The sequence below is a fragment of the Notechis scutatus genome, chromosome 2, assembly GCF_049901735.1.
Source record: "Notechis scutatus isolate UNSWTSFEM ecotype Mainland chromosome 2, rNotScu1.2, whole genome shotgun sequence".
NCBI classification, from domain to species: Eukaryota; Metazoa; Chordata; class Lepidosauria; order Squamata; family Elapidae; genus Notechis; species Notechis scutatus.
This window is the reverse complement of record NC_142010.1, coordinates 214498795-214642973: the sequence shown is the minus strand read 5'-3', so window position 1 is coordinate 214642973 and position 144179 is coordinate 214498795. Positions and strand designations below refer to the sequence as shown.

The following is a 144179-nucleotide window of genomic DNA, read 5'->3' as shown; positions in this document are numbered from 1 at the left end:
TTGCCGGTTCTCCGAACGACTCAAAATTTCCACTTCCGTTTCTCCAGAACTGGCCAGAACCTGCTGAATACCACCTCTGATCCAGTTACCTTTTTGGGGAAAAAAAGAAAAAGCATCTTTAAGACAATCAGATTAATTTACAGCTTTCCTATTATGAGTGACATATAACAGGCATTTATGGTATATATTAACAATTTAAAGATAATATTTATAGACATCAATAGATTTCAAATATATATATTTTTAATTGAACTAAATTGTATTTTCTAAAGGATAATATATAAAAACCTGAAAAATGCCAGACTTTTGGAGCTGGTTTAACACTAGGAAAATATTTCTTCATCCAAAAATGCTCCTAGGTTTAGATGCTTATTGGATATAGAATATTGTATTTCACTTATATAATTATCCATATCTCTGCTTGCCCAGTTTAGCCTCAAAGGAATAACTATTATCAACAACTGTACTGCAAATTTATCTGCTTTCAAGGATGAAAGTCTTTTATCAAAGGTAACCTATGTCAAGAAAATAAAAAAGATGCTCCTTTGAAGTGATTCATATCTTGGATGTAAAACTGATTTCCTGTCATCTGAAAGATATTCTACTAGTTGAAATATGATAAACAGTGATTTGACAATAAAGCACTGAAATATGGGTTTGTGACAGACATATTAATCATGTAATGCTTTGCTAATCTGGTACAATGTTTGCAGTGATCACCTGTCATGGAGATAAACATTTAGTTACTATGATATTGAGGTTGGTGCCAGTGCAGCATTCAAGCAATATGCAAAGAAAAGTGTACCCTGAAGAATAATATAAAGTGACTATTTACTTTATAAAGTAAGTAAGCCAAAGCTTACTATTTGGACAATAACATATTATGTGCATTTTGCAGTGGCATCATTAAATGGATCATAGCCAAAATAAAACTGATTTTAAAGCTGTTTTTTTTTAAAGTGACATGTTTCCAGGACACGGAAGCAATATTAATCTTACATCTGTCCAAGTAAATTGGGGGAAGTATATTTTAAGTTTCATTTAATAAACAGAATAGATGAACAAGCCTCTTAACAAAGCTTATGAATAAACCTCAGTGGAATTGAAAAATAAATGACCAATTTTCTCAATAAGAACCAACACCAAGCGCTCACAAGGAATTGAACTACAATTCAAATTGATTTAGTCCTTGTACAGATTTAAATGTCAGTGATTACTATGATTGATTTGATTGATTCTATATCATCAGTCCGGTGTCACCTTTTAGCAACCATGTAGATAGATTTTACTCATGATAATCTTTCCCTAATCTGTCCTTCAAGTCTTCCAACAGTGCACCCATTGTGACTGCAACTGAGTCCATCCACCTGCTGCAGGTTGTCCTCTTCTCTTTTCTTCCACCTTTCCTACCATTAGAGCAAGGGTCTTCAAACTTGGCATTTTAAGACTTGTGGACCTTCACTGCCAGAATTCCTGAGCTAACATGACTGGAGGAGGAATTCTGGGAGCTGAAGTCCACAAGTCTTAAAGCTGTCAAGTTTGAAGAGCCCTGCATTAGAGCCTTCTCCAAAGAGCTAGGTCTTTGTTATGTTCCCAAAGTAGAATAATTTAAGCCCACCTCTAATCTTCATTAGATGGCTCTAAGAATTATTTTGATAGCATATGAAATTCAGGAAACTGCACAATAATTTTACACTTTATTATTTCTGTTTTTTAATATTAAAATCTGTATAGATTGACCTCTTCCATTGTGTTAGCCATTGTGTTATTCTCCAAATTTTCTGGCATAGCTTGGTTAGAACATTTCCTAATTTTTCATCTGTTGCTTTGCATATTCTGTGGACATTCTAACAGTTCCTGTAACTTTCCAACTGTAACAATCAGGAATCCTCCATTCTTTTGGAACTGATTTACTGATATGGTCTATTACTCTATTTGATAGAGCTTGATACTGCATACTATCACTTGAAACTAACTATCATTACAACCACTCTTTTTAACAGTTATGAGCCTGTGTCATGTTTCCCATTCTTATCGAAGGTGTTTGAAATAATGGTAAAATAAATCCAAGAACTTTGGGATTTAGTTCTGTTTTAATCTAATTTCAGACTAGGTGATTTAATCTGATTGCAGACCTTTGTCTCTCCTGGATAATGAAACAGTTCAGGATTCAGACAATCCTTTATTTAAGGGGAGTTGCTCAATACAATACATTCTTGAGAGACAGATATATTCCTCTCTCCCTTGTTTCATTAAATTTGTACAATTACAAGCAAGAGTCAAATATTAAATGTTGAATCAGTTGTTTGACAGATCATTGGCTATGGATGATCCAAATGATACTGATTATTTCAGTCTATTTCAGTTGGATTTTAATTTGTGAACAATAATGAAGCTGTTTTAGTTGCCTGGTGGATATAAATAGCAGCAACTGAATGGACATGTTAATCTTCCTGAAACTCTGCCACTCAGTATCAAACATCGCATACTTCAGTAAAATTAGGTAAGATTCACCCTTGGATGTAATGTCTTGAATTGGTTCCAGTCCTTTAAGTTTAGCAAGGTCCAGAAGATGGTGTGGGAAGACTATTACCTAAAGACATGTGGAAATGACCTTGGGAGCAGAAGTGATATTTAGCCAGTTTGGACCACTTGTGGTGTACTGGTAGCGAAAATTTTGCTGGTTCAGAGAACCAGCAAACACCACCTCTGGCTAGCCCCACCCATCCACCCTCGCCCTTATCTCTCATATATTCCCTTGTTTTTTAGCCCAGCTGATTCACATGGCAAGTAGATTGCTGTGCCTCAGCTGAGCTAAAAAAAAGCACAACTCACCAGCATTGATACAGATACATTGATACTCTCTCTAAACTGGTAGGAAAAAAATTGGAAACCCATCACTGCTTGGGAGGCAGGAAGCAGAGCCACAGACTAGAAAATCAGCATGTAAAAGATGTCTCAGCCCACAGAAAGGAGGCTGGCATAGGAAATGCTTCAGAAGGTCCCTACCTATTTTTTCCCGAGAATAAAAAGAAAGGGGTGGCCAAATAGGAAAGGAGAAAAGAAATATTTACAGCCTTGAAAGATTCTGTTAGTTACCCTTACAATGAAGATAAAGCTAATACTTCTGGTTGTGCTTCTTGTCTGAAATACTTTGCAGGGCAAATGCTAAATTAAAGATCCATTATGTTTCATCCTTGTTGCTAAGTTCGTCCTTGTTGCTATTCAACACCTGCCTAATGTCATGGTTCTAAGTAATCAATTCAAGACTCTGAGGCCTTGGCTACCTCAAAAATCCTGTTTATTGGGTACATCATATCGGCACAATCAAAGGAGAAACCAACACTGAATAATTCCCTCATTTTTTGTACAATTAAAAAATAGATACTGGCCATCACCCTTATGTCACAGGTCACATTAGCAAACCAAACAGATGAACTTCTCAGCACTCCCTCCTGCCGTTTTAGGGCACGTTGATCTGGCCTTGGTTTTCAGGAGGCTTATCATTGTTATATTTGGCACATTGGAGGAAAACATTCTACATTCCACAAGTCTCCCTCCCCCCCTTAATATAAGTGAAGATAAAATCTGTATGGTGGAAATCAAACATGCTTACACAGATTTTTTTGGCAGAAAAATGTAATTATTCCAAATTGTAAAACATAATCATTTGTGATGTTTTCCCTTCAGTCATTATTATTGTTAAATGACTCGGATTTACCAGACTCTAAAGAGACTGTCTCATACAATAAAGCTCTGTTCTGTTATTTTATTATTTATGACCAGCCAATTTATGAGAGCCAATTTTAAAATTCTTGCAGTACGTCTGATATTTTGGCCACAGTAAATATTATTGTTAAGGTATTATGCAATGCATTTTTCTGTTTAAATAAAAGTTTTACTGGCATCTGATCAAGTGTTGTGGCTCAGTCCCCAGTCATAGACAAATTCAAAGGAGAATACTATTTGATTTGTTGATTACAATATACTATTATTTTTGTAATTGAATAAAAAGAATTGAAACTGAAAGAAGTCAGTGTGTTTCACTGACTTTGATCATGTTTATTACTATGGGAAGTGTAGGAAATGATTTAATTTTTTACATAATTCACACTCACTCACACACACACACATACACACTCTTCTGAGTTTTGTTCTCGATGTGATATTCGACCTTTCAGATGACATAATGAAGATATTGAAATGGATAGAAATATTTGCAAGTAGATACAAAAAAATACAAAGAATTAGTGAATGTGTATCATCACATGACCAGTAGAAATTAATATAGGATGTTACATAGCAGGTTCTATTTTTCCCAAAAATATGACTATATAACAGCAGGTAATCCTCAACTTACAACCATTTTGTTTAGCAACCATGCAAACATACAATGGGAGAGAAAAAAGTGACTATACACCTTAGGACTATTATAGCACCCTCACAGTAATGTGATCAAAAATCAGGCCCTATGCAGCCAACATGTATTTATGACAGTTGCAGCATCCTGGGATCACATGATTACTATCTGTAACTGGCTTCCCAGTTGACTTCTAATAAGCCAAGTGAAGCAGGGACACTGGATTTGATTAATGGCCGCATGATTCAGGTTACTGCAGAGATGAGCTTAACAACCATTGCAAAAAATATCATAACATCAGGTGTGATTCACTTAACAACTGCCTTGCTTGGCAATGGAAATTCTGGTCCCAATTGTGGTTGTAAGTTGATAAGTTAGATTTATAAACAGATGCTATCTCTATTGACTCTTTAGAGTTCATGCTAAAGTTGGTGATCTTCCTGGATTCACAGCCCATGCTTGAGAAGCAGATGACAACTGTGGCCAGGAAAGACCAGGGATGTCAAACTTGGGTCGTCATGGCTTCATCACATGATGTATCATGACTTTTTCCCCCTTTGCTAAACCAGGTGTGGGTGTGGTCAGTGTGTGAAGCATCCAGCTGCGGACCACGAGTTTGATGGCCATGCTTTACACAAATTCATTCAGTTTGCCAACTGTGCCTGTTGTGTCCCTGACTAGCTAAGTCTTCAACCTGGTCCGCATTTTGAGCGGGACCACCGACTGTTCCCATTGGTTGGTGCCGTTTGACAGCAGACTATATAAGGAGGTGTCAAACGGCATCAACCGGGCTTTTGGGGCTCCGGCTCCAGCCAGCTGGCTGCCAGCCCAGCTGGGCAACCACGATAATCTGTTACTGCTTCAAATAAAGAAACGTTGTTCTTCAGCTCCTGTGTCTGCCTGGTGTGTCCGTCCAACCAAACTCAACAGTGCCCATCCTTAAACCAAGAGGCCCTTAGTACAATCATCCATGGTTTAGTTATCTCATGTGTGGACTGTTGCAATATACTCAATGTAGGGCAACCCATGAAGATCATTTGGATGTTACAGATGGTCCAGAATGCTGTACCATAGACAATAATGGGTATGCAATGGTATGCCCACATTAAACCCTGTTTTGTGAGCTGAATTAGTTACCACTAGGTTTCTGGGTTCAATTCAAGGGGCTTGTTATTAACTTTCATACTGCATATAGCCTGGTTATCTGAGGGACTGATGGTCTTCCACAGTTGTGGCATGACCTACACAACACAATCAGACAGAGTCAACATGAGCTAAATTCTACCAATTAAACCATGTGATCTTATGGGACCAAGGAAGTGGACTTTCTCTGTTATAGCACCTGCCTTCTAGAATGATATCCTGACCTTATTTAAATAAGACCTTAAAATCTAGTTCTCATGACCATGGGCTAGAGTGAGTGATAGACCTCTGTGTATGATTGATCAGATAGTTTCTTTTTCTAGACATTTTTTGCATAATTTGATATCACATTGTTTTAGATTGTCTTCATTGTACACTGCCCAGAATTGTCATGTAATTGGGTGATCTGTAGGTTAATTAAATTAATAAATAAAGAGAATGGTTCTACAGTAATTCAGGAAGTACTGAACAGGAGAATGAACATTTGTAGAAAGAATTATGTTGTTTTAATGTGGGACATTTCTCATATGTAAAGAAAAAAATCTTTTACATTTTTACAAATCTTTTACATTTTCAAAAATGAGGATTATTTTTTTCTGGGAAAGTATGAAAACTAAATAGAGATTGGTCCTACTAGTCTTCAACTTCCATGGATTTGTAAGGAGTGAAATAACTAAACTCACTCCTGAAAAATAATTTTATGTTTGAAGAAGCAAATCTTTAAAACTTATATGAAATTATATGAAGTACACAAAATCTGCAGACTAGAAGTGGTATGTGACAAAAATGTTTAAATCTAATAAGCCTTCTTAAATATTCCACTAGGGATGCCTGATATTACCAACATTTAAATTATTCTAATTGTTTTCAATTTGCGCTCTGAATTCTTAAATATGATCATTAATTTGTTCCAGCTTTTTTCCTGCCAGCATCAAAACAAAGAACACTGCTTTAAGAGCAGACCAAAGTTGTGTTTTTCAGATAATTAAATTAATCAAAGACTTTATAGAAAAATGAGGGCCTACAACCAAGTGCTTAATTGCTCATAAAGGGACATTTTTGTTTATTAGACATATGCAATTACAATGTGCATTTGCTGCATGCAGATATATTTTTGTTGACAGAAGTTGGAAGCTGGGAACAAAATTGATGCCAATCACAGGCTGCTTCTTTCTAATATTTTTTTCAAGCCATTTTAAGAGATTCAAACATTTACCAGGCATGCTAAAGAACAGTTAGATTCCTCAACTTTTACTATTAGTGGTATGATAAAATATGTCAATGAAACAAAGATACAGGTATGAAATGTCATTCATTATATCTCACTAGCAATAGTCAAATCCCCACATTTACAAACTATGTTATAGAAAAATCCTGGATGAATTTGTTAAAGCCACTTAAATCCATGTTCAGTAGGCCTACACAAAGCTTAAAAGAAAAACTCAATCTTGAGTTTTCTAGAAAGCTCACATTAGAATGTTACTTGGTGATATTCCCCGTATGCAGACCAGAAGAGCTGCAATCAAGGAAGTTACAAAGATATCAAATAGGTTCTTTAAAAATCTCGTTTGAAGTAAAAAAAATTCTTTTTAACTTCATGCTCAAATATATATTAACTCAATCATGTTCATGGTTTTTAATTGGTTTTAGGGAATGTCCTAAGTTTTAAAGACTTTCTCTAAGTTCAGTTGTATTTTAGCAAATTATTCCATTGTTCCCTTCAATATCTACCGTATTTGCCGGCGTATAAGACGACTGGGCGTATAAGACGACCCCCAACATTTCCACTCAAAATATAGAGTTTGTTATATACTCGCCGTATAAGACTACCCCTCTTCCACACACCTTCCACTTTTGCACTTCTTTTTTTGACGCACTTTTCTGCTTTGGACAATTTTGAAATGAGCTAATCCAATTTTGAACCAAGAATATGCAAATAGCTATGGAGTTTAGAAATGAGTTTTAAAAATATTTTTCATTGCTTACCATTAAGCGTAAAATATGTTGTAAATAAAATGAGAACACAGGAAATGTTCTCTTCTCAATACAGCTGATCTCTCTCTCTCTCTCTCTCTCTCTCTCTCTCTCTCTCACACACACACACACACACACACACACACACCCCAAAACCCGGACACTGAAAATGCCTTCTCTTTAATCAAGAAACAAGGAATTCCTTAGAATCTTTTTTTCCCCCCAAGTGGCCCTCTTAAAAAAAAAAATGGAGGTAACACTTTCATTCAAAAAGTCTTCCAGTATCTGGAGTCGCTCAGACATATTGAAGTGAGGCAGGAGAGTAAGTGAAATTTGAAATGATCCAGCTACAGTTTTCTTCCCTCCCGCCCGAAGGCCATTATCTCCATATCAAAACGAACGAGGGAGGCAAAGAAGCCAAACACGCTAAAAGGATCTCTTTATTTTCCTACACAAGGTCACACCTACTTTTCCGCATTCAAAGGACAACCTCTCCAAACCACCACCACCACACACACACACACACACCCCAATACCCGCAAACAATGTTCTGGGCATTAATCACCATTGCTACATTAACCTGGTAAATTTATACCCTGCCTCCCCCACTGTTGCTTTGACGGCAGGATTTCACACAGCGGGCGCTCGCTCGCTCTCTTCTCCGCTCTCCCACCGTTCGCACATGTTGGAAGCACCTGAAACCTGATAACCCACCCGGGGCTCCCCATCCTTAACCTACAGCCGCCCGCATGCAAAACCTGCGTGCAAAAAGAAAAAAAGAAAAAGAAAAGTACGCCGCACGTGAGGATCTTCGAATCCTCTCCTCCCCACACCGCTAAGGAAGGAAGAGGGGGAAAGGTTGCGCAGCGCGTGGCGCAGTGACACCCGCCACACACACACACACACACACACACACACACACACACACCGCTCCCCCAGCCTCCTCCCGGCTGCAACTCAAGCTCGAAGTGGGAGTCGGAGTCCTCCCGGCGTATAAGACGACACCCCCACTTGGAGGCATGTTTTTCAGGGCAAAAAAGTCGTCTTATACGCCGGCAAATACGGTAAGATTAGAAATAACATTTTAGAAGGATGATGGCTACCCCTTTATTCTGACTTATGATGATAAAACTCATCAAATATCTCAAGCAACCCTAAAATAAATTTAATTTTGTATTACAATGTTCCCAGTAATATAAAACTTCAGGAAATAGTGCTAGTTTAAAAACAAGCAAATAAAACTGCAGCAAATAGTGGTAGTTTAAAAACAAGCAATCCCTAAACTTATACAAGGTGGCATTCTTTGAACATTCATTTATACCAAATATACTTCCAGCTTAAATCACTGGAACTAACAGAAAATGATGTTGATTACAGTGTGATTGATCACTCTGAATACAGTACAACAGCCTACAGGACTTTTATTGCTGACTACATGAACTTTGCTGACAGAACCATTTATATGCAGCTCTGGCCCTGCATGAATGTCTCCAAGCATTGAGTCAAGCTGTTGGGTGAACCCTGCCTTGGTGTTCCTGGTTGTCATGTTATTAAATTGCTCCAAACACATTGTGGTATTTTAAATCATTTTTCCCATTATTGTTGATTTTATTCAATGGACTGTTAGCTGCCCAGTATCATACGTTGAATAGGAAGCCGAGTAAATTAAATTAATAAATAAAGTCTGTATTTTATTATTATAAAGATGAAATACCCTCCTCCCTCCCCCCAAAAGAAAAAAAAAAACCTTAAGACAAGCAAAAGTGAAACAAAGGGGTGCTAAATTGTTTTCATACTTATTCTTTGGTTCAGAGATGAAAATTACTCAAGGTGGCAAGTCATGGGAAAATTTAATGTGGAACTAGACAACCCTTGCCCAATGGGACCATCATTTCGGGAATATTTTCTTATCTAAACAGAGAAACAGAATGGCCATGCATGGGCAGAAAAGCAATAGGAGCAGAAATGACTTCTGACTTTCTGCCAGCTTTCCCATTGAGTTATCTTTGGGGAAGTTGGCAGGATCAGAAATCCTTCCTCCTTCCCTGCCTCCCTCCTTCCCTCAGTTTCCTGCAGTTTCCCATTTATTTTTCTTGTGGAAAGCTTGCATGGAGAAGTCAATGGAAAAGCCAGCATGAGCTTGCAAGTCTAAGGCTAGCGGGCAGGAAAGAGTTTGCTGTCAGGCGGGGAAGGTTACACAAGGTTTCAGGTCAGGAATGGTATGTGGTAGGTTGCTTTGTAGATTGGGAACTCCTAGGGATTGTGCTGACCAAGTCAGGTAGGGTACATGGGGAATGGTATGAGTCAAAAGAGTGCCTGGGGGTAAGAGGTACCATACAGATCAGAAATGATGCATAAGGAAGTGGTGCAGATTAGGAAGGATATGCGAGGGTGCTGAGAAAATGCTGCATAGATTGAGGATAGCAGGCAGGAGGTGCACAGGTTGGGGAGGATATGTGGCAATGCAGAACAGGTGTCAAGGAGAGTGCTTGAGAGCACACTAGAGGTACTATGTGGGTCTGTGATGACCCGGAGAATAACACAAATCTAACAAAATCCAAAACATAAATAAACATCCTTTAATGCCTCCAACTTGGCCCCACTGCTCAATAATTCTCAGTTGGAGATAAAACTTATTCAAAATTAGTCTTCAAAAGAAAGCAATACAGTCTGAACTTAATGAGTAGATAGAGGTGAAATTAAAAACCAAAACAAACTACAATGAAAGAAATTCCACAATGGACCAAGATAAGTAACTACCAACTTCAAGGAGATAAAAAGGCACAGTCTGTTGGAAGGACGCCAACCAAGATAACTTCAGCCCAAAATAAAATACACTTTGCTTCTGGCAACACTGTGTTTTAACCGTCTCTCTTATATACTCTTCTTCTCAGCTGCAACCAATGAGGGGGATCATGGCCACTTTCTCTCTTGTAAGCCAAGTTGTTTCCTTTTGCATTCCTCCCTGCGTGTCCTAGGATGAAGAGGGGATGGGCCTCTTCCTCTGACTGCCCAGCCAGCCTCTGCCCTTCCCCAGCCTCCTCCACAACCTTGGGCGCCACAGCTCCACTCCCTGTCGGCTGTTCCTCCTCTCCCTCAGAATCCGACTCTAACAAGGGCATAACAGGTTCAGAGAAGGTATTGAGGGGGACATATCAGGGTCAGTCTGTGGGGATGTGCAAGAGGTGCTCTGTGAGTTGATACAAGCATGCAGGCTGGCACAGTTCAGGGAAGGCACAGAAGAAGGCAACACCCAGACAATTGCCCATCAGCCACATTCCAAAATGAGTTACAGAGAGCTATGCAAGCATGACAGGGATAGTAATTAATTAACTATGATTTTTGTAAGACATTCCTGTAGTCCAAAGGAAGGTAATGCTGAAATTGCAACTAATAAAGATGACACTAAAGTGAGGATTTGTTTTAAAATAGGCTCGCCCTGTGGCTAAAAGGCATGGAAAAGTATTTTCTTATGGGCAGTGATCCATATGTGATAAAGCTAAATAACATGTCATATCTAAATCTGAATTTAATTTGAAAAATAAAGTTCAGATTATCTAGCTTTTAATTTATATTGGAGATTAAGAAGATTAAAATCATTTGCCTTTTGTTGTAAGACAATGAGAATTAGACTTTCCTGTGCTTGCTCTTTCATTTAACACTGGAATGAGCTTTCATTAATTCAAATAAGAGACATGGAGAAATTCAGATGGGATCTCTAGTAAGGAGCAAAATTTAAATACCAGCTAACTCCATTCCAGATGCTAAACTATATCAACCAAAGCCTATAGTCATATTTTTTTCCCTTTCCTACAGCATGAAGTCTGTGAAGCAAGCTGGATATGATCTATACCTGGAAGGAAACATATCTGAAAATATAAGTATAAGTTCACTGGAAATTATTGTAAATAACAAATGGATGTACAGCATGGGATGGATGCACAATGATGGATGTACAGCATGGGAATTTTCAAGCTTCTTAAATTGGTAAAATAGTCAAGGTCTTTTTGCTTTTCAAGACTATTATTTAGTGGCCCATGTTATGAAAATAAGATGTTAAACTGAACTGTAGTTGTAAAAGAGTTTATGTAGGATAAAGTTATGAATGTGTGTGCCTTCATGTGCACATGGAAACACACTCACATTGAACTAAAACTATAACTTTGAGGTGCAGGAAGAAAAGCACACTTTCTCTGGGATGAGAATATTCTACACAGCTCCTTAGGGTAACAATCAGAACAGAATGTCCCAAAGATGCTTTTTCAAGAAACAACTGGATTTTCTTGTTTTTCTTTGAAGATGTTTTGTTTCTTGGATGAGAAGCAAAATATCTTCAAAGAAAAACAAGAAAGTACAGTTGCCTCTTGAAAAAGCAGCCTTGGGGAAACCATGATCTAGATGACTGAGAATCTCCATAGACTAGTGGTCCCCAACCTTTTGGGTACCAGGGACTGCTTCCATGGAGAAAGGCTTTTCTGTGAGCCGGAGGGCGCGTGATTTTGCATGCTGCCTGCATCTCATGAATGGGGCTTCACTTGTTTGCATGGACCGGTTGCTGACATGCTGCGGACTGGGGTCAGTCCATGGACGGAGGTCAGGAACCCCTGTCATAGACAATTAGAACAGAATGTATTGTTCAAAAAGAGGATCTATACAATTATAGATGAAGGGGTGTTTATCATGCTACAAGATTTAAAATAATGTCGCTGTTTAATATATGAGTAGAACTTGAATATACACAATACTTTTCATTATAAAACTTCATAAAAATGGAGGGAAGATTAATTATATGATTTTGTTTTCCTATTTTAGAGTCGAGAATTTTCATGGTATTATTGTAATGACAGTTAAGAAATTACAAATAAATTACAACTACACACACAAACACACAATTTATCTTATTTTATTTATATGTCTTATTTAGAGACCATTCATCTCACTCACAATATATATTAGAAGCTTCCAGATATATGAAACTGCATACTCCATCACTTTCGTTAAGCATATTGTCTGGGAAACTGAGAGTTTCAGTAGGTTCCATATATTTAAATACTTTATAGTTGCGATACACATTTTCTGCAAATTTTACTGTATTCTTTTTGTAAGAGCAAAGTAAAGGTCAACATTTTCTTTTAAACTAAATGTATTCCAAGAATTTGTTTATAGTTTTCTTTGCAGTCTTTAGGAGCCAGACAATCATTGCAGCTTTGATTTATTTCTGTTTCAAAGGAGACATGCTAACATACCATTGATTGGAGAATTCTGGGATTTCCCTTTGTCTTAATAAAAATAGTATTTTAACAGGGAGAAAAGTTAAACATGTAAAATTAATTTCCTCAATTCTCTGTGATTGAAAATAGATTTCTTATTGTACAAAACTGTAGTATAATGGTAGAGAGATAAAAAGCAATTTTGATTCTTCCAAGCTGTATCATACTGCTCAAGAGATAGATTCTTCAGCCAAAAGCAGCTAAATCTCAGGGAGAATGGGTCAGAATGTATTTATTTATCCATTTCACCCATCTCCCTCAAAGAAGAAGGATAAATTCAAGAGGAAAGAAGAAGAAGAGAGAAAGAATCAGAAATAAACTACCAGATGGGAATTAAAATTGGAAATATGGGTTTGGGAAACATCCTTCAAAGAATTTTTAATTTGTTCATTTACTTATTTAATCAGCTTCTATGGCCATCCCTTTCAAACATATAAGTCTTGGAGGCCATATAAAGCAAGGTAAACAGGAAGGAGTGTTAACTACGGTATATTTGCTAAGTTGAATTATTTATTTTAAAAAATAGTAAAGGCGGGGGGAACACTTTAAAATCTCCAAAGGCTTTAGCCATTTTTTTTTTGGGGGAGTTCTAGATATCATATCTAGAGTTTCCAGATGGCCACTTGTTAGAAATAAAGAGTTACGGCTTTCTGCAACTCTTTACTGCCATTTAATGGTGCCACAATTCTTACAAACCAAATCTGGTAGCCCGAACCCCATCCAGAACTACATGTGGATGAAGACATGTAATAGATATATACATATTGCATTAGTTCTGGAACTACATGTGATCCTGCAAATTTAAAATGAATATTTGAGGGAAGCTTCCCAAGCGCATTCAACAGCCACTTCGATCGGCCGGTAGAAGCTTCCTCGTGGAAAAGAGTCTGCTCCTAAAGGCGAGGGGACAGGGGCAGCCGCCCGCCCAAGCAGCTGGGGACTGTGTCCTTTAGGGAGCTTTTGATGGGCAGATAGAAGCGGCCTGGCGGCGAGGGGAGTGTGTGTGCGCGCTCGCCCCAAGCCTCTTCTACCGGCCGATCGAAGTGGCTGTTGAATGCGCTTGGGAAGCTTCCCTCACGGAAAAGTCTGCCTTAAAGGCGAGGGGACAGGGGCAGCCGCGCCGCCTGAAGCAGCTGGGGACTGTGTCCTTTAGGGAGCTTTCGATGGGCAGATAGAAGCGGCCTGGCGGCGAGGGGAGTGTGTGTGCGCGCTCGCCCCAAGCCTCTTCTACCGGCCGATCTAAGTGGCTGTTGAGCGCGCTTGGGAAGCTTCCCTCGCGGAAAAGAGTCTGCTTTAAAGGCGAGGGGACAGGGGCAGCCGCGCCGCCCGAAGCAGCTGGGGACTGTGTCCTTTAGGGAGCTTTCGATGGGCAGATAGAAGCGGCCTCGTGTCGAGGGGAGTGTGTGCGCGCTCACCCCAGGCCGCTTCTACCGGCCGATCGAAGTGGCTGGTGATTCTGCCTTCAAGGGAGCTTATATCAGCTATCAGGGTATTCTAGCCTAGGCTACCTGCAGGGCACTCCTAAAGGCAAGTTTTCTGCCCCCCCACCCCTGCCCTTTCCCCCCATTTCTCTTCATCTCGTGTAGTTCTAACGAACGATGTGAGAAATGGCGGGGAAACACATGCTTTTAATAGGCCTTAATTTAGGGGGCGGGGCTTAATTTCACCTGCTGCCAATAAAACATGGTGGGGCTTCCTATTGGTGGAGGCCGTATTGTTGGAGAAACACGGTATTATAAGTACAAAATGTTTAAGAACATAATTCCAAATTGTAAAAACTATTAACTGATAAAACGAAGTATAATCCTCAAGCAGAATAATAATTCTAATAATATATCAACTTGCTGAATAATATTGACCTTTTTTCACAGACCCCAGGGCCTTTTAATTATAGTAGAAATACGTATGCCAAAATGTATTAAGTAGCTTGAAAGGAAACAAGTATCTTTAACTAACTTGGTTTCCAAAAGGTGCTGAAGTGCAATAAAAAATTAATATCATTTATTGAAGCAATAAGTATGTTAGCCTGACTGAACACTGAATAATGTATAAAGTTCACACAGGAATTTAAGATGAAGACATGTAATAGATATATACATATTGCATTAGTTTTAGCAGGGATTTTTAGTTTTTCAAAAACACACAACACAACCCCTTTTACAGGCAAGCCTTGCAAGGAAAACGCTAAACGGGAAAAGATGCTACTGAAGAGAACAAGACAAATCTCATTTAAGGCATGAAGACACAAGGGGAAAACAGTTAAACGGCGGCTTAAACACGGGACCGGCGCAAAGTGTTCATCAAAAAATCCCACAACACACAAAAAAACAAAAAAAAAAAAAGGGGGGGGAAAGGAGAGAGGAGAGACACCAACAGGGGGAGGGCCAGAGACGGGTCGCAAACGTACTGGACTCGCACTCCGGCGGGGGCGGGCGAGCCAGAAAGAGTTCCCTAAACGAGGCCCGCGGGAAAGGCGAGAGCAGGGAGCAGATCCTGCCAACACGACACAAGGGCCAAGGGCAGAGGGGAGCCCAGCCTCACAGGCCCCCCCGCGGAGGGCGGCTGGTGGGCCACCGGCCTGAGCACGAATCTGTGTTGGTACCAAGAGGCGGGGTGCAGGTGGGGAGACAAACGGATCCAGGAAGCCTTTCGGCCACAGCCCCATGCTGGAGGGCCCAAGCACCCGGGCCGCGCAGCCGGGCACCAGACCAGGGGGCCCACCAACAGCGGGCAGCAGCAGAGGCCCAGCGCAAACTCGGGGAGAGCGGCGGACGCCCTGCGCCAACCAGCTACCACGCGGCCGCTAGTTCTAAGTCTAGATAGCAGATCCCACAAAATGTTGTTGAACATAAGAAAACTAAAATTCTGTGGAACTTCCAGATCAAGACAGGCAGGCAGGTACTGGCCAGTCAACCAGACATTTTGGTAGCAGACAATGGCCAGAAAACAGCAATGGGGATGTAACAGTACCAAATAACATCAACATCAGGAAGAAGGGCAAGAGAAACTGGAGAAGTACCAGGTCCTGAAGGAGGGACTAACATTTCTAAAAATGTTTCTCTCTAGTGAATGATTTGCCAGCATTTTCTTTTTACTCTGAGGAGAGAACAAGTCAATAATGTAGATAAGGAGACTATGATAACAGAAAAGGTTTAAGAGGAAGATGAAAAGGATTTTTCCCTCAGTTATCATTCTATTACTATCAAAAATGCTGCATAGCCATAAAATAAATTTCTTGTCACTACATGGAGCAGATTGTTCTATTTCTCTTTTATTAGGTATTAATACTTTAATAGGCTTTAAAGCTATAAAATTATTTTTTAATTTATTCAACAAGTGTGACAGCTATAAGTTATCCATAGTTGTCTACAATGACATTGAACTGAAGGCCAAAGAAACTATTTCAGTGTGATAATTATAGATTCCCATCAAGTTGTTACTAAAACTTCTCTTACTCAGGTTCTTTCAATTTAAGCAGTTTTTCCTGAGAATATTTGCAGTACAGAATTGTTCTATGTGGTATGAGATATGATACTTGAGTTGAACAGTCCACAATATTGCTGACAATTTTGGTCAAGGGGAAGAAACATGCAATTGTCCCTGTTTCCAGAAGGATGTTTCTGTGACTGTGTGTGTGAAACCAAAAGAAAATGCTGTACCAGAGGTGGGATTCAAATTTTTTTACTATCGGTTCTGAGGGCATGGCTTGGTGGGCGTGGCAGGGGAAGGATACTATAAAATCTCCAGTCAGAGGTGGTATTTGCTGGTTCTCCGAACTACTCAAAATTTACACTACTGGTTCTCCAGAACTGGTCAGAACCTGCTGAATACCACCTCTGTGCTGTACCATAATGCTTTCAAAAGCAACAGAAAAGTAAGCTGTTCTAAAGAATGTTTGGGTGTTGACACCAGGTATAGTTCTAATGTTAAGTATTGCATTGTTCTTCTTATTTATTAAGTTATTCCTCCAGTTGTTAGCTGCAAGTGTGTATTTATGATTGCAATAGGCTATAAATCTTATTAATAAGTAAATTATAGATTAATTTTTACAATAACCTTTATAGTCAGACTATTACTGCTGATACACAGAGTGGATGCCCTGAGGTTCTTCTAAATTTTCATGTTTAAAGATGCCTTTTTAAAATGTAGCATTTGGGAAGAAAACCATGCAAGCTGAATACTGCCGTATAAGAAAAAAAATCAGTATTTCAAAAGAATAATATGTCTATTTCATTTTCAATTGGCAAGACTGCTGAGAGGTCACAAAGGATAAGGGAAGCAGAAAAAGATTGCAGGACTTCTGAAATTAAAAAAAGAGAAACAGAGAGAGATGTGAGAAAGCTGAAATAATACCTCATATCCCAAAAGCCAGGTATTTGAGTAATTGTCACCATCAAAGCTATATTACATACTATGCCTGGAGTATCTATTAACAACAAACTCTATTTGTATTCAGAAAAAAAAATCAATGTCACTGAATACCTTTAAAGTCAAAAACTTTAGAAGCAAAGGTGCCATGATTACCAATTGCCTCTTAACATCTTAACATCTCAGTCTTTTTCCATTCTTCTATAACAGTGTTTTTCATCCTTCACAACTTTAAGATGTGTGAATTTCAACTTCCATAGTTTCCAAGGCAGCATAAATTTTCCAGCTAAATTTGGCTGAAGATAGATAGACAGAAAGACGGAGAGACAGACAATAGGAGACAAAGAGATTTCATTCTCTATTCCTGAATTCCTCAGTTCCTGAAATGGTCATAAAATTTTATGTTTACATTGTATAGCTGGAGGAAAAAATACTAATAAGATTTTCTCAATATATTTTGTCTGTCACAGTATAATAAATAAAACCTTCAAGCACACATAGATACATCAAATCAGAGGGACTTTTCTTTAGTTTCCTTTATGGTAGCCTTCTATAAAGGCTCTTATCCATTTTCATCTTTTTTTTTTCAGCTTTTCAAACTAGCTTTAAAACATGGCTACATTAATTTAATGAACCCAAAATAGTCTCAGAAGTTTCCTATATTGGTGGTTCAAGATCTGGGACTTTTTGTCAATCAGAAACTTTCTTAAAATACTTTCACTGGTAAAGCCACAAGAACCTGACCTAATCTAGGATGAATCTGCATAGTTTCTTTTGTCTACATTCACACAGCTTCCTCAAGAAATGATCTTTTTGTTCTCTATTGGAGATCATCCACTGTCTGCTCTCTAGGAAATTTTTGGTCATATCTTCTGTCAATTGACTGGAAACTATCAGTTGCACATCCTGTACATTTTTTCTTTTAAATTTAGGGTGCTATTCTATATCATATCATCTCTTGATTAATTTTCTCATTAGTTCCTTACTCCATTTCTCCATATATGAAATCATCTTGACTTTTTACCATGTGTGTAAATATTTTGGATATGGGATAGGCCATGAAAAAAAAAAGATGAAGTCAAAAAGATGGAGGTTCTTAATATTTTTTTAACAATTATATTAATTTGTTGGCAGGCAATACAGGTAGTCTTATACTGATGACTACAATTGAGCCCAATATTTATGTTGCTAAATGAGACATTTGTTGAATGAGTTTTGCCTCATTTTACAAACTTTCTTGCCACATTATTAAGTGAATCATTGCAGTTGTTTATAACACGCTTGTTAAGTGTATCTGGTTTATCCATTGACTTGGCTTGTCAGAAGCTCACTAAAGGTGATCACATGATCCTGGGACACTGCAACCGTCATAAATGTGAAACAGTTGCCAACAGTCTGAATTTTGATCCCATGACCATGGAGATGCTGCAATAGTGTGAAAAATGGTCATTAGTCACTTTTTTCAGTAATGATGTAACTTTGAACGTTCACTAAATGAACTTTTGCAAGTCAAGGATTACCTGTACTCCAGTTAGAGTCCAGAATTTTTTTTTCTTTCCACTTTCCACTTACTTGAACTTAAGGAGTATTGCAATCTTAAACTGATAGGCTCATTTTCTATGTTATATGAACAGGCACTCAGTAATTTAAAAGATCAATTAAATTCATATTCCTGTATGCCCATCTTGATCCTGCAATCCAAATCAGTTTTCTCTTGTATCAGAATAGACATCTCACATTTTAGAGTCTTTTCTCATCTTGCAGTTATGTTTTGGAATTGACTGACTCTGAACAGATTTGGGATCCATATCCTTAAAAAATCGTGCTTCTTTTTTTCAGGAACTTTATGAAACTGGGCGGAAAAACTATTAACTCAATAATTGTTAAATTAGGATAGGTTTGATAAATTTGATAATGTCATCACAAATAAAAATGCTAAAATATTACTATGTTAACTTTACATGTAGGCTAAGCTTGTAGGAATTGTTTGCAAGACTAGTAGCCTAGAAATTATAATCAAAAACTGGGACCAAAAGTAAGAATAGCACAGCAACTTTGAATTATAAAAATGAAAGCAGGAGTCAGATCCAAAGGATACAAATATGTAGTATGAAAGCTTAGGAAACAATTGTCCCTGGATAAAGTTTACCTGGAACAGGAACTCTTTCTATATTTATTCTTGTCGAAGAATATTTAATGGTCTGCCTGGGTTAATGGCACTAGAGTGAGGTCAAAATCTTAATCATTGTCTAAATAAATACTGCAATCTCAAAATATTTAGGGCAGCTGCACAAAGATCTAACTATGGAATTGCTGCAGTTCTGACACTACTTAAGAGATATCATGATTAAGAATCCCATGTAATGCTGAGACCCCAAAAGTTGCTATATGGATGAGTACCCAATATAAGTGTAATGAATAGTCTAATAGTTAGATTAATAGTTTGAGAATAGAAATTATTTTCACATCAAGCAATGCAAGTTCTGCCTCTTTTGTACATGCATTATATGAAAGGCTTGGTGCTTGTATCATGGTGGTACAAATACTACTAATATACTCTATATTAAATTCTCGAACCAATTATTAATACATGCCAGATATTTAAAACTACACAGTTTACGAAAAGATTAATTCTTTAATTACCTAGCATTCCATGGGTAGATTGGAATGGTCATTAAAGTATCTCCTAGACAGCACACAAATAAGGCAGAAATAGCATGCTCCTCAGATATTTTGAAGTTCATCTCCTGTAAGTCCATGTATTTTGAGATCAACTGGTGTTTTCTTCCATGGTATATAACATAATATAATAATAATTGTTGTTGTTGTTCTTACTTCTTTATTTAATACATACAGTACAATAGAATGGCTTTGACTATCAATTCATCCTTTAAAGGATATGCATAGCCTTTAAAATTAGTGTACCTTTAAAATTAGTGTACTTTCTATTGGATCAAATACTTAGTTCATTTAATTCTGCTTTTGTTTTTATCTCTGAAAAAATTGAAAACAAATCTTGGCATTCATGTGTTAAATGTTATTACACTGACATATGAATCAAGATCCTATTTTAGATCAGTAGAAAACCGACTAAGTGACAGGAAAAGACAGAGCAAGCAAATACAGCAATAAAAACAGCTGTTCTAAATTCACAGATTTTCAGACACTATTTTTGAAATTCATTGCTTTATATTTAGCATAGTGACTCCACTGGAATCTCACAGGCATATTTTCTCACTAAATCATGTCAGTCAGGAGGCAATGAAAATAATGACACATGGTTGTCTCCTCTCCTCCCCTCCCCTTCCCCTTAGCCAAAGTAATTCCTGGACTATGATTAATTTCACACAATTATCTATTGTAATTTGAAAGGCAACATTCACAAAATTGTGTGCCTTCTGAATGTGCTATACTTCACCTTTCATAGTCTCAGAAGGCAACATAGCCAGACTGAGGCTTCTTTGAGAAACTTTCCCTTGTGCCTAAATTCACATAAATAATTCTTTAAGACATACTTCCCTCAAAGCGTGAGGAATGTCTTATCAATATCATTGCATTAAATTATTTGGAACTTTTGCTTTAATGATGAGATATGAACCATACATGATGTGATCCTCTTAGATTACATCCTGCTTAAAGCATAATTTCTACAAAGTCACTTGTAAAGCACATGTTCCACTGCTCCTTGGCCAAAACACCATATTTAATTGATACATTATCTATAATCCTGATTATTTTGTTTTATTATTTTTTCAGAATTATAAAGTTTAACAGCCTCATGCTTAAAAGAGAGACTTATAAAAACAATAGTAAATAGATGTTGATGCCATGTTCCAGAACAATATTTTAGAGGTGGAAATGTAGGGACGAATACTCAACCCCAAACTTTCATTACTGCATACAAAATAATATGAGTGGAAGTGGAGGGAGATTGCAACAATTATTAAAAAATACAAATGTATAAAATCAGTAAAATTGCTGGGCTATTAAATAAGAATTTTGATATATTCATGGGAGGACTGAAAAGAAATATGCCTTAAATATTTAATTATGCATTTGGCGTCCCAGCTGACTGCTCCAATGCTGGACTTTTATTATAGAAATGAAATTTCTATTAACTTGGCACCAACACCAGAAGGATATCTATCACTTAGAGTTTTCAATGATAAAGAAATGAAGGAAGTAAATTTAGGGAACCATTTGCAATAAAGATGGCTTTTTACTCATTTAACTTGTTAACATTCTTAGAGGCCCTTGAGAATATAAATGGAAAGGCAGCTAATTTAAAGAAGAAATGCTATCCCTGCATACTTATCACTCTCTCCCAAAGTATCTCTTTAGCTCCTTCAGAATTTCATGATAAGCAAACTCTTTTCCCAAGAAACAGTACAATTCTTGGAAAGCATGAGACAGTTGGAATACCAATTTTTCATTATTGGTACACAATAATTTTTACAGATGTTCCTGTGAATCATTTTGGCAACCATATTATGTCATTGCTTATAATAAATTTTTGTGATCTTTTATTTTATTTATTTTATTTATTGATTTGATTTGTCAATCACTTACAAGATAATAGGTATATGTATAAACATGAGTAAGAATACAGGAAATAGGTATGGATAAATGGGGACAATAGGACAGAGACGGGAGGCATGATGGTGCACTTATGTACAGATTTCTTAGGAATGGGGTGAGGTCAATAGTGGATAGTTTGAGGTTAAAGGAATGGGGGTTTGAGCATGTAACAACAGAGTCAGGTAGTGCATTCCAGGCATTGATCACTCTGTTGCTGAAGTCGTACTTTCTGCAATCAAGTTTGGAGCAGTTAACATTGAATTTGTATCTATTGTGTGTTCTTGTATTGTTGCGGTTGAAGCTGAAGTAGTCATTGACTGGTAGGACATCGTAGCAGATAACTTTGTGTATTACTGTTAAGTCCAATCTTCTTGCACAAGCTGAGTATATGAGCTGTTTCTTTTGCTTCTTTGCACAATCTGCCCTTTAAATCATTTGATATTCTCTCAATTCTGACCTTGATTGCACTAGTTTGAATAACTTGTTCTTGAACAGCCAAAATCAAGCCTTCAGTTTCTTTTTCTAATGTTCCAGTTGTGCTTTTCATTTTCTCTTCAATAATTCACAGCAATTGTAATGCTCTTTCTTGACTGCATTCTCTTTGCATTTTTATTATACTATTGCAATATTGCAATATTCATGTTTTTGTTTCCCGTATATTCAATAAGTTTCAATCTTATTGAATACACAATTAACATTATTCTTAACAATCATTTTCATGATTAGCCAATGCATGCTTTTATTATTTGACAATATGTTTAATTTGAATTACAATTATTATTGTTACTGTCATAGTCATCTCAAAAAAGTCCCCAGAATACAAGAAGATGGAACAATTCCTGGGAGGGGAATGTCACCTGACCTAGTAACCCATCACAAAAGAAAAGGGACAAGATTGGACAAAGCAATAGTTATAATCCGAGGGGAAATAAATAGTTGGATTCTGCTTATACTCTTTCCATATATCTTAGAGAACACTGAAGAATGGAGATACAGGGTGGCATGAAGAAGTAAAAGTCATTCTGTTTATTAACTGAGTATTTAGTGTCCATCTTTTCTTTGTTTTTCTCCTATCTCTCCAAATTAATTGTATTGGGTTGTGGTCAGCCCATTCATTTGGAAGGATTTTAATTTCTTTTATTTCATTGGCCAATTCCCCATCCATCCAGGCCATATCTATTCTGGTCCAAATTTTGTGTGGATTTGAATAATATGTAAACTGTTTCTCTTCTGGGTTTAGTTTTCTCCATAAGTCTATTAAGTTTAATTCTTTCATCATGTCCTTACAGGGCATAGAAAATTCTCTTTTCCCTTTCTTGTTCTTATTCACATTACTATGGTCTTTTTGATGATCAGCAATGGAGTTGAAGTCGCCTATCATGCAAATATTCCTTTTTTCGAAACCTATTATTTTCTGATGAAGATCTTTAAAAAATTTCCCTTGTTCTTCATTTGGCGCGTAGATTGCTACCAATAAAAGTGTAATATGATTAATCCAAATTTGTATAACCAGAGTTCTTCCTTCCGGATCCGACCAGATTAGTTCTGCTTTTACATCATCTTTCACAAATATTGCAATTCCTTTCTTTTTATGTTTGTCTGCTGGTGCTGTAAAGAGTTTTCCAAGTTTCGGGCAAATTAAATATCTTTCATCTTTTTCCTAATATGTGTTTCTTGTAGGCATATTATGTCAGCGTTTTGTCTAATTAATTTAGTTAATATCCTTTCCCTTTTAGATGTTGAATTTAAACCATTTATATTAATGGAGAGGAGTTTCTTTCCTATCTCCATTTATCTAAGTCTGTTTAGCTTTTTGTCTAGTGATAATTCGGTTTTCTTCTTGCTGTTGTTGTGAGATTGGTTCTTCTCTCCCTGGTTGTGGTTTATCGTTCCCTAAATTTTGAGGAAGTCCTTCTTTTTGGTTTCTATGGCGATTACGATCATCCTGTGGTTTCCTTTTAGTTTCCTCCTTGGTGTATTGGTCATCCGTGCCTATTAGCTGATCATGAAAGTCTTGGGCCTGTTCTATAGAGTCTATTTTGATTTTTCTCTCTTTCCAAGTTATTAACATCCCTTCCGGGATTAACCATTTAAAAGGGATTTCTTTTTTATTTAAATAATTGGCCAAAAAATTATAATCCTGTCTTATGGCCCTCACTTTCCTTGGGATTTGTTTTAGGATCATAATCTCTTTACCTCTATATGTTATTGTTTCTTCTCTGGACATTTTAAGAATTAGGTCTCTCACACACCTCCTAGTGAAACGAATATGAATTTCTCTCGGGCAGCTATGTCATCTAGCATAACTTTTGCTGACCCTATACACCTCGTCAAATTCTTTGATTAGATCGTCTTTTTCTTTCCCTAACCATTCAGCCAATAGTTCTGCCATTAATTGTTCTAGTTCTTCATCTTTCGCTTCTGCTACATTTTGAAACCTTAAATATGCCACTGCTTTGTCCATTTCGAGGTGGACCAGAGAGTCTTCGGTTTCTCTAGTTGCATTTCTAAATTCCTCCTCTATCCTTTCAAAATTTGTCTCCATCCGTTCTGTCCTATTCTCTATTTCTCTTATCTTAACTTCGTTTTTCTCCATAGCCTGTTGCAAGGACCCTATCTTATCCTCCACCTTAAGTAAATCTGCTTTCATTTCCACTTTAAGCTTTCCCATCTCATCTTTTAATTTGCTAATGTCCGCTCTGGTTTCGTTGTGATTCTTAATCATTATTTCTTGCATCTTAGACATTGCTTCTTGCAAGGATAGTAGGGTAGCTTGTATATTAACGTTAGAGACATTGGACTGTTTTTCCCCTATTAGAGATTCTTCAGTGTTTTTTTGGATTGTTGGTGAAGCTCTCCCTATTGGGCAGGATTGCCACGATTAAAATGAAGATATTACCAAAATTTCTTTATTTATTCCAGACAATTTGAATTAAGTTGCCAAAAAAAATTTCGAAGAATTAAATAAGATTACACTTAAATTTATTTGGCAGGGGAAAAAAGCCAGGATCAATGTAAAGGCCTTACAAGATGCGAAAAGCAGAGGGGGTCTAGCTCTTCCAAATTGGGAATTATATTATTCGGCAGCTATCCTATTATGGTTAAAAGACTGGGTGAACTTACTTAATAAAAGAATTTTAGCATTAGAAGGGCATGACCTCCAGAGAGGGTGGCATGCCTTCTTATGGGAAGTGGGGAAACCCAAGCAGTCTTACTTTCACAGACATCTCATTAGGGACTCATTATTAATTAATTGGAAAAAAATATGCAAAAAACACTATCTAAAAATTCCGATCTGGCTATCAACAATGGAGGCAATGGTACATCCCAATAATTTGGACATAACAAAAATGATTAAATATAAAGATTTATTAGATCCGCAAGGAAAATTAAAAACTCGACAAGAATTACAGGAACAGGGATTTAAAATTGATCAGTGGTTATATATTCAAATCCATAGCAGATACAAACAAGATACTAAAGACTTTGGAATTTATAACAAACTGCAGTATTTAGATAAAATTTTACTAGGATCAAACAAAAAGAACATTTCTAAATTCTATAAATATTTACTGGAAGTAGAATTAGAACAAGAGATAGTCAAAGGGAACATGATAGCCTGGAGCAGGAATGTCGGAAGAAGTATTACACTATCAGAATGGGAAAAGATTTGGAACAGAAATATTAAGATTACAAAATCGGCAGCATATAAAGAAAATACATACAAAATGTTTTATAGATGGCACTTGCCCCCTTTGAGGTTGGTGAAAATGAACCCAAACACGAGTCCAAAATGCTAGAAATGTAAAAGCATAGAAGGAACCTACTTTCATATGTGGTGGTCTTGCAAGGAAACCCAGAAATATTGGCAAAAATCAGAAAATGGTTGGAGGAGATAACCAAAGAACAAATCGAATACAAACCAGAGTTCTTCCTACTAGGGATCTCTGATAAACATTTACCCAAAAAGATGAAATATGTAACAATTCATATCCTAACTGCGGCCAGATTAGCGTTCGCTCAGTGTTGGAAATCACCTTATACACCTACAGAACAAATGGTTATCCAGAAAATATGTGATTGTGCAGAAATGGACAAATTAACTATAGCACTTAAAAATAAAGAGCCTTCAACATTTTACGATAATTGGAACTCTTGGTATAATTGGTTAGTCCAGAGATAAACTGCTTAAAAGACAATGGGCAATTTAAGCATAGATATCGATAAGATGTGTGTATTCAAATTAAGGTAGGAGAATTGGATCTTGCAGACTGTCAAAAAGGATATTGTCTGTTTTTAAATGTAGCCTTTTCATTTCTTTTTCTCTTTCTTTGTTTCTTTCCTTTTTCTATATCTCTTCTTCTCTTCTCTTTCCGGTTCGTAAGACCGAATGTTTCCCCCCCCCCTTTGTTGTGTATGTAATGTCGATATGTTTTTTAATTGTAAATTTAATAAAATTTATTTATAAAAAAAAAAGTCATTCTGAAATAAGTCTTGAAATTCCCCACAGTTTCAGGTAAGTAATACTACCTAAGTTCCTAGGGTTTTATCTTGCTTGCACTATTTAAGTTTGTGTCTCAGCTATTTTACTGTTGTCAACTACTGGAATGAGTTTTTCTAAACCTTCCAATGTCTTTTTGTTCTTTCCTATTCTTTTCTGGCTCTCTTTTGCACACTCACCATCTATATCAATTCTGCAATGTATAAAATTGTACCTGTTAATCAATTCTATCATTTCATTGTTTTACATTCTTCTGCTTTTCCATTTCACATTTTTTTTTTTTGGATGTTCAAGGACACATAAAAACTGAAATCCCGTCTTACTTCTAGAATGATCATTCTTAGGTTTTCCTCAGTTTCTGCAACCACAAGGTAGCATTGCCTGTATATCTCAAGTTCCTTCCACCGATTTTGACACCAGCCTTTATTTGTTTCAGACCTATGAACCATATGATGTATTCAGTGCTTAAACTGAAAAGATACTGATAGAATGCAGTCCTGACTTTTTTTTTCCTGATAGTGACCATTCGCTGTTACCAAATTATTTTCTCATTGTCCTTTGCTCAGTTGCTTTGTAGAGATTTATTATCAGAAGACTCAGGTGATGGGTATGCTCATTCCTTAAGAAAAACTTCCCAAATTTTGAATGGTCAACATACGCACATAATATTACTGTATATTGTTTGGTATTTTCCTGTTCTGGAGCCTGTTTTTTCGTTTCATTGGCACATTTTTAGGCTGTGCAGAATGTTCAGCAATATCCTGTTGATGTGTGGAATAGGGCTATTGTCCCGGAATTATTATTTTTTAATTTCCCTGATTAGGGATTGGGATAGAGGCCAATCTTTTAGCTAGGCTATTGGGTCCCGTCCCCCCCCGCAATGTTTGTTGGCTGATGATCTTTTTGATTTCCATGCCAGTTGCCTTTAAGAGTAATATATGGATTTCCAGTTTGCCAGTTGTTTTAAAACTCCTCTAACTTCCTCCTCAAACATCACTGGTTCTCTTAAATGCCATCTGACCAAGTCTTCTTGTACAAATTTCTGTGCTTTTTTCCCTTTTTTTTCACATTATGTTCCATCATTAATTCATTTCCATGTTTGTCCCTTATGATATTCACATGAGATTGAAAAGTTTCTGTGATTTCTCTGATGCTTTTAAACAGTTTCCTTGTTTTCTCATTTTGTTATTTTGTCCTGTTTGTTTGTACTCTGAGTTGAGATAGATCCATTTAATCTATTCTTTCTTCTTTTGAACAATATGTGTCATGGTTTCTAATTTTTTCTAAATCTCTTCTAGCTTTTGTCAGCTTTTTTTCCTTAGTTATTTCTATGAACTTCTTTGACAGCCAGTGTGTTCTTCATTTCCTTCTGATTCTATATGTGCTTTCTATCTTTGCCTTTTACAATCATTTATCTTCTTTCTTCTGTAGTCCAGGTCTATGAATGTGTTTCCAACCTCAAAGTTATATTCTTTTGGAAAGGATTCCAGGTTGCTTGGTTTATATCTTTTCTTGTCTTTTTAGACTGATGTGTATTTCTGTAATTAGTAGGTGAAGGTCTGATCTGCAATCAGCACCTGGCAGCATTTTGCAATTCAACATAGAGCTTTTCCATCTGTTCCTACATCAGATGTAATCTATTTGAATGCAATGTTTCTCATTTGTGTCCCGCTATGGAGCTGAGTTTTGTTCTGAAACATTAGCAGTGCACAGTCCATTTCCTACGCTGTAGTCTATCAATCATTGCCCTGCTTCTCTGTGAGTTCCTAATCCAAATTTTCCATTTCCAATACAGACTCATGTCCAATGTTTCCATTAACATCACCAACAATTATTATAACATACTTCTTTGGTTTTTTATTTATTGCTTGTTGTAATCCTTCATAGAATCTCCCAACTATTTCTTTAGCTTTTATTCACTTTCTGTTAGAATTTTATTCTTGTCTGTATCATTTAACAATATCCTGCTTTCCTTGATTCCTACTGCAGATATGTTTCCACTTTGTTTTTAGTGAACTCCAAATGTTTATTTTGGTTCTGGATATTTCAGCAATTGAATTGGCTGAAGGTTTCAATCCAGTTATATCATAATACCTATGCCTATTTGATAAAGTTCTTGTCGTTTTTCCAGTACCTAAATAGTAACTTCCAGATATAGTGGTATTGTTCTTCAATAACACATTTTTTCTTGATTTTTTTTTCCAATGAATTTTCTTGGTGGATGTAAAGAGGTTGATTGCCCTTACTTTTTTTCTTGATTTTTTTTTCCAATGAATTTTCTTGGTGGATGTAAAGAAGTTGATTGCCATTACTTTTTTTCTTGATTTTTTTTTTCAATGAATTTTCTTGGTGGATTGAAGTTGATTGCCATTACTTTGTTCTTTCTGGTGACTCAATAAACAGAATTTCAGAAACTTTACTTGGGACAGTCTGGCCATACAGATTATTCCCTGTTGGCGTTATGACTGTACCATTGCCAACAGTCAGTGAAGTGGGCTGGATTTTAAGATAGTCTCTGTTCATCCTGTCACCATGCCATCTTTGGATTACTGTAGAATTGATTTCTGACCCAACAGTTCACCACATCCTGCTGACAATGCTTCTCAAAGTTTGTGACTGCTTTTTCATCCTTACTTATCTCATTTTTATCACAGCCAACCTTCATAGCTGTAGTCCATCTCACTATCAACCACCTGAGGATACAATCCATTTCTTCAAATTGAAGTATGTACTTGGTATTAGTTTGCTTCAGTTGGACTAATTCTTTATATTCTTTGACTTGTAAAAGGTGGAATGATAAGAACAGATCAGGATCAGTTATAAAAATTATCTTTGCAAGATAGAATTAAATCAAAAATTACATAAAAAAGGAAATTTTGTGTTTCTGGTGAGTAGCCATGTAAGCTTATTGTGATTTTAAAAAGCCGGCATTTCTGTGGCATGTCTAAGACCAATGAATTAATTACATATTCTGAAAAAGTAGATTGATGTTGGGAGAGAGAGGAGATAGAAAGGAAGTGAAAAAAGATTAATGAAAAGCTGAGAGACAGTACTGCGTAAAGTATCAATGTGTAACACACAAATATTCTTGTACTGAATAGGGAATAGCCATATGCAATTTGATAAGCAGCTTTAGGTCTATATTTAATCTGTGTGAAATGATATTGACTTTTCTAATGGATCTTATCTCATGTTTTTCACAGTCTAATCAGTCTTCATAATTCCTTTTCTCAAATATCTTCACTTTCAGATCAAAGACAGAATTTTGATGTTTCCCCAAAAGCTGTTGGGTTTTGACATTTCTGATCTCAGATTTTTATCCATTTCTTCTGTACATACAAATTGACTGATTGGCTAATATAAAGGTGTCAGGCTGCTGACAAATTATGGCATATAACTGAGGGGAGGGCAAGCCACCTTTATGTTCCCTTGATTCTGAGAGGTCATATTATTAGATTTTTAAGTAATGTTGCCAGAGAAACTTGTACAGAATTTTGCTCTTGTACCTCTCACATTGCAACATAGTCTGTTGCTGATTAGTACATTTTTGAGATTAGAAGGTTGCTGGTAAGCAATAAAGATCTACCACTTAAGTCAAATTTATCTTTTTTTTCTAATTCACAAAACAACACCATCCATCACCTTTATTTTTTTCTGTAAACTGTAAATGTACTTGGTCAGCATTGCCTTTTATTTACTATTTAATGTTATCCTAGAGATTCTTCACTTTCTATTTTCCCTTTCATAACGAGCACTTCTAAATCTCTTTTATTTTCAGCTAACAAAGCAGTTCTGTCTTCTTATCTCAAACCAATAGTGTTCTGGCTTTTATTTTAATTCAGTTGTCATCTTTACTGGTCCATAAATTCTTTTATTTACCATACAATTAGACTTGATTCATACCTTTTGATATTCTGAACCAACTGTTTCTTCAAACTCAGTTTTACAGTTGATTGAAAAGATTCTTCAGAGGAATAATCATGGGTTCTGATATACACAATAAATTTTATAGATTCTGTCTATTGGCATGATAGGCTCAAGCAGTTTTGCTATAGTCAATAGAAGAAAAATACACCTTATTGCTTATATACTCCTTTCTCCATAGCCTATTTCATGTTAGCTAAATTAGTATCATGTCTCTTTGTCTCTTATGAAACCTGATTCAATTAGCATTTTCCTTCTGCTTATGACTGTATTCTTTGTAAGGGCCCTTGATCTACTATTCACTGGCACTCCCTTTTATTGGCAAAGCTTCCTGATCATATCTTTTATAGGAAAACATTTTTGTCCCTCTATAATCTTATTTGTAAGAGGTTTTAATGTATACTTTTCACTTTTCCTACACCTCATTTGCTCTGTTTAATCTCTTCTCTGGATATGCTTAAGTATTCCTGCTTTACTTATACATTTTCCTGTAATTACTTTCATTTTCTTTGGAACTCCCAGGTTTTCTTTTCATTATTTTCCTCTGTTTGTTCATATTGATTGATACTTTTCCTGGTCCTTTACTGCTTGAAGTTGAAAGTTTATGTACTTTCGCTAAAAGTTCTCCAATCTGAATTAATTTTGGTAATTCAAGAGGTATTAAATTCTCATTTGTGCTCTTAATTCTCTTTTAATTTCTTCAAAAATTATGAAATTCCTCACACTGCAATCTGTCTTTTGCATATAATTTTTCTCAGGACTCACCCAGAATAACTTACAATTACCCCACAACAAAGATGACATATAGGCATCTTGTAGTGCTTAACGAGAGCAAAAGAAAATAGTAAATACCTTGAATATCCATTAAATCTGATTAATGCTTCCAATGCTTTTGATACTTAGAATTAATTAATTAATTAAAATAAAACTGCAAAATTGGGTGGCATGAGGTCAAAGTGGCATAGATGCTGGGAGAGCTAAAGCAACCTTGGGAGTGGACTGACACATTGATCACATGGGTAATGAAACAATTATAATTTCAGGCACAGGTTGTAATTCCATTTTATCAGCACCATTGTAACTTGGAACCTCTAGGAACTGAGTGGGCTGAGCTGGAAGGTGGGGTTAAATGTGTCATCGGTTGGAGTAATTGTGCAGTCACAAGAGATCCAAGTCTAACCTCCCATGAATTCTTATCTATTTCACATGCAAATAATAACAAAGGTTATTCTTTACCAGATAAGTGGGATGCCTAAATATGATCTAGCATGGAAAAACAATCACTGGAACTTCTATTAACATTTGGTGGTACAATAGTATATCAATCACCCTGGATTTCAGACTGTCAGTGTATTTCCTTTATGAAACTTTCCACAGAGTCTTGTGACAGCAGATCTGCTAATCTAATTATGTTGTGATAAAGATCCAGTATAATTATGTATTTTGTTGGTTTTTAAAAAATGCATGAAAAAGTAGGTTTAAAAGGATTGACAAAAGAATGCATAAGAAAGATTTGAATTATTTGAGGAATTGAGGAATTTACACTAAGAACATATGCAAGGAAATAGTATACAAAGGCATAGAGTACATTGCCAAAGAAAATTGGTGCATATTGTCATCTTCATCTCGAGCTTATCTTAATTACCATTATGTTCTATAATACTAATTGCACTACTATAGAAACAGTAAAATCATTTCACAGATAGCATTTTTCCTATTCTAGCCATACCCTTAACTCAGGGTATGGCTGCAAAGAAAATAATAAAACATTATCATCAACATTGCTTTCACAATATCTGCCCTTTTTGTACAGTAGGAACTTCAGCTCTAAAGTTCTTTTAAAAAAAACAAATTGAAAGATTAAACACTATCAATTCTTATGGCAAGCCCGGTGGAAGAAGGCATATATAATTTGTTAGCTGAACTTAGTACAGAAGATGAATTTAAGGTAGAGACTTTTATTTTGAAAAAAAATCACTGGGTAGTCTCAACACATGACACACCAATTGCAATCACAATGTAAGATATTTAAGGTCTATATACCCTGTTTCTCCAACAATATGGCCTCCCCCAATAGGAAGTCCCAGCATGTTTTATAGGCATGAAATGAAATTAAGCCCCTCCCCCCAAATTAAGGCCTATATTAAAACATGTGAAATGGGGGGAATGGTGGGGGGGCTTGCCGTTAGGAAGTACTTTTGTTGCACACCCGGATATGCAGCTGCCTGCGTTGACCCCGATACGAAGTGCCCCACCAACGCCGAGATCAACATCCAAGCCATTCCCGCCCGCCCGCCCGAAGATGCAATTGGGGGGGAAATTAAGTCATCCCTGAAAAGACGGCCTAGCCATTTTTTCGGGGCTCAAAAAAAAAATAAGACCTGGCCTTATTATATGAGAAACACGGTATTTGCGAAGAAACTATGATCACTGCTAAAAAAGCAAAATTATAATGGGATGCTGCAATTGTGGCTTATACACATGGATATTCTCCATTATAGATGAAACATGGAAGGTAAATATACCAGTACACTACTATAAAGCTAACAGTAACATTTTGTTTGTTAGACATGTTTCTTAATGCCATAGACTAGAAATTATCAATAAGAGATGGCAATTATCATAATTTTCTGCAATGAATCTGTCTGAGATATCCATCAATACACAGGATTTTATGTTAAATAGACAATTGTTATGACGTGGCAAGTCACTCAAGCCTTATTTCCAAAAAGATACGCATTCAACTGTTAAACATCAGTTTAACTAAAGAGAAAAGCAAGATGTATAATTCAAAATAATGCAATTCCTAAACCACAGTGCCACCCAAAGGTTTGTAAAACATTAATCTACAACCCAACACAGAAATATTTGACTAATTATCCCAAACCATGCCACCTAGGGACCACTACTGATTAGTACACAGATGGTCATGGGGTAACCTGATTATTTTAAAAAGTAAATTGTAGGGATTATAAATCCATTAATGTACCATGCTTACACATTCTCCATTGTACCATAGTTCTGTTGATACCAAAGTCTTTATAATGGAAACATTCATGCATACATTTTCAGAACTGATGTATAAAATATTGATTAAAATTAAAGTATAGCATACCATGCCACCAAATGCTGTAAAAGCAAATAATTTAAAGTGGTATAAATTATTACAGATCAGATCCAAAGCCAGTTTCTGATACTTGAATGGGATTTTAAAAAGAGATAAACTAGAATAATGTGTGCATGGGTCCTGGTGACTCCTAGGATTTTTTTTTTTTTAAGTTTCAGTTATAGCAGCAATGCAAGACTGGGAAACTAAGACCTCTTAATTTTATCAATCATCCTGTCTTAGTAAGGTAGTCTGAACAGAATAGTTCCTCAATATCTCGAGGAACAGAGGATTCTTATTTTTAATTTAGCTGTCACTCTATGACCTCCTTTCTCTTACGCAACTTAATTCCATCGTTAATTTCTACAGGACAAATTAAAATATTGTATATTGGGTCATTTCACTATATTCATTGACACAGTAATTACACAGAGATACATTGAACATGAACATATATGGTTTCTGCAATATACCTTCTTTTCCCTTCCACATGTTTTATTTGACATAAAATACCTTTAGTTAAGATAAATATGACAAATTAACTTTACATAAAATTAAGCCTTTCTTTATCCCTTTTATTTTGAAGGATTTTATACTATTATTTTACATTTTCTGGAAAATTCCATGCCTATCACACACTTCTAAAATTCCTTTTAGTAAATTTCTTTTATCTCCTGTGTTACTATTAGTTTTCTCTCCCTGATTTTAATGACAAAGCAAGATGAATATTCTATTTACTTTTTTATTACAAAAATTATAGGTTGATGCTTATCCTTCTCATCTTTCCTATATCTTCTCTTATTGGTATCTTATGATTATATCATGTTGTTGTTTTAATGTACATTTGAGACCTTCTGCACTGGAGGCAAATTCCTTGAGTGTCCAAAGACTATTGTATTTCTATTATATTCTTGCATCAGTAACATGTGGTTGGTTCAGTTTAAAAATAATGAAGTAAGAAAAGGAGTATTAGTGAAATGAACAATGATAAAGTGAACATATAGAATAAATAATGAATGTTCAGCTTTCGTTTGCAGGTCAAACCAGTGCATACAACTGATTTCATTTTAAAAATTGGGCAAAACCTCTTAGTCAATCCCAATCCCAGTTGGAATAGCTCCCAGAGAATGATTAACTCTTTTGAGAGGCAAAGCAAAAATAGTGAGGTTTTTGTGACTCCACAAGATCATAAATTCCGTATTCTAAATAATTTTTTTAAATAGGGAGAAAAGCAGTCCAAATTTTTGCATAATAGGATCAAAAACAAAACCACAGTAACTCTGGTTTTTCATTGTTTGTTTTTAAAAAAGTATTTTTATTTCTCAAAGTGTCTTGCTCAGTGTAATCCAATGACTTCATCTTGCCTAGAATAAGCCCAAAAGAACTCAAGGTCGAACCGCTTCCAGAGTTCGACTGTACCATAAGTGGGCAACGTTCACTTAACTTCATAAAATCCATGTAAGGAATAACTCAAACTGCATTTCCAAAAAGACACTAAAACGGGATAGGATGCTGCTATCTCCGCTACCTAAATAAATCGTAGTTCAACTGATCATAGTTTGGTTCCAATACCTCTCTTAAATTATGATTTTTAATATAAAAAATATTTCAAATGCGCCTTCTATTCAACGTTCCGGGCAAATCCTCGTAGTAGAGACACGTTACCTCAAAGGTGCTTTTTCAAAAATCCAGTTGCCTCTTGAAAAAGCACTTTTGGGACAACCATGACTGGGATGACTGAGAATCTCCACAGACCAGCATAGGTGACTGGAGAATTCTGGGAGTTGAAGTCCACAAGTCTTAAAGTTGCCAAGTTTGGAGACCTCTACCATAGATATTTAGAGGCGTGTTACTTTCTTCGTAACCGTAAAGATAAAGCTAGAGCGTCGCCCGGAAGCCGAGCGGGTGAAAACGGCGCAGGCGCGTTGTTTCGTTTGCGGTGCTGGGCGGAAGCGTGCAGAGGGAAGAAGTTGTTCTTGTGAGAGGCCGGTGCGTTCTTAGTGAAGACTTCGGAGCGGCAACCATGGCGCAGGTTTTGAACCTCAATAATGAGGTGAGCTTCTGCATGGCCGTTGCCACATTGCTAAGAGATAGCCTCCGTTGTTAGGGTGGCCCTTCGAGTTGGTAGGGAAGGAAATTTTGGATTTAAAATGTGGATAGAAGTTGGGGAGAGAGGGTAAATGCGTGTGCTTCTTGGTGGGTCGCTGGGCGTCTTCCGTCTAAGAATAATGGACACGCTGGCTTGGGATGGTGGAGGAGAAGTCCCAGAAGGCTGGAAAGGGTCGGAGAGGAGAGCTGGTTCTTAAGAGGGTAGGAGTGGAGGAAAGGTGATGCGGAAGATCCTCAGGGTACCCCTTCCAAGAGTTTTTAGATCGGGTCATTGAAGATGTCTATGGAAATTCTCAAGTCATTTAGCTCATGGTTGTCCCAAAGGTGCTTTTTTTCTTTAAGAGGCAACTAGACTTGCTGGATTTTTTTATTTTTTTTAAAGAGGTTTCACTTTTCATCCAAGAAGCGTCTTCAGCTCTTCAAAGCTGAAGAAGCTTGGGTGAAAAGTGAAATGTCTTTGAAGAAAAAGACAGCAAGTCCAGTTGCGTCTTGAAAAACAAACAAACCACATTTGGGTTAGTGAGGAGGCTGGCTCCTGCTGGTCACTGTGCAATAATTAGCCTTCGATGGGTGGAACTGGCCTCGATGAATGCACTAGCTAGCAACACCAGGCCCAGAATGCTCATTTGAAAAAGAATGAAGGGGGGGAGAATCTGAAGATTACTGGAATAGCTGGTACTAAAGTACAGTAAATAATCACTGAACTGTGCATGTGGGCAACTATACACATTTTACATTTCTATGATACTTTTCAAAGAAGTAATTTGCATATGAGTTTCTTGAAGTCCACTTTATTAGGCTGCAGATAACAAAACAGGTGCTTTTTCCTGCATTTTGTTCAACATTTTGCATTGATGTCCTGTCTTTATTTCTGAAAAAGATTTTTTTTAAATATATTTTTTATTTTTTAATTATACACCCGTATTGCGTGTGAACAGAGTTGGTTCTGGGTATCATTCATATTAATCAAAATCACATTAACAGTATTAGTAATCTCTATCACATTTATCCAATTTAAATCATTAGGTTTTTCAAGTATAAGTAAAAAATGCCTAACTCCACATATTTATTTTTATTTTTATCTTCATCTATATCTTTCTTATTCAATCTAAACATTTCTCTATTATATATAAACACATTTAACTACATTTCATTCCATATTGATCCAATTCACTCTAACATTGTTAATAGTCTCAGGTTTATCAAATTTATGTAAACCTTATATTATTTTAGCATATATTTCCCTTTTTTGTATTTCAATTTTTATCCATTTTTTCATATTGACAATAACAGAATGAAGAAGTTTAACTTCGTATCATTTATATTAATCCAATTCATGCTAATATTATTAATCTCTAACACAATCAAATTTATATAATCTAATATATACATAAGCTAAAAAAAAAACCTAGCTCCTCCATCTTTATTTTCATCTGTATCTTCCTTGTTCTATATAAACTTCCTTGTTCAATAAACATTTCTCTATTCTATCTAAACAAATGTAACTAATTTCCATTCATATTGATCCAGTTCACGCTAACATTGTTAATCTGAAGCACATAAACTGTCTAACATCTATATACTTATAATCTTTCTATTTTTATTCATTCTATAAACAATTTATGTTCTAATATTTCCCCTATCTAATTTTATTTCTGCCTCTCTAACTTGTAATCAGGCTACTTTAATATTTAAAGGGCAATTTCCTATCCATCACCTCTTCTTACCCATTTTTTAATTAGCCTCCTACACTCCTCATCTTTATCTTCATCTATCTCTTTTTTGTTAAGTCTTTTATTCTAGACTCCCCATGTTAAATTTTCAGGAGTTTAGGAGTCACTTTTCCTTTGGTCAGTAGATGGTGCTCTCAACTTACTTTTCAGCTTAAGTCTCTTTAAAATTATTTTCCGCTGACAGAGTTATTTTTAGAATCTCTTTTAGGATTCCCTCACCCCCCTGGGGGTAACTTTTCAAATAAGAAGAATTATCTCACCAGCAAGACAGTCTCTGTTCACCAACTTTGCTCCAGCACTATTCTTGGATGTTCCACGACGATCCCAATTTCATGGTGGTCATCTTGGCTGTCTCTTCTCTTTGTTGTGGTGTAGAGGGAAAATCTCCTGAACTCAACAGGAGATTGCGATCTCTCCTGTGGCCTTACACAGCACGCCTCCTTAGCTTTGCCTCCCCTCCAGGGAGACTTAGGCTTCTATCGGAGCCCACAAACAGGGAGAAGCCAGAGCAGGAATGGAGAGGTCTGTTTCACTGCATCTGGTATTATAGCAATGTCAGCTATTTCTGAGAAAGATGATTTGCTGGGAGGGAGGAAGAGGTTTTCCTTATTTTATCCTCCTTGTGACAACACTGAGAAATAAGATGAGCTTACAGAGACTGCTGCCAAATTATCCAAGGAATTTTGTGGTAAAGTGTGGCCTTGAACCTAGTACATTCTAGAAGAGAGCTGTGGTGGTGCAGTGGTTAGAATGCAGTACTGCAGGATACTTTTGCTGCCTGCCAGTTGCCTGCAATTTGACAGTTTGATTCTCACCTGCTAAAGGTTGACTCAGGCTTCCATCCTTCCAAGATGGGTAAAGTCAGAACTCAGATTGTTGGGAGGCAATATACTGACTCTGTCAGCCACTTACAGACTGCTGTAAAGCACCATGAAGCAGTATATAAGTGTAAGTGCTATTGCTAGAAGCATTTCAAACTTAAAACAGAGCAGCTCTAAACTCGAGACAGTCTTTGAATTTCATTGCATCTCTGTAATTATTAGAACAGCAGTCTCATGCTTTGGTTTAAAAAAAAATCACTCAAAGCATTTTGCATACCTGTAATAAAATTACTACATAGAAATCTCACTATTTCATATTTTTTTCCTGTTTAATGAGGAGATGTGCTTGCTTCCTGTCTAATCAGTAGGATACAACATTCAGTGTTTCTCTGCTTTTACATACCATCTCTGACTGACTTTAGAGACCAGGGAAATAACATCTCCAACATCCTGATATTTTAGGTGCTCAGTGATGTGTTAGAAAAGCATGGAGACTTTTTGCATTGAGTGATAGTATTCTTTCCTAACCAGCACTTTTCTGGGTTTACTTAGAAACATATCCATAATCAGTTTGGAGAGAAGCAATCTTTGTAAAAATCAGGGTTTTTTGCCTATTATTTCTCAGTAGGAAATAGCAGTCAAAAAACTTCCGCAATAAATAAATCTAGGTTACACAAATAATAGTAACTATACCACCCCATGTCTTTTTGCCCTGCCATGCAGTGCTAGGACTCAACTATTGGAGCAAAGACTATCTCCATTATCAGTAAGCCACTGAGCTACCATGTCTCTTATGCAGTGCATTATACATTGTCTATTATTTCTTAAATTCATTTTTTATCTGTCTGAGGATAACTTATTAAGCCATAACTTATTTGGATTTTATTGTTTTGCTCCATCCACTCTGTTTTCATTTAATTCTTTCATTTTATGCTAGGGTTTGATTAGCCAAATTCACATTTAGCAAGACATTGAACTACTGGGGAAAAGAAAGTTATGTAATATGACATTAAATGTTTAACCCATTAACTTTGAAAATTTTGCTAATTTAGAGTGTTGTTAAGCACTATATTGCTTAACAGATTTTTTGCTCATGTTCTGTGCGAAAGCATTTTTTCATCTTTTATATAGTTGAATTTCTAATGTATTTGGTTATCAGAGCAGACAAAGAAGTACACTGCATCACGACACTACCAATTTTATTAGCATTCTTGTGTTGTACACAGTCGATTTGCTCAAGTTTCTCAAGCTAAACATTATCACCTTCAGTGCAACTGAATATGTCAACTTTATTTCTACTAATAGAAAGTTCTTTTGCATAAGGAGATTGGGCAAGATAACATTTTAACACTCTAGTAACAGTAATGCTGTTGCGTGTGTGAAAGTAAGTTGGAGAGAGGCTGAACAACATGATGGTAAATGTGAGCAAAGGCAGAAAAGAGTTCTCAGGAAATAGTCTTGACAAGTTTCTAGACCAGGTGTCAGCAATATGTGGCTCTTTGGGACCTCTGCTGTGGCTCCCTGTCAGCTGAACCCATCACTGACTCACCATGCCCCTCACCCTCCCCTCCCAGTCACTCCTTGCCTGGCCTGAGAAGGTAAGGGCAACGCCCGGGCTGATTCTTTGGTGCCTCATCTCTTGCTGGTGTGTCTTCTGGCCCTTGTTGGTGCTGGGTGTGTCTTAGTCACTTGGGGAGACATGCAATCAGCTCTCCAACCCAAGACACTGGGCCAGTCCAGCCACAACTGATGCCAGCCTCGCTAACATGAGGTCTGGCTTGGTGGGAATGGGATCAGGGAGGTGGGGACGATGGGAAAGTGGATGGGCCCACAGTGCCTAGCTGCAGCTTTAAAACTTGCACAGGGGACTTTTTGCTGCCCGGAGGACACTTTTCAATCAAATCCTCTGGTGGCACCATTCCGCTGGAGACTAAAGAAACTTGGGGCAGTGGGAAAAGGGGGCTGGCCCCGCCAAACCTCACACACCCACCCCAGGGGCCAGGCTTAGAAAAAGCTGGAGCACCCTTGCCAAAGATGCTCGCCTGGCAGCTGATCAACCCACCTGCCCTGCCCACTTTTGCTGCACTTTGGCTGAACCGGACGATTGCTTGAGGGTCTTCTGACTCGTGCGCACCCTGCCACAACTGGCCAGGGAGTCACGAGAGAAGGAGGGCGAGGGTTGTCTTCGGGGAAGCTGATGTTCCTCAACCAACCTGGATTTTCAAAAAGTTGCCAAGAAGAAAGGAATAGTGAAGAACCCCAAGGAGAGCTTGGGGGGGGGGGTTGACCCAGCCTCAGCTTTCCAAGAGAGAAGAGGCAGATAGACACAGAGAGAGAGAGAGAGAGAGAGAAAGAGAGAGACAGACACACACAGAGGAGAGGAGAGATACACAGAGGGGGGAGATACATAGATACACAGAGGGGAAAAGAGACATAGATACAGAGAAGGGGGGAGAGAGACATAGAGATACAGAGAGAGGGGAGAAGGGGAGGTAAGGAGAGGATGAGAGACAGACAGAGAGAGAGTGGGAAGGAGAGAGACTGGGAGAGAGGGGGAGAGAGATGTCAAAAGGGTTTTGTGGTTCCCAGTTCTCTGGGAAGGGTTTTGTGTTAACACCCAGTTCTCTGTCCTAATGACCATCTGGGTAGGCGTAGCGAGGGGTCATGTGACTGGGTGAGAGTGAGTGACATTGAGTTGGCCACGCCCACCCAGATTTTGCGGCTCCCAGATTTTTCTGTGGGAAATGAGTCCAAGTACCTGAGTGTTTAAGGTTGCAGATCCCTGTTCTAGACCTTTGGTCTTTCTAGGCTACCACATATAGCATAAGATAGAGTATTTTTCAGATAGTGGATTTGTATCCAAAATGAAAAAGAAAATTATTATTCTCATAAAGTCAGTACACATAAGGCAAGGGAAGCCTTTATTTGTTTTCCAATTGGTTTTTCATTCATTCACATTAAATGCACAGACCACCTGGATATACTAATTTTGTGTTGGTCAATCACTTTTGTATTGATACATTTTCATTCAGCAGACATTGATTCCTATAGGAAGAAGGAGAATCTGGCGCCTAAGTGAAAAGGGGAGTCAACCTAGAATTCCTATGTATCTGGAAGATAACTAAGTCTAACACTTCATGAGCATGTTTGACCTTTATCAAAGTCTAAGCAGGTGCCAACCATGAGTTGATTCCTGCACATGGGCTTTTAGCAATAAATCAATAATTGAATCTCCATGTGTTGATCTGGTTTTTCACACCTCAGCAATTCCTCATTCTATCTCTTTATTTTACCATGAGTAAATTTGGAAGTGTCGGAAAATTATTTGGCTGTAAAATAAAAGCAATAACAATGAGCTTTGAATTATTTGCAATTAAGAATAGGGTAACTCAAATCTGACTGCCATTTCCTGTATGGGTATGTTTTCAGCATTGAATTTAATGATTTTTTAAATTATACTATGAACTTTTAAATAAAGGGTTATCCTGGAAGTGTTCTTGCTTCAGTTTTAAAGTTAAAATTAATACAACTCTGAAGGTTTTTTTTTACTTAAATAAGGTATCCATTTGAATTTACATATGTAAGATTGAAGCAAGTGGATATAAATGAACACATTTTAAGAAGTGTTGCATATATGAACTTGTGCAAATATTTCTTGAAAACATTGCTAGGTGGCAGCACCAAATAAGATTTCTCCTCTTCTGTCAGTACTTATATAAGATTTTTTACAAATAAGTAAATTTTTCCAAGTGATTAATATAAATGGATCAATTTGAACAGTTTTCATAGAAAAATTATGGAGGCTGTTTTAATATGTGGCTTTTTACACATATAGAAGTATATACTGTATTTGACTCCATTGGATTTATAGGTTTGTTTGAAATAAAATAATTTCATTCTTTCTGGTAAATGACAGAGATATAGTTAAATATCTTAAATATAGTTTTGAGAAATTAGGAATGGAATAAATACTTCTGCTTTGTTTCTTTTATGGATGCTTTTCTATAATTTTATTTATCAGAATTGTAAATTGGTATATTGTTCAGTTGGTCTAAACCCTGTGTCAAAGTATATAATATTCGGTGGACCAAAGGATGGGTTTTGATTTAAAATTACATATGAAACCCTTTTCCAAAAAGGTAGTGAGTATGACTACAATGACAACCTCTATTTGATTTCATTTATAACAAATATTCCATCTAATTCATAATGATTACTCTTAAATTCTTTATTTCAGTTTCTTTCTATCGTGTTCAAAATTACTTTGTTGTAATTTTTAGAGATCTTTGAAAATTATACCAAAGTCTTCAGGAGCCCTGGGCTACATGAAAATTTTTTTTAGAATGACAGAAGGCAACTTTTGAAAATTGATTTAGTAAATCAGTTTCTAGCCTGAGTTGCATATTTGAACAAGTTACGCACTTCTAGGAAAAAATCCATAAAATCTCTGAGTTGAACTCACCTTATGATGATTTCATAAATATGTCCATTTGGCAACAGTATAAAAGAAGTTTGTCATTTTTTTCTAGAGCCAAACAATAAAATTAAAAAGGCATGTTTAAGAAGTTGATTGAAACACAAAGTACTTATTTTTTAAAATTAGTATAAATTTAATGTTGAATATAAAGCATTTTCTGTGTTGAGTATTGCATCTGAATAGTTACAAAATTAGGTACATTTTGTGTTTATACAAATGTAGACTTTTGTGTCAGAGTTCAGCATTGTTTGATTATCTGACATCTCATTTTCCTCCAAGGGTTTAAGCCATATTCTATGGAGATTTCTCTTCAATTTATTATAATATTTAACAACTATTTATGGACTTTAAATTCCTTGAAGATACAAAAGAAGTCATATATAAACTGGCAGCTATAGCATTCTATCTATCATCTATCTATATCTATCTATCTATCTATCTATCTATCTATCTATCTATCTATCTATCTATCTATCTATCTATCTGGAATTTCCATTACTAAGTGATGTAATCACTTAGGTCTTGTCACTGCATTGCTAAGCAACAACAATTCCAGCACTCCCTGTTAACCAGTGTTAACTGAATTACATTAGTTGTTGAACTCACCCCAATCCAAACCGTTTCCTGGCTTGGTTCTCTTAACCCTCAGTCTCAGTAGGGTAAAGGATTACCTCCACCCCTCCTCCCCCAGACCTATGCCCTCCTTTTCTGCTCTTTTGTCTGCACCGTATCTTGCCTTCTGGGATAGAAATCAGCCCCCAAACTGTACATTTGGGGGTGCTTGCCATTCTATGGCTCGGGCTTCTTGATGTTTTGTGATTCTGGTGTTGCAAGAAGCCTCTGAGCAGTAGTGTGAAGTCACAGCCACCTTAGCAGTGAGGTGAAAAACCTGGGAAGCCTGAGCTGCACTAGCCCAGTCCCAGTCACCATCATCACCCAGGCCCCTGCTGTCCAGCGTTTCTCTCAGTGGACCTTCATCCCACTAATGATGAGGCATGTCTGAGCTGGTATTAAATATAAGTATAAAATATAAGCCAGTTCTTGGCCATGTAAGGTCATCTTCCTCAGGTCTCGTGAGGAAATCGCCACATGCAACCTTGGGAAGAAAGTTTTGTGCAGCCAGCAGCTGCCTTGCAAAGGCCTTGGTCAGCAGTGGGAGCAACAAAATGGAAAAGGTAACTAGGACAGCAGCGACCAAGACTGTAGCAGCCAAAAGGGCATAGATTGAAGAGGGGGAGAGATAGGTGGATGGGTTAGATTTAAAGTTCCCCTGCAGTCAAAAGTGTGGGTAGGCTGCCAAGCCCCAGAATTTTTATTATGCGAGGGTGGGGGCACTGCAAATGGCTGTGATTTTGGGGACCAGTGATAAGTCCCTTTGCTCAATGCCACTGTAATTTCAAATGGTCTCAGTGAATGGTTATAACTCGAGAAATGTCTGCAGGCCATTTCTGGAGTTTAAAGCTCAAGGCTTTTCCTCACAGTTCATTGAGGTTAACAGACTCTTTGTTTTTCATTCTGCAGCCATATAAGATTGGAGTGTACTTAGTGGTTATAGAACAGCATGTTGCATTTTGAGGAGTCCTGATTCCTAACTCGCTAGCTTCAGTATGAACTGAATTCTGAAACTTCATAGCTCATGTTATTTGTTTTTACTTCTTGTTATTTCCAAGTCCTGATAAGATTTAATGTCCTTGTTCCTCTCTTTGGTACACCATCACTTCCTTACCCATCTAATCACAGGATCCTTATTCAGAAACACACTCTTATTCCTATAATTTGTTAAGTAAATATTTTTTTAAAAAAAAACAAGTCTAAATTATATCCATCTGATGTCACTGTATTTTCATAGTCTATTTTCCTATTGCCAAGAGTAAATCAAAGTACAGAAGAAAAAGATAGAACAATTACAACAAAGTCCAATATTTTGAGGTGTTTATTTTTAGAGTTCTACTATAGCTCCTAAGGTCATTTGCAACTACAAAGAGACATTTTGGAAGATCTTACATGACTTGAAGTTTAAAAAAACTCAATCCTGAGTACACAGGTTCTCTAGTCAATATTCATAATTCTTCCTTTTATCCAACAGGATAAAAGGCATTCAGCTCATTGGTTTGAGGCTAGGCATCTGTGTACCCCTGTGGTTAAATTTATTTCTAAGGATGTCTTATTCTTTATTATTGCTCCTGTTTTTTATGCCTACAGCATATGTACAAGAGAAATTAACTTTGCTAATTAATAAGGGAGTGAAATTAAGTGTGTTTTGTGTCCTTACAATTTTAGTGGTTTTATAATATGGAAATTGATCATTTTTGGTCTACATGATTTGTATAACTATATTTTTTATAATTGAAATAAATAGAAACTAAAAACAAAAATCTCACAACTGTAGATATTATCCATAATGTATGGCTATCATAGCATTTTATTTTCAGTTCTTGCTGATTGCTACTGATTTGTTGTCTCTCTACATAGGCTTTTAATCTGGCAAAAGAAACTTTTTAAAAATTGGAATGTTATTTACTTAATAACTCTGTTCCTTGTATTTATGTCAGGGTAGGTGAGGTCAAGAAACAGGCCTGGCAGGGATTATAGATTTATAAATAAACAGTCTTCTTTCTCTTCCTCCCTGCTTTTTAATGGGATTAGCAAACTTTTGACACTTCAATAGATTGTAAGGTAATCCTGTGGAAATCAATAGATATTGTTATTAATAAAGTTAATGTAAACTATACTTATAGTATGGTGGAATATTTGGAGTAATCCTAAATATTGGTTTGTATGCTCCATTTTATCTGAATAAACTGTGAATGGAGACTTGCTAAATGGAATCAATACAGATCCATTGTATACTCCAGAATCAATTCACACAGCCATCTAAGTCACTCAGTCTTTGGGAAGCAATGAAAGGTCAAAGAGACCTGGAATTCAGTGTATCTTCTGCCTAATCATTATTATGCTTCCTTGAGTATTATCAGAGGTTGGGAGTTGGCTGAAATGGCAAAATTGACTATTTTGATTAAAGAAAAGAATATGTGCTTTTGTTTCCACATGGAGACCACTTCTGAACTTTGTACTTGAAGTAGAAAATAATGAAACTTTGATTTTGGTTTTTGCCAATTAGATTGATAGATTTTTATACAAATGGCTTGTTTATATTATGAACAAACAAAAAGTTGTGATTTGATGTTAATGCCTTATTTTACTACAACAAAGAGAGTCAGAAATCAATGTTTCTTTTTTCCTACCATTCCTCACTTCTCCCCCGCTTTTCCTCCCACCGTTCTCTTATTTACTTTTATATTTTGTATCTTATGTTGTAACTCAATAAAATGTTAAACCAGAAAAAAAAATTATCAAAGATTGGGAAAAGGGAAGGGAAGGCCTTCAGGCACTATAACAGTGATGGCTAACCTTTTTGGCACCAAGCGCCCAAAGCCGTGTGCACACATCCCCTAAGTTCAACACATGCATGCCATGCGCGTGCACCCCATGCGTGCGTGGCACAGACCTGAAGACCAGCTGGCCAGTGGGAGACACGCGCATGCGCAGCAGAGCTGAGCTGTGCCCAGAGAAAGGGCTCTGCATGCCACCTCTGTCGTGTGTGCCATAGGTTCGCCATCACGGCACTATAAGATTGCACCCTTAAAAGAAAAAAATCAGAAATCTTTTCATGAACAGTGTCTTGAACACGATGGCTTACAGTTTTCTGATTACTGAGAATATAGCACAAAAGCTAATAGGACTAATTTTTTTGAAGATGAAGAGAAAGAAACATTTACATTTTTTGTTGTGTTCTCGTCATCCCAAATCAATTCATTGCAGGATGAAGTTATTCTCATGAAGGTATATGAGTGTAATGTAGGCGGGTAGACAGATGTTTTTTAATTTTCCAATCTCGGGCAGAGAGTGAATGATTGCCCCTTCAGATAGCTTCTCCGTGGAGCTTTTGCGAGCATCCAGACAGTGGGAGGTGCTCCAGTCTTCACTCTAACAGGCTGAGCTATAATTGAGGAACGCTCCTCCTCCTCCACGTGACTCCTCCATGCGTTCCCCCAGTTTTAGCTCAGCCTCGCTAGAGACAGGCAGCTTGTTCGTTTATTCCTTGGCCGATCCAGGTTCCTTTCGCTTTTTTCTGCAATTCAGGTTTGATCTCTCCTTTCTCCTTGTTCCCTGCGCTTTTAGTTTTCGTCCCAAATTTAGTTTAGGAGCTTTTTCGCTCCTTAAGGGGGGAAATAGGGGGTTTGGAGCCCTTTGCCCCCCCCACCCCCCCTCCTCTTCCTCTGCCATTTTTCTAGCCGCGCTACAGCTGAGAAGCGGCTTGAGATCGCGCTATAGATAGCGCTGCGTTGCGCCTTCCCCCCACGAACGCTTAGAAGAAGGGAGCTTCTTCTTTCAACCCTCATGTTTCTTTCTGCCTTTTTTTCCAGCCGTTGGTGGATTTCAGAGGGTTTGGGTGTCTCTGGGGTAGTCACGCCGGAGCCGGTGGCCATTTTGAGGGCGCCTCGTGGCTGGCCGCCATTTTGAATTTTGTATCTTTCCGATCGGGCTGCAAGGCTTCTACAGGCCCATAGCAGGACCTACAGGCCGTGTGGAGCCCGGATTTTGAGGGTAGAGTGGTTCAGTGCCCGGTTACCCTTTGTATTGTTATTATTGTTGGCTTTCTGTTCTTGCCCGCAGCTCGCCCAGAGACTCAGGCACTCACTTCCCATTTTTGTTGGGAGGCTGCCTCAGGAGGCCCACCTTTTTTTGCCCTTTGTTGGTTATTCTTATTCTTATTTTTTTCCTTTTTCCTGGCCTCTGCGTTCATTTGGTGGATTGGTTATTTAGGTTTTTTAACTCCAAATTTATTTCCCTTCTTCTTACTAAGATAAGTTGAAGGTACATTATTGTTTAATTTCTGTTCCTTGGCTGGACTTGATTGGCATTTTTTTGGGCCCCGCTCACAAAAAAAAAATTATCCAAAAGGGGGACGCGGCCCAACTATAGGAAAGCCGGCCTATGTTGTAGGTCGAACTCCCAGGCGTGCCAACCGCCTTTTTTCCTTATTGTCAAAAATCTTTTTTGTGTCATGGCAGAAGGCAATCCTAGTGGCTCTTCTTTGAAGGCAAAGTCTAAGACGCACTATCTGCACAAAAGGGACAAGGACTCCTCCAAGGCCTCTCAAATGGATGCCTTAAGGCGTCATAAGGCCTTGGAGAAGGAGTTTGACAAACGATCTAAAGACTCGCATTCTGCACATCCTGCCCTGCCCTCTGCTTCTACTCAACCCCCTCCCCTTTCAGGTCAACCTTCTCTTTCCAGATGTTCACCTGCACGTAGCCACCAGACTTCTCACACGCCAGAGGCGACTTTCACACCAACTGCAGCGGGCCTATGTCCAGAAGACCTGCCCTCAACCATTATCCCGGACAGCATTAGAGAGTGGATGCAACTGGCCATCAGACAAGGGATAGCAGAGGGTATCCAGCAGTTGGCCAGACCAGGTTCCCAAACGATGGCACCCGAGGCCGAATCGATGTCCGGACGATCTATCTCCAGACCGGCTTCCCATCATGGTCAGGTACCTTCCCAAGTGGAAGCCTCCTTCCCGGAAGGGGAGGTGAGCCAGGAAGAGGAAGAAATGGGGTTTGAACCCTTCAGGGAAGAGGAAGGTTCAGACAGGGGGTCGATCCAATATTCAGAACCATTTTTCGAGGTAGACCCCATGGAAGGGGAGATGTCCGAGGACGAGGGCATTTCCCCTGACCAGCCAGTATTCGTAGGCCTATTTAAGCCTCACTTGTTTAAGTCCTTGCTATTCAAGGCAAGGAATGTCTCGGGCCTGGCTTCCCAGTCTCCTTCTGAACCATCACCAGCGATCCCGGGGGGACCAGAAGACTCAGTTTTCAGACAGCCGGTCATCGAAACCGAGGTCATTCCAACTCCCCCAATTTTTTCCGATTTGGTTGCAAGGCAATGGGCCTCTGCGGGTCCCCCTCCTGCTCCTTCCAGTCAAGACAAGAGATTGTTTAATCTCGACTCGGAGTTTTCTAACATGCTAAACACTCCGGAGGTAGACGATCCCATAGTGAGACTAGCATCCTCATCCAACCCCACTGACGCTTTAGAAGCGCTGAAGCCGGAGGATAAGCAAGCTTAAATGGCTCTGCGACGAGCGCACCAGTCGGATGCTTGGGCCATCCGGTCGGCCACAGCCGCGTCATTTTTCACCCGATCTTCTATCAGGTGGCTCAGTCCCCCCGTCAAACACTAGAGCGCATCAGGACATTGCAAAACTCACGGCCGCAGCAGAGTTCGCGGCCGATGCCACTTTTCATTCCGTGAAATTTTCCGCTAGGGCCATCTCCTCGCACGTTTCTGCCCGTAGGCTACTCTGGCTTCGGCACTGGCAGGCCGATGTCAAGAATAAAGCCAAATTGGCCTCAGCTCCTATAGCAGGGGGAAAATTGTTTGGCCCAGCACTTGAGCCGTTGCTGATGGAGAGCCGGAATAAGAAGAAGTTTCTCCCATCGCTTTTTCGAAGGCAAGAGTCTAGAGGGTCTCAGTCCTTTTGGAGGGGCTCCTTTCGATCCTCCTTTCCACCGGCTTTCACCCCTAGGTATCAGGGCTCCCCGATGTTCCGGTCGACCTATCAGGACCGGAGCGACTCGGGGGATAGAAATAGAAGGGGAGGCTCCTACAGGAGACCCTTCCGGGGTGCAGGGAATAAAGTTCCCCGCCGTCCCAGGTAGCCCTTCAATTTCTTATCCCATTGGCGGTCGCCTTAAGTACTTTGCCGACCAGTGGGACTTATCCACGTCAGATTCCTGGGTTAGGGACACTGTAAGGTTTGGTCTCCCTCTCCAGTTCCAATCGGCTCCCCCGGAGCACTTTATGGTTTCTCCCCTTTCCAGAGACCCGATTAAGCGGGCTCTCATGGCGGCCGCTATCACTCATCTTTCCGATATCAAGGCCATCCAGCCCGTGCCTTTGTCACAGCGGGGAGGGGGGTTCTATTCCCTCCTCTTTTTGGTCCCAAAGCATTCCAGGGGTTGGAGACCCATTTTAGATCTAAAGAGGCTCAATCGCTATGTTGTTCATCACAAATTCAAAATGCATACACTTCAGTCAATCTTACAGGGTACTAGGAAGGGAGACTGGCTCACTTTCATCGACCTCTCTGAGGCTTATCTCCATATACCCATTCACCCCTCGTATTCCAAGTATCTGAGATTTTGTTATAACAATCAGCATTTCCAGTACGTGGCCCTTCCTTTCGGTCTCGTCTCGGCCCCAAGGACCTTCACCAAGGTGTTGGCGGCCCTGGCGGCGTACCTTAGACACTTCCCTATTCGCATTCACTGCTACCTTGACGATATTATTCTGTCTCCTACCCGACATCAGGCTGAGAGTGACACTAAGACTACCCTCTCAGTGCTTCAGGCTCACGGATTCCTCGTTAACTGGGAGAAGAGCCAGCTTAACCCTTCCACCCGTATAGCGCACCTAGGAGCTGTGATTGATTCGGTTCAAGGGAGGGTATTCCTCTCTCAAGAGAGGTTCACCAGTATACAAAAAGCTATCAAGACAATCAGGCAGACTAGAAGGGCCTCATTACTGAACCTGTCCAAGTTGCTTGGAAAGTTGGTCTCATGTATATCAATTATTCCCTGGGCATGCTTACATTCCAGATCCCTGCAGTGGTTCCTCCTGCCTTACCAACGTTCTGGAAGGAGCAACTCAGGTCTCGTGGTGAAGGTCCCCCCAAGGGTTCTCGCCTCGCTTCTCTGGTGGACAAGACCATCTACCAACCGAGGTCATCTCTTCAAGGAGCCACAGAGGGTCACTCTCACAACAGACGCCAGCCTTTACGGATGGGGAGCCCACATGCAGTCGCTTTCAGCCCAGGGAACTTGGTCAGCAACCGAACGGCGCTGCAGCATCAACTGGCTGGAGCTGCACGCAGTATATCTGGCTCTGCGTGCCTTCCCCCCCCCCCCAGGTACAGGGCCGTCACATTCTGGTTTTAACAGACAACACTACCACCAAAGCCCACATCAACCGTCAAGGGGGCACTCATTCTATTCGTCTCATGAGGGAGGCCGAGCGAATCTGTCGATGGGCAGAGAGACATCTCTTATCCATCAGGGGGGAGCACATTTCGGGGGTCTCGAATGTCCAAGCAGACTGGCTGAGCAGGGCCACGCTGGACCAATCGGAATGGCGCCTTCACCCCTCCTTGTTCAGGGAGGCAGCAGCGAGGTTCGGTCAACCCTTGGTGGACCTGTTTGCATCTCCTCTCAACGCCCAGACACCGAGGTTCTTCTCTCGTTATCCTGCCGACGGCGCAGAGAACTACGATGCCCTGCGTTGCCCCTGGCCCACCGGGCTTCTATACGCCTTCCCTCCCCTCCCGCTGATACCAAGGTGATTCAGAAATTGATCCTCGAACAGGCGGAGGTCCTCCTGATAGCCCCGTTTTGGCCCAGGAGACCGTGGTTTGCGGATCTTCGCAATCTATCAGTGGCCCCGCCGTGGAGGATCCCCCTCGACAGGATCTCTCTGTCCCAGGGACCTCTTCAACATCCAGACCCGCAGTGGCTTCAGCTAGCCGTCTGGAGGTTGAGCGGGAAAGGCTAAAAGATGAGGGCTTGTTAGCCCAGGTCATCAATACCATCTTGGCAGCAAGGCGGCCTTCGACTACCCGCATTTATGACGGAACCTGGAACATCTTTTGTAAGTGGTGCCGTAAGTCGTCCGTTGATCCGCTCTCGCCTTCAATCGCCCAACTCCTAGCCTTCCTACAGCCCGGGCTAGATAGGGGTCTCTCCCCCAACACTCTGAGAAGGCAGGTTGCAGCCCTGTCCACGGTGATCGCTAGCAGCTCTTCTGGCTCACTCTCCCACCACCCTCGCATAAGGTCTTTCCTTAGAGGGGCTTCCAATCTGCACCCTCCGGTGATCCACAGATATCCTACCTGGGATCTTAATAAAGTTCTTATGGCATTAACTAAACCTCCCTTCGAGCCTCTCAGTGAGGCGCCACTTCAGTTCCTCACACTCAAAGTGGTGTTCCTTGTGGCGATAACATCGGCAAGAAGGATATCTGAAATAGCAGCTCTATCCGTGAGAAAGGACTTATGTGTCTTCCACACTGATCGGGTGGTCCTGAGACCAGATCCCGCCTTTATGCCTAAAATCAACTCGGCCTTTCATAGATCCCAGGAATTGATTCTGCCTAATTTTTGCCCCAAGCCTTCTCGAGAAAGGGAAAGGCAGTGGCACACTCTTGATGTGCGAAGGGCTTTTCGTATTTACATCTATCGTACACAATCAATCAGAAAATCAGAGTCCTTATTCCTGTCTTTTCAGCCAAAGACGCTGGGCTGCAAGGTTTCCCCGTCTATTGTTGGCCGCTGGATTAGGGCTACTATATCCAAGGCCTATCTGGCATAGGCCCTTCCTGTCCCTAGTGGCATCACCGCTCACTCTACAAGGAGTGCGGCCACCTCGGCTGCCTGGGCTACTCAGGCGTCAATTCAGGATATATGTCGAGCAGCTACCTGGGCTGCTCCATCTCCATTCATACATCACTATAAAATCGATGCTTACGCCTCAGCTGAGGCTTCCTTTGGCAGGCGAGTCCTTCAACAGGTGGCAAAAGATCCAGAGGTGATTCCAAACCAGACGGAGTCCCTCCCGTAGGACAAGCCAGGCTTTGGTATGTCCCACTGTCTGGATGCTCGCAGCAGCTCCACGGAGAATGGGCGTTGGTACCTACCTGATATGTCCGTTCTCGTCGAGCTGCGTAGAGCATCCAGCCCCACCCTAATTGGTCCGTCTGGGGGGGGAGTCCTGTTTTGGCCAATGATGTATATAGTTCATAGTTGAGACTTGTATTATAGTTGACATGAGAGGATAGCTGTTGTCTTCTTGTCTTCGTAAAACTGGGGGAACGCATGGAGGAGTCACGTGGAGGAGGAGGAGCATTCCTCAATTATAGCTCAGCCTGTTAGAGTGAAGACTGGAGCACCTCCCACTGTCTGGATGCTCTACGCAGCTCGACGAGAACGGGCGTATCAAGTAGGTACCAACGCCCATTCTCTGCTGGAGTGGGAATTAGAATTTGGGTCTCCAGTCCTAACCATTATATTACAGTGGCTCTTATGCACAGCTTAATAGTGTGAAATATTGGAAAGAAACTATTCTGTTGTCTCAGTCCTTTTTTTGATTCTTTGGCAATACAAGTAATAAGTTCATAATTATGAATGTAAGTTCATTAGTAAGAATTTTCTGCAATGAACTGAACTATGCTTTTTTTTTCATTGTCTGTGAAATAATGTCAATGTTGTAAACAATCTTTCTTTAAAAAATTATGAAATTTCCAAGCTCAGAATCTCAGATGGAATTCAGGCAAACAGTATTTTGTCCTAGGAACCTTTCCAGCAGCTCTCCTTCAAGTTCAGATTGCCACATCATCACCATCAGAACATTAAAGTCAAATTGTGATCAACATTTCAGGCATATTTGCTTTCAACAAAAGCAAATTAATTTAGAGTTAAAATGTAAGCATAGTATGCATATTTGCTATATGTTAAAATTGTTAAATGAGTGTGTGTCTCAAGAGTATTATACCTCTCTAACTCTTTTACTCTGAGCAGTTTGTATAAAGTGTGTGTGGCTGGGCCACGTAGGCTAGCTAGAAGTTGACAAAAATAAAACATGTGGCTTCCTACTTGGCTGATGCAGAATCAAAATATGCAAGCTAGGTCATGGGAACTTGCTGTAGACTATATTTAAAATGTTTTTAGCATAGCTGTGATGAAAATGGTGCTTATTCAAACTGATTTATCTACAGGTGTCTGAAGTATGAATTTAAAAGGCATCTGGCACAGTTGACCTGTAATTATTATTCAGATCTGTCACCACAGATATCCCTCTAATTCAGTGTAACCAATCCTAAACTCCTGTGTGTAAATTATTCATTCTACTACAACCTCCCTCTCCTTTTACATTTGGCTCTTTGCCACCAAAAGATTGTTCTGATTTGCTTTAATTTTGGCTTCTGGACTATTAATTAGTGTAGTATTCAAAATACATTTAATTCATGGCTTTCTAATTGGAATAAATAAACTTGTATATTTCATCCCCAAATCTTTATGTAAACAATATTATTGGGATTCATGTAATCTTCCATTTAACTTTCTTCCAGTGCCTGGGCATTTAGTTCAGTGTATGGAAACAGAAATTTAAACAAGAATCAAGCCCAAGTTGGTACTTGAATTAAAAAAAACAAGGTACACACACTGGGATGGAGGGCAGGTAGAAGGAAGAGATTAGAAAGAAGGAAATTGCAAACATCTTCCATAATGTGCCCAAGGAATGTAGCCATTAGGTATCAAAGTCAACTCAAAAGGCATCTTTGTTTATATATACATATTTGGAAGATTCTAATGTGTATATTGGAATAAGTTTTCAATTCAGTTGTGTAACCTCAATTTGGTGTTTCAAAGATATGTCTGATACCACCATCAATCCCTAACTTTAATGCTTTGGTGACCAGAATAATTTCCTCTTAAGAGTTTGACAAGGTGCTCGTGCAAATATTTGATTGTATTTAGGGGACAGTGGGATCCCATATTTTGAACAAAAATTTGAATTGTTTTGAAAATTACAATTAAGCCTATTTTAAACTTACACTAAAGTGGAATGTGTATTACTGTGTACCAGATGGATGAAGTTGGTGCTGTAGAGATAATTCTATTTCAGGAAAGTATACAGGTGAAAATAAGTTTCACTACTGATCTCTTCCTGGAGATCTTGGCCCTGCTTTGGTAAGAAAAGTGATGGCCAAGATTGATTCCAAGATCTGGAATAAGACTTGTTTATTAAAAAGTAGTGATATAGTGAGCAGGAAGACAAAAGGATTTGAAGTTTCCCCAATCTCAAGGTCATTTTGTAGAATAAGGATTCCCTTTCCCATGCTGTATGGTTTATCAAGTGAAAGATTAAGGACAGTGGTCTAGTTATCATAAAGAGACTCCAATGAAGCAAAAATAGGTGCACATCTCAATCCCAGGCTGACCAGTATCCCATGGCTGAAAATTATTGAGATCTGGGTAAGGAGGAACAAACTTAAATTCAACTTGTTGAATTTAAAGAGTGACTCTATGTTTTTGGCTATGAAATTTCCATCTTTAGTTTTGAATGAGATATAATTTCCCCAGAAAGAATTGTTGTGCAATTTTAGGAACCTCCTAGATTCACAGCTCCTGTTTGAGAAGGCCATGGGTTCTTTCCCCCATATATGCCTGGTGCATGAATTCCAGCCCTTCCTAGACTAGGAATCCTTTTTCACAATTGTTCATGCCTTCGTCACTTCATGTTTGGACTATTGCAATGTGCTATTTATGGGATTATAATAAAAGACCACTTGGAGCTGGATTAAAGTATAGTGATAGGGACATGTACTGACACATCTCAATATCCCATGTAACTTCCATTCCATTACATGAGAGCCTTTAGTTATCAGTAAACCTCTGGGTATAATTCAAAGTGTTGATTGTGACACATAAAGCTCTTAATGAAATAAGATTTGGATCTCAGAAATACTATTTTTCTCCCAATGTTTCAGTTCCTGTCCAGTAAGAATTGAGAATTGGCATGCTCCAAATTCCATATTTAAAACGGTGTCCATTGATGAGAGTTAGACAGCATGACTTCTCAGGCCAGGGTGCCTGCCATCTGGAATAGCTTCCCTGTGGTAAATTCTTTTTAAAATGTGCTGGTTTTTTGACTGTAAGTAGTTAATAATATGTAGGGTGCTGCCATGTGTTACATTTTTGTGCATGATGTTGCATAATGTTGACAAGTGTAATTTGGACATTCTCCACGCTGCGACGAGAGTCCAGGAATGGGATATGACTCCTCCCTCTGATGTCATCGAGCTGAGTCTGCCACAGTATAAAAAGGTAGCCTCTGCTGTTAGCCCCAGCTTTTTGACTCAGCTCTTTGGACATCAATGAGCTAGTGTCTCTGGAAGTTTTGCATACTCAGTAGCAGCATCGAAATAGCAAGGAAAGAAGAAAAAACATCATCAGCACAGTTCCCAGGGACCCGGTAGAGCTGTGCCATCCAGGAGAGCAGGGATCTGCTCTCCTGCAGCATCGAGGCTTTGGCACTGACTTCAGCTCGCTCTTTCAGCAGAGCCTCCCACATAGTTTCTCTCAGCGCGATCCTGGAACAACCACTCCACAGTTGATTTTTGAAGCACTGTTATCTGTGTCTCTCAGTGTCAGGATTCCAGCAGTTACTCCAATTAAATCATGAGCCTTGAGCCACAGTCCCAAAACAAAAGGATTTATTTGAAGTTGACATTCTGGCATTAGCCTGGGCGTAGCCAACTCTGAGACACGTAATTCACTGTCACCCTTGATCCTGCTACCCCACCCTACCCCTCTGGGTGTATCATCCAATGAAACACATCCATAGCCAAGAGTCATCAATCATACTCTACAATTAGATTTTTGCAGAGCAGAAGCTTCAGTCATCTAATCAGTCCTGAAGAAAATATGAATAGAATGTACTTTCGATTCCACCCTGCTGCCTGCTCTTTGAAACTCCACCCCCCTATAAAACGTGTATACAAAATGTTTTATGAGTTGACACTCAGCTGTTTTCCCAAGCCGCTATGATCACTCGGGGTCTTTCCTAGACCTAAGGAGCATGTTCTTCAACGAGGCGATTCTTACGCATAAATTAATACCTGTAAATAATACATGAATTATTGTTATAAGATAAGCACTACAAATTGCTGTTATTGAGTGATATATTTTTTATGTTTTTAATGTAATAAATGTTCAATCAAGTTTGAATAGGCCTCAAATTAGAGCGGCTACCTTTGGGCCTCACAGGAGAACCAGCTTATCTGGCCCAGGCATTAAGGCAACACGTTCTTAGAGGAAGCTCACAGCGCCTCTTGTGTTGATCCTTCTGGCAACATGGAGAGTGATAGGGCCCATTCTGACCACCCTGGCCTTGAAGAAGCCCATTGTTCAGAGGCACCCATGAGAAGAGAAAGCAGTGAGGCCATTCTGCAAAAAGGGAAGCTGCAGACAAAATTAGAACCAAGGCCTTTGCGCCCAAGAAGGTGTCAAAATCTGAACTCGGGGCTGAAAAAAGGCATGCTGCATTGGAAAAACAATTTGCCAAGACCCTGGAGCAGATGAGAAGGCGGAACCAACAATCCTTTCAATCAGCAGAACTGCAGGTCTGTCCAGAGGCTGTGACCTGGGCAAGGGAGGGTGAAACTAATTCTACCAGCCATCTACAAGCATAGTCCCCAGAAAGAGTAGATAAAGACATTTTCCCCAAGATTTGAGTAGGTCTGGACCTAACTTCAGACAGGCAGTCTTGGTTCCAGGAACTTCCAATCCTCAGGGTTATATGACACAGGGTGGCCATGGGCCACGGCTGAGGCCACCTTTATGCCCGCTGCTGCTGGACTTCGTCCACTGGATCTTCCCACAAGCAGCAGATCTAATGATATCAAGGACATGGTTTTGGTGGCCATCAGATAGGGTCTAGCTGAAGGGTTTCAACAACTCCTTCGTCCTTTGGGAGGGGTTCAATCCTTATTCCCTGCCTTTTCTCAGGGGGTCCCTCCTGCCCAGAGGGTGTTTCCTAGACCCCATGAGTATAGTTGCCCTTCCACCCATTTTGAATGGGGCGACTATGAGGATAGGGACTATATGAATCCTTCAGAACATAGTCACTCCTCTACATCAGAGGAAGAGGAAGGCGAGATCAGGGTTTCTAATCTGTCAGAGGAGGAAAGGCTTAGGCCTGAGCAGCCCTCCTCTGCACTCCTACAGAGCTGGAAGATGTACTCAAAGCTGAAGACAAGAGGTCTGAACAGACCCTCAAGCGCACCCACCAGGCCGTGGCTTGGGCAGTCCGGGCCTCTACGGTAGCAGAGGTTATCGCTACGCTGGCTGCATCAACTGCAAGATCGTTTGCCAATGACTGATTTCAGGTCTCACCAAGATCTGAATAAGATAATCATGGTGGCAGAATTTACGGCTGACGCCACTTTAATCTCAGCAAAATTTGCCTCAAGGTCAATGGCATCCTTGGTGGCAGTGAGATGTCTTCTGTGGCTGTGAAATTGGCAGTCAGACTCTCATCGCAAATGGAAGCTGGTGTCAGCCCCATGGTCTGGTGAGAAACTGTTTGGGGAGGCCCTGGATCCTTACCTGGTGAGACCAGGGACAAAAGAAAGGTCCTTTCATTGGGTTAGGGTTAGGTTAGAGTCGGAATTTTGTCCCGCTCCATACTTCTGACCCTCCTCCTCCTGGTCTGAGTCCAACATTCACCAGGAGCAGCAACCTGAGAGAGTGGGCAGGCAGCAGCAGTTTGCTGGTAAATGGCCCTTTTGAGGAGGAGGAGGTTGTCCATTCCGACATACCAAGTGACTGCCTTCCTTCCTCCCATTGGAGGCCGTCTGGACTTCTTCGCCTCCAGATGGGAGGAGTCAACATCAGACGCCTGGGTGCTCAAGACAGTGAGTTTGGATCTTCAATTCGAGTTCCTCTCCTCCCCCCCAAAGGTCGACCACTCAGAGTGGAGTCTCCACCCATCCTTGTTCCAGGAACTTTCTGACAGATTCAGATCCCCAGCAGTAGACCTATTTGCCACTCCCCAGAATGCACAGGTAGTCAGATTCTTCACCAGGTGGGCTTCCAGTGGTGCTTCCGTCAAAGACGAACCAGAGACCGTGATCGTGTGTGGCTTTGATCTGTGCTTGTTCTGTTGGAGGGGTCCTTGAGGGACCGGATTCATCTGACCCTTGGAGGGGTGGGAAAGAGGGGGAGACTGCCAGCTGGGTTGAGGGGAGTGCACTTCAGAGCAGATGGCTTCCAGGTCTCCTCTATGCCTTTCCCCTCTTCCTATCATTCCGGCCGTACTTTGGAAGATGTTGGAGGAAAAGGCAGAGCTGATACTTCTGGTGCCTGATTGGCCCAGGAGGCTCTGGTTTGCCGACCTGGTGAATCTGTTGCCCATTCGTGGAAAATCCCGGCCAACAGGATTTCCCTCCACCAAAGAGCCTTACTCCCTGGACTATCAGTGGTTACGGTTTGCCATATGACATTTGAATGGAAATCTCTGAAGGACACTAATCTACCAGACAAGGTGATTCAAACTGTCCAGGCATCTCATAAGCCTTCAACCCACCGCATCTATGATGCCACCTGGAGGGCCTTCTGCAGTTGGTATTTGAAGGCGGCCCAGGACCCTACATCTGCTTCAGTTGTAGATGTGCTGATGTTCCTCCAGGACGGTCTAGATAAAGGACTTGCCTAACACTCTCCACCGTCAGGTGGTGGCTTTGTCATCAGTGTTGTCATGGGAAAATTCTTCTTTGTCCCACTATCCATCAATTCGCAGATTTTTGAAGGGAGCCTTCAATCTTCATTCCCCCAGTAGTTCATAGATATCCCACTTGGGATCTCCTGAAGGTACTCCAGGCCCTGACAGGACCCCCGTTTGAACATTTGAGATTGGTGAGCCTACATTTTTTGACGCTCAAGGTGGGCTTTCATTGGCCAGAAGGGTTTCTGAGTTGGCAGCTCTCTCAGTGATGCAAGTTTTGTGCATCTTTCACGAGAACAGAGTAGTTTTATGTTTAGACCATTCTTTTGTTCTAAAGATTAATTCTTGGTTCCACAGGGCATAAGACATGGTCCTACCAGATTTCTGCCCTAGGCCTCAACATGAGTTGGAACACAAGTGGCATATGTTGGATGTGCGGAGAGTTCTCTGTATCTATGTTAAACGTACTGCTACCTTTCACAAGACAGAAGTAATGTTCATGTCCTTCCAACCGGCTTCCTTGGGAAGTAAGGCTTCCTTATCCATGATGAGCAGATGGATCAGGGCACGTATTTCCACTGCCTACAAGACTTTATCTCTTCCAGTTCCCCAAAAGCTCACAGCTCACTCTACTAGGAGTGCAGCGACCTCGACTGCCTGGGCTACCCAGGCGTTTTATCGAGGAGATCTGCAGGGCTGCTACCTGGGTGTTGCCCTCTCCATTTATCCGGCACTGTCGGCTGGACTCCTTCGCCTTTGCAGAAGGAGCATTTGGGAGAAGGATGCTCCAGAAGGTTCTCCCAGTGTTGGACTGAACAGACCAGATGATGACCCTTCCTTGGACATGGAGGCTTTGTATGTCCCATTCCTGGACTCCCGTCGCAGCGTGGAGGAGAATGGGCGTTGGTATATTTACCTGAGGATGCCCTTTCTATACACGCTGCTAGAGAGTCCCACCCTGTGTTCATCTGGTCTTGGTTGGGAAGGGTTCTTCTCACTGTTTTATCTTCCAGAGACACACTATATCTGTCAAGTTTCTTCACCAAAAAAGCTGGGGCTAGCAGCAGAGGCTGGCTTTTTATACTGTGGCAGACTCAGCTCGATGACATCAGAGGGAGGAGTCATATCCCATTCCTAGACTCTCTAGCAGCATGTATAGAAAGGGCGTTCTCAGGTAAATATGCCAATGCCCAATTTAAAGCAGCACTTTGTTGATATATACCTATTAGATTAATATTACTGTGAAATTTTCTTAGATTTTGGGAATTTTAGCTGTGTATTCAAGACAAAAATTCTGATCTGGGAAAGATGGCATAACTTGATAACACTTGTAATATTTTTATTCCATAGTGGCTTACTCTATTTATACCTTTATTAAGACCTTTTTCCCCCATTTGGTCAAACTTTCCAAATAGTGTCTTACATTTTTGGCTGTGGGTTAGTTTAAATTGGATGCCTTTCTCTGTTCAACTTAAAAACAAGCCCCCAATGCAGCCAAACATAACATTTTATTCTAATGCAATATTTCTTTCCAATATTTGCCACCCCTTACAAGGTCTTTACAATGTATAAAATTTGGATGTGATTCAGAGAGGGTTTTTTAAATATAATTTATATATATATTTTATAATTTTACAATTTTTTAATATATCCTCTTAACATTTCACTGTCCTCCTTTTTATTTTGTTTTAAATTTTCTTGCAGGTTATTAGATTGAGTTGAATGACCTGGACACTTTTTATTTTAAAAAATGTAGAGTTGTTCTGGGTGTAATTATTAAATACCTGTCATTCTAGTGTGTGTACAAGTAGAAACTGGAAAGTATATTTGATTCTCAAAAAACTTGATTTTTTAAAAAGTTTTATAGAATGTATTTTTTGCTGAGTAAAAAAAATTTATAAGAGTAATTTGAATTTGAAATATAAGTTGTACTGACAGTGTAACATCACAAAATTAGTGGTTACGTGTAATATGTGGAAATCACCAGACTGAATTAGAAAACAGAATTTGAAAAATAAACAGAGTAAAAGGTGATTTATGACTATGTCACAGTGACAATTCCCCTGCTGCTATGCCTTATAATTGATTAGGTGTCACCAAGTCAATGTAAACTATTGCAAGCCACACAGGTGTGTGGTCTGTCCCCAACCTGGTCCTTGAGATCTAGTTTTGCATCCTTTGTCACTGTAATTGAATCTATCCCAGCATACTGGTGATTGTTCTCTTCTCTTTGTGATTAGAGACAGAATGTCTGTGAATATTAGATAGTGTAGAACATGACCAAGAAGGTGCTGTTGCTTTAGTGACTTGCTTGATCAAAGCAGGAAGAGAGTGTGAGACTAAATAGCCCTTTGGATTCCTCTAGGTTGGCATTTTTTTGTTTGTGATCAACAGTTAGAATTTGCTTTTGGTTGAATTAGTTACTAAAAATATACTCTTCCTCCACATAGTATTCTAGAAAGGAGTAAACATTGGATAGGAAGTTAAATATATATGTTTTAGTGCATAATGATCTCCTGTTATTCTTTAAATTGTAGGTTTTTGTATATGCCGGATTATTGTTACTTTTACTTATTATAGTTTGTGAGCTTTTCACTCACAAGAGCTACAACATTCTGTGCATTATTATAGTTGATGTACTTCTTTCCTGTAGATGTAAGGTTTTGAAATTTTATTTATGGTGACTTTGAGTATTTAAAAAGCTACATGCTAGGCAGAAATTCAGTTGGTACAGCTATTCATGCCATGGACATTCTGTGAGGAAAAGAGCTGTACTTGTTTAACTGTTGATTACATGCCAAAATCCAATGTCAGGAGACATTTGGCTAAGTCTGGCTAAAAAAAAAGTTGAACCACCAGGTTGTTTTAAAGCATGATGGGAAACATGGATGAGTGGGCAAAATATGATAGAAAACTTGGTAGAATGTGAACCTTGTTGGAAAGCTTTTAAAGCCTGGCCAAAATCTTGTAACGAGAACCCCAATTTAATTAACTGTAGATACTTTTTATCAATAAACTCCGTTTTCATATCCATACCTAAAATAGCCAAGAAAGCTTCTAAATAAAAATATGTTTCCTTTTTACATGATTATTTATTGATGTTATGTTGGTTTGAACTTATTTCCTGAAACATAATCTGGAATAATATTTAAAGACGTATTTATTATTACAGGGATAATTTATTTAAATGTGCACTCTGTAAGAGGATTTCTTAAAATACAGGTCTTCCTGTTTATATTAACAAAGTATCGGTTAATGTGAAATAGTCATCTTGGATAGATTTCTTATTTATGGCTTATGGTTTTGAAGATGTAAACTACCTTTCTACCAGGCAGTTAACTTCTTAAGAATTTTTATAAGTTTTATTTCCTCTTTAAAATCAAATTTTATTTGAGGTAGGTACCATTGCCCTATATTTAATTCACCTTTTGAAAACTGAACAGCATGAGGAATACAACTCTCATGCCCTTAAAATACAGCATTTCCAGACAGGTACCTGAAATATAGGAGTCCTCACAATTTAGTGCCTTTTTCACTTGCTGCAGTTGTATAATTGTGGGTTTTCTCTGTGAGGATGGCTAAGAATTCTTATTTTTGGAGTGGCATTTTACAGATGTTTGGCACAGAGCTTTAGTGGCTTGCTCATAGTTTCTAGATCATGATTTTATACTTCCTTGCCCACTTTTTTTTGGGGGGGGGGGGCGGGGGTTGGAGAGGGATGGGAACCATATATTCTTTTTGTCATTCAGAGATTTACTAATTAGTCATGTAGGAATAGAGACCTGTGTTTCAGTTGCTTTGTGGAAAACAGATCAAGGTGGCTGGCTCAGTAGACTCATTCATCTTCAAATTAAAATAGTTTACCTTCTCTTTTCTAAAAGTATACTTAACAGATAATCAGCTATGTATTCCCTTGCTAATTCAAATTTTCTTATATCCATTGTATATGGGGAACTTTTTAAAAGTTTGGTTATCAAGGATAAAAGTTAAAGTAATACCTCTTAGTTTTGATGAAAAAGATAGATGATTTAGCAATATAGCAAGATGCTCTTATAGTTGGTCCAAATCAAAAGTGATACCAATGGGTAAAAAATGGGTTACCTATTCATTTAAGGAATAGCTATTTGTACTGGATCTATTACATATTTAGGTATGTGTGTACCAAAGGATATAATTCAGTAACAATTAATAAAAAGATTTCTTCAGATATTAATGGATGGGAGCCATTAAACTCATTAAAATTTGGGGAAAGATGAAAGATGATTAAATGATGAAAAATAAAATTAATTTATATTCTGAGGAAATTCAAATTTATATACCTGGAAAATATCTTCAGAAAATATATCCTTTGTTTAGAACATTTCTGTGGTACTCTAGAAAATTTAATTACTATTTAATGCAGGAGGATTTTGGTTTTTCATATCTGGAATTATATTACCATGCTTAGCTATTATCAAGTATTAAATATTGATATGGGCAACTTTGTAATATACATATATAGTAACTTTGTTGGCTGGACAAGATTTAACTATTGAAACTCTGGTACTTTTGGGAACAATTGCATCCATTAGAAAATTATGAAATGTAATGTGTAATTTTTTTTAAAAATCGCCCATTTTTCCATGCCAAATTTTGCTGGGATTGTCATTGTTAAGCAATGCAGTCATGTAACATTGCTTTATAATTGCATCACTTAGTAATGAAAATTTTAGTCCTGGTTATCATTCTTAACCAAGGTCTACCTTTATTCCTTAATTGTCTGACAATTTTGGAGAAAATTTTTAACTACAATGAGGACATTACTTGAAAATTTTGGTAAGTTAGGGAGTGGTAAACTAGTATTTTAGTGTAAAGTATATTGATGATAATACATCTCTTCCTGCCCTTCTCATTCATAGGTTGTCAAGATGAGAAAAGAAGTGAAGAAAATCAGAGTTTTAACAATTCGAAAACTAACAAGGCATATTGCTAAACTGAAGGGAAAAAAGTAAGTTTAATTCTTTTTTATACTTCTATGATTTTTATATAGAATAAATGGGAAAATATAATTGTGTCTGATTTCTGACCATGTAAGCTGTTATATTGGTGGAAGAAGGCTAATTCAAGGCAAACATGTCCTCATGTTTTGTATGCTTTTAAAATTTAAATTATAATACCTGAAATCCTATTTTATGATAGTTTGATAGTCATATATCAGAGTGGGTTAGTGGTCTGTATGAAAGCATAACATGTAAAAAATTGTAATGGCCATAAGTGACCTTACATGAAATTAAGTATTTTTTAAATTTTATTTTTTTTAAAAGACTCTGATTTTAACATTGTACAGTGTAATAATCTTTACAGAATAGTAGGCTATTACTTTAGTAGGTATGCATTTATCAGAAACTATTAATACTGACCAGAAAATACATTAATTTTAGAACAAGCAGACCTAGACAAATGTCAATTCCCTATAGAGAGCAGCTGTATTATGTCTGAGTCTGATATAGTTGGAAGAGAGTTAAAAGAATATATGCTGCTTTTATTGCTTTAAAAGCCACATTTGACTTGTTTTCACATTTCTTACTTTGATTCTAAGTTAAACTTTTTTTAAGTAAAACATTTTATGAAAATACTTCAGTTCTAATTAGATAGCAAGGAGAAGTTAACTCTCTAACAGTTATTGTTACTTTAGGATCAAGAAGGAAGAATATTTATGCCTATTATGATTTGTTGCACATTTGCTAGATATTTAGACTGAATTTGACATCTTTTTCTACCTATTGAGTCTTTTCATATTATGTGAAGATGATGATTAGATTCAGCTAGGTCACTCAACATTGCAATATTTTCTACTTTAGTTCTTCTTAATGCAGATGATACTGCAATAGCAGAAGAAAATTAAATTTGTTTTTAGCACTTGTCTCTTAAGGTATTTCTTTAAACTGTTTGATCTTATCATTTTAAATACAAATATATTTAAAAAGCTGATTTTTTATGCAAAATGATGAATTGTCCCCATAAAACTTTGACTCATATATTTAAATGTCATGTTGTACTTTTAATTATTAACAATTAAGGCAAAATGAAATTATATTCGTTACATATGCAATCCAAAATTTTAAATATCCTTCTATTCCAAACCTGAGCATTCTATGGCCCATGGCTATCCCTTTCTGGCCCATAGTGATGGCAGCTCTATTGGTTTGGCCCTCCACAATAGTCCCAGTTTCACATATGTCCCCTTGGGAAACTTAATTGCCTGCCCTTATTCTAGTTAGTATTGCTGGAGATAAATTATCCATAAATATGGAAAGGAAAATACATCCCGCACGTTTTTAAAATAGTTATTTTCATAGTTGTAAAAGTACTAATATTTATTTATATTACTCTGCTAGTTTCCAAACACTTGGAATGTAATTCAAAAGAACATGCCTAGCAAGCATCACAATAAATTTAATACCTGAAATAACTTCTTCTTAAAAGGGAGACATTATAGTAGAATTCCCCATCATATGAATATGGGTGTCTTTTGAGAAGTATATCTCTAGCAGTTAACTGATCTCATTGTGCTTAAAAAGATTTATAGGTTTCCAGTAAAAATAACATTCTATTCAAGCAGGTGAATTCTAAATTAGGACCATGAATATAAAAAGTTGCAATTAAATTTGGAGATACTTTTGATAATATTGTAAATAAAACCATTGATTGGTCCTTAAAGTCATAGAAGCACCTAAAACTTAACAAAGCAAGTACATATAAACAATTACATAACTTTAAAAAGAACTTAAACATAATCATTAAATGTACTGTGTTAACAGACATCCTTTCATGGTAAAACATGTATGTAGCTATATTAGGCCTGCATGAAATAATATATTTTGGAATAATATACATACACACATACATATGCTAGGCCTGAACATATGGCCCATGAGACACATGCTACCCACAACCAGCCTTGTGCAGCTCACCAGTGTTCTTTGAAAAGTAACCAATTCATTACAGCCCAACATCATCATCTCCTTGGCTTTTGTACCACTTCTACCCTGTAGAGCACCTCCAGGCCTCACAGACATTGCCAGCTCTATTTCTGCTGCTGTGAAACAGCTGACTGGCATGCCAGTTATTATTTGTGGCCCGCAATTATTTTTTAAGGTATCAATCTGCCAGTTCCACTCTATGAGTTGTGCAGACCTGAGAAACACTGTCATTTGCATGCTAGTAAAATAAACACAGAGGATAATCCAACACAGATTAAATTCCTACTTGGAAAAAGAAATACTAGGTTTTCAAAACAGCTTTAGAGAAGACAAGAAACACAAGACATTATAACCAATGTATAATGAATAATTGAAAAAGCCAAAGAATAGCAAAAAAGAACCTGACAAAGCATTGATTGTGTTGATGTTAAGCTGTTGATGTCAGGTTGTCAGCCTTAGGAAAATGGGAACGCCAGAACATCTCATTGTCCGCAGGTGAAATCTATAGGCCAGGAAGGTATACTATGAATAGAACATAGTGAAACAGACTGACTCCAGTTGGTAAAGAAATAAGAATAGGCTGCATTTTATCCTTTTATTTATTCAACCTGTATGCTGAATATATATTAAGTAAAGCAGGATTGGAAAAAAATTGAGCATGATTTTAAAATTAGAGAAAGAAATATCAATAATCTGCTCTATGCTGATGACACTACTGGGACAATGCAGTAGTGCATTAATAATAATACAGAACCCCTCTGCAAGTTCTATTAATAAAAGTTGAAGAACAGGGTGAAAAAATGGGACTAAACTTAAATATAAAATTTTAAATGTAATAGTAGAACAATCAACCTTAGAATTGACCTTAAAGCTACTAAAGTGATACATACCTTCTGAGTTTTAGGCTCAATCATCAATAACATAAACAAGCAGTCAAGAAGTAAGCCACAGACTAGCACTTGTTAGAGTAGCCATAAAGACCTTGGAGAAAATATTGAGATGCCAGATGTGTCTTTACTTACAGAGATCAGAATTGTGGTATTCTATGAAAGTGACACTATAAAAGCATATATTAAATTGTGAAGAAACAGGATAGAAAGAGTATTGATGCCTTTGAAGTTTGGTATTGGAGAAGAATCCTGAGAATGCATAGACAGCCAAGAAAACAATCAAAGGATTGTTCAACAAATCACCCAGAGTTCTTATTCAAAACACAAATGATCAAGTGTAAAGTATTTTACTTCAAAAGCTAGGTCTTTTTGACATTAGTAATCACAAGAAAACCTGAAGGACCAGGTTAGGGACAGATCACTATGGAGGAAAACCTATGTGGCTACTAATAGTTGAAAACAATTTGATCACATATAATCAATGAATCATATACAGATGATCCTTGTCTTATGATCAGTTGCTTAATGACCATTTCAACTTAAAATAGACCTAAAACTACTTACAACCCATCCTTGAAGTTAGGACTACCGTGTCTTCCTGTGCAGTCACGTGATTACATTTCAAGCTCCTGGCAATCAGCTCACATTGATGATCAGTTGCAGCATCCTGAAAAATAGTAGAAAATGTCCATTGAATATACTGGATTTGCTTAATGCCTGCAGTGGCTTGATTTACAACCATGTAAAAATGTAAAATTGAGTCATAACACATGTTGACCTGTTTAACAATCTTAGTGACTTTTAATGATCCAAATTCTGGACTCAGTTGTCATTGTAAGTCAAGAACTATCTGTATTGTTATGCACAGTGTATAACATCAAGCATTCTTACAGTTTTAAACATAATTTATTGTCTGTGAAATAATAATATGCTAATTGATAGATGATGGAGCTTTGGAAACCAATTAGGTAGCTTTTCAGAGCACTACTACACATGACAGGTTGCAGCTTTCTCAGATCTTCAAAGGTAATGCTGTGAGCAAAGCATTTCCCTAAATGGCTTAAGAAAGGTGGGGAGCATAGAAGATAAATGTTTGTGATCACATATGTAGGTATGTGATACAATATGAAGTATATGCCTTTCTTTTTTAGGGGTAGTAAAGATGCAGTGTTGAAAAATCACAGACGTGCACAGAGATTACTGGAAGAAATTCATGCTATGAAGGTAGTGCCATGTCTATTGTAAACAGCTCAAATTGCATGCAATTTAAATTCTACATATAGTTTGAAACTTTTGGTTTTCAAAGCTTTTTCATTTAAGTGAGCTTGTGGTTATAGCTCTTGTATATGCCAGGTTTGTCTATTTATGTCTGAGAAACGACCAGACTGTAAATTTGATGAGACACTACTGTAAAAAAAATTATTTATTTTATTTATTGTTTATTGGTATAATTGTCAAGGTGATAGTCATGTTTGATTTTAAGTGTTCCAAAATTACATTTTTCCAACATTACTATGAATCTCAGACTCCGTTCTTGAGGTAAACGGTTTTGTTAAGTGTGGCTGCTGCTTAAAAGCATGGATGGCCATTACAGTGGGTGACATCATAGTTCTTAGTCTGTTTCTTACCAACTCCTTACATTTTTATGTGGTGCTGTCACTGTTCTAATACACAAAGCAGCAACTGACAAAGTGGATTAAAACCATAGCATTTTTTTTCCCCAAGCTAAGGCATTCATTAGTTTCTGCAAGTCTTTTATTTCTTTTACACAGACATGATGGGCCATTAAGAGACTGGCAAGCTCTCAGCAAACATTTTTATAGCAACTGTTAATTATACAATGTATTTGTATCATACATCAAAATATAAAAATAATCTTTGAGGTTTACCCTTATGATTAAACTGCAGGAATGTTCTTTCTCGCTATTAATGAATGCTTAATTTTGTGTCATAATTAGATCAGCAATGTTAATTTAGCCTTACATACTAATCCTTGCAAATATTTCAAACTGAGAAATTTTAACTGGATTAATTAATAATAGATTAAAACAGTCTCAAGTGTGTAGCCTATAGAACTAGTTAAAATGGTGTGGAACAGCTTTCAAAACAATACATATTGAGGACTTCATATACTTATCATGCTTGAAATCTCCTTTTTATATAATTGCATATAATGCCGTCCCACCCAAGCAAAAGCAATAGAGTGGAGCTTCAAGTCTTTCTCTTTTAGATGCCCTTTGCCCAGTTCAACCTATTACATGTACAGATAGTCCTTGCTTAAGAAAGTTACCGTATTTTTCGCTCCATAAGACACACCTTACCATAAGATTCATCTAGGTTTAGAGGAGAAAAAAAACTGAACTGGAGCCTGAGAGGACCACAGATAGGTGTCCTCTCATGTGCCAACTCTGTCTATTGACTCCTGTACTGCAGAAAAGAGACAGAAGAGGCGGGCAGTGACAAAGACAGAAGAAGCAGGGTCCAACACTGTATCTCAAAGGTCCAAAGCCCAGACCTGGAACAAACAGAAGCACAGGCACTCTGGAACTGTGTAACAGAAACCACATTTATTCAGGCCGGAGCCTTGGCACTCGTTACTCCTGTCCAAGTTTGGGTGTAAAGTCAGCGTTGGGAGCCTCTGCCTCCCAGCATCTTTTGTAGGGGGGTCCACATCACTCCACCTGGCCACACCTCTAGCAGTTCAACCATCATCTGGTATTCATCTGGCTAGCATGAATTTTCATGAAGGATGAATTTCCTTGCAGCAAACAGCCTGGTCAGCTTCAGCATGTTATCGCAGCCCCAGCACGTGGCTCACCAGGGCTCCATTCCATTGTGCCCACCACTGGTCAGCTGAGTGATGGCTGGATCCTGGCCTCCTGTAGCCCCACCTATCAGTGGGCTGTCCAATCAGAAACACTGTCATTGCCTCCTCCATGTCTTCTGCCTCCGCCAGGGAATGCTGGAGCCTTCACCATCGAGCAGCTGCTCGGCGGTTGGATCAGCCTCCCGGAATACCGGCGATCAGTGTTCCAGGTGGTGGGGATCACTGCTACCATTCACCTCCTGTCACCGCCACAACACCAACCCCAAGTATGGCAAACCCCCAGAAGGGGGCTTGACACTCTAAAAGGACCCCGCCGCCACGGCCCGGTCTGTGATGTAATATTCATTCCATAAGACACACAGACATTTCCACCCACTTTTGGGGAGCAGAGTGCGTCTTTTGGAGTGAAAAATTCAGTAATTGGGACTGGAATTTCTGTTACTAAGCAATATGTCCTTTATATGTAACACCACATTGTTTTACAACAGCAGTTTCAGTTTTCTCAGTTGTGGTTTAGCTAAGAACCTGCCAGTTGTGCCATTGTTAGGACCTCATACCTTATTGTGTTTGCCGTCTCTTCTTTTACCTTGTTGTGCTTGCTTCTGCTTCAGTTCCCCCCCGAATCTAAATCGCCCCACCTCTGCCCTTTTAGCCACCCTACGTTCCATCACTCCTACTGTCCTGCACTCCACTGCACATCACCTTGCACTCCACCTTTCATCCATGCCACCTTTGGTCTCTTTTTCTTCCCACTATTGAGGTGCACCAAGCTCTTTGCAAAGCATCTGCTAGCTACATGTGGCTGTCTCAAAGTGGCATGCAGCATTCCTCATATAGCTAGCAGCTGTCTTGTGGAAGGCTAAGCTAGGCATACCTGGTTAGACATAGGAAGAAGATGGCAGAAGTCAGCTGGTGGAGGCAAGTGACAGGAGAGGGGGAGAGGTAGACTGTAGGATGGCAGGCAAAGGAGTGAAGGACAGTGATGGTGCAGGGCATCCCAGGCAGTAGAGCACATGGGTCTAGGGCAGAGTGCAAGGCAGTGAAGACAGCAGAGGTGGCAGAATGAAGGGCACCCAAAGCATCAAAAATGGGAGGAAGATAGGTGGGTGGGAAGAGTTAAAGCATACCCAGTGGTTGTAAATTTGGGCATGCTGCCAAATGCCAGATTTTGATTATATAACCACAGGGACACTGCAACAGTCATAACTTTGAGGAACAGGTGTGTCATTACTTCAGCAATGTCATAATTTCAAGTAGTCTGTGATGACCCAGGTGGGATACATATAAACACAGTCACAAAAAAACAGGTGAAGCCCCTTTTATTCCTTCAGTTTGCTTCCAAGCTCCAAATATCCTTGACTGGAGACAAAAAACTCCCACCTGGGCAGATACCAGAAGGAGAAAAATGCCATTTAAATTATAAAGAGTAAAAAACAACACAAACTAGGCAAGATAAGGGCTGGAGGACATCCACAGATAACAGAACACACATCGGGAAGGATGCCAAACTCAGAGATGAACCATAAACGAGATATTTCCATGCTTTGTTTCCAGCTCTCGCCAGTATGCATGTCCATTCTCTTATCCAAATGTCACAGCTGCAGCCCATGAAGAGGATCAAGGTGCTCTCCTTCCAAGTAGACTACGTCTCTCCCATATCCTCTCCTCCCTGTGTGCCCTAGGATGGAGAGGGGATGGGCCTGGGTCCTCCTCTGACTGCTCAGCTGGCCTCTGCCCTTCCCCAGCTTCCTCCATAACCTCTGGAGCCACACTTCCACACCCTGTCGGCTGTTCCTCCTCTCCCTCAGAGTCAGTCTCCACCAGGGGCATGACGCAGTCATTGAATGAATACTCATTAACCAAAGACTGCTGGTAAACGCGTTGTTATCTGGAGAATTTAAAGATATATCTCTACTATTGTTACTCATTGGGCAAGTATTTATTTATGGCCTGCTTTTATTTTATAAATAACTCAAGGCAGAAAACAGTTCTTCCTCCTATTTTCCCAATAGAGATGTGTTGTGCTGAAAGAAAATGATTAGCCTAAAATATTGTCAAATTTTTAACCCATCTTTATTTTATGTATATTTTATTTTGTATGTATATGTCTATGTATAAATATACAGTGTGTGTGTGTGTGTGTGTGTGTGAGTGAGTGAGTGTGTGTGTGTGTGTGTGTGTGTGAGAGAGAGAGAGAGAGAGAGAGAGAGAGAGAGAGAATGAAGAATGAAGAATGAAGCCTCATGATACACAAGAAGCTATTTTATTGAACAGAAATAGTTCTTTCAACTAGACAAGTTCCTTTTAAGGAGTCGGAGATAGATGAAGTTGGACTTCATAAGCTGAAATGTAGTTTGTAACAGCTTATGCAAATTAAGCATCTGTTCAACTCTAGTTTTCTTTTCCATCCCCTGTGCCCAGAGGTGGTATTCAGCCAGTTCTGAACCGGTAGTGGAAATTTTGAGTAGTTTGGAGAACCGGTAAATACCACCTCTGGTTGGCTCCACTCCCATCTATTCGCTGCCTCCCAAGTCCCAGCTGATCAGTCCCAGCTGGTTGGCTGGGTCTTCTTTTGTTGCCCTGCACAGGAGAACAGAGCTGGAAAGCAGCTTAGTGGGGGGGGGATGGGGATTTTACAGTATCCTTCCCCAAGAGTGGGGTAGAAATGGAGATTTTTGCAGTATCCTTCCCCTGCCACACCCACCAAGCCATGCCACACCATGCTCACCAAGCCACGCCCACAGAACCAGTAGTGCAAAAATTTGAATACCACCGCTGCCTGTGCCTAGTAAGCTAACCTAGAGAAGTGAAAATTGGCTTAAGAACCAGGTGCCCTCAAACATTTTTGAATAGTCTTTTTCCTCTGGAAATAGTGTAAAACTATCAGAGCCAGAATTGCAAATTATATTACATTTATTTGGCTCAAGTTGTTCTGACAAAAACAAATTTAGTGTGATAAATTGCAGATCAGCTGACAGTCATTTGTCAGTGTTTCTACTTCTAAGAGAAGCCAGCTGGATTATTAAAGCATCCACCATTATTCTTTTCATTGCTACAAGATGAAATTTTGATGAATTCCAACTTTATGATAGGTGCAAACACAATTCTTTAAAGAGGAAGTCCTTGATCATCTTAGACCATTGGACACAACTGAAATTTGAAGTACCGTATTTGCCGGCGTATAAGACCCGGCATATAAGACGACCCCCCACCACCACCAAAAACGCCCTCCAGAAATCCCCGGGGCTGCAGCGGCAGGGCGGAGTGCCAGGGGCCGTGGGAAGAGCAGGAAGGCTGCAGCCTCGGGCAGAGCGAGGCGAGCGGGATGAATCGGAAGCGACGCAGGGGATCCGGGAAGCCAGAGGCGCCTTCGCTGCGTCCAACAAGCATCCGAAAGCCGGCAGTGGATATACCGGCGTATAAGACGACCCCCCCCACTTGGAGGCATGTTTTTCGGGGCAAAAAAGTCATACGCCGGCAAATACGGTACTAATATTAAAAGAATATAGAGAGAATGCCCATTTAGAAATGGTGGATGTAACAATTCCTGAAATATTAGAATGCTGCTTGCTATTATTTTTATTGACTATTCTCCAGAATTCTAACGGAGCCCAAATAATTTTTTAAAATTAAAAAGCACCTGCATCTATCTGTCTGTTGCTATTATTTCATGCTGCTCATTTCAAATTGGCTCCGAGCAACTGATTTTTGCAGCATGCCAATTTCTAATATTGTTTAATTTAGACAGTGTCATTTAAAAGCATGCATACACACCAAAAGATTATGTCAATTGCAAGTAGCTTGGAATATGAAGAGCTATTGAATAGTTACTACTGTATTTAAAGTGCATGGATAAATATCTAGCCTCTTGAATATTTATGTTACCCTCAGTTTGCCATCCAAAAGGTATAGTTTATATTTAATTATATCAGATTTACTCTTAAAAATGCATTGCAACGAAGTGGGTTGGTATGAGAGATCCCTTTCCCTTATGTTTTATTAAGGAAGAATAACTACTACCGTGTTTCTCATATAATAAGGCCGGGTCTTTTTTTTTTTTTTTTTTTGAGCTCTGAAAAAACGGCTAGGACATCTTTTCGGGGGTGAATTAATTTCTCCTTAGAGCTGCGAGGATCATCCAGAGAGTGGGTGGTGCTTCCTTCTCTGCTGTTGTAGGCTGAGCTAAATTCCTGAGGAACGCTCCTCCTTCCATCACGTGACTCCATTACAGCGTTCCCCAGTTTATGCTCAGCCTCTCGCAGAGTAGGCAGTGTTTTCAAAGTGCTCTTGGCCGTTTCAGCAAGCCTTACTTTGACTCCTATATTTCTTCTCAGGTTGTATCTGTTTATTTCCTCTCAGCCCTGCGTAGTTGGTTTTGTGATTGGGATTTTAGACTCCCCTGGGAAGCCCTCCCGGCCCCAGGGGGTTCCAGGGGAAGGTTAGCAAACCTTACAAGCTACCCCCACCCCTTTCCCATTGCTTTTCTGCCATTTTTTTGCTCATTGCTTTAACAGACGCTCCATTTCGCTCCGTTCCCCCCCACCGAACGCTGTTTTTCCTCAGTTTCGAAGCTTTCCTTGCCTCCTTCCTTCCTGCGTTCCTCTTGGGGACCTCGGATTGCCTCCGGACAGTGTCTCTAGCCGCTGCTGAAGAGCCCTTTAAGTCCACGTCGCAGGCGGCCGCCATTTTAAGCGCCGCCTTGTGGCCAGGCGCCATTTTGAATTCTTTATCTTGCCGATCTGCAGCGTGCCGCATTAAAGCAGCAGGACCCGTAGGCCTGCTCGGAGCTTATTAAAGCTAAAAATCTCTACTGTTGAGTTGGAGGCTTGTTCCCTGCCTCAGTCTTGTTGGCTTCCCCCGCAGCCGGCCGTAGCTGGCGCGGTCTACCTCTCACCGCTTCCGCCCAGTCGCCGCCTGGGAAGGCAGTCGGGTTTTAGGCCTAGGGGCTTCTCGCCTTAAGGCCTCTGGCGTGCCTAGGTCGTTTGGACCGGCTATCATCAGGCTTCTGTATAGTGTTCGTCTGTGAGTCAGACTTTTACAGTGGTTTCAGATTTAAATTTGGGGCAGCCTATTGCTGTGCCAGACGAACACTATACAGAAGCCTGATGATGGCAGATGAGATTCTGCTGAAACGTTGCTACAACTTTAAAAGAACAACTACAATGACGTGGGAAAATACCCGAACAAAGCTGAATGCCATATATATATGTGTGTGTGTGTGTGTGTGTGTATGTATATGTATATGTATACACACACACACACACACACACACACACACAGAAGAAAACAATAAAAAAGAGGGGGGGCGTAAAAGGGAGCAGGAGCAGTTTAACTTGGGGCGTAAAAGAATTTCTCAGGGCTCCCGGCCTTGTTGTAGGTCAACCCCTAGGCGCGCCAACCGCCTCCTATTTGATCTTTATTTTCCTCAATTATCTAAAAATGGCAGAAGGCAATCCTTCCACAGGCCCTTCTTTGAAGGCCAAATCAAAACCCCACCATCTACGCAGGCAGGCTAAGGATTCCAAAGCCTCCCAGAGGGACGCCTTAAGACGCCACAAGGCCCTGGAAAAAGAAATTGATAAACGCACCAGGCAGGCAGGCACAGTGCCTCCCACTCTACCTCCTTCTACCTCTTCTCAACCCCCCCCCTCCTCTAGTCCATTCCTCCCTATCCAGGCGCAGCTCGCCCTCTCAAGGTCACCAGGCTCCTGAAACACTGGCCAGACAAACACCAGAGGCTACCTTTACGCCCACAGCTGCCAGCCTACGCCAGGAGGAACCTCTCATTCAGGAGGTTCCGGAGCAACTGAGATCCTGGATGGAGTTGGCTATCCGCCAAGGAATTGCGGAAGGTCTCCAACAGGCGGCCAGGCCTGGTCTACACCCGCTGGTCACCGAATCCGTAAGATCATTCCCTCTCAGATCGGAACCGCCCCAGGATCAGGTACCCCATCAGGGGGAGGTTTCCCCCTCTATAAGGGAGGACGAGGAGGAGGCAGAAGGGGACTTAGATTTGTACAGGGAAGAGGAGGAGGAGCAGTTTGACTTGGGGTCCTTACACTATAACGAACCCCCTTCCGACATAGAACCATCAGAGGCAGAGATGTCAGAGGATGAGGGTCTTACCCCCGACCAACCCACCTTTGTAGGGCTCTTCAAGCCCCAACTTTTCAAATCCCTCCTGTTCAAAGCCAGGAATATCTCGGGTCTAACAAGTCAGAACCCCTCTGACCCCTCTCCTCTCGCTCTGGAAGGTCCGGAGGATTCCATTTTTAAACAGCCCGTTGTGGAGGCCGAGGTCATCCCAACCCCCCCCATCTTCCTTGACCTGGTATCCAAGCAGCTTGCCGCCTCGGCGGCCCCCCCTGCCCCTTCGGCCCATGATAAAAAGTTCTTCAACTTAGACCCAGAGCTTTCCAACCTACTGGGCACCCCGGAGGTTGATGAACCTATCGTAGGCCTGGCCTCTTCCTCCATCCTCAGCGACCCCCTAGAAGCCCTGAGGCCAGAGGAGAAACGATCGGAGCTGGCCTTACGCCGAGCTCATCAGTCAGACGCATGGGCAATCAGATCGGCCACGGCCGCCTCCTTCTTCATCAGGTCATCCATTCGCTGGCTTTGCCAGCTTAAGCAACATGTCCCAGCCTCCAATGTCCCAGCCCATCAGGACATAGCCAAGATCACGGCCGCGGCCGATTTCTCGGCCGACGCTACCTTTCACTCTGTCAAATTTTCCACCCGTGCCATCTCCTCCCATGTCTCTGCCCACTGTCTGCTCTGGCTAAAGCACTGGCAGGCAGACCTCAAGAATAAAGTGAAATTGGCCTCCGCTCCCCTCGTGGGAGGTAAACTGTTCGGACCATCCCTGGATCCCCTTTTAATAGAAGGAAGGAATAAGAAGAAATTCCTTCCATCCCTCATTCGTAAGTCAGAGCCCAGATCCCTGCAGCCCTTTTGGAGAGCTCCCTTTCATCCCTTTTTCCAATCCCCCTTCTCTCCCAGGTACCAAAGGCCCCCTTCCTTCGGCTCGGGACAGCCCCAGGACAGGACTGACTCCTCTGACAGACACAGAAGAGGCGGTAACTTCAAGAGGCCCTTTCGTGGCTCCGGCAACAGGCCCTTCCGGCGTTCGAGATAAGCCACCAGTCTCAATTCCCATTGGCGGGCGTCTTAAAGCCTTCGCCAACCAGTGGGACTCCTCCACTTCCGACGCCTGGGTTAGGGACACCATCAGGTTTGGCCTTGCCCTCGAATTCCAAACTACCCCCCCCCCCTGATTTTTTCATGCCATGTCCCCTCTCCAAGAACCATTTCAAGCGCAGCCTCATGGACTCAGCAATTCAGCACCTACTTGACATACAGGCCATCCAGCCCGTTCCTCTATCTCAAAGAGGACAGGGATTCTACTCCCACTTATTTGTGGTTCCCAAACACTCCAGGGGATGGAGAGCGATTCTGGATTTAAAGCGGCTTAACCGCCATCTCGTATACCGCAAATTCAAAATGAACACGTTGCAATCCATCCTCCTGGGAGTTAGACAGGGAGACTGGTTGTCATCCATTGACCTCTCTGAGGCATACCTACACATCCCAATCCGGCCCTCTCATTCCAAATTTCTGCGCTTCTGCTACAATAACCTCCACTTTCAATACGTGGTGCTCCCATTTGGGTTGGCCTCTGCCCCCAGAACCGTTACCAAGGTCCTGGCTGCTCTAGCTGCCCACCTTAGATCTCTCCTGGTGCGACTACACTGTTACCTGGATGACATCCTCATCCTATCCCCTTCCAGGGAACAAGCAGTGAGGGACACCCAAATCACCCTAACCTCTCCAGGAACATGGGTTCCTCATCAATTGGAAGAAAAGCCAATTATCCCCTTCCACCAGGATAACCCACCTGGGGATGGTAATAGACTCTGTGAAAGGGAGGGTGTTCCTCTCTCCGGAGAGAATCCTCAGCATCCAACAATCGGTCAGACACATCAGACACCTAAAAAGGGTTTCCCTTCTAGAATTAACCCAGTTATTAGGTAAAATGATATCTTGTATTTCCATTATTCCCTGGGCCCGTTTCCACTCCAGATCCCTTCAATGGTTCCTGTTACCGTACCAGAGAACCGGATCAAGCAACTCAAAGTGCAAGGTCAAGGTGTCACCAGGGGTGCTCACCTCCCTCATTTGGTGGAGCAGGGCGTCTATCAACAAGGGCTGCCCCCTCAAGGAGCCTCCAAGACTCACCGTTACCACAGACGCCAGTCTGTCCGGATGGGGCGCTCACCTACAGTCCCTTACAGCACAGGGCAGATGGTCAGCGACAGAGAAACTGTGCAACATAAACTGGTTGGAGCTTCGCGCTGTCCATCTGGCTCTCTGTAGTTTCCTCCCCCAGGTACGCGGTTGCCACGTTCTCATTCTCACCGACAACATCACGGCCAAAGCTCACATCAACAAGCAGGGGGGCACTCAGTCTTCACGACTAATGAGGGAGGCCGAGCGCCTCTGTCGGTGGGCGGAGTCTCACCTCCTTTCCCTCAGGGCGGACCACATCTCCGGTATCTCCAACACCCGAGCAGACTGGTTGAGCAGGGCCACCATAGACCAGTCGGAGTGGCATCTCCACCCATCTCTCTTCAGGGAGGCGACATCCATATTCGGTCTACCAGTAGTGGACCTGTTTGCCTCCCCCCTCAATACCCAACTTCCAAGGTTCGTTTCGAGATTCCCATCCCCAGGGGCGGAGGACCACAACGCCCTTCGGTGTCCGTGGCCCCCGGGCCTCCTTTATGCCTTCCCTCCTCTGGCGCTGGTGCCCATAGTCCTTCAAAAGGCACTCCACGAGAAGGCGGAGCTGCTCCTTGTAGCTCCTTATTGGCCCCGTCGCCCTTGGTTCGCGGACCTTCGCAGCCTATCAATAGCCCCTCCCTGGAGGATCCCAGCAGACAAAATCTCTCTGTCTCAAGGTCCCCTCCTCCACCCGAACCCCCAATGGCTTCAACTAGCCGTCTGGAGGTTGAGCGGGAACGTTTGAAGAGGGAAAACCTCTCCAACAAGGTCATTGATACCGTCTTAGCAGCCAGGCGACCCTCAACCACAAGGATTTACAATGCCACCTGGGCCATTTTCCATAAATGGTGTGTCAAACTTCTTATTGACCCAATGGCCCCCTCCATTGCTCAAGTGCTTGACTTTCTCCAGGAGGGTCTCAGCAAGGGGCTATCCCCCAATACACTAAGACGTCAGGTAGCAGCCTTATCCACAGTCATCCACTGTAAAGAGGCCAGTTCACTCTCTCACCATCCCCGTATTCGTGCCTTCCTGAAAGGGGCCACAAATTTACGTCCTCCATCCCTCCACCGGTACCCAACCTGGGACCTCAATAGGGTCCTTACTTCCCTTTGAACCCCTAAGGGAGGTCTCTCTTCAGTTCCTATCCTTCAAAGTAGTTTTCCTGGTAGCGATCACATCAGCCCGTAGGATATCAGAGATCGCTGCGCTGTCAGTTAGGAAAGACCTTTGCGTGTTCCATCCCGACCGGGTGGTCCTCCGGCTTGACCCTTCCTTCTTGCCCAAGATTAATTCAGTTTTCCACAGGACCCAGGAACTTATCCTCCCCAATTTTTGCCCCAGGCCAACTCATGAAAGGGAAAGACTATGGCACTCCCTGGACATCAGACGGGCCTTACAGATTTACATTAAATGCACTGAGCCCTTCCGCAAGTCCGAGGCCCTGTTTATATCCTTCCAACCAAAGTCACAAGGGCTCAAGGTCCCTCCAACCACCATAGGCCGTTGGATAAGGGTGGCCATCGCCAAGGCGTACCAGGCTCAGGCCCTCCAAGTACCCAGGGGTATCACGGCTCACTCCACTAGGAGTGCAGCAACTTCAGCTGCCTGGGCTACCCAGGCCCCAATTCTCGACATCTGCCGGGCAGCTACGTGGGCCTCCCCGTCACCCTTCATCAGACACTACAAGATTGACAGGTATGCCTCAGCTGAGGCCTCTTTCGGTAGAAGGGTTCTTCAGAGGGTTCTCAGGGAACCCGAGGGGACTACAGACCAGACGACGCCCCTCCCATAGGACAGGCCCAGCTTTGGTATGTCCCACTCTCTGGATGATCCGAGCAGCTCTAAGGAGAATGGGCGTTGGTTCTTACCTGACACGCCATTTCTCTTCGAGCTGCGAGGATCATCCAGCCCCTCCCTTTTCTTTCACCGTCTGGTGGGGTCTTGTTTTGGCCAAGGAACCTTAAGTATAGTAAGATGAGAGCACAAATTCTGTTTCCTCTCGCCTTCGCATAAGCTGGGGGACGCTGTAATGGAGTCACGTGATGGAAGGAGGAGCGTTCCTCGGGAATTTAGCTCAGCCTACAACAGCAGAGAAGGAAGCACCACCCACTCTCTGGATGATCCTCGCAGCTCGAAGAGAAATGGCGTGTCAAGTAAGAACCAGCGCCCATTCTCCCCCCCCACGCACCCTCACCTAGAGTGCCCCACGGGCAGCCACGCCTCACCACCAGCCACTCCTAATGGCTGATCATGGTGGAGCGTGAAGGGTTCCCTACCCCCGTCAAGCGCTTTTGCTGCAGACCGGAGTCAGCAGGCAAGCGGCATTGGCGTGGATGTCTGCCAGCAGCGTTTCAGCCACTTCTCAGGGCTCTGTAGCTTCCACAGCTCCCGCCGGCGCTGGCGCCTCTCTCGCCAGCTCCGTCTCTAACAACAGCGTCTGAGTCGCTCCCGCTTTTCCCCCTGTCCCCGCAACAACATTTTCAGGCACCTGGGAGCGCCACGCGTTGTGTTTTCATTTAATCCCGAGCGGCTGGTTGGGCGTGAGAAGAGCCAATCAAGCATCTCTGCCGCTGCTACCCTTGGTACTCCAGCCTCGGGCTCTGCAAGTTTCCAAAAGTCCCGGTGCACAGCCTATTCCTGCATTCCAAGCGCGCCCAGGCCAAGCTGCAGCTGTCCCTCTCTCGCCAGTGCTGTCTCCAACAACAGCGGCAGCAGCGGCGGGAACTGTGGAAGTTATGGAGGTGGCTCTGCTGCCCGAAAAGTAGCTGAAATGCTTCCATAGTTCCTGCCGCTGCTGCTGCTGTTGCCAGAGATGGTGCTAGTGAGAGAGGCACAGCTGCAGCTTGGCCTGGACATGCTTGGAATGCAGGAATGGGCTGCGCACCGGGACTTTTGGAAACTTGCAGAGCCTGAGGCTGGAGCACCAAGGGTAGCAGTGGCAGAGACACTCACTTGGCTCTTCTCACGCCCAACCAGCCGCTTGGGATTAAATGAAAATGCAGCGTGCAGCACTCCCAGGTACCTCAAAATGTTTTTTTCCCCTATTGTTACCTGGATGGGGATGGGGGGAAAGCGGGAGCAACTCAGACACTGTTGGAGATGGCGCTGGCGAGAGAGGCACCAGCGCCGGCGGGAACCATGGAAGCTAAAGAGGCCCGATAAGCGACTGAAACACTGCCAGCAGACATCCACGCTGCCGCCGCCCACTCGCTGACCCGGCCTGCAACCAGCACCATACCCGGGTCTGCAGCAAAGGCGCTTGGGGGTAGGGAGCCCTCCGCCATGATCGGCCGTTAGGAGCAGCTGGTGGCAAGACGTTGCCTGTGGGGCGCTCCTAACGGCAAGTTCCTCCCCCCCAATTTTGCATGTTTTAAAATTGGCCTAAATTTAGGGGGAGGGGCTTAATTTCATTTTATGCCTAGAAAACATGCTGGGTCTTCCTATTGGGAGGGGCCGTATTGTTGGAGAAACACGGTATTAGTAAGATTTTTTATAAAATATTCAGCATTACTTATTTAAAACCTAGAAATGTCCTTTTGTGAGGAAAGAACATGGTATAACATGAGCTAAGTGGATGTGAAAAATTGGGTTAATTGTTTGCAGGAGTTCTTGAAGCTATTGGAACTAAAAGTGTTTATAGTTTCTTCAGACTATTTCATCAGAACTGTATGAGACATTTATATTAAAATACCAGGAACAAAGAACATTATGACCTTGGTTGAATATTTTTTTAAACTGAGGTTAAGGAATTTTTCCACTATTGATGTTAATGGTACTTAAAGTTAAAAAGTGGCACTACCTTCAGTTAGAATTTGAAATAGATTAAGTAAATACTACAGACTTGCAGATTCATTATTTTAAAAAATAAAATCTATTAATCAAGTTCAACTTCTAGTAACTATGTGATGAAATCAATAAATATCTTTGGATAACTATATATAACTATCATACACACGTGCACGCACACAACAACAACAACAACAACAACAACAAACCTAGTATTTGACTTTTCCTTCCTCTGGTTATTTACAGTATTTAGACTGGAATTGTCAAGCTAAGCAAAAGCCCTGTGAACAGTTCAATTCCACCACCCCTCATCCCAAATAATGAATATTCTAATTTGGAAGGATGGATAACTGTGAGCAAATTAATTTCTAGTTTTGGAAACAATAGTTTATATTCAAGGGTGGATGGTCTTACAAATACAGACTTACACTGATAAAAATATTTATGATCGGAAGCACTAGGTCTCCCATGGCCTTCCCCACTCTGAGATACCTTGTGCATAAGCAAGGAGTGATCATATTCAAGTTATGTGATTCACGCCTACAAATCCTCGGATTACGAATGTAATTGGCAGGTTCCATGCCATTTGTAACTCAAGGATTACCAGGCATGATATTCTTCCGATTAAAATCGGAATTCCGATTTTGGGAATCCCCCTTTCCCCCCTTCTTCTCCTCCTTCCCCTCCCCTCGGAGGCCCGAGTCAGGAGTTGCTGGCGCGGCTCGCGCAGCTCCAGTCCGCGTTGCCTCAGGAAGGGAAAGGCAAAAGGAAGACCAGCGGCGGCGCTTTGCAACGGCAGCAGCGGCTCCTGGTTTTGCCTTTCCCTTCCCGAGGCAACGCGGGACTGAGCCGCGTGAGCTGCGCCGGCGGTAGCAACTCCTGACAGCCCCAGCCGGATACCTGACCGGAGCCCGGGCGGTGCGAGCGGAGGCCGCTGAGCGGCAGGAAAAGGGAGCTGGGCCAGCCACAGACCAGCATCCGTGCAACACGCCACCGCCCAGCCCTGGCGAGGGAAAGCAGCGGGCGCTCCCCGGGCGCGCGGCGGGGGGGTCTCTTTTGGCCGGCCCCCATTTTTTTTTCAGAGCGGAATATCATGCCTGATTACCTATATAACGAAAATTACTTATGGCAGAAGCCTCCACACCTTATGGAATTCCAAGAATGAGCCAGGAAGATTGTGGAACAAAAATGCAAATATAATTGGGAAGCACTTATATTGTAATATTACCCAGGAGATCTATATTCCTCTATATATTTGTCAGCAATACTTTTAACCAAAAAAAAGGTTATTTTTTTTTACCCTGTTCATGTTAGACACTAAGCAAATATATATAGTGTAGCAGAAATTTTGAGTTGTTTGGAGAACCAGCAAATACCACCTCTGACTGGAGATTTTACCGTATCCTTCCCCTGCCATGCCCACCAAGCCACACCCACAGAACCGGTAGTAAAAAAAAAATTGAATCCCACCACTGAGTTGAAATTATATAGAAAATACAGATGAATATAAAGATAATCAGAAAATGTTAAAGAGAAAGAGAGGAAAAACACAAGTGAGGGAAGACAAAAATGCATTGACTTCCAAATTTTTTCAGCTCAGTAAAGTAGAAAATAGAATTACAGCTTCAACTTTCCCAACTTAATAATTACTACCCTTTTCTATAACAGCAAACTAATAAGCAAAACCCAAAGTCAAGACCATCTTTTTCTATTTCAATCATAAACTCCAGAAAAAGTTTCCAGGTAGAAACCAAGCTGAATATATTATTTCACTAATTAAAATAGTCAATTTTGCCATCTCTGCTAGTTCCATCACTTTTTCCATCCATTCTTCTATTGTGGGGATTGATGTATCGTTCCATTTCTGCACTTAACATATACAATAACAAAGCTCCAAATCCTTTTTCCAGTCCCTCACCCAATAACGCCAAAATAAAAACTTCAAGTTTCAGTTTTATATTCATTTTTGAGACTCTTCTGCATTATAGCATGGATCTGTCCCCAATATTTATTTGCCTTATCAAGGCTTGATATTTATTTGAAAGTTATCTATTAATTTTAGCTTTATTTCACACAGGTTTCCAAGTGTTTTTTTTAAATCGCTGAACATATTTAGTTGTAGCAGCCTCTTTCTCTATTGTTTTTTTAAGGTTTTATCTCCTGAACATTGGCTAGCTTTAAGTTTCCAGAAGTCAACCATATTTAGGCTTCAGGTGTAGAAATTAAAGGATTTAATTTCCCTATAATTTTCACTTTATTGAATCAATATTTAAATCCATCAATAAGTAGATCAGCCAAGGTTGTTGAGTGGTGTGCTTGTGTATACACACACAGATGCACACACTACTGTAGTGACTTCAGTGGATATATATACATATGATTGGTCTCTGTCAAATTATTTTTTGTTTCATGAATTAGTTGGGATAAAGCAAGAGATGACATCATTGATGGGTTAAAAAAAAATCTGTCTATTTGGCAGGAAGAGTTTAGGATGAAAATGATCCTTATACCCCCCCCCCCAAAAAAAAAAATTTGAAAAAGAAATGAGGTGCTGCGAAGAATGCCAAAATAGGAAAATAGTAATTGGGGGGGAAACTTCCCTAGGACTGGGTATAAATGAATCCTAACTGCAATTTTCAAGGAGATGATAAAAGACAGCACTTCAAATGAAAAAGAGAAGATACCATCCCAAGTAAATGCTGACTTTCAAAATGGGAGTATTTTAGGAAATAGAACATTTAAACATTATAATTTTGGCTTCTTTGGTTGCCCTGCTAGATAATGTTATGATCTAGCTTTTCCTTTTGCATAATTTAGTTTTTCTAAAGTTGATAGCCAAATTACTTTCCTGCAATAGCTAGCAAAGAGCATTTTGAAGAACTGCTGTTTTTAACATTACCACAAAATTACTATCTTGTTCATTGATGGTTGCATCTTAAAGAGAAGACATTAAATTATGATTCTTCTATTTGAAATAGTTCCTTTAGTGATTTCGTCTAAAAAGCTCAGATCATAATTTCCAGTTAAAAGTTTAGTCTGAAGTCATTACATCATTTTCTTCTGGTGACTTCTTAAATAATAGGTAAGTATACAACATAAAATCCTTAATGCACATTTGCAGGATTTATGAAGTATGATCCTATGTGTAGTTCCCACTGAGTTTGGTGGAGTTTACTCCTAAGACTAAATTGAAAGTTCATTATATAGTTTATTTTTCATTTATTTTAGTGCCACATATTTAAACCTAAGAGCAGAGACTCTCTTCTGTTTTTAAAGAAAGACAAAGGTTTCTCCTGGCCAGTCGTGTCCGCTTGTAGGGGTTGCTGCTCATTTTTGTTTCTTAGCTTGAAGGAGCCAATGTTGTCTGAAGACATTTCCATGATCTGTGGCCAACATGAACATATGTTGAGGTACATGGAATGTTGTTAACCTTCCCACCGAAGTGGTACCTATTTAGTCACATTTTCATACTTTCAAACTGCTAGGTGATCAGGAGCTGGGGCAAGTAACGGAATTCACCCCATTGCACAGCACTTGGGTCTTGAATCCGGGCTGTCAGCTTTTCAGCTGACAAATTCGACGTATTTAACTGCTGAGCCATTGTGCTCCCAATCTGCTGAGCCATTGCACCCTTAAGCTTCTGTTTTTAGATGGCTATTGTTGTTCAATGTTCTCTGTTCTCTTTTCAATATTCTCTGTTCTTATTTGTATATTTTGAATTCCTTGCATAATCATCTGCAGGGTCACTTTTTCCTGTTCTTTTTCTTGCTGTAACATCGTCTGTATTGAGCGTTGTCCTCCAGATGGTGAAAAGGAAGAAGTAGAAGTTGAGAAATCAGGGGCTGTTAGTTTCCTACTCATTTCAGACAATTCAAAATCTTCAGGTTCTTCTAGGTCTTAATCCACTTGTGAAATAACCAATTGTAATTCCAAGTAAAAATAGTAGGAAAAAAGAAGCCAAATAATAACAATAATAAGAATAAGAAAAAAATTCTTCAGGTTCTTGTATATGTTAATCCAATTGATTGGTTAGATAGCAGTAAAAACTCAAAAATGGAAGAAAAGACCATAAACACACAAAAAAAGAAAAAATTGTTAAATCCTGGAACAGGCGGAAAAATAAAAAATAAAAAACTAAAGAAGAGAAAAGAAAAGTTCTTCAGGTTCTTCAACATCTTAATCCAATTAAAAAGTCTCAGGTATAAAAGGATGCATAACAAAAAAAAAGAAAGCCACAAAAAAAATACCAATATGGAAGGTAAATAGAAAAAAAAATACAAGGGAGGGAGAGAGAAAAAAGAAAAGAGACTACTCCCTTAAAAAAAGGAAGGAAATCATTAATACTAAAGCTTTTCCTTCAAAATAAAATGCAAACGTAAAAATTAGACTTCAAAAACAAAAAGAAAGACAAAAACAAGTTCCAAAAGGCCAAAGATCCAAATAGCTATTACAAAAAGTAAGCTAGTAAGGAGGGGGTTTGTTAAATAGCCCAACTTAAAAAAAGTAAAAAGAGCACACTGCACCTTGTTTGGTTATCCAAGGTTTTTGTTAAAATTTATAACTCTCTTCTCCAGAGTCCACCTTTTTTTTCTATAACCTTCAACACCAGACTTCAGCTATTGATAGAAACCCAGAAGAGCACCTGCAATAATACTCTCCCATGCTCCTCCCTCTGTCTTATCAAACAGGCAATGTCCTTGAAAAGAAGTCTGTTTTTTCTCTGCTTTGTCTGGTCAAGAAAAAAAAGAGATAGAATATTTCCAAGCCTCTAGTTGGCAGTCTTACAAAGTTTCTTCTGCTTTCACTTTCCCCCTCCTTTTTCAAACAAGTTATAATAAAAATTATTTAAAAAGGGAAAAAGATATTTAAAAAGATGACTTGAATATTAGCCTAAAATATTATAAAATATTATAAAGTCAAAAAGGAAAAAAAGAATAGGTGGAAGAAAGAAAAAAAAACCAGTCCAGTTTCAAAATCTAAAATCATGTGTAAAAAATCCAGCAATGAGAAAAAAAATTAAATTACTTTGACTTCCTGTTTAAAATCGCCGCTTAATCACTTCTGTCAAAACTTTTACAGATTCTTTCTTTTCCTTAGGGTGTCCTTCAAATCTTAAAATAAAGAAAAAATTCTCACCAAACCGGCACACTTTCTCTTTCTGTTCTCTTTCATTTTGGAGCTGTCCCAACTTCAGCAGCTTTAATGGCTGCCTCTTTGCCACTGGCAAAAAGAGCTTCTCCTAGATCTACCAGGGACTTTGCGGTGTCCCTGGGATTGACAGGATGCGCTCTTTACATTCACTGTCTCTTTGGGACAGTTTAGATCCGTTTGGACTGTCCAGGAGCAAAGATATCGGCAGCGATCTCAGACCTCCAAGATTGCATGCTGTATCGTCACGGCGTCAGCTCTGCCCTCCTAATCAGTGCAATTTTTAATTAACTTTAAAGATACATTAAATTATCAAGTTAAAATTTGCACTGGTATACTACTTATGGATGGCGCCTCCATCATGCCACTCGCGGGCTAACGGTAATCATTGACCTGAACAAAGTTGCAAAGCTCTACCAATACCACTTCCTATTTAGAGATTATTAATTAGGAGATGTAGAGGAAGACAAGAATATTCATGAAACCATCTCCTTTTTCAATTTGTGCTGGTAAAGAGGTCTGAATAAAAATTGTAAAATGTGGTCAGATGAACAGGATTCCTGTTCTCAGTTAGATTTCTTAGATGGATAATGATAACTGCATTTAGTATATGCATTGCATTCAAACTTATCTCAAAATAGTTTGATTTTGAAACAACCATTTTAGGTTGTTTCAAGATCAGGACATGATTTGAAAACTTTTCAAGGTTGGAAACATTTTACAGCTATATGCTGTAATTGTATGGAGTTGCCAGAGAATTCTGAGATTCAGTGAATGTTGGACATTACTTCCAAGTGGGTTATTGGTTTATTTTTAAATTTTCTAGCCTGCTGATATAGCACTGGAGATGGATCATACCTCTGGTACTACTGACTGCAGAATGGCATGCTGGGCAAAATGGCAGGTATTCAAGCAGCACATGATTCAGTAAAAAGCCATTCAGGATCTAGTCTTTTCTGCTTTTGGAAAAGATTTGGAAAACTGCTGTGATTCGGCTACAACTAGATTCTTATTGCTGTTGGATTTTAATAAGTACATCTTACTGCAGTATGTACTTTAAAAAAAAGTTAGGTTTTTTTATTGTATTGCATTAAAATTAAAAGTATAGCAGAATTTTAAAAATTGAAAGTGGTGTTGATATAGCTGATTTTCCTTTTTTAGCAATTCATTACCTTATAAAGAAGTGACATTTTAACCTAACTAGTATGTGAACGGTTTGCAGATATATTTAATATTGAGCATATTGAGAAATATTATTGCAATGTATCATAACAGGTTTGCCAAAGTAGAATATATTGCCCCATCCTTTATTATTATTTATCTTTGATTAATGGAAAATGCTGCCTTTTCCAGGCCAGATAAGAAATTATTTCCAAAAGCTATTCTTCAGTGTCTGGAATAATGCCACTTTTCTAATTTTTTCAACATTACTCTTTTAACCATTGCTCATGCATGATTGAGCCATAATTCTTGATAAACAAGTTCCAAACATTTGGTACATAATTTAATACTACATTGACATCTTTAACATTTAAAGGTGATTGCATAAGTTTTAACAAAGAAAACAAATAAAGGTTTCCCCTGACAAGTTGTGTCCAACTCTAGGGAGTGATTCTCCTTTTCCTAGCTAAGGAGCTAGCATTGCCTGAAGTTGTTTCCATGGCCATGTGGCCAACATAACTGTACGCCAGGAATGCTGTTTTCTTCCCACTGAAGTGATACCTGTTTAACTAGTTGCTTTTTCACACTTTCAAACTGCTAGCTTGGCAGAAGTTGGGAACAGGAACTCACTCCATCACATGGTGCTTGGGTCTTGAATTGCTAACCTTCTGGTTGATAAGCCAATATCTAACTTCTAGATATCATGCCCCTTCCTGCTTACATGCATTAAAATACCATTTCAAAACATTGACAAATGATCAAAAGAACCATTTTTACGCCTCCAACAGGAAACATTGATGTCCTTCCTTTTGAATTCATTATTTAGGGAGTCCAATAAACTCATATTAAAATTTTTGATGAATCAACTTTAATTGCAAATCTGTTCATGCCATTTTAATATTTTTAAGAGTTGGAGCCATTGGATAGAACATTATTGGATATTCCAATTCTTTAGATCATATTTAAATTATTCCAAAATGTTCACTTTAAAAAAAAACCTCCTGCCCTTTTGATAGAAACGTGTTATGGAGTTTATTTTGTCATAGATACATTTCAATATGAAAGCTTCCTGGGCCTTTTGCAGTGGTCAAAGTGTCTGGCTCATATTGAGCCATTCAGAATTCTTGTTGAAAACGCTACACTGTTGTGAACTAAAAGCTCAAATTTAACTTGAAATCAGGAAAAATCCTTAAAATAATCATTACACAATAATTGGTTTGCAGGCATAATCCCAGCTTCCACCCCTTCTATTCAGTATAAACACCCCCTATAATGAAACTATACTTTTTTTCTGAAGAATTAAATATTCATGAGTATTATTTTCAAAACTGTTCTGTGCCTCTATATGATCCAAAGATTTCTGGCAGCTGGCACTCCTGGAAATAAAATGCCTTTTTCTGGTACATGTTGTTCCAAGCACTTGCTCTGATCCCAAGGCAAATAAGATAATAGCTTTACAACAGAGCCCATAGAATATGTTAGATTCTTCTATTCATCTTCTTGTTATATCTGACCAAGCTCATATTATATTAACTCTTTGATTTATGCCAGTTATGGAAGATATTTTAAAACTGCTTGTTACCAAGGGAGGGGAGAGCTCTACTAACAATAGCAGCTAGGCAGATCTGTAAGGAAGAAAGTGTTCTCATAGACATTCAAGTCCCAAAATGCTTAAACCCAAGCTGTTTAGAAAGTTTAATATCAAAATCATTAAATTTGGCTATTAGCAAATCAATAATAGAGCTCTTTCAACACTTGTCTAATTTGGCACCACAAAATCATTTATTCTCATCCTGTCTACAGTTCTACATTTTAAAAGTTTCTTACTTAGTCTCCTAAGTCTTAAGAAGTAAGTCAATATTTTTTTTGCAAATGTCTTTATAATAGCACATGTCTCCAAACTTTATATGTTGCATATAATTCTTGGAAAGTACCCTGTTTGCATATTTTTACATATTTTCCAACTATTGGCAAAATGGGACACAGCCAAATGCAGGTCAGAACATCTGAGAAAGTTTAATATAGCAGGGAAAAAGCATTGCTGATTGTGAAAGCTATTAAGCTGAAAGTGATGGTCTGCTTTACTAGTGGAAGTCTGTGTTAATATTTAGCAACACAATTTAATGCAGTCTTAGAAAAAGTACAAGAAGAAACCTTACCCAGATTGACAGAAAGATGTTATGGATGATCCTAGTGGGTGTCCTCCATACTGATTTAATAATGGTCCTCTTTACTGCCTCAAAAATTTCCATGGAAGAGAAAGCTGACATTGCAAGTCAAATGGCATGCTGCCAGAATATTTAAGAGAAGTTGTAGATGGAGCACTGAAACACAGAAGACAACCTAGGAGATTATTTTTTAACAAAGTAACCTTTATGTGCTTCAAGATATGTTAAATAGACTTTATGGAAAACTGTTAGGCTGGAAAAGAATTTGTTGTTTAAAAGCAGCTATTATACTGTAGTTTTGTTAAAACCTTTTCAGATAAAATTCATAATTATCACAGAATTAGCTTTCCCTTTCAAAAAATGCTATCAAGACCCAAATTAAAAGTACAAATGGAGATACTATAGAAAGATGGTCAAAGCAGCAGTCCCCAGCCTTTGCGGCTTGGTAGTCCAGCTGGGGGGGGGAGAGGGGAACCAGGCTGCTTGAGGTGGGCTGATGCGCACGTGTGCACACACACCTCCTCTCACACAGCATACGCCTTCAGGCTTCTCCGTGACAAAAGCTAACTCCTGAAGCAGCGCGAGATCGCTCCCTCAAAGCCTTTTGTCCATTTGCAAAACCTTTTGGTGTGAAGAAGAGAAGTCCCATTCAGCCTCTGCTCCAAGCACTCCACTTTTGGATCATCGGAAGCAGGCAGCTTGCTCGCTCGTCAGCCTGGCTGGGGGAGGAGACGGGAACCAGGCCTCATGCACAGCTCCACTCATGCAAGAGAGAAGAGGAGCCTTTGGGTTGCCAGTAGATCTGCACATGAGTAAAGTTGCACTGGCCCGCCTCATGCGGCCCGGTTCCGAGTGACCACAGCCCAGTGGTGGGCCATGGCCCAGGGATTGGGGCCCCTTGGTTAAAAGGAGTAGCAGAAGACACTGTCTGCTGTTATTCTTTTAGAATTATTGTCCCCAGCCTTGCACCTATGGTCTCATGCCTTGTTGTCAGCATGCCTAATTCCTAACTGACATTTCTGCCATCCACCACTCCAGCAACTGTTACAGGTCATCAGGAGTAGATTAAAGGTGATGGAGCAAAGTTGCACTGTCTAGCATTTCAACACCTGGTCTGGAATGTAAGCTCTAGTTTGTAAACAAATACAATTATGTGTTTACTTTCACTAGTTGCAGGCAGGGATTCTTGAATCCTGTTTCATCTGGGCCAATTCTATTTACTTCTCTGGCCATTATTCTACAAGAAAGGACCTCAGATTTTTCTAGTGTAATATGTATTTATTTGCAATGAATTGCATTGCTTGAATTTCTGAGGTTAGTTTGAAAAGTAGGATATAAATAATTGTAACAAATAATTATATTTTTTGTTTTTCTGTGGGTTTTTCTTTTGCTATAATAATTTTTACTTCATTCTTTGTGTCTGTACCTGTTTTACTAATTACTATATTGACTGTTCTTCTTAAACAGAAATGCAGCACATAAATAATGTTTGTGTTGCTTGTTACTTGCACTGAATCTGCTCACAAAAATGCATAGAGAAAATAACCAGTTCTGTTATATTTTCTAGGAAATAAAACTTGATCAGGTTACCAAATCAGCACTTGGGAGAGAAATTGACTTTGGGATTATTTGTAAAAAGGTATGATGCTTTGAACTTTTCTTAAAAGTTGTATTTTTGTCTGGAAAGTATTTTTCTACCATCAGTATATTAACACAATGAGATATGTTTACATCCCTTTTAATATAAGTAATACATTAAGCTTCCAGTGACGTGTCAATGCATCATATGGAACATCTCCAGGGGCATATAGCTATGTCAAAATGGTAGGCATGGCCAGGTGATCAAAACCTTGGAACCTTTTACTGTGTGTGTGTGCGTGTGTAACCATACGATAGACTTTTTTTTTTTAAAAAAAGCAAGGTTTTGATAATCTAAATTGCATATTGTTGGTATTGACCATTCTTGTAGATGTCCTTGGCAACATGTTATATCTTGTGTGTAGATGTTTGTACAGAATTTTCTTACCACTATTGTTCTTGAATTCTAGCTTTCTAGTTCCAAACGCAAATTTTGGCATGATTACTGCCAAAAGAGAAAATTAGTTGTGCAGATTAACAGGAAGGTACATTTTTTTTATATTGAACATCTCCCAAGACTATCTTTGGTCATTTTTCCTCCATCAAGATTACAGTTGGGTTGTTGTAAAATTAAGAATTTTCCTAATAGATCTAAAGATAATCTTGTACTTGATTGATTGTTGCAGTTATTTTAGAATGAGTCATATTAAGGGTCTTGCTTTAATACCTGTATATAGATAGATACGTATTTATATTAAATTATGAGATTCAGTTATATCAGGATATTAGTTTAAAAATGGAGCAATATGTCACAGTACATTCAATCTTAATGCAATCTTTTTCAGTGAGCATTAAAGCTAACTGTCAAGTAATTTCAGAAATGTAGGAATGCAGTCTCACAAGCCAGTATTGTTTTGATGGATTAAGACTCTTAACTTTGAAAATGTTATTTTTCAAATGCTTTGAAAAATGTTGGCATTTCTTAATGCATTAAAAACCAAACACATGATTACTTAAGTAAACTCTTTACATTCTTTTCTTTAAAAAATGTATGTGTAGTCCTGAATTCACTAAATGAATAAATAAATAAATAGTCAAATCTTTGTGGCTTAGCAGCTCTTACTGAATTAATGTAATCTTTTGATATTGTACATATACTTTATATTGTATGAACATGGAATTCCATCACAGTGAACGGTTTGCTCTTTACTAGCATTTTTGCATCTGAAATATTTGCAGTATGAAAGTGGAGCTTTTATTAAGGGACTTGGTTTTGTTTTGGGTTTTTTGCTTGTGTTTTTAACTCTGCACACCTTTAGGGCAGTACCATTGCTTAGTTATCTTAGTGTTTTTCAAACTTGTCAACTTTAAGATGCGTGGACTTCGACACCCAGCCGGCTCCCATTGCTACTCAGAGTTCCTTGGATGCCAAAGTAATAATATCTAAATATTCTTACTTCCACAAATACAACAAGATTACTATTTTAGAGATAAGTTTTACAGATTTAAAAGAGCTCTTTGATCTTGGCTGAAATGGAAATGACTGTGGATGTATAAAACCACAGTTTCCTGATAAATTTCCATGGCAAACAGATGTGAACTTGAAACAGAAATAGCTGTGATTACTTTGGGAACGTTGGTGATGAGAGAATGTTACATGGAAGTGTAAAATTTGCCTGTTATGACTAATTCTGTTCCAGTAAGGTACATGAATAAATCTTCTGATCCTCAGAAAATGTGTATATTTGAACTGTGCTCTTAAATATTTTCAGAGCAGTAGAATTTTTTTCCTAATTAGTATCTCCTCCCATGCCAAAGAATATATCTTTTAGCAAAACTAGTTCAATAAAAAGCTAGTTATAAATATTCCTGTCTTGCATTACTATTTAAATGGAAGAATACTTAACTTGAATATTTTGTTTACTTAGTCTTAGGTTGCACTATGATCATAAGCTCAGATTTTCTGAGTGTGTCAATTCTGTTGATGATCATCTCATCTGCATATAAACCTTTTGATGAAGCTGCATGAATATTTCCCTTGCCATAACCTGCAGGATGTCCATGTCAATTTGCCCAAGTAGGAGAAATTTTCCCATTTTATATATCCTGCCCAGGCACTATGCACAGCAGCTGATGGCCTTGGAGAAACTCTGCAGTGATGGTTACAAGAATATGTTTTAAGTCAAGAAAATGAAGGCTTTAGAAAGAAAATCAAATTGATTGCACCTTAATTCCCTGAGGTATAAGAGGGAGAGGAAGGAAAAACATAATTAGCCTTTCAAGATTCTGTTACTGTAACCTATAAGAATAATCTGAGACCCAAAAGCTTATTAGACAATGCTTGGATTGTGAGCAATTATTATTCTTTGATGCATGCATAGGGTTAGAAAATATTTCTTCAACACCAGACATGGACAAAATCCATGTAGCACAAAATCTTTGTTACCCCAGTAAGAATAGCTAATACAAAGAAATTATTTCAAGGAGCTTTTGTCTGTTGTGGTAATGTTCTTGAATAGATGTCAGGATTCTTTTCAGTTGAGTTTCAGGGAGGGACATAGAACCAAAACAGTTCACATTTGTAGTTGACATCTGGACAGAGACAGGATAAAGATAGTGGCTCAGTGGCTTAATGATGCTGCAGATCACGTTTGCTCCAGTGGTTTGAGTCCTGGTGGGGTGAGCTGTCACTCTTCTCAGCTTCTGCCTACCTAGCAGTTATAAAACATGTTATATGTGAGTAGATAAATAGGTACCATGTCAGTGGGAGGATGAACTGGTGCTTCATATGGATGGTTAGAATCCTGCTGATGCTGGATCTTCCTGGTTGCAAAGCCCGTTTGCGAGGTGGTTTCATTGGAAGGAAATGGCCTCATATGATACTTCAGGAAAGCCACTTATCTTACTGGTGCGGAGCTAGCTCACCTCCTATAGTACACCTTAGAAAACATGTGAGTATGAGCCAAATAGGGCTAGCAGGCAGCCAAACTACTACTCTGTATTAGCATTGTCATCACCTGGCTAATGCAATACTGCCATACTCTAAATAAATAAAATCAGTGGTTTTTGATACCACAGATAATGTTTTCTTTCTTAATTGATTCTGGAGATTAAGAGTGGGAGGAATGGTGTTGTAACAATTCTCCTTCCTCCATAACTAGTTGTATTCAGTGTTGATTGGAGTAAAGGCTGCCAGTGCTTTTGTCACTCATGTTTAACATGAAGACACTGGGAGAGGGTATCTGCCATGATTCCGGTCAGGAATCATCTGTACACTAATAATATCCAGCTGTACAGGTGAAACTCGAAAAATTAGAGTATCGTGCAAAAGTTCATTTATTTCAGTAATGCAACTTAAAAGGTGAACCTAATATATGAGGTAGACTCATTACATGCAAAGCAAGATAGTTCAAGCCGTGATGTGTCATAATTGCGATGATTATGGCTTACAGCTCATGAAAACCCACAATCTCAGAAAATTAGAATATTACATGCAATCAATAAAACAAGGATTGTACATAGAACAATATTGGACCTCTGAAAAGTATAAGTATCCATATGTTCTCAGGACTTGGTTTGGGCCCCTTTTGCAACAATTACTGCCTCAATGCGGCGTGGCATGGAAGCTATCAGCCTATGGCACTGCTGAGGTGTTTTGGAAGACCAGGATGCTTCAATAGCGGCCTTCAGCTCTTCTGCATTGTTCGGTCTCATGTCTCTCATCTTTCTCTTGGCAACGCCCCATAGATTCTCTATGGGGTTCAGGTCAGGTGAGTTTGCTGGCCAATCAAGCACAGTAATCCCACGGTCATTGAACCAGGTTTTGGTGCTTTTGGCAGTGTGGGCAGGTGCCAAGTCCTGCTGGAAAATGAAGTCAGCATCCCATAAAGCTCGTCTGCGTAAGGAAGCATGAAAATCTCCTGGTAGACGGCTGCGTTGACCCTGGACTTAATGAAGCACAGTGGACCAACACCAGCAGATGACATGGCTCCCCAAATCAACACAGACTGTGGAAACTTCACACTGGATTTCAAGCATCTTGCAGTGTGTGCCTCTTCATTCTTCCTCCAGACTCTGGGTCCTTGGTTTCCAAATGAGATGCAAAAGTTGCTCTCATCAGAAAAGAGGACTTTGGACCACTGAGCAACAGACCAGTTCTTTTTTAATTTAGCCCAGGTAAGACGCTTCTGACGTTTGTTGTTCAGGAGCGGCTTGACAAGAGGAATACGACATTTGAACCACATGTCCAGGATCCGTCTGTGTGTGGTGGCTCTTGATGCACTGACTCCAGCTTCAGTCCACTCCTCGTGAAAGTCCCCAACACTTTTGAATGGCCTTTTCCTGACAATCCTCTCCAGGCTGCGGTCATCCCTGCTGCTTGTGCACCTTTTTCTTCCACACTTTCCCCTTCCACATAACTTTCTATTAATGTGCGTTGATACAGCACTTTTGGAACATCCAACTTCTTTTGCAAATTACCTTTTGAGGCTTTCCCTCCTTATGGAGGGTGTCAATGATGATTTTCTGCACAACTGTCAGGTCAGCAGTCTTTCCCATGATTGTGATTCCTACTGAAGCAGACTGAGAAACCATTTAAAGGCTCAGGAACCCTTTGCAGGTGTTATGGCTTCATTAGCTGATTAGAGTGGGACACTTTGAGCCTAGAATATTGAACCTTTTCACAATATTCTAATTTTCTGAGATTTTGGATTTGGGGTTTTCATGAGCTGTAAGCCATAATCATCTCAATTATGGCACATCATGGCTTGAACTATCTTGCTTTGCATGTCATGAGTCTATCTCATATATTAGGTTCACCTTTTAAGTTGCATTACTGAAATAAATGAACTTTTGCACAATATTCTAATTTTTCGAGTTTCACCTGTATATCTCACATTTGGGTCAGCCAATGATCCCATGGAGGTCTAGTCCAAATAGATAAGAGTTGTTCAGATCTGGATGGAAAGGATCAGCTGCCTGCTCCTGATTGTTCTGGTACTAAGAATTTTGTGTTTAGTTCTGAATGCAAATGTGTTTTTCTGGGCAGAACTGATGCTCAGTTTGTGGCTCTTCTAGACTTAGAACTCATGCTCAATGAAGCAATGATGGAAATGTAATTCCAAGATCAAGATTTTGTGGAATTTTTTTCTATCTCTAGTTGAGATCCTAAATAATAGCTGGATTCTCCAATGATGCATCATTGTTTTCATATATTAAATATGGAACATAATTCATATAAAATCAATTACTGTAATTCACTTTGGAAAAACTACAGCATCGTTTCAGTGAATTACAATTTAGACTGACTAAATTATAAGATGTGGAAAAGTTAAAGCATATAAAACCAAGGTCTATTGAATTCAGTTCAATTTATTTAGTCAATAAAATGTCAAGCAGTAGATTCTTGGGTGTTTTAATATACATGAGTAAAGAGACTATGTAACTTGAATGCTTTGGGGGAAATTATTTAAGGTGTTTTAACAAAGGCAAAATGCACATAATTTCCCTCTTTTGAAACCAGACATTCCACCACAAAAATATCTAGGAGGATCTGGGACTTTAGAGAGCAAATATCAGCTTTTGGTTGAAATGGTGTTCTACCACTTTGAATGGCATATAGGCAGTTCTTAAGCAAGGTGACAGCTCTAATTTGGGATTGAAAGGTTTATGGACATAAACCTTTTTTGCAATATACCCTTGTTTCAAGGAATATTCTTGTAGGATCAAATACCTCTTTGTGTACTTTTCTGTTTTACTGTTATGTTTTCATTCAATATATTTTTTTCATTTTCCTAATATAGCCCAGTTCTACAGCAAGAGACAGAGCAATTGCTAGGTTGACATCTCATTCATTACTGAAGACGAAAATTGCTAATATTAAAGGTAAGCAGAATTCACTGCAACTCAACTATGTACAAGGTTGTGTTCTAAATTTGCAGCCTCTTGCTTGAATATATCTTAAACTATACAGCAATATGTCTATATGTTGTTAGCCTCTGAAGAACATTTATAGTTACAATGCATTTTAAATATTTTTTCATTCACCTGAAGGAAAGGGAGAAGAACTCCATCAAGAAAATTAGTTGATAACCCAACTTCACATAATCCAAATAACTGCAGTATTTTTTGTGTAGAAATAAAGGTGTTATAAGTCATTCATAATGTTGCATGTATATCTTCTAGTAGAAGATTGATAAGCTGCAAAACTTTTAATTCATATTCTTACTCTTCCTTGTGAAACTAAAAACTAATGAAAAGGATCAGGGATTCTAAAATCCCTAGTAATATACTGTGAAAGTAACACAATTAATACAAAGGACGTATAGTTCATTAAATAAAATTTTTGGGGAGGTGTAAACTACTTAAAATTATAAATAGCAGGGTTGTTTTATAACTTCTTTACCATTCCTGTGCTTATATACAAGTTGTTCCTATTTTTTTCTAATCAAACCTGCATTTATTTTTCCTAGCTGCGGTGGAAGACTTTAAAAATGCAAGACAGACACCAGCTAGAGCTATTTCTTCAATGGAACAACAACTGGAAGGGCAACTTAATAAGCATCCTGGAGAGACCCAGCATTCTGTTAGCAGCGAAACACTTAAACAAGCTGAATCTCAAGATAAAACAAAGGCAATCGAAAAAACACAAATTGATACAGGGGAAAAATATATTTTTGAAAGTGGAGTACAGAAAATGGCAGATAATATGAAAAAATGTCCCTCATACTCTTCTGCTGTTCTTGACATAGAAAATGACAAATTAGTTCATCAGGATCAAAGTGGAAACTCTGAATATTCACAAGAAAAAGTATATTTAAATGACATTGTAAATAAGACAGTAGGTGACTCTGATGAAGATCTGGATAAAAGTGAGGATGGTGGAAAGGAGGAATGTTTTGATGACAGTACAGAAGAGAGATTCTGTAATCAGTCTTCCAGCACTGATGAAAGTAACAACAATGATGATTTCTTCATTGGCAAAGTAAAGAGAATGAAAAAAAGGAGAGCAGCTAATACTTCACAACCTACAGAAAAAATTAAAACCATGCCTCTAAAAAAACCAAAGGATCATCCACAGTGTGACAGGATATTAGACCCAAATTCAAAAGCCAGTAAGCAGAGTTCAAAAGCAGGGAAGCTAGAATCTGTGTTTTATCATTCATTGTCCAACACTCAAGAACCCTTACATGTGAAAAGGTAGGAACATTTTTTTTTCACTGAAAATCTGATCAGTGATTTGTTGAAACAGTGTTTTAAAATGTTCAAACAATAGTGTAAAAACAACTTAGATTTTTCTGATTATGAAATGGAAGAGAATAGTTTCCTCCTCAACTTTGAGAATCAAACACAGGACCTAGAGGTTTTCCCCATCTCTTCAACGTAGCATGTAGCAAAAACTAATTATGCTCTTGAGACAAAAGTAAAATGCCTTTATTTTCAGTGGGACTGAATTTGTGTACCAAGTGTCCAGAGAGGAAACAGAAGGACCATTATAGTGGGGAAGACAGATTCTAGTTAGGCCCAATAAACATAGCATTAAGGAGCTACTATCAAAGAAACATGTCATTAAATGCATGCCTGTAATTTATGTGCATATTTCAAGGTAAAATAGCTCTGCCTGGAGTTCTGTTTTGGAGTTGTATATTTTTCCCCATAACAAAGTAAAACTGCATCTACTCTCTAGGCCAGACAATGTGTTTCCCCTACTGTCTGCCTTACATGATCCCTTCCTGGTTATTGCGTCAGTTTTCATATTGAAGGTTATTCAGAGAAACTGGATCTTAGCACCATTAATAGATTAGGAAGAATCTAGATTAATTGTAGGAAACATTATAGTCATATTTGTCTTAGCTTGGCCATGTAAGTACACTTATGTAAATAATGTATGCATTTATGTATGTACCGTATTTGCCGGCGTATAAGACGACTTTTTTGCCCTGAAAAACATGCCTCCAAGTGGGGGGTCGTCTTATACGGCGAGTATATAACAAAGGTCGTCTTATACGCCGGCAAATATGTTGTTGTCACTTGGTGCAAGAGCGACAGGGGCGGAGCTCCGCAACTTGCGAAGCCCCTTCAAGCCCAGCCGGAGTCTCTCTTCCTCCTCCCCACCCACCCACCCACCCACTCCGCTCGTGCGGCGGACAGGCAGGCTCCAGGCTTTGCCCCATCCCTCACCTCCTTCCATCCCCCTCCACCCCCCACCCAGTGGCAGAAACTTCGCCGCACGTGGGGACGAGTGGAGGGGTGGGAGAGCAGCGACGCAGCTCAAAGCTGAGAAAGCGCCATCCTTGCTTTTGTGCTTCGGGAAGAGTTCGTGTTTTTGTTTTTGTTTTTCTCCCAGGAATGGGATGCTGCTCGTGCGATTTTCTTTGGGAATTTTTCTCTTCCCGGTTTCAGCCTTTGCTCGAATCCTTCCCCCGATTCACTTCTGGAAAGGATGCTTGTGTAACTCTTTTCCTAAGCGTTGCTGGGGTGGAGGGGGGCAGTGTGCAGCGTGAGCGAGAGGCTCTTTCCTTTCTCCCTGAGCGCAAACCGTCTGCCTTCTTCTCTCTTGGACGGACCGAGCAAGGCTAATAAGATAATAATAAGATAATAAGATAAGATCCTAAGCGCGTTGTGGAAACAGATCTGGATCTCATTGGAGAAAGGTAGCAAATGAATGAACTGGACTTTTGGCAAGTCTCGGGTAGGAACTCGACGCTTTCTGGAAAGTTAGTGAGCAGGAAAATAGACATCCTTTCCGCTTTCTCCCAGCGTGGGTATTTCATTATCCCTCCCTGTAACAAGTAACAACCACAAAGCCAAGGGAAAAACGATGCGCAGGAAAAAGCCACAGTAGGAAGCAAAGATTTCTCCTCCCCCCACCCTCTCTCTCTGAAATAATTAATGTCGCAATCAGTGTGGTGCACCCTTGGAGACAAATTGGTTGGGGAGGTGGAAAGATATTAAGAAACAACTCGACTGTTTTTCGTCAGTTTTATTTTTATTTATTTATTTTCCCCTGAAAAAGCAGATCGCAAAGAAAGGAGAGGAATTGAGTGCCAGCCTGAGAAAGGCGAAGCTGCCTCTCTAAAGCATTTTGGTGGCTTTGTAAGTTTGGGGGAAAGGGACGGGGTGTCAATCAAGAATTATATCCAGAATACCCCAAGTGTTACAACTTACCGTATTTGCCGGCGTATGACTTTTTTGCCCTGAAAAACATGCCTCCAAGTGGGGGTCGTCTTATACGGCTGCAGTATATAACAAACTCTATATTTTGAGTGGAAATGTTGGGGCTCGTCTTATACGCCCAGTCGTCTTATACGCCGGCAAATACGGTACATTAGATTCAATTTTTTGATTCACTAGCAGTGTATTGTTCTTTGCTTGAAACTATTGTCTTTTTTCACTGTTAACTTTTGTATTCTTTATTCTAGGAATATTAGAGGCCGTTTTATTATACACAAGACAAGTAAGTAAGAATACTAAAATAATTTTCTTGGCATTTGTTTGGGCTCGCGGATAATAAAATCTAGTTTTGCATTAACTAGATAGTTAATGTTTTTATTCATCATAGGTTTTGAATTTTTTAGTATTGGTATGTTTAGTAGTCTAAAAATGAACATGTTTAACAATATTAAAGTTATTTCTGCCTAATAAATATGAATGTTTGTGGCTTACCATCAGTTTATAATATAGTATAATGTGTATGTGAAAAGTTACTTATACTTTCAGTCAATCCATTTTTATTTGATCATAGACAACAAATGAAACAAAAATATCACCATTAGGGTAAAAACAAAAAAAGTTCTGAAATATCGAAGATTCAGAAAAAAATATGGCATACTGTACAAACTACGTGAAAGTACTTAGCCATAATCAAGGAAATAACATCTAATTTGTCTGATAATAAGATAAAAGAAAATGGCCAGGGTATTAACTAAAGAATGGAGATGATAATACTTGATGAGTGTCTGTGTAGGGAGGACAGTGTAAAATGTGTTTTATTATTTCAATTATTTCTCCACCAGTGACAGTCTCCATTCAAAGGGAATCTCCCTCCAATAATAAAGCCTGTTGGAAACAACATTGAATTTTTTCAAGAATAAAAGCCTTCTAAATTTTGGATTTGTTATATAACTAAGGTTGAGTGAATAACTGAGTTACTTACACTTTATTCTTTTTAATTTTTGGACAGCTTTTGAAAAAAATCACCTGCAGAAACGGATGCCTAAAAGCTCGGCAGTGAAACCTACTACTGAGAGGAACCCTCCACAGCAACCACTTCATCCATCATGGGAAGCAAGCAGAAAAATGCGAGAGCAAATATCTCAAATTACAGCATTCCAAGGGAAAAAAATCAAATTTGAAGATTAGAATTTTCCTTTTAGAGATGGCATCACTTATTATTATTATTTTTTACAATGTTGCATATTGACAATCTTGTAGCATGTATGTGAAGCCAGTATAAGCTAAAAAAAAATTACTTTGAGGAATAATAATTTTTCACTGCAGACCATTCGTTTTGACATTGGCACTTTTGTCAAATATTTTTTAGGTTATAGAGATCTTGCATAAAAAGATCGGTGGTTGATTCTGGTCTGTCAACACTTGTAGAAATCCTTCACAGAGAATATTTTGAATCTTCTAAAGACCCATTGCTGATGATCTGCAAGACACTTACTAACCAAGAGAGGAAGAAGGAAGCTCCGTATGGCTAAATTAAAACTAAGAAGAAAATGGATTTTTATTTGCTCAATCTTCATTATCGCATTTAAATGATAATTCAGCTGCAAGATTGCAAGGTTGATTTTATGATTTGTTTGTTTTTGCCATTTAGTCCCTACTCAACTCCTGTGGCCATGGATATGAAACAGAAACATATATACAGTCTGCAGAATAACACTGATAAATCTTATGAAAGTAGACTGGTGCTTTTGAAAGATTATGCCATAATAAATCTATAATTTAAAATACCACTTTGCTTCATTTATGCAGGAAATATAGCCTTTGTGTTTAGTTACTATTTCCCAAACAAGCTGAGTGAATAGATGTGATGGCCTGATTAAGCACCATAAACTTTAAAATTAGAACGTGCAAGTTGGGCTCTAGAGATCATTATGAGATAATTGACATGTAGTTGGATCCAGGGGGTGGCCTTGACAGGTGGTCCCACAAACACTGAAAAATGAGGTGGTCCTCCCTCCCCAAAATACCATTGCTAGGCCTGAGTATATTAGACGGCTTTCATCCTCTCTCCTATTGAGAAGGTAGTTGTGCTGCAGGTTCAAAGAAACCCATAGGAAACAAATTATCTGGACCCCACTCAGGTTGCAGGCTTAGGTACAAGACTGAGACAGAATTGATCACAATTATGGATAGCCTCTGGTAGAAGGATGGGGAGGATGTGTCCATCCATGCCATTTTTAACCTCTCAGTGGCTTTCAGTATTATGATGGTATTGGGGGAATTAAGAGTGGTACCCAGCTGGTATTGATGGGAAAGAAAAAATTATCCCAGAGCCTCTTTGTAGAATTCTTCACAGTTCGATATACTCACTCTATTCTGTAACATCTACATGAAACTTCTGGATGAGATTTGAAATGTCTGTCCATAAAAGAATCTCAGATCATAGACATAAAATTTAACTTATTCAAGATCTAGACTATATTTTGGTTGAATCTAGATGAGACTTTGAGCATTTGAAACATTTTTATTTATGTCAATTTTCACATAAATTTGCAAACAGTATAAGAATATGGAAGTTCCGTGAAGAATACAATGTTAGTGTATGATTAATTATAAATTACTTCATAGAAAGATGTTTAGATTTTAAAGTTCTTGGAAAAGTAAGATGTTTACTTTTTTCAGTTCAAGTTAAATATATAAGCACCTTTGTAATGTAATGAAAATCTTTGTTGTGTTAAAAAGCACAGGATAGACCACTTTTAATGAAATTAGTATAGTACCTCAGTTATATCCAGCTTGAAATGATAGGAATGTATAGAAATTCCCATTATTAGTTTGTCATTTAAAAAAAATCTTTTAATTTAGTGCATCATGCAGTATTTGGCACAGCAAAGGGGTGTTTTGCTTTGTTTTAGTAAAACTCACTTAGATGGGTCAACCTCACAGTGTGGAACATTCCTGTGACCTTTGCCACATTCAATGCTTCTTCCAGTTGAGTGGCCAAATTGATGATAAAGAGATATTCCTTTAGGAATTCTACTTCATGATTTAGGGTGAACAAAAATTCTTAAATCACAGTATCCTTCACAAAATAGTATCCTTTTCTATTCAGGCTTTTTCCCGGATTCTGCACATACCTTCTGTTCACATAATAAATAACAGATATTCTATGTTTATACATGAAAATATGGTTTTATCATAAGAAAAATGCATTTTATACATTTTTATCCTATATTGCAAAGTTACTCAATTGTCAAGCCAACTATCTCTTACGTTACTAGAGAGAAGATCAACAACTTTCCTGAAGGAATGTCCTCTAAGTAGTTATTGGTGTCACAATACCAGTTCCTTGCTACAAGTCTGGTTTTTTTAAAAACTGAAGCTTATGTATAAACAATTCAAGTGGTTGACATAATAGTGCAATATATATGTTAATGTATGGTTGAGAATATGATCAGGACTGGCAGTTCAACATCCATCAAAAAGATAAGGAGTCTTAACAAGTGGATAGAAAGGATCCAGTCCTGTGATTTTGACCACAAACTTTTGGGTATGTTGCTTGAATGATAGAATAAATGCTTAATCTAAATGGATGGAACAAATTATAGTGCTCATTGGATGACGGTAAATTGCTATTTTTTTACTATGCAGTCAAAGGTGTTCCAGAGCAGATTTTGGGAAATTTGCTCTAAAATGGAAGGGAATCTCATCACAGACAACTGGACAATGAAAGTTAAAAAGCACCCAAATGTTTCAGATTCAAACTATAAAATCTTTCCACAAAAAATTATTTCATATATCCAAATGTTACATGTCGTATAATAGCATATGAGCATATCTGTGCTTTCATGTATGTTTAAAATTAATTATTTTGATTTCCTAAACAAACACTTTAAAAGAACGTTTTCTTGTATGTTCATGAGGTACACAGACAAATCTAGGTAAGGCTCATTTTATGACTTCACCTGAATTTTTTTATTTTTTATTTTTCATGTAGCTAAAAAACTGTAGATTTTGTAATGGAACATAGCATAAAGCATCAAGCTTATGAACTCGGCCTTTTTTTTCTGGTGAGCATATATCATTTTCAATCTGTTATCCAATTCCAATTCATGAGAAGTGGTTTCTAAACATCTGTAATTCAAAGTCTTTCCAACATCTTTAATTGAAACACTTTCCAGTTAAAAAGGTGGGGGGGGTGAAAATGCAAAGCAGTCTGCAGGAAGCACTGGAAATAGGCAAATCTGGTGTTTTAATATTCTAAGTAATGTGTTAAAATACTGATACACTTTTTGGTTAAAGATTATTTGCCTGCTAATGCTTTAAAAATAGAATCCTTTTATATTCAATGGATGTTTAAGCATAAATCTGTCCTTTAAAATGAATCCTACTTTTCTATCTATTAGACCAAAAAAATTGATGCTTTGGTATTCGTGGAAGCTTCATCTTCCCTACCAATTTGTTCCACAACTATGGTTTCTTCCTATACTCTTCACAATCAGTATTACACGACTGCATATCAAAGAACTATGAAATTGCTCTGTAATCCCAGAGGATTTGGACACTGGTACCATTGACTGTTGGTAGCAAAAAATATTGCAAAAAGATGTTAGAAAACTTTCATGATACTATGAAGCGATGGGCCTACTGCTATTTAAACATAAATGTTTAAACTCCCATTAGACGTGCCTCAACCATCCAATGAAATTAAAAGCAGCTCTTTGGATATCTGCCTATGCTAGCACCCTTTATATTTCTAAAAAGCACTTCAAAATATGCTGATTTCCAGTAGTCAATGGAAAAGATAGGTTAACTTCCTTTAGAATTCATTATTCTTTCTATAGAGTACTATTCTCTCACTGGCTTCAAAAGCTGAACAGCTGAATCAAACAAGCATTTCATTTTGAAGAAGTTTTTAATGCTTCAGAGTCATATTCTATATATTCTGGTCCTTCTCATTTTTCAAAAGTGTTTACATCCTATTCAGTTTATAAAATAATTGCATCTCCAAATCTTGGGTATCAGTAAACCAATTTCTTTCATCCTAGTATCTACAGAAAAAAAACAAGTTTATTATTAGGAACAATGCTGCACAGAAAATTACAAATAAAAATTTTAAAAATACAATAAATATTTTTAGCTATTAGGAATGTGATAAATTTCAATTTAGAAATTCAATTTGGATGAGATTTGATTGTGTCATCACAATGTTTTAAGACAATTTAGTCTGAAGATTCAAATGATTCTGTTTATATACACATTATTCTAATTAAAACTGATGAGTCAACTCAATTCAAACTGGATTATTAATCTGAATTGGATTTGAGTTAATATGCCTACCCTTGTTGTCTTTTGCTTAAATTGTTTTTATGAATACTGCAAACAAGCACTGAACAGATAGTTCACTATCTGCATTGGCATGAATGTAAAGTCCTTCATAAAAGCAAGGAGTAGTAATGTAGTAGCATCTTTTATGAGGCTTTCAGAGCTGCTTTAAAGGCTATCCTTGCTTGTCTGTGCATGCATATACAGGTAGTCCTCGACTTACAACAACAATTGAGCCCAACATTTCTGTTGCTAAGTAAGATAAATGAGTTTTGCCCCATTTTACAACCTTGCTTGCCACAGTTGTTAAGTGAATCACTGCAGTTCTTTATACCATAGTTGTTAAGTGAATCTGGCTATGAGTCAGTGCCAAGCATCTGAATTTTGATCACTTGACCATGGAGATGCTGCAACTGTTGTAAGTGTGAAAAATGGTCATAAGTCATTTTTTTCAGTCCTGTTGTAACTTTGAATAGTCATTAAGGGAACTGTGTATGTCGAGGACTACCTATACATTCTGCTGCTACCAAGAGCACAGACAGGGACAGCCTTTGGAACTGAAACAAACCTAAATGCAGCTACTTAAACATTTCTAGGTTTATATTAATGTGCTTCACCAAGCGCTTTTGAATGCTTTTCCCATACTTAATATCCATTTGTATAAATCTTTTATAACTAATCTTAGTCTGAGAAGACATTTGCTCTTTCCATTTTAAAAAAAAAACCTGATTCTAAAAGAAGCTTAGCTTCTTTCAAAATAATTTCCAGTGTTTAAGCTTTAATTTTGAGATTTGAAAAATGTCAAATTCTCACACTTCTGCTAATAGTACTGGTGACATTTAAAGTCATTCACCCGGGCTACAGCAAAAAAAAAAGAAAAAAGAAAAAAACAGAGGATGGTCCCTCCACTGATTCTGTAAACCAACTACTACTTCAAACTGATAAGTGAAATTTTTCAATTTGTCATTTGATAAATAACATGTAGCAACAATATTGGTACATGCCAAATGCTAAATTATTGAATGCAAATTAAAGATTAAAGGAAAACAATAAGGAAGTTGGCTCTAAAGAGATTAAGGCAAAAGTTACATTATTATAGATCATCTTAGTTTGAAAGATTAATACTAAATCTGGGATGTGCAAATGCCGTGCTTAAGCAGCTATTTAAATATTCACACAAAAAAATAATGTTTTCAGATACAGACATGTTGGAAAATGGAAAATACTAAACTTCCTAACAACTACATGGGTGTTCTCCTTTAAGATAATTTATAATTATATGATTTTGAGTGGGAAGTCAAAGTGGGTCATAATTATGATTATATTTTTAATAGATATGCTACTATTAGGAATTTGTAAGTGTGAGCTAGAAATAAAAGCAGCTGTTTGTAAAATCCATGCAGCAGTAGGGAAGTACCAATCCCTTTAAAAGGTTCAAAACGATTTCTACAGAAGTATTTCACAAACAATCCAATTTGAGTATCATGCTTTGGCAAACAAAATCGAGTCTGGCATAATTCTAGGTTCATTTTAGGCCACTCAATTAAGACAGATTTATGGAAAAAATGTAAGTTTGGCAAAGTAATTTTTATAATGGAATGGATCTAACACAAAACCAAAACAAGTATAAAATATAGGCAGGCATAGGCCCAATTCCAGATATGTGAAATCACAATAACACTGCACAGTACGCCAAAGCATGTAGGAGCCCAGAATGTAATACCTATCTGCAACTCTAAAGCAGCCATGCCTTTTTCCAGGATTGCATGTATTCCTGCACATCAGCTGGATGAAATACATCCTGATGCTTTAAAAAGTTGCAGACAAGTTCATTTGTGCGCAGGAGAACCTTTTTGGAATTGAATCTGAAGTACTACACAGCCCTACTTTGCAGGGTTCCATAAATATGGCTTCCAAATGAAGCAAACTTTTAAAACAGCCTTTATCAGTTTCCAGGTTCAATCCAAGTCATATCCCTGAAAGCAATACGTCATGTCTTTAAGCCTTTTCCTAAAATAACTTCCACCTTATTGGGACAATAAATATTTTATTTTTAAAATGAGTGTAATTTCCAAGCATACCTCAACTTTTTGGGGGGGAAGGAGCAGAGGCTTTGCCTAGAAAATTATTCCCAACTTGGCATCCTCCAGATACTAGATGGCAATTTAATTTACGAAGTATTTTATAAAGCAATTGGTTAAGGAATGATAATTTGAACCATAGCAAGTTCAAGAAAATTAGGCTCCTGGCTTGTGTGAACATTTATATTTATATACAATATTTATTGTCCCTTACAGAAGTATAGCACATAACTTTAGTTGAACATTGTGTCTGACCATTTCATTTTAAAAAGTATTTTATATATACTTCCATCATTACAATGCTCTTCTATCTTCATGCTACATTTTATTAGTACTACTGCAAAATACTATAAACAAGAAAGAACTTACGGGGAAATTGTACACCCAGAGGCATAGGCATGATGGCCAGTGTAACGGATATCACAACGTACTATGTTGTTGGAATAGTCTGATTCCGGTACCAAGTAACTAGGGTTGACGCTAACCTACAAAAAAAAAAATGCTATACTTTACAGGTTTCATATAATACTAAATATGTTTAGGTTTTCTAATTAATGAAATGTGATTACCTTTAAAATGTAATTTCCAGGTTTAACATCTGTAATATCAATCCACTGGCAATCTATATCAGCATTGTAGGTATCATAACAACCAGGACTCAGCCCCTAGAAATGTAATGCTAATTTTTTAAAAAATTGAGAGAATAACCATTTAAAAATACAGTATAATAAGCATATACTACTTGCAGAATAAAGAAATAGTCACTTTTCTTCTGTAAAGATTATTGGTTTATTTTTGCCAATAAGATTATTGGTTTATTTTTACTTCCTCATGGCTGGTCTAAAAGCAAACAGTGACATCCATTGGAATAATCTAGAAAAACATATGCTGCTGTCCTCTAACTGCTATCATGCTTGAATATCCTGAATGGATAACTCCATTTAAGCTACATATATAGTCTTAGCAACGTCCGATAGACAAAGTCGATGCCTTTCTCTGCCATGAAAATATTCTAAGTAATATCTTGACTGGATCTAGGAAAAGTATGACGTTTAGTCACAGACTATGTGTCATTTGGCAAGAACAGTCTTGGCCATGGAAAGGAAGGTCATGGGTATATTGAAAGCTGGCAGCTGAATATATATTTTAGATTTGGAATCAGACTGCAGTCTTCAGTAATTGCTGAGGAAAATGCTTCATAAAATGAAGCTGTTAAAATGATCATCTTAAAATGAGATGGTGATTCATTTAAAAAATCCAAAGTATGATACTATATTGAAGGCATATATATTTACAGTTGGTTACTTATTTGTAATTGTGAGATACATGCTGCAGAGACTAAATACCCATCCAGACTTAATATGCTTGTAAGCGGTGTCAATCAAAATATAGTCAAGGACAGTGTTGCAATTTATTATGATACAATACAATTCTATCAGCTATGAAAAAAATGAAGCAATCTGCTGAAAAATGTATGTAGGAACAGAAGGATATGTCTATAGCAAGTCAAAATATCATGATAGAAGAGAGAATGTAAGTAATTGTCTCCTAAACAAGACCCCAACACAAAAAATCTGAATCAAAATTTCATCTATGGTCTATTACCTTCACTATTAATGCTGTTACTTTTAAAATTTCGGTAATATTTAATCATATTTATTAGATTTTTACAAATATAGATCTAGTTTGATATAGATAATATAAGAAAATGGTCTTTGTTGTTTTTTTCCATTCAGCCCCTTATAGTTTTCTTGGTAAGATTTTGGAAGTGGTTTGACATTTCTTACTTCCTAGGGCTTAAGTTTTAAGCTTTGTGCCTAAGACAGAACTAGAATTCATTGTCTCCTGATGCCTTCACCACTATAGCAAACTGGTCCTGTGATACTTATTTATAGTGCATTATATATTATAATTTGATTATTTAATATTTAATTTAAAAAAATACTGTTCATGAAACACTACTTGACAATATTGAGTATATACTGTAAGTAAATAATTCATAATAATAAGGGCAGAAAGATACAAGCCTAAGTGTTGTGGTCCGCTGGCAGCCTGCGAAGCTGGCAGCAGAGTTGGACAATGGGGAGGAACATGGGCCAGTCCTGGAGTCTGAGGAGGGCTCGGATGAGGGATCTGCCTCCAACAAAGAGATGGGGCCAGGGCCATCTGAGAGTTATATACTGACTCCGGAGCCTCCAGAATCTGACATCAGTGAGGCAGAGGAATTAAGGGAAGCCTGTTCCCAGTGCGCGGTTGCGCAGAGCTGCCAGAAGGCAAGAACAGTTAAGACAAAAGGGGCAACTCAGGAGTAAGGCTTGGAGATGATTGGCCCCTCCCATAAGACATAAAGGAGAAGCAAAGGGACAGGAGACTTTGCAGGAAGCAACTTTGTTCATTCTGGTCAGCTTAAAATCTGAAGCTCCATGTTGACTTTGTGCTCCGTTTGGCCTTGTACAGCTAATTGGCAATTTAGTCGTTGGCAGCATTTCAAGGTAGATAAAGGTGGGTGCTTATCAGCCTTATCCCAAAAGACTGTGGCAGACTTCTGTTGGACTATTCATAAACTGTTTGGGACTCATTACGGACTGTGAATGCATATAATTCACAGCTGTTGAAATTTAAAAAAAAGGTTTTTGGGAACAGCATGCTATTGTTATTGCCATAGGAAGCCAGGGTCAGAACACTAAGCTGATGATAATGTTGATATTTCCTTTAAACCAGTGCACCAAGAAAAGTGAGCAAACTATTATAAAATCTCAAAGCTGATCTTAGCAAATCTACTCATTAAAATTAAAGCAACTCTTAATGTGGAAGTTTCAAAAAATTGAGCTGCTTAAACAAATCACAAAAACAAAGAAAGCTGCCCTTGTGCAGAGTACAATGCACTTCTTTCATATCATTTTCAAAATATGAACAGCCCATCATCAACTACTTCTATCTACAGCTAAGTCAGTGTTTCTCAACCTCTGCAACTTTAATGCTGACTGGGGAATTCTGGGAGTTGAAGTTCACCCATCTTAAAGTTGCCAAGGTTGAAAAACACTTGAGCTAAGTAATTCTCTGTACCAAGCTTTAAAGTGCAATAAACCATTGAAAGGGATCTAGTTACTGATATAATGAAAATTGAATTGAAAGTGAAAATCGTTTAAGGAAAGGCAAATTGCAAAATTTGAACATGATTATACTCAATTTGATGGTTAATCAATGAAAATTAATAGCATTCTGGAAATGAAATTTACTAAAAGAAAACTTTAAAGAACACCTTGATTATTTGCATTACATATTTCAAATGAGTAAAACAATTCATTTACAAACTATTGCTATGTACTAAGGGCCCCCAAAGGATACAACGCCCGGCCACCGGGCTGCAGCGCCACTTTTATTTGCACCCCCTGGGCCTTTTTCCGGGGAAGCCACCGGCCCTGTTCAAAAGGATGCCGGCGCGAGCTTTTCCGGCAGAAACACCCACCCGAAAAGGCTCCAAGAGCCGCGCAGCTCTTCATGACGCCCCCGGAAGCGCCGCCCCAACGGCGCCCCCGGTACCGGCCGCGGGCCCCACTGAGTCGGAACCGGCCGTCAGGTGGGACTAAAGGACATCTGTATTCCAAAAGCCAATAGGATAATCAAGATTAGGTTCAAAATTATGCAGTCCTATGAATTTTATTTTCATTCTTTATTCTGAGGGATGATTATCAGGATGCCCATTTTAAAGAAAACTTGCACTAAGATTCCCAGAGCAACTCTTCATGGATAGAATTCTTTATACCAGCGGTCGCCAACCGGTGTGGGCCGTGAGAAAATTTTGGTGGGCCGCAGAGAAATCTCACCCCCAGAGCACCCTCCCCAAAAGCAATTAATCCAGGTTGCGCAAAAACACAAGGCTGCGCTGCCCACATGGCCCGTGGGAACCCTCCCCACCCACTCACTCCTTTTTTCCAACCATCATCTGTTCTGCTGTGCCGGGAGATTTAAATTAGCTAGGAAGCAGGAAATGGTTGGTTTTCTTGCTTTTTAGCTAGTCTTTAGATCTTCGGCTCTGCTTTTAAGCACAGTCAAACCTCCCTTGGGACTGAAGGTTCTATTATTCAGTGCAGACCAACAACAAGCAAATTTTATGTGACAGACTGAACTAGCTGATGGCAGATAGATAGATCACAGAATGATTCTGTGAGCAGCTCAATCTGCCTGCCTGCTTTGCCTGATTTTGGGTAAAAATTGCTCTTTTTTAATAAAAAAAATTGATATTTACATACATGGTGTGTTGTGAGTTAATTTTGTGAGTTTGCTTGCTAGCAAATTTTATGAGTTTGCTTGCTAGCAAAATTTATGAGTTTGCTTGCAAGCAAATTTTATGTGACAGACTGAGCTAGCCGATGGCAGATAGATAGATCTCTGAATGAATCTGTGATTCTGTGAGTAACTCAATCTGCCTGCCTGCTTTGCCTGATTTTGGGTAAAAGATGTTCTTTTTTTAATAAAAAAATTCAATATTTACATACTCACAAAATTAACTCACAACACACCATGCATGTAAATATTGAATTTTTTTATTTAAAAAAGAGCAACTTTTACCCAAAATCAGGCAAAGCAGGCAGATTGAGTTGCTCACAGAATCATTCAGTGATCTATCTATCTGCCATCGGCTAGCTCAGTCTCTCAAATTTGCTTGCCATGAGCCTACACTGAATTTGCTTGCAAGCAAACCTTCAGTCCTAAGGGAGGTTCCCGAAGATCTAAAGACTAGCTAGAAAGCAAGAAATCCAACCAATTTCTGCTTCCTAGCTAATCTAACTCTCCCAGCACAGCAGAACAGATGATGGTCGGAAAAAGGAAAAATAGAAATTTAGCAGGCAAGTTTACCGGGTAAGGAGTGAGTGGGCGGGGAGGTTTCCCGCAGGCCATGTGGGCTGCGCAGCCTTGTGTTTCTGCACAGCCTGGATTAATTACTTTGGAGTGGTGCTCTGGGGGTGAGATTTCTCTGCAGCCCGCCAAAATTTTCTCATGGCCCACCGGCGGTCCGCGGCTTTATACTATTCTATGAAGGATATTGGTAGTCCTTGATTTATTGTATTACTATAATTAAGCCTGGAATGATGGTCATAAATCATTGTAGTCATAAATTGGGGCACTCATGTGACTTGGAAGTAATTTTCCAGCCTTTTTTTTTGTAGAGGTTGTTCAGCAAATACTGTGGTCATTAAACAAATGCAGCTTGTAACCAATTGTTAACTCATTCATCTTAATAGGAATTTTTTGTCAGAAACAGCAAATGTCAGAAACCAACAAACAATGTTGTGAATCCCAGTCAAGTGCCTGCAGAATGTTGTGTGTGGTCAATCATAAAGTTTACCCACCCAACATATACTCAAGTGACACTGGGTCAACAGCACAACCATTTATGACAGCCAGGGTGATTTACAGCTCATCAAGCACAAATTTCATGGCTGGCTTAATTTCAGTCATAAAACAACTAGTCATAAAGTAAGGACTATCTGTATTTTACACTAACTCATTCTCCCTGGCAATAGATTAGAGATGTTACTCACCATTCCTAAATGAACTTAAATATCAGCTTTCATTCATTCCATTCCTAACTATTTTCTGGTAGATGAAGCACTTTAAAACTAAATCAAAAGGTATGAAACTGTTCATAATGTACTTATTTGTAATGCAAAGTTTCATAGTGAGTAGAATTTGATAATTTATATTACCTTAAATTCTATCTAAAGAATAGCAATATTAATAAATATACATTACCTGTGTATGGGCTGTACATGCAAATCGCCTATAGTATCCATAGTCACAAGAAGTGTCTTCAAGACAAAAACTTGCTTTGTGTCCTTCAGCTACTCTACTTTGTGAGCTTGCTTCAAGTAAGTCATAATGACTGAATTCATCCATGCTATGATAATGTCTGTTAATAAATTAACAGAAGATTACTTTAATTTATTGCGCCAGGAATCAACATCTTAACAATAATTTGGCCAATAAGGCCAAAGTCAAAATAATATTTCCCCATATTTTAAATACTGCAGTATTCAGATCTATTAGACAAATACTTTGAAGCCCAGTGATACTACTGTCTACATATTATAATTCCAATGATTATAATAAAATAAAGTTTTAAAGAAAGTTGTTATATATTGTTTGTTTAAAAACCAAACAATGAGCAACTGTTATTTCCAAATATCCTATTAGATTAAGGGCTTAAATATGGAAAGTAGATTCATCCCCTATTAATCTTGTTTTGACAATGTATCTGATTAAAACTATTTGTGTTGCTCTCATAAATTCAAGATCCTTCTCTTTATGAAATTTTTCCTTTTTTTAAATGGACCTAGTACAATATGCAAAATAAATTAAAATTAAGGTTTTTGTATTTGTATAGGTTTTTTGCATTTTGTTGTTTTTTGTTGTTCTATTGTCATTTTATAGACCAGTGGAAGTTTGTCCACCATTTTCTATTAACTGTGCTATGTTTATGGTCATTACATAAAGCTACAAAAATCTGGTTAGAAATATATTTGTACTGGCCTCTAATTGTCACCTGGATTTTTGCAGCCTAGGTATGGTGGCCCAATCTCAGACTCCCTTAATCAGATATCTCCTAGGCATTTTGGAATTGCAAATCCTAGAAGTCCCAGGCCACATATTTTCTCCTTACTCTGGCTGGAAATTCTTTCTAGTTCTGGTGTATATAAAAAGCATCTGGTTAGAGAACCCTGAGATATTGAATAGAAAATGAAATCATACACACACTTCAAAATGAATGTCACTTTTATGATCTAAAGTCATAAAAACTGACAACAGGTAAGGATCAAAAGCTGTATACTGATTTTTGCTAGTGTTTTTGTAATAAAAAATAAAGTTAACCGTTATCTTTGCAGTATTTTTACATGCAGATCATTCATATTTACACAGAAGGAAAAGGACTCTGTATTAGGTACCTTTACCCAGTAATGCCTCCATTATAATATTTAAATGTAATTCATCCTTTCTTTTCAATTAAATTTGGTTGGTATTAAAGTTTATACAAACATTAAATTAAGATAATTGGTGCTACGCACTTATTTTTAGTATTCTAGTGTTTACATCCAAGTTATGTACCAATTTATATATTAAGCTAAGCAGTTCATTTTGATATCTAAAACTCATTTATTGAGATATAAATCAAAGGAAAATGGTTATTCAGAGAGGATGGGTGAACTACCATTCTTGACGATTTCTTCAGGAATTTCCTGAATTTACACAGTGCAACTCAGGAAAAGACAAAAGGAGCTGCCAACAAGTGTGATATTCAGGCTCGTGTTTGCTGCAAATTATCTTGATGTTTTTCACACAAGAGCAATAAGAAGAGTGGAACAGACAAAAACAGTAAATAACAAATGTACATAATTTAAAAGTGCCATACAGAACACTTCACTCACTGATGACAGCTGTGCCATTCCCATGAGTACCGTGGTCGGCTTGGTAAGAAATCTGATGTACCTTGATTTTTCACTCTCTGTGGAAATCTCAGAAGTACTCGGTTATCATAGTCTCTAACATCTGATCTGTAAGCTGAGCTGCAAGAATATGCATATGAAAAGAGTGAAATTGTTTGACAAGTAGGTCTTAGTTTAAAATGTCACATTTATATTGTTGTGTAATTGAATACATCCTCTTGGAATTCATCAGGTTTAATGCAGCTTTCATTGGTGAAAACGTGAGCAGTTAAACTAATCAGAACTAACATAAATCCCATTAATTGCAGTGGTCCACCTTAAGCATGACTAACCAGGATTCAACCCAGTGAAAATCCACTGCTTTTGAGATTCTAAAGCTGGTAAACAATTTTTATGGAATGATTACATTAGAAAATGTTGTGCAATTTAATTTATGTTTCTCATTCTTTCTAAATAACAAAAACAGATTTTTTTCTAGTTGATTCAGACTTTCATTACAGGAAATATGGAAGTACTCTCAGCAGTATAATAATTTCTTCGATATCAGTATTCAAAACTTCAAAAATAAAGTTAAGACTATACATATCTCCATTTTTATTTAATTCTACATAAAAATGCTATTGGTGGACAGACTGTTTTGAATACTTTTTTCTAATTAATATTCCTTTGAATAAAGTCACTGAGCAACTAGGTTTTCTGTTTCTTTCAGAAATTATGGAATTAAGAACTAAGGGAAAAAATCCTGAACAATTAATCAGTGGAGTGACTTGCCTCCAGAATTTGTGGTTGCTCCAGTACTGAAGGTTTTTAAGAAGAGATTGGGCAACCATTTTTCTGAAATGGTACAGGATTTCCTGCTTGAACAGTGGGGTGGACTAGAAAACCTCCAAGGTCCCTTTCAATTCCGTTATTGACCCAACCAGTCCAATTTTTCTACGGATTTGTTTCTTCCTATTATTTCTGTTGTTGACACCCCCCTTGATTCTTCACTTCTTTCTTCCCCATCGATTTCAGCAGAATTCATTTTTGTCAATGTTTTTTTCTGACTAAAAGAAAAACTGAACAGAAAACTATAGCTGGAATCGTATGATATTCTTAATTTCATCTGCAGTCTAATTCCATTTCCACTACAAAGAAAACCCATGTTACAACTATATCCAAGAAAAAGTACCTACCTCAAGTATAATATTAATCAAATCTAGACTAACATTGCTTTGAATTCGTTTGAGTTATAAAAATCCATTTTTTAGAACTCTACGGTCAAACATAAATCAAATATGTGTAGGTTGTCAGAGCTCTGTTCATAAATTAGATTGCAACATCTCTACTGGAAGTCTTGTGTGTCTGTCTGTCTATTATTAAGCCTGTGCAAAGGATTCAAAAGCAATGCTTCACAAATTAAAGCTTTTTAGCATTTAAGCAGTGACCACCTTTCAAACTTTGTTGTCTCCTTTAGAAACTGTCCTTGGTATTTTACATGTGTGCCTAGGAACTGTAACTGCTACAGACACATTACCTTTGTTAGCAGTTGTGTGTCCATGCAAATTAATGGACAAACAACTAGATACAGCTTTCAAACTAGTAGCACAAACCTTGTATAGGGCACAGCTACTTTAAGTTTTGGAGAGTTGTACTTTGCAGGATCCAATTTACGTTGGCCACTGGGACCAAAAGTTTATTCTTCCAAGCTTTTGGGCTCCTGCTGGAGCCTGTCATTAAGGTACTTCTCTTTCTCCAGAATATGTGCACTGGGGTGTCCTATGCATTGTATTTACATGGCTCCTGATTGTGTGTAGCTTTTACTTAATTGGGGTGTTTATGGCTGGCTATTAAGTCATTAATTTTGGTTTCTTTGTGCCACTGCATCCTTGGCTCTTATGTACCTGATAGGCTGATGGTAGATCAGCACTCCTACTGACTGACAAGGGGCCCGTTTCTCAGGCTTCAATCATTTCTCTGGCTATTTTTGTCCCTACTCACCCAACAATTGGAGTAGCTGTGAAATTGAATATTCATTGTGCATAACAATGTGAGGCTACCAACAAGACCTCAACTCATTGGTAGCCTCACATTGCAGTGATCAAGGACATGCAATTAATTTCACAGCTAATATGAATACTGGGTGATCAGGGACAAAAATAGCCAGTGAAACGATTGAAGCCTGGGAAGTCAATAGCTCCTTGTCAACTTGAAAGAATAAGTCAGTCCTGGTGACCAACTTAGATTGGATACTGCAACATTATCTTGGGACACATATATTTACCTTCCTTTCTAACAGATGCTTTGGTCTGAAGGATTTCTGAGAGCATTGCTGACTCCTAGTGTCATGCATTATCCAAGATTTATCCTAATGCATGTTTATGAAAGCTTCACTGCATTTAATGTAACTTACTTCCACATGTATGCATTCGATTACAGCTTCATTATGAAATGAACTGTACTGATTGTGATTTGATATCTGATTATCAATTAATCTAGATGCTGAAAAGCAATGAGTTAAAAATAGATTAGAGTAGGGAGATAAATAATAACTGGAAAGTACAATAATCAAACAGCAATTTAAAAATTACTTTCTTCTGTTGCATACAAAGCAATGTGCTTAATAAAGGCCTTCTTTTCAAAAATTAATAAAGTTCTGGGTTAATGAAAAACAGATCCTGGTAAGAAAATAATTCCTAAACAATCAAGGCATGGAAACCTTATGTAGTTTGGTCATCAAGCTTTCAGCAGACATTAATAAACACAGTATGTTTTATGAATTGGAATAGTAAAAGAATTTTCTCTGCTGCTTAAATTCTACTGAAATCATATCTATTTTCCTCTTGTTATGTTACCAGAGCAATTCAAAATCTTTGATAATGTATCCTGGATACAAAACAATAATGTTCAAACAATATGTGCCTCAGAAAGTTAATTCTTTTATAAACCTGTTTGGCCTTCTTCAATCTAATGCTTTCCAAATATGTAAGGATTTGTTGAATTCCCAGTCAACATGGGGAAAGATTGAGATACGGGGAATTGTATTCTCCCCAAATCTTTACATTTCTTGATTGTGAAAGTTCATAAATTAGCTCATAAATAAGTTCATAAATAAGTTCATAAACTTATTCAATAATCTTTCCATCCAACAGGTTATTTTATGAGGATATGGAATCAAAGCCATCCTTGTACTTACCTAGCTAGACAATTCTCTTCAGCAGCACACCTCAGGTTGTACATGGACGTCTTTTGGACATAAGTGGCTGCTTGGATGTAATAAGGATCTGGCACTAAATCTGGCAACCCTGCAGTGCATCAAATCACACACAAATATACACAAAATAGATCAGATCCAGAAAACATCTACGAATTTCACTCTTGAAACAGGCAGCCAAAGTTGCAGTTTCTAGTCATGGTGTGAGAAATGGGAACCTATACCGTACACAGTCATTTAATAAGACCAAAAATCACTTTTCAGAAGATCAAAAGAAACATTAAAATACAATGTGTCTTCCAGATTGGAACTATTATACCACATGATCCTGTAAAATATTTTTCTTATGTATCTTTAAGGCATTTTCCTCATAAGGCCACCAGCTGAGGAAAACAATAAGTTTGCCAGATACCAGAAATGTGTCTAGAACAATAAATTATGCGTGTTGTCTTAAGCAACAATAGATATTCTCAAACAAAAGGCTGTGAACATCCATTAAGTAGGTTGTATTAACTAAATCACAACCAAACTCGAGCCTCAAAATGAAGCCAACAACAGCCTATCGTTAATTTGAGTGTTTTCTAGGAGACCTACATTTCTACTTTTCATGTTTGGTTCAGTCCCAGCGCTGAACCCTCGGAGAGCAACACTTGAAATGACTTGACCATAATATCTATAAAGCTTCCTTTTTGCCATGAAATAGTCACATCTGAAGACAAGGGCAATCTCATTAAGTCCTAATAAATTTATATGCAAAGAGGACTGGAATCCATCTAAGAAAATGAACCACTGCTAATAATTAACACTCCCCCCCCCCTTTATAAATTCCACTTCCGAATGGTTCCGAATGGTTCTCTATTAGAATGAGGGACCTCTGCCTCCCTCCTCGTAGCCCTCACCATCGTGGTGTTTTGCATGACTTTACTCTCAACAACTTATTTTCTAGCGCAAGATCCCGACCGACTACCGGGCGAGGGGGAGACTTGGGACCAGATGGTGATCAGCGGATGTGGGGCTGGCCGAGGTGAAATCCCGCAGGCTGCCGAGAAGGGAGGGACTTGCCACGCGGCTGGGTTGGATCTGAGGGTGGGGAGCGGGAGCTCGCTTTTTGGAGGGACATCGTTACAGACTCAAACGGCTGAATTCGGTATCTGCGTGCAAGTATTTAAAAACTTCCTTAGGACAGAGGTGCAACTCTTCACTTCGTTCCTTTTACGCTGCAGCCTGTCCCGCTATCTGGTGTGACTGGTTGAAATGCGCGCCCTTACCGTATTGAAAATAGCCGGTGCCGTACCCCGGCCGGTAGCGGCCTCTCTGTCGGGGCCGCTCATAGGTATCATAGTAGTTATAATAAGGGTTGTCGTCCGTATACTTGTACGGGTTGTACGGGTCGTCCCCCACCATGACGTCTCCGCGGGGCGGCTGTCGGAGATTGCTTAAAGAAAAGCCAGTCTCATTGCCCGTCCTGGGGGTGGCGCTGTCCGCGGGGCTCCCTTGCGCTCCGTCTCGGGGCCCTGCAGCCCTGCGACCCCCGCCCGTGCCATTTCTGTCGGACGGTTGCTCGTAGCCGGCTTGGAACCAGTACTGCGCCTCCGGTTTTCGGGTGGCAGTGGCGCCCCTGCCTGTTCCCGGTGCCCTGCGAGGAGAAGTGCCGTTGCCCCTGAGGAGCAAAACGTGGCCGCCTTGCGCGGGCTCCGGGCTGAGCCTACGCCTCGCGGGTTGATACTGGGAGCCGACGCTGAGAAGGCTGTACACCTGCCCGTTGTTCTCCCATTGAATCCGCTGTCTCCACACGGCGGGAGGAGGGGGCGGCGGATTCATCGGTGGCATCCCGTCCGCCGGCAGCCACATCAGGCAACTCCAATAGAAACACGCTTCCAGCTGGGCAAGGCCCAGGAGAAGCGAAGTCCGGGAATGGAGGCGCATGGCGACGGCGTGGGTCTCTCACCAGCGAGCGGGAATTCCACTCGACGACTCTAGGACTGGGGAGCAGGAGTGCACTCCAAAGTCCCTTCCAACTCTCTTATTCTATTAGGTCAAAAGGAGCAGTTGGCGGCTTTTCTTTTCCCAGCTGCAGACCTCCGACTTATTTTGCGCAAAGCGAGGGAGTCCCCCTTGTTCTCTTTCTTTTCTTCCCAGCGTTCTCTTTTGCAGTGAGATGGGTTTGGGGAGGAGCAGCAGCCTTCGCCTCGTCCTCGCTTTCGTTAAAGTCTGGAATGAAGCAGTGGGAGAGAGGGAGAGAATTGGAGGAAGGGCGGAAAGTGGGAGGAGATGAGGGATTTCAAAGTTTCTGGCATATTTGCGAAGTTACACAAGCCCATTCTGGCAGACGGATTCTCTATTTGTTCACGTAATGCCATTGGAAACGTGCAAGCCCGATCGTTCCTCTCCCTCTCTGGTTTTCCATCTTTTTTTCCAGCCTTATTTCCCCCAGTTGGGAGAAGCCCATGAAGATAAACCGCAATCGAGTGGCACTCGGGGTGTGTAGGAGTCTCTGCAATCGGCACGCTTCTCGCCGTCTAGGGTTAACAATATGCAGGCATTTCACTTTCCTCAGACAATTTAGTCTGCCAGGAGGTGGGGCGCTGCCAAAATATGCAGAGAGAAAAATGCTATTAGATCACCACCACAACTTGAGAGACAAGAAAGCAAAGTCAGAGAGTGAAGAAACATGTTTTCTGGGAAATATTTTCACTGAAGACATCTCCCACAGTTGGACCTCTGGTGAGGAAATTTGGTGGTGGCAGGATGAAAAACAACAACTGCACATTCCCCTTGCATTATGGCCCCAAATCCTCCTCAAATAAACTTGTGCATACCAACTTTTGTTTTTCCCTGGTGAATCATAGAAGAAGTTCATGACAGATGTGAAGACATGACTTTTGCACAGAGGTGTATGTCAAATTGTCTTTTCCATAGAAATGACTACCAGAAATATTGCTGGGGTGGGTAGGAGAAATCATCATAAACAGTTTCCACCTCTTTAAACCTCCTCCAAGCAGAATTGTGAACCTGTTTTTCCCAGAATAATTTATAGATGCTCTTTCAATCCAATTAACATATAACTTCTATTATTAACAGTTTTTGTACCAAAAGTAACTCCATCTTGCTGGAAATCAGTCTGTTTGTTTAGACTGTCTAGACTCACACAGATTTGATACCCCTACAGAAGGGGTGTCAAACTCAGCCCGTGGGGTGCTTAAATCTAGCTTGCAGGACTGGCCTGGAAATAGCAAAGGACAGGCATGCTATGCCTCTGGCAGCAAAACAGGGTGCAGGGATCTGTGTGAGGCCCCCTGTGCCCCATTTTCAGCCTGGATGGCCCCCTGCAGCACTCTGCTGGCCAAAATAGTGCACTAGGGGGCCATGTTTTGGCCAGCAGGAGGCTGTAGGAGGCTGTCCAGGGTGAAACTGGGGCACCGGGGACTTTGCACACACCCCATGTCCCGTTTTGGCCTGCAGGAGGCATCCATCCCATCTCCCCCACCCACCCACCCTGCCGGCCAATGGAGGAGAACTACAATGCTGATTTGGCCCTTGGAGAAATCCAGTTTGACAACCCTTGTCCTACAGGTACTAGATGAAGATTTCCACCACATCACCTAATCAGCCTGAGATTGATATATATTCATCTTTCATCAGTATAGAAAAAAATAACTTGTCCCAAGAGATTGATGATTTCTTCCTGTGAATTTATAGATATAGAAAAAGAATAGCAAAAAGGGCCAAATGATGAAGACCTCAGCTTCCCTTCCTACACCCATGAAGAATAGAATCACTCCAGAAGCAGCAAAGCTGCTCTAGAACAGGGACCACGATGCCCAATCCTTGCAGTTGGTCCAAAAGGACACCATAATCAATGATACTGAGTACTGCTAAGAAATCTCCAGTTTCTTGGGGGTCCTGCCACAGATCATTTATAAAAAATGATTAAGGAGCTTTCCAGTCAATTCCCAAGCCTCACTGGATCCAGGAATCTAGATAATTTGCTTCATCCAGAATGGTTTTCAAATTCTGGGGTAACCTAATCTACAATCTTGCCTATAAAAAAAGGTTGGAGACAGAAGAGTGATTAGCCAGAATAGCCAGGTCGAGTAATTGATTTTTGAGGATGGGAAATATTAACAAGTATTTCAAGATTGCAGCAGCATTATCCACCTCAAGGAAGCTTTCATCATTTCATTTATCCAACTGTGTGTTACCAGTTGTGTTAAAATATCTGAAGACCAGATTAGATATATTTCACATAGAGTAATTTGTTCTCATTTACAACTAAGTAAAGTATCACTGAATTTTTCCCCTTTTTTCCCTCCCATACCTTTCTATATAGTTTTCATGGGGATTTCTAGCTAAAGCTTAAGTCTAACTAAACAATTTTTATGTATATCTTTTTCCTGATTTCTTCAAGTCATTAATTTGAGACATAATTGAGGAAAAAAGAATCTATATTAATACAAACAGCACACCCCTGTCTTTTCTGTTAATACTAATCTCCACACATAGAAAGCATCTCCTGCTTTTCTGTGCTACAGCTTCTGAGAAATAGTAATGGCAGGAATACACACGCCACATCTATTCCATATGTTCTCGTCATTGCATAGCATACACTCAGTTTAACATGCTGTCTTCCACTGCATGAAGGAGAACCAAGTATGCTGACAAGAATTTCCTCCATCAACATAGCCAGTCTTTACTTTGCCTCATTAACAAGACTAGTATGTAGCATGGTCCTAACAAATTACTGTAAAACAAGTTAGGGTAGATTTACTTTGGAACAAGTTATTGGTGGATTTCCCTGCCAGAGAGGAAAGCATCCACCAATCCCCCTCCTTAACATAGGGTGGCTGGGAGAGGATGCAAGTTTGACTAAAGATGAGAGAAAGGATGGTTAAATCCTTTCTGCTTCTGCTTCTGCTTTGCTAGGAAGACTTTATCCTCCCTAGAGATCAACTACAGCAGCTGATCTATGGCAATAAGGGTGCAGATCTGTCAAACAGTTCCTGTGAGATACTGTGGGAGAGTGAAGAACCAGGTGTTTTAATATTTCTTGGAAGAGGCAACTGCTGAAGATCTGGAAAGAAAGTTTAAAAGAGTCTTAGTTAACTCCATGTAAATATGATAACTTCTTACAGTTCTCAGAGTACAGCCACTATTAAAGTTGCTTTCTTAAAACGCATGTCATTCTTACTTTCTTGGTCTTATAGCTATGTAAGCTTCACTCTTTCATGGATCAGGCATTTGGAGGAGGCTCCAGTAAAGCAGGAAATTATCTCTTTTCCTCTATATTGGCAAGCCCCTACCCACCTCCAACATTCTCATTTTTCTCCCTCAAGATCTCCTGTGCCAGATTGTATGCATGGAGTAGTAGCATTGTATATAGCAGAAAAATTCAGCAAGTGCCACCACCATTGATCTGCTGATATAGTTATCATACATAGGATCTACCCTGGATGACATTTTAGCAGCTGTTTGGGAAAATCATAGGGAGGCAGCACTGGTTGAAGCTGCAGGCCTTTCCTGGTTTTACCAGCCTGGCATCCAGTAGAAGCTGCCAATATACTGTATTTCAGTGAACCTCTTTTCTCCCTGATCCCCCGTGCAACCTGCCAGCCTGCTCCAGGAGTATGGCACTGATGGGAACAGAAGAATTATTTTGCTTCTGCCTAAGCCACCCCTTTGTGGTATGTTGAGACCCATATCAGCAGTTTACATAGGGGTTGGAAGCACGTAAGCCAATGCCACTACCAGGTCCATAACAGCTGCTATACCAGTTGGCACACCTTGAGGGGGATCTGGAAGAGAAGAATAGGACTTTGAAAAATCATGATCTCCTGACATCACATAACCCACCTTTTAGCTCCTACTTTCAGTAGGTGATCAAATGGAAAGATACCTACAGCAGCCCAAAGCAGCCAATAGTAGCTGGATATATCCCATCCCTGCCAATGTCAGAAGCTGTGATGGAGTGTTTAAGTGGAAGAGGAAAAATGGTGCAACACTCCTTATTAGGTATCCATTGAAATTGCATCCCTACATAGACAGTAAACCACAATTACTCACACCTGTTTCTGATGGCCTCATCTAAATGGAATTTGCCAAAGAGGAGTCTGTCTTGTCAAGTGCTCCAAATGCTTTGTCTAATGCAGTCAAAAATGAGGCCATCAAAATTAGAAGCTTTTATTTATACTAGGTGATGATGAGACCATGTCAATGTTAAAAGGTATCCATTTTCCAAAGTTTTTGATTGATAATGAGAAAGTTCATCCTATTTTTCACAGGTGTCCCATCAAGGATAGGGCAAAACAAAATAACTAAAATAAATGCTTGCTTAATTCTGTATCATGCATATTACATAAGAATATGTAGTACCATGCACCATGGTAAATAAATATACACCACTATCCAATTCCTACTCATCAATATTTTGGTAAAACCGACAGCACTACAGTACTTGATACCTTCTAGCTTAATAAACTTTGTGATAATACGCTGTTTTTCCACCATTGTTTTTTACTTTCCAGTTTTGCCCTCAGGTTCCCTAATGGTCTTCTGAGGGGGTTGAACTTTTTCAATAAGCCAAGGCCAAGTAACTGCTCCAATCAGGACGATACAAAAATCTTAAGCAACATATATCATTCCATCCAGGATGCATCATATTGGCTGGGGAGCATAAGAATTATAAACTAGATTGTTTTAAGATTCCAGTTCTAGGTGTGAGATAGTCTTTTCAGATAAAATTTCTCAAAATTCTCAACCTTTTTCATTTTGGTTACATAATTTTGTACTTCATGCTTTGTTCCTGCTTGCAGCAAACAATGACTAAATCAAAGAGGAAAAAGAGAAGTCTGGGAATACTGGGAAAGGCAACCATGAATAAAACAAGTGCTCTTTCTAATCTTTGCATAAGTCTTACTAATGTTACATATAGCTTATTGTCTTTGAATGTGTGATATTAGAAAATATTTCACTATGGAAATACTTTGCTCTGGGATTTGGGCCTTAGCTGTTCCTCTTCTGAAGACTTTACTGCTTATATGAAAATGAAGACAGCAAAACAAAAACTACCGCTAGCACATTTTTACTCTACTGTATTAATTCCAATATGTTTCTAATCAATATGGAGTTTTCAAGTCATAGATCAAGAAAAATCAATATATCAGCAATAGTCAAGACACATATTGCAAATTAAATATATTCATTCATAGATGGTTTATCATTTCTAAATGAAGTGAGCAAAGTTCATGAGAATTTAATACTCTGAATACACAGACTAAAGTGTTTTCATCACAGGCTGCCAAACTTTAAAGGCAAAACACTGAACTCTTTTTGACCCACACTAATTCATTTCATACAATGTATGCTGCCTTGAGCTCCTAAGTGAAAGATAGGATATACATCTTGAAAAAAAGGACAGTTGGATGAAGAAACTTGTCAGTTCTAATACCTGTCAATTATATCTATCTACTGTGTACTAACAAATTAATAGATAATTTAAAATAAATTATTTAAGATAACTTAACAGACTGTGTTTTAATATTTCCATATAAAACACCACCAGATTGGATGTAATAATAGAATTATTATATTCAACTCAATATATGTGTGTATTGAATTTAGATTACATATTAACAGATTAACAGAATTGGAAGGGATCTTGTAGGTCATCTAGTCCAACCCCCCACCCAAGCAGAAGACCCTATACCATTTCTGACAAATGGCAGTCTGATCTCTTCTTGAAAGCCTCCAGTGATGAAGCTCCCACAACTTCCGAAGGTAAGCTGTCCCGTTGGTTGATTATTCTCACTGTCAGAAAATTTCTCCTTATTTCTAGGTTGAATCTCCTTGATCAGTTTCCATCCATTATTCCTTGTCTGTCCTTCGGGTGCCTTGGAAAATAGCTTGATGGTCCTCTTTCTCTGTGGCAGCCCCTCAGATATTGGAACACTGCTTTCATGTCTCCCCTGATCCTTCTTTTTTTATTATAATTTCTTTTTTATTTTAAGATAAACATACACAGACAATACATAAAAAAACATAAAACCATCTTCCATTTTGTACATACACTGTGTCAGTTGGTTTAGAATCTTTTGTGCGATCCTTTCATAATCATTGTTCACAATTTATATCAATCTCACATTGTCAAACTAATATATGCTTATCTGTTTATCAATTATTAATTATCCTGCTATTTATTCCATCAATATTATATTATGCTGTCATCCAATGGTTATATATGTCTGCATTATATTTTGTATCAGTCTATTAAACTTCTATAACAAAATTATCTATTCTATTACCTTACCATGTCTTTTTATCCAACCATTGATAAAACAAATCTCATATCATATAAAATTGCTTGTCTTCTTGTTTCTCTAATTTCAAATGCCAGTTTACTCATTTCAGCACAGTCCATAATTTTTTTAAAAACTTCCTCCTGCATAGGTATTTTGTCATTTTTCCAGTTCTTCGCAAATACAATTCTAGCCGCTGTTAAAACATTTACAATCAAATATTTCAATTCTTTATTGTATATGTCTGGTATGACTCCCAATAAAAAGATCTCTGGTTTAAAGTCTATATGTTGTTTTATCATTTTTTCCAACCATGTGTGGATTTTAGTCCAATATTTCTTTGCGTCCGAACATGTCCACCACATATGGTAATATGAACCAGGTATCTGATGACATTTCCAGCATTTATCTGATGTATTCTTAAACATTCTTACAAGTCTCGTCGGGGGTAGGTGCCACCTGTAAAACATCTTATACAAATTTTCTTTATATGCAGTTGACATTGTCATTTTTATAATTTTGAGACCACAATTTTTGCCATTTTTCTAAATCAATCCCATAGCCAAATTTTTCCCCCAAGCAATCATCATTTCTTTAACCCCTGATCCTTCTCTTCACTAGACTAGCCATGCCCAGTTCCTGTAACCGTTCTTCATATGTTTTTTAGTCTCCAGTCCCCTAATCATCCTGATTGCTCTTCTCTTCTCTTCTCTGCACTGTAATCTGTAATCATATTCATTCCATATTCATTTCCTCAAGCCTCTAAAGTACCTACTTATACATTCAAAGACTCAGGCATCCATGGGGGGAGGGCTCAAGCAACGAAATATCCAGCACAATGCAAACTGAATTGTTTATGTATCTGTATGTGATTTCATAATACAGGAATGAAAGAGCAGAGCTCATCTTTTCATGCACATTTCATCATTTCAGTGTCGTCATAGTTGGGAATGGATGCCTTTGCCTCCAGATGTCTTCAGAATGCCCCAAACAACTTTCTTCTACCCTAAAGCATATTGGGGTAAACCATGATTAATGTTTCATCCGCTAAGTAAAAAAATCAGACATATAATAGCTTTAGAGGGGGAACACAAATAGGTTCTGGCATGCTGGGTAGGTGAAATTTGGAAGAAATTTTGCACAACAGAAATAAGACAGAATAAATAACTAAGGTAAACAACTAAGTATGAAGGACAAATGAATACCTTTATCATTTTCTTAAATCGTGCTTTGTCAAAAGACAATGGAATAAATCCAAGAAAATTAACTTTAGTTCTGGAAATTCAGGGATAAAGAGCTTTGGCAGGCGAACGAGAAATCTTCATGGGCTAAATTTCAGGGCTCAAAGCAAGTTTGCTTCCCATCCACTCCCCATCCCAATCCCACTGCCTATCTTTTTTTTCTGCTCCAAGCAAATCAAGGACATACATATACGGCCAGAAATTTAAAATGGTAAAAACTAAAAACATAAAGAGTAACACTGGAAAAAGATTTACAAGTCTAAAAGGACCCAAGTTCCAAGTTGCAAATTCATCTAATTTAATCAGAATTTTGGGACATGTTAAAAGCTCTCCAACACTATCATATCATTCTTCTATAAGCATTTTATTTGGCTACCCTAACTTGATTAGTGCAACTCTGGATGGCTTGCAACAACAAAAAATCCCCCAAAATCAGCAATCTGGCCCATATTTATACTCACACCCAATCCCTAGAACAATACATAAGTTGTTAAAGCCTTTCTGAAGACCAGGTATGAAAAGGAGGGAGATCATTTGAAAGGCCAGGGGCCACTAAAGAAAAGGCACGTTTCCCAGGACCCATCAACTGGTATTCTTTCTAGGAAACAATTTTCTTATGTCAAATCATGCTCATATACCTATAGTTTTCCATACCATAAGTACATGTTTAACATTTGAAAAAATTAAGTGAGAGAAGCAAAGTAATTGTTCCTTATATCATGATATTAAATATAAAAATATTTGAGAAGGAAATGATGCTTTTCCTTGCAGCTATATACCTACCATCTGGAAATAAGGCTCAAATATCTCTGCTAAGCTTCTGCTCTTACTGCTCTGGAATTTGCAAGCAAAATATGTTTTTCATTTTCTGAGCAGCACTATATTTATTTTTTTATTTTAAAAATGGTACCAGGTGATTAAATCAATCATTTTATTTAAAATTTATTAAAGAAGGAAAAAGAATTTGGAACGAAATGATTGATTTGTTAAAATTTACATTTCATATTGAATATGAATAGTCAATTTGATAGTTGATTCAAACTATAGTTAAGCATTTATGCAGATTCAACCCACTGAACACAATCCAGTATTTTAACTTCTTTATTTCTATGCTGGAAAGACTGAGCGTCTAGCAATTTGTATGTAGGTCAGCTGTGGCAATTATCAGTGTCAGGAAGAAAATAGATGTGGTTGTGGTATATCTTTGAATATTTTTGAGCTATATGAACTTAATTTATTCTGATGATTGAACATGATCAAGAGGTTAATTGTGTTATTTTTCTACTCTTTAACAGAAAAATACTATAAAAGGCAGGTAAGAGAAATCTTCACTCATGCTTTTATTTTATTTTTTATTTTTTTATTTGTCAAGCAATTATAAGATAACAGGTATAAGTATAAACATAGTTATGAATACATGAAATGGATACATATAAGAAATAAAAAGAAACAATAGGACAGGGACAGTAGGCACATTGGTGTGCTTATGCACGCCCCCTACAGACCTCTTAGGAAAGGGGTGAGGTCAATAGTAGACAATCTAAGGCAGTGGTTCCCAAACTTTTTCAGTCCACCGCCCCCTTGGTGCTACAAACTCATCCTCAATGCCCCCCACCCAGGGGCGGGATTCAAATTTCTGTGGGCATGGCCTAATTTGAGGGTGTGGTTTGCTGGTAACGTGGTTGGGTGGGCGTGGCTTGCTGGTCACATGACTGGGTGGGCGTGGCTTGCTGTCATGTGACGTGGCGTGACTGGTCACATGACCAAATACAAGTGGTCCTCACTTAATGGTCGGTTGCTTAGCAAGTGTTCTAATTTATGACTGGTCACCCAGAACTACTTGACCTGTTTTTGGAGTTTTGACAGCCATGCACACACATATACACATACTCCCTTCCAACCCTGCTGGAGCAGGTCATTGGACTAGAATCAGCAAAGCATCTCTGATTAGATTCTAGTAGTGAATAAAATCTAGAGATGCTTTGCCAATTCTTGTTGATTTGTTTTATTTGTATTTCTTTATTTTATGTTGCTGAATTGCATTGACATGTGTGTCCCTTCTTATGCACAACCCAGAAGCTTTTGTGATTCTTTGCAGCAAAACTTACCAATCTCTGGCTTTGCTCTACTTTTCAAACATGCCGGCACTGCCGCGTTCTAGGTGCCGGCCCTGCAGGTCCACTCCAGTGAGCCTGCTGCACTGGAGGGACCTGCTCAAGCAAGTCTGAGTGGAGCAGTGCACCAAATCAATGGGGTGAGCCTGGGAGAGGGAAACAGAGAGAGAGAAAACAGAGAAAGAGAGAAGGAAGAAAAGAAAGAGAAAAGGGAAAGAAAGAAAAAGGGACAAAGAAAGGGGGCATGGAGGGATGGAGGGGAGGGGAGGGGAGAGAGGGAGGGAGGGAGGGAGGGAGGGAGGGAGGGAGGGAGGAGAGAGAGAGAGAGAGAGAGAGAGAGAGAGACCTGATGCATTGGATTGAAATGAAGCCTAGTTTAGAGGCCCTTTTCCACATTGAAACATCTTTGCCAGCATCTTTGCAAGCACATTGAAACATCTTTGGCTTCTATTAATTAAAGGTTTTATGGACAAAACATGGCCAAGACTATCAGGAAGCTCTCACATTTTGTTGAGGCTTTAAACAAGATCCACTGGACCAGATCTCCACCCTAAAAAATTACTTTTCCCCAATGTATTACAGTGCCAATTCTGAAGAAAGCAAAACCAAAATGTATTGGTAAATTACGAGAATACACATACACACACACACACACACACACACACACACACACACACACTTCTAACCCTGCTGGAACAGGTGATTGGGCTAGAATAGATATCTCATTATCTTTCTTCTCCCTCCCTCCCTCCTTTATTTCTTTTTCTTTCTGTCCCTTCCTTCCATCCCCCGCTCTTTCTTTGTCCCTTTTTCTTTATTTCTTTTTCTTTCTGTCCCTTCCTTCCATCCCCCCTCTTTCTTTGTCCCTTTTTCTTTATTTCCCTTTTCTCTTTCTCTTCTTCCTTCTCCCTTTCTCTCTCTCTTTCCTCTCTCTTTCCCTCTCTCAGGCTCACCCCATTGACTTTGTGCACTGCTCTGTTCGGACTTGCTTGGGCAGATGCCTCCAGTGCAAGGGGCTCAATGGGGTGGAACGTGGCGGCGGCAGTGGGATGTTTGAAAAGGAAAGGAAAGCCACTCTGGCTTTGCTCTCCTTTCCCAACACTGCGTTCGCGGCAGAGCTCCGAACGTGCAAGTCAATGGGATGATCCTGCGGGGCCTTGCCTTGAATGCGGCGGTGGTGGGATTTTTTCTGACCCCTGAAATGTGTCCTGCCACTCACCTCCAGCGCCCCCCTGCTGCCTCTTAGCACCCCCCTGCTGGCCCCCTTGCCTCTCAGTGCTCTCCTAAGGCATTCCACTGCCCCCCAGGGGGCGGTACCACCCACTTTGGGAACCACTGGTCTAAGGTTAAAGTTTTTGTTATGGTTGCAGCTGAAGTATTCATTGACAGGTAGGACATTGCAATGTATGATTTTATATACTATACTTAGATCGGACCGAAGGCGGCTTAGTTCTAGGTTTTCTAGGTCTAGAATTTCAAGTCTGGTGGCATAAGATATTCTGCAACGAGTAGAGGAGTGGATTTCCAAGATTTAGTTCCGGAGCCAGGCTTTTCTAATGAAGATTAAAAATTATTTTACTTTAAATATTTATACCTCACTTCCCCTGTTTACTTGTTCAGTATCATCTTCTAGAATCACTTTGAATTGGGAAATGGGTGGCATAATCAATCAATTAATCAATCCATCATAGGAATTCTGGTGAGGAAAATGGTGGGTTAGATGCCACTGTCATTCTTGGTTATAATGACTCTGCTTGTTTTGTTGCCTGCACAGCAGAGGGGCTTCCTTCCTTCCTCTGGATTGAAGGAGGAAAACAGAAATCAATCAACTTTACCCCTAGGTTGTTGCTGTGAGTAAATCACAGAAATGGATGCACTTCTGAGTTCTTGCCTCAAAACCTGATTGAACTTTGGATAGGGAAATTAAACACACACACACACACACACACACACACACAGAGGACAATCTGTTCTTGTTGAATCCTTGGATACAGAAGTATGATACCCCTAGGGAATATGCTTACTTTTCAGAAAGACCAAGATGCTTTTCAAGAATTGATATCATATGGATTTCTAAAAAATCTTGCAAGTAAGATTTCTGTGATAGAGCTTTTATTTAAAACTTTTTCTGGCCGCAGCCCCTGTCAGTTTGATATTTAAAAGAAAATCTACAACTTTTAGAAGGAGACTAAATGATGTATTACAGAAACACTTGGTGGTGGACAGCTGCAGGAGGTTCCATAAGAAGTTTCTATTTGTTTATCTATTAAGCCCAAAAGAAAAGCGCTTGGTATAAATAGTACATTCATCTTTAAAATCCTCTGGGTAAAAAAAATATTTGAACTAATATTTTCTACCTTTGTCGCATGTCCACCCAAAATGAAAAAGTGTTCCCTCAGTTTGATTACATTTTTGACAAATTTTTGAAGTTCCCATGTGCCAACAATATACCATTTTATAAAAGTTCTCTTTAAAATTATAATGCAATGTATTTGTAAGACTTTTGGGCATATAAAAACTCGCTGCCATCATCAAACATATGCTCAAAGGTGGCTGAATTTTTAAATATTTTCAATGTAAGAATGGGTGTTGATGCTGGAGGAATTGGTGGAGAGGGTGAAATTGACAGCTTTGATGAAAAAAGAGATTTTAATTATTTTTACTTGGAAATCATTTTTGGACTTTTTGTGAGAAACCAAAAGAAATAAAAAGTTGATTTGGGGATTTGATGGTTAAAATTATATGGGACTATAGAAATGATGTAAGCAAATTTTAATCTTAGAGTTTGATGTATTTTTAATCTACTGCATGTCTCTACTAAGGAAAGTCAAAAGTCTTTTTTCCTTTTTTCCTTCTTGCACTGTTATTTTTTTTCTCTGACTTCTTTCTTTTTTCAAATCTTTTTTCTTTGCTTATATTTTAATTTTCTACTGTTTTGAAAATCAGTAAATTTGTGTTTTTTAAAAAATCAATCATGAACCATGAGTAAAAATCTAATAAACTCAGACATATTAAATTACTAAATAAGGGTGGCTACAAAAAGAAAAAAAATGGTGGCAAAATAGTTAATAAAACAATTAACATGCAAATAGCAAATTAATGAGTTATGTAAAATATATGTTCAAAATCTTGTAGATATATTACCCATCTTGGAATTTTGGAAGGCTGCTTATTTAAGCCTTGTCACAAAATAGATTTACTCTTTTCCAAAATGGCTGTTAGGGAATATGTGGCCCGTTCAAAATGCCAACATATCCAAAACTAATGGTTAAGATTGCTTTCTAACTCTCCCGCTTTGTGGGTTTTGAGGAGCTCGGCAAGCACTTGGTACAATCAATCACAGTTTCTGTCCCTCTTTGAATATAATTTGGGACCTCTGTGAACCTCAGTAGCTAGTGATATAATTAGGTTAATACATGAATAAATGCAATATTACTTCACTTTGACATATGCACATTTTCATTTTATTTTTAATTAAAAGAATCTAATAAATAGGGTTGTGTTTTTATTTCGCCAGTGCGAAATGAGAAATGCATTCCTTCATTAGCTAGAAATAGTCCATGTTTTACTAGCATACAAAAGAGTACTGAAAAAATGAGCCTAACAGAACAGTATCTTTATTGTTCTATTTAGTTTAACACTACCCCAGCTATACATTATAAATCTGCAAGGAATAATTGTGTTTCCTGACAGGAATGTGCAATTACCCTTTAAGGGACAACAAGTTATAGAGCCGAAAAAGAGCACTGAAAGAGAACTTGAGGCATATCTAGTCCAGAGATTCCCAATCTATGTAAAACAGCCTAGATTCCACCAGGATAGAAAGAAAACACATCTTTTTCCCTCAAGAATTATTACGTATTATTGTATTTGTATTTGATATTATATTTATTGGTTATAGTAAGCTTATAAAATTTGCAATAATAATTTTTATTTCACTAATATTAAAATACAAAGGAATAATTTTGTGGAAAATGCCACAATTACTCTTATTTCTATGGTTCCATTTTCTGACTAGAATCTCAGGAACAAGTAAATTAAATTCTCCATTTCTGTTGCAACATTGAATAAACCTGACTGCCTCAGCATATACAATTACAAATACCTCCATCTTTCTTCTTCGCTGTTTCCTTAGCTTCCACAGACTTCAGGAGCTGGGTCACACAAAGCAGTGGTCCCCAACCTTTTTTGTACCAGGGACCGGTTTCAAGCAGAAACACTTTTTCAAGGACCGGGGGGGGGAGGAGGCTTCGGTTTCCTCCCGCCTCGTTCCTCTCTCAGTCGCTCTCTCACTGCTCCACCAGCCCAGGAAGAAACTTCTTCAAAGAAGCCGGGGGGGGTGGCTTTTCCTGTCGCCGCAGCTCCTCCGAAGCGCCCGGTCACCCCCACCCCCACCCCGCCCGCGCACGGTTCAACCCAGTGCTCCGTTCTGCCTGCCTGCCTGCCTGCCTTAGTTTCTGGTTGTTTGGGAGCAGCTTCGGCTGAGAATAATAACTATTCGCCTCTTTTACTCAGCCGAAGCTGTTCCGAATCAACCATTAACGAAGGCAGGCAGGCAGGCAGAACGGGGCACTGAATTGAAGTGCGCGCAGGCGGGCGGGGTGGGGGTGACCGGGCGCTTCGGAGGAGCTGCGGCGACAGGAAAAGCCACCCCCCCGGCTTCTTTGAAGCAGTTTCTTCCTGGGCTGGTGGAGCAGCGAGAGAGCGACTGAGAGAGGAACGAGGCGGGAGGAAACCGAAGCCGCTGAGCCAGAGAGCAGGACAGGCTTCGGTTGCTTCCTCCCTCCCCTTCTTTCATTTGTGTCCTTGATCCCCGATCCCAGCAGCATTCACCGAAGGCGAAGAAAGCCGCCATTTTTTTAAAAAAAAAATTCTTTGCGGCCCGGTACAGAGTGCTCCACGACCCGGTACCGGTCCGCGGCCCGGTGGTTGAGGACCCCTGACACAAAGGATCCTTCATTTCTTCTATCCTTCATTTCACCCATGATACACTTGTTACTAGATGCAAATAATTGCCTTAGAGACCAGCCACTTATCAAAAACTGGATCTACAGTACAGAATGCAACAGCAGCAATCTTACAGATTCCCATGCTTCACCACATCCTATAACAGATTTTATTATTGAACAGCTTTTGGATTTTCTCTCAATATTTAATCTCCATTTAATTATCTGGACTCTTCATTCTCTGCTCTCTATCTTTATATTGGTGGGGTAGGGTGGGTGTGCCTTAAAATGGCTTCTGCCATAGGAATGGCTTCACAGGGCTCCCTCTTGTGGAGGAATAGAATAATTGCGCGACAGACAGTACAACAGTGTGAGTCCCAATTACAGGATTTTACTGTCTAATACAGGATTAGGATAAATAAAATACCTGAGCAATGCCGGGTTATTGGCTAATATATATTAAAAAATGTGTGTGTGTGTGTGTGTGTGTTCCAGCATAACTCTGGAATGCCTTGAGCAATTTTGACCATGGTACACAGATGACTTACCCTCTGGAAAAAAATACTGTGGGGGTAAGACACCCCTAACACCCCTCGGGGGTGTGTGTGCCTTAAAATGGCTTCTACTGTACAGCACAGTGGAGTTGCCACGGTAATGGCTTCACAGTACTCCACAAGGCGCCTCCCTCTGGTAAGGAGGATTGGTTCTTACAAAAAACAAGGTGGGTCCCTATGGTAAGGGGCCTCAGTTTTAAGCAAAGAGGGCAAGTTGTTGGGGGAGGTGCCTGCTAATGCACATAATCACCTCAAAGGCTGTTCCCTGTATAATTTTTCTAAGGCTGTTGGGCAGAGCAATTAGGTCTCTAATTCTCACCACAGTGGTTGATGTAACATGCCCAAGCCCAAGATGCCTCCAAGGAAACGTCCGGCGATTGGCCAAGTGCAATCAAAAGCTACAAAAATGAAACACCAGCATCGACAAAAACTCCCGAAGAGACGAATAGAAAACTTGCAACACTGCATGAGAGAGCTACTACATCTAGAACTTCACAGATAGTACAACAGCGTGAGTCCCGACTACAGGATAAGAGAGATAGAGCTGCTACATCTAGACCAGTGATGGCTAACCTTTTCGTCGTTGCATGCCAAAACTGCGTGCATGTGCATGCGGGCGCACGCATGCCTGCACCCATAATGCAATGCATGGACACGCTCCCCTTCCCCCTGCACATGTGTGTGTGACCCCCGCACTCCCCCGTCCCCTGCGCATGCATGCGCAACTCCCCGTGCTCCCCCTGCCCCCTGCTCATGCCCCTGTGACCCCCACATGCTCCCCTGCCCCCCTGCACAGCCGTGCACATCTCCCACATGTACTCTGCCCCCCATGCATGTGCAGCAGATTCCCAACCATCAGCTGGTTGGCAGGAGGCGCGTGCGTGCATACGCAGTGAAACTGAGCTGGGGCGATGGCTCACGTGCCGGCAGAGATGGCTCTGTGTGCCACTTCTGGCATGTGTGTTGTAGGTTCGCCATCACAAATCTAGACATTCAGAGACAGTACAACACCATGAAGCCTGACTGCACTATAGAAGCGGTTACATCTACAGCTTCCTTTATAATTTATATACTCTACTTATACTTTTAAAACCCTGCAAATAAAGTTACTTTGATTTGACACTATAAATATAATTCATTCTTTTTCCTGTCTAATACAGGATTGGGATAAATAAATACCTGGGCAACACTGGGTTATCAGCTAGTATAGAATAAACTGTTCAGTGACATTCATGAAAGAGGCAAGAGAAATGAAAGCCATATTACATTGCAGGTCCTGCCCCTTTCCTAGAGATAACCCCCCTCCCAGAAGAAGCAAATGCTGCAGGTGCCACAGAACTAGCTTCATCCCTGCATTCATCATGTCTTTTCTTAATCTTTTCTCTTTCCTTCACTCCTTAGAGATTCCTAGAACTTACACAATTTCTGGCTGTCTTCTTTTGTTACAGTTCTCTATTTACTTTTCTGGTTAAATAGGGGGCTTAAAACTGGATACAATGCTCCAGCTGTAGCTTAACCAGTGCACAATAAATTATACTGAACACCATATGCATATAAATACATATCTCTGTTTCTATTAAATTTCTATCATGCATTTGCCCAAAAATGTTGTTGAAAGAAGCTAATTATGAAACACAGATTTTTTTAAAAAAAAAACATTAAATAACAAAAGTTATAAAAAAATGCAAGTAGGGTGTATATTTTTTTATTTTTGTTTTTTTATTGAAAAACAACATTTAGATGATTAAAATCTGTTACAGCCAAAACTTGTCTGAATAAAAATGTCATTGTCTGCCAATAAAAGATCAAGAGGGATAAACATTCTGACTTTCTTTGGCAGAGAATTTCAGAGCCGGGAGCAGTCACAGAAAATCTTTTTCTCGTATTTCCACCAAATATGCCTCTAAGAAAGATGAGACCATGAAAAGGACTTCTTCTAAGGAAGAATACATATGGGAAAGCTCAAATGGAAAAATGGGCTGTTTCAAATAATCTGCTTCCAAATTTTATAGATTTTATAAATTAAGACCAGCATTTTAAACTTAGCTCAGAAACAAGCCAGTACCTACTGTAGAGAAGCTGTTGCCATAATGAAATGGAATGGAATATTCTACCACTATCCGATGTCAATAGTTGTCCACTTCAAGAATACAATGTCACAGATTTTTTTTTAAATGTGCTTAATTAGATTAATTCAAACTCAAAAGAGCTACAAAACAATTGACCTTTGGCAGGAATTTTTTTAGTATCTCCCTATAATGACTGGGAAGATGTTTTATTTAAAAAAAAAAAAAGCTATAAATGTGAAACCTACAAATCTATATATAAGTTTTTTTCTATTGTCTCTATCCTGTATTTTTTCTGTTGTTATTATTGCTACATTAATTATTATTATTACTATAACCATTATTATACTGTATTATACTACATGCCATAGTATTACTAGCAATATTTTCTTTTTTAAAAATCTTGTTCTGCCTCAGTTCTTCTCTATTGTCTTCTCCGTTAACGGTGGGGAATCAAATGTAGAACCTAAAAGCCAATAATCAAGGGTCACTGCAGTATTTATTTAACAGTGTCCATTGGAAAAAATTCCTCCAGAAAACTATGGGAGGAACCCCTACAGACAAAAGGATGAACTCATATTTTTACATGTCAGGAAAGGAGGAGAAAATGGTTCAGTCATAAATATGCATAGGTAATAAATGATGTAAGCATAGATATTCATAATTAGTTAACCTTATAGTATTTCTCTTTTACTCTTACTGTCTTTAAGAAAAAAATAACTGTTGTAATAGGAACATAGCAATAGCACTTAGACCACTTTATGGCCCTCTCTAAGTGGCTTACAGAATAAGCATATTACCCCCCCACAATTTGGGTCCTCATTTTACCCACCTCGGAAGGATGGAAGGCTGAGTGAACCTTGAGCCTGGTGGGATTTGAACTGCCAAATTGTAGGCAGCTAGCTGCAGAAGTAGCTTGCAGTACTGCACTCTAACCACTGCAACACAGAGGCTCTTTTGATGCATTGCCATAAAAATTGATAAAGCTCACTGAGAACTGAGCATTTCAATGTTGCCTCAAGTGCTGCACATTCCTTCTATGTTTCTATTTTGCTAACGTGTTTCTACTTCTTTAAGAACTTGTTTTCCTCACAAGTGGCCACCATGCACCTTTCCACTTGTGTTGTGCTACACTTTGCTTCTATAGTTCTTTTCCTCTGGACCATTCACTTCCTTTGAAGGAAAAATACTTTTATCTGTGTACTTTATTTTTTTTGTCGCTGCAGAGCTGATAAATCACATATCTTTTTCCATGCCTGTTTCAAAGTTACAGCTCTATTGGCAACTCTGCCTTACTGTTGCTGAGAAGGCTCAAATAGGAGGGGAAGAAGGCAGCACAGATACCCACAATTTTTCTAAGCAGCTTACTGTTCCACATGCCCCACCTGCAAAGACCATATTATAGAGATTTATATGAAATATAATCAAGTTGTGTGTCATGAAGACCAGCTGTGACATCTCCTGGAGTGGGTAGTTGGTGAATTAGTCTTATGTCTGCAAACAATCCACAATTTGGACATCCACATTCATGCTGAATCTATGAGTAAACTCAAGTGACATATCTTAAATCTTCAAGAGAAATCTAAACACATCTGCTACAAGCTGAATCCTTTATTCTCTGATTGCTTTTCAAGTAAACAGCAGTGTGTCTGAATTAACCTTAGCTTGTATGCCCTTATCTGGTATAATACCAATATTATACATACTGTAGTTCTTGAATGTGAACAGCTTTCTTGGATTTATGTGAAAAAAGAGAACACAATGAATTTTCATATTTGGATAACCTCTTTTGAGGAGTACCCTAAGCTAACGTCCATAACATTGAGCAGAAGTCTTTCGCCTTCACCTATGAATATTGCCATTCACAGGAATAATGAAACAACAGTATCTTCAAGTCCCATTGGAGCTGGGGTCATGGAGATAACCATAGCTAATGATTTCAAAAGCCATGGAAAAGTGAAGCTGAGTAACGTAGAACCAGGCTTCCTATTTAAATTTCAGCATGAACATCGACAAAGTAAGTATTGTTTTATAACTAGACCTGAAACTATAGCAGTCAATACTGATAGCTGTCTAATTCAGAAAATCCTGGAACTGATGGTTAAAAAAAGGAAAGGAGTCCCTGCAGATTTTACTCTACTAGTTATTGCCAACTACAGGGGGCAGTGCTAATCTCCATTTAAAGGCCATTGAGCCAGTGCTGTCCAAAGGCATTGCATGGTCATGTAGCCAGCATCGTGGAGTGCTGTTACCTTCCCAAGAGGTACCTATTTATCTACTTGCATCTCTATGCATTTGAGCTGCTAGGTTTGCAGAAGCTGGGCTGAGAATAGGAGATCACTCCATCACGTGAAGCTCGGGTTTCAAACCTGGGCTGCCAGCTTTCCAGCCAATAAGCTCAGTGTCTTAACCATTGAGCCACCAGGCCACCCTTCTGGAACTGAAACTCCACCATAAAAGTCCAGCATTTTCCAAATAACTGAATATTGGAGACTGGCTGGAAATAATCCACTACAGAGAGATTTAGGTAGAATTCATACGTTCACTTTCCAGTATTATGAATGTTAAGGAACATTCACTATTGCCTTTACAACTTAGCCAGTTCTCCCTCTTCCTTCTATATTATTATTATTACTACTATTATTTCTATAATTAAGGAACGGCAAGAATCAAGCACACTTTTAACAAGTTTTATCTCTCAGTGGATGCTGTTTATAGGCAATTCCAGTGACAAGGTATTCATTGTATTGTAACTAGAAAATAGTCAAAAATTAAAACAATTGGACCTATATCAATTATCATTAGCACTGAAAAAGTCATTTAAATGTAGCCTAAATTCATTATAATAAGCAATTGAAAGGTCAATGTTTTCTCATGGGTAAGCATGTAATGTAGGACTTAATCGGAGAACTCCCATGGTGCACACTCAGGTTTCTGTAATGCACAAATACAGAAGGATGAAAGAAACGATGTAATCTACAAAATCAACCATTGCAACCAATTCTACGTGGGAGAAACATCACGTCAATTAAAAACCAGGATCCACAAACACCAACAGGCAGTCAAACACCACACGATCCCAAATCCTTAATCTCTACCCACACTGACACCAAACAGCACCAGTTTGATTGGAATAACACAAAAATCATCGGCCACACTACCACTCACCACGCTCATGAATTCATCAAAGCCTGGCACTCCACAAGCAATTCCATCAACAGACACATTGACCTACAACCAATCTACAAACCCCTCAGACAACCCTCAACCCATCCACACAACTCCGACACCAGAAATTCATCTCCCAATGACTCTTACCTGGTGTAATCTCCTTATCACAAGACTCCCCACAAGACTCACTGTTGACTCACAGCTGACCCATCACAAGACCTTCTCTTGACATACCCACACCTGAAGCCCTTATAAACAGAAGAACACTGACACTACCTCAACTCTGCTGAAAACGTTACCTAGCCCGGCAATGAAATGTTTGGAAAAACCAACTCACAAGCTTGGAGAATGAACCTTCACCCTCATCCTACACCCAAGCTACAGAATTCATCACTACTGTAATGCACAAATACTGTTAAGGTGATAAGAGAATAAGAATAAGTTTGCAATCTGAAAGCAAGAAAGAGAAAGAGATCGTGATCATGATAGTGATGATATTAATCTGGGCCTTCATTTCTGACAGCTTTTCAAATAGCTATAATTCTTCACTTATCATACTCTCTCTGTCTCAGCCCAACCTACCTCACAGGGTTGTGGGAAAAACAGGAAGAGCAAGGAATGTTAAATATGATCATTGCCTTGGGTTATTTATGAAAAGAATAAATAAAGTTGGAATATAAATTAAATAAACAAAAAAGCACTTTTCCACAACAATTTTTGACAATTATAATATTTCATCTGATTTTCACTTAACTCTGAATCATGGCATTTCAATTTCAGTTACTGAAATAAAGCTACACAAATGTCTCAAAATTATTTCCAACTCCAATTTTAACATTTTTTCCATTCTCTTCATTGGCCTGTATTCACCTAAAGAATGTAAAATTCCATCCAAGAATATTTTATGAGGACCAAGGAAGATGGCAAAGCATTTCAGGAAGTCTCCTTGGGAGGGAGTTACTGGCCCTAGAATGTTAATAATATACTTGATGAAACAGCAAGAGAATCTCAAAAGAGACCATCAGTATCACATGGGCTTCACTGACAATATGTAGAAGCAGAACCAGTTGATAGTATTTATGGGAAAAATGCTTTATAAATGTTGACAGAATAGACCATTCTGACTAACAATTGTTAAAGAAAAATTTTTCTGAATTAGTTGAGGTCAAAGAATTTTTGTTCCATTTAGATTGACTTTGTCTATCGTAGCAGCATTATTAGGAACAGGAATATAGCTGGAATATCTTTCAAGCCAAACTGGAGCCTTGATAAATAATAACATATGATGCCCTTCATAAAAATCAGATATAATTCTGAAAGCAATAAAGATGGCTGTAAAATAAAGATTTGATACATTGTTTGTAACATAGAGAAAGCCATAGAAAGGTCATCCAGCAGCCAAAGATTTATTCCTATATAAACCCTGCATACTCAAGCAGGATGTCGAATAATTTAACAACTGAGAATGGCAGGGATACCAAAATCAAACTAAAAGCTACGTCATAATGCACAATCATACACACGCACACAGAGAGAGAGAGAGAGATAAAAAAGGGAGAGAGGGAGAGAGAGAGAAAGACAGACAGGCAGACACTCAAAATTGCAGTAGTTCTCATTTTGCATTTGGTCGTTTGGGTTATTTAATCCCAAAAAACAGAATTCAAGACTGAGGTGACTGATTACTATAAGCCTAACTTTTTTGGGCTCCTGTGCCAAAAATTGTGTGCGCGCTTGCACGCATGCCAGCACTCAGAAGGCAATGAGTGCCCCCCACAGCCCCTACACATGCGTGCACAAACACCCCCCCCCCCGCTGCCCCATTACCTGAACTATGCCTCACAGCTGGTTTTCGGCCAGTTTGAGGCCTTTTTTGGCCTCCCAGAGGCTTCAGGAAGGCTTCTGCAGGCTTTTCAAGATGAAAACTAGGCCCGTTTCATCACTTACAGTATTTCTAATAAACAGAACGTTATGAAACGGGCCTAGTTTTCGGCTTGAAAAGCCTTCAGAAGCCTTCTTGAAGCCTCTGAGAGGTCGAAAATCAGCTGTGAGGCATGCGCATGCGCAGTGAGGTAAGTTTGCCTGCAGCTCGCGTGCCGGCACAAATGGCTCTGGTGCCATCTGTGGCACACGTGCCATAGGTTTGCCATCACGGCTATAAGCTATTTAGTAATATAGTAACACCTAAAACAATTTTAACTTTCTTGAAAAACTAACTAAGGTCAGAACTGGTTAGTACAGGTGGTCCTTGACTTGCAACAATTCATTTAGTGACCACTGAAAGTTACAGTGGCACTGAAAAAAAGTGATTTACGGCCATTTTTCATTATTACGCCCATTGCAGTATCCCCATGGTCATGTGATCCAAATTCAGATGCTTGGCAACTGGTTCATATTTATGACAGTTACAGTGTCCTAGGATCATGTCATCACATTTTGCAAACTTCTGACAAGCAAAATTAATGGGGAAGCCAGATTCACTTAACAACCATGTGACTAACTTAATAACTGCAGTGATTCACTGAACAACTGTGGCAAGAAAGGTCATAAAATGGGCCAAAAATCACTTAGCAACAGTCTCACTTAGCAACAGAAATGTTGGGCTCAATTGTGGTCGTAAGGCAAGGGTTATCTATATTCAGGTGAGAATCCCCCATAAAGTTGCAGAGTTGTAGGCCTAGAAGTCAAAAGCCTCTCCAGAATTAGGCACATTTACCTTACATGGGCAAGTTACAGTATCAAATCTGATTTGAAAACAAAACAAAATAAAACTACTTTCTTTTTTAAATTATTATTATTTATTTTGTTATTAAATTTTATTTAGCTTTCAAAATTTAAAAACATAAAATAAAACTTTATACATCATTATATCAACGTCAAGATATCTTTTACATTTCCTTATCGTCTTTCTATATACACAAAACAAAACTACTTTCATTAGCTGTGGACTGGGCTTTCCGGTCTGACCTATCATTTTATCTGTGGGGGCACATGTGGCAATGTCGTTTCCGTCCTGGAGGAATCTCCATGTGGGTTGCATATATAGGCATTGTCATTAACACCCT

At 39.2% G+C, this 144179-nt stretch overlaps 2 protein-coding genes across 4 annotated transcripts; one reads left to right on the top strand and one right to left on the bottom strand.

The window, feature by feature from the left end:
- The first annotated feature begins 22663 nt into the window (after positions 1–22663).
- SRFBP1 (serum response factor binding protein 1) lies at positions 22664–102477 on the top strand. Of its 2 annotated transcripts, XM_087958026.1 has the most exons (9): positions 22664–22718; positions 26179–26209; positions 63612–63700; positions 67717–67789; positions 91509–91580; positions 97321–97402; positions 97990–98716; positions 100939–100973; positions 101700–102477. In XM_087958026.1, the coding sequence occupies exons 3-9, from the start codon at positions 63621–63623 to the stop codon at positions 101876–101878; spliced, it is 1248 nt and encodes a 415-aa protein (XP_087814152.1). In that variant the 5' UTR covers positions 22664–22718; positions 26179–26209; positions 63612–63620; the 3' UTR covers positions 101879–102477. The 2 variants fall into 2 exon arrangements, with proteins under 2 accessions (XP_087814152.1, XP_026529394.2); XM_026673609.2 differs by lacking the exons at positions 22664–22718; positions 26179–26209 and adding an exon at positions 35181–35277.
- Positions 102478–103599: 1122 nt separating this feature from the next.
- Positions 103600–120952, bottom strand: LOX (lysyl oxidase). 2 transcript variants are annotated; one of them, XM_026673620.2, is made up of 7 exons: positions 120003–120952; positions 118717–118825; positions 115524–115661; positions 113854–114010; positions 108666–108761; positions 108466–108581; positions 103600–105741 (listed from the first exon to the last, which is right to left on the bottom strand). In XM_026673620.2, exons 1-7 carry the CDS (start codon positions 120658–120660, stop codon positions 105735–105737), a joined length of 1281 nt encoding a protein of 426 aa, XP_026529405.1. In that variant the 5' UTR covers positions 120661–120952; the 3' UTR covers positions 103600–105734. The 2 variants fall into 2 exon arrangements, with proteins under 2 accessions (XP_026529405.1, XP_026529414.1); XM_026673629.2 differs by lacking the exon at positions 103600–105741 and having other exon boundaries at positions 108462–108581; positions 120003–120940.
- Between the last annotated feature and the right edge of the window lie 23227 nt (positions 120953–144179).

Bases quoted from the DNA above. Each gene is read 5' to 3' on its own strand.
- SRFBP1 (XM_026673609.2), top strand. From the start codon at position 35,248: ATGGCGCAGGTTTTGAACCTCAATAATGAG. The intron at 35,278-63,611 runs GTGAGCTTCTGC...TCTCATTCATAG, and splicing joins TTTTGAACCTCAATAATGAG to GTTGTCAAGATGAGAAAAGA. The intron at 100,974-101,699 runs GTAAGTAAGAAT...ATTTTTGGACAG, and splicing joins TTTTATTATACACAAGACAA to CTTTTGAAAAAAATCACCTG.
- LOX (XM_026673620.2), bottom strand. From the start codon at position 120,660: ATGCGCCTCCATTCCCGGACTTCGCTTCTCCTGGGCCTTGCCCAGCTG. The intron at 115,662-118,716 runs GTAAGTACAAGG...ATATTCTTGCAG, and splicing joins GAAGAGAATTGTCTAGCTAG to CTCAGCTTACAGATCAGATG. The intron at 114,011-115,523 runs GTGAGTGAAGTG...ATTTATTAACAG, and splicing joins GAATGGCACAGCTGTCATCA to ACATTATCATAGCATGGATG.